This window comes from Tachyglossus aculeatus, chromosome X1, assembly GCF_015852505.1.
Source record: "Tachyglossus aculeatus isolate mTacAcu1 chromosome X1, mTacAcu1.pri, whole genome shotgun sequence".
In the NCBI taxonomy this organism is placed as follows: domain Eukaryota; kingdom Metazoa; phylum Chordata; class Mammalia; order Monotremata; family Tachyglossidae; genus Tachyglossus; species Tachyglossus aculeatus.
The window spans coordinates 37,735,528-37,877,629 of record NC_052101.1 but is presented as its reverse complement, the minus strand read 5'-3'; the positions used below and the strand labels follow the sequence as shown (position 1 = coordinate 37,877,629).

Below are 142,102 nucleotides of genomic sequence, written 5' to 3'. Positions count from 1 at the left end.
CTCCTCTTTTCCCCTGTCCGGGTCTGTCCCCCGTCCCCCTGGACGCCCCTTCCCCCGCTCCGGGTCCCGGACGGTCCCTTGGACCCGCGCCCCTCCTCTCTGTCCGGACCCCGCTTCGTCTCCCCGCAAAGGCGGCCTAATGTGGGCAGGGCCCCGGGGGCGGAGGGGAGGAGCGGGGCGGGGGCGGGGAGGGGGAGAGGAGGAGGAGGAGGAGGAGGAGGAGGAAGAGGAAGAGGGAGGGAGAGAGAGCTCGTCGCGAGACTGAACCCGGAGAAGTTGGAACATCTGTCCGGACTACCGCCAGCCTGAGCCGCCAGGTGGTGGAGGAGGAGGAGGAGGAGGAGGGAGAGGGGAGGAGGAAAAGAGCAGGGGAGAAGGGGAAGGAGGAAGAGGAGGGGAGAGAAGGAGGAGGAGAAGGGGGAGAAGGAGGAGGAGGAAGAGGAGAAGGAGGAGGAGAAGGGGGAGGAGGAGGAGAAGGGGGAGAAGGAGGAGAAGGAGAAGGGGGAGAAGGAGGAGGAGAAGGAGGAGGAGATGGGGGAGAAGGAGGAGAAGGGGAGAAGGAGGAGGAGAAGTGGGAGAAGGAGGAGGAGGAAGAGGAGAAGGAGGAGGGGAAGGGGAGAAGGAGGAGGAGAAGGGGGAGAAGGAGGAGGAGGAGAAGGAGGAGGAGGAGAAGGGGAGGAGAAGGGGGAGAAGGAGGAGGAAAAGAGGAGGGGGAAGAGGAGGAAGAGGAGAAGGAGAAGGGGGAGGAAGAAGAGAAGGGGAGGAGGGGGAAGAGGAAAAGAAGAGGAGAAGGAGGAAGAGGATGGGAGGAAGAAGAGAACAGGGAGGAGAAGGAGGAGGGGAGGAGGAAGAGGAGAACGGAAGGAGCAGGAGGAGAAAGGGGAGGAGGAAAAGAGGAGGAGAAGGAGGAGGAAAAGAGGAGGGGGAAGAGGAGAAGGAGGAAGAGGAGGGGGAGGAAGAGGGGAAGGGGAGGAGGAGAAGGAGGAAGAAGAGAAGGGCAGGAAGGGGAAGAGGAAAAGAAGAGAAGGAGGAAGAGGAGAAGAGGGAAGGGGGAGGAAAAGAGCAGGGGAGGAGGAGGAGGAGGAAGAGGAGAAGGGAAGGAGCAGGAGGAGAAGGGGGAGGAGGAGGAAGAGGAGGGAGAAGAGGAGAGAGGTGAAGAGGAGGAAAAGGAGAAGGAGGAGGCCCTCAGCTGGTGGTGGTCCCACTTCCCTGGCCTGTCCCCTGTCCCGCATCCCTGCAGCGTTTTGTGAGGGGACTGGTCTGTGAGGGTCCGGGCGGCCTCGAGGCCCGGGTCTGAGGGGCTCCCAGAACTGAGACTTTAGATCCCCCACGGTGTGGAGTGCTTGGGCGCGTTCCTATGTAAAGGCTGTGGGTTGGGGGGCGGGTCTGTGTGTTTGAGGGTCTGTGTACATGTGTCTGCATGCTTCCCCAACCAACGGCATTTATTGAGCGCTTTACTTTGTGTAGAGCACTGTACTAAGTGCTTGGAAAGTACAATTCAGCAATCAAGAGAGACAATCCCTCCCACAACAGGCTCACAGTCTAGAAGGGGGGAGACAGACATCAAAACAAGTAAACAGGCATCAATATAAATAAATAGAATTATAGATATATACACATCAAAACAAGTAAACAGGCATAAATGTAAATAAATAGAATTGTAGATATGTACATATATACTCAAGTACCACTAAGCGCTTGGGATAGTACAATACAATAGAGTTGGTAGACATGTTCCCTGCCCACAAAGAATTCAATGTCTAGAGGGGGAGAAAGACAGTAATATAAATAATTTAAAATATATAATTTCCCCCTGACAATCACAACCTCTTAAGGTCCAGCCAACCAAGCTCTGCATGCTCTGCATGCTCCATGAGGATCCCCTTCCACCACTATTTCCTTTGGCAGTGCCCTCACTCGCAGCTACAGCACTGCCCAGGCTCAGGGCAGAGCTGGGCTTCTGAGTCCCCTTGCCCTCATCATGTCTTTCACACCTCTGCCCACTCTATTTATTTTACTTGTACATATTTACTATTCTATATATTTTATTTTGTTAATATGTTTTGTTTTGTTGTCTGTCTCCCCCTTCTAGATTGTGGACCCACTGTTGGGTAGGGACCGTCTCTATATGTTGCCAACTTGTACTTCCCAAGTGCTTAGGACAGTGTTCTGCACATAGTAAGCACTCAATAAATGCGATTGAATGAATGAATGTGTGCCCAGCTGTTGGTCCGGCGGAAGGAGCCCGGGCTCTGGGAATTGGGATACCTGGATTCTAATCCCGGTTCTGCTTGTCGGGCTGTGCCATCAGTGCTGAAGGTTTCTGTCTGTAGAACCACCTGGGAGGTTTCAAACGGCGGACAGGCCCGGCAGAACCCCCGAAAAATAATTGGTTAAAGTGGGTGATAAAAGCAGCAGCAGCTACCAAGTCACCTTGCTGGATTCTGGCACTAAGATACACCACTGGCATTAAGGCTGGGGTTACTTTGGCCATAAATGGACCTTGCATTAAATCTTTGCAAGCTACTTGTTTTGTTCGGTTGTCTATCTTCCGCTTCTAGACTGTGAGCTCATTGTTGGGTCGGGATTGTCTGTATCTGTTGCCGAATTGTACTTTCCATCATCATCATCAGTCGTATTTATTGAGTGCTTACTGTGTGCAGAGCACTGTATTAAGCACTTGGGAAGTACAAGTTGGCAGCATATAGAGATGGTCCCTACCCAACAGTGGGCTCACAGTCTAGAAGGGGGAGACAGAGAACAAAACAAAACATATTAACAACATAAAATAAGTAGAATAAATATGTACAAGTAAAATAGAGTAATAAATACGTACATACATATATAAAGACGAATGAATGAATGAATGAATGCCCAGTGGTTCCTGTAGTCTATGAGATCCAAAAAGTCTTAGGAACCTGCATGTGTGTGTGTGAACCTGCATATCTGTGTGCTTGTATATGAATATATGCATAGGTATATGTCTGTATATGTATGCTTGTATATGTATGTATATATGTATAGGTATATGTGTCCAAATCTGTGTGTGGGCTGTGTATGTATGTGTGTGTGTCCAGGTATGGGTGTGTGTGGTTTGTGTATTTTTGTGTGTGCATGTGTGTATGAATATATCTGTGTGATTGTGTGTGTAAATGTCTGCGGGTTTGTTGGAGGATAAGGGGTGTGGATACTGCATGGTTCCTTCTAGTTTTGGGACACTCCTAAGGGCCTGGGGAGAGGGTGTGGGGGGGACAGGAGAAAGAGAACAAATTGAACAAATTGAGAGATCTTGGCTCTTTGGGGAGTCGGTGGGCCAGCTCAGCTGTTTTCAGCTCTGTCGTCCAGGTGGGGACCAACTCAAGTCTGTCTGAGAGAGGGGTCCCACAGTGCCCTTCCTCCAAATCGCTTTCCTGGCCTTTAGGGGGGAAAAGGTAACATCCTCTTTTGGCTTGGGGGCTACATAATGACTGATGCTCCCTGGCTCTCTCTATCCTGATAGAGTGGCCTTGATCCCCTCTGCCCGGGCGATCACCACCCTGGTCTCCATGTCAACCCCCTCCCATCCAGGTGATGCAAGGTCCCTGGGGAAGAGAGGCCTGTTAATTCATTCAATCGTATTTATTGAGCGCTTACTGTGTGCAGAGCACTGTACTAAGTGCTTGGGAAGTACAAGTTGGCAACATATAGAGACGGTCCCTACCCAACAGCGGAATGAATGTCTGTCCAGACAGCAGATCGATTGCACAGTAGTAATAATAATAACCGTGGTATTTCATCATCAATTGTATTTATAGAGCGCTTACTGTGTGCAAGGACTGTACTAAGCGCTTGGGAAGTACAAGTTGGCAACATGTAGAGACAGTCCCTACCCAACAGTGGGCTCACAGTCTGAAAGGGGGAGACAGAGAACAAAACCAAACATACTAACAAAATAAAATAAATAGAATAGATATGTACAAATAAAATAGAGTAACAAATATTTGTTAAGGGCTTACTCTGTGCCAGGCACTGTACTAAGCGCTGGGGTGGATACAAGCAAAATCGAGTGGGACACAGTCCCTGTCCCATGTGGGGCTCACAGTCTCCATCCCCCTTTTACAGATGAGGGAACTGAGCCCCAGAGAAGTGAAGTGACTTGCCCAAGGTCACACAGCAGACAAGTGGGGGAGCCGGGATGAGAATTTATGACCTTCTGACTCCCGGCCCGGGCTCTATCCACTAGGCCGTGCTGTAAAGAGAGCGTAGGAGCTGAGATTTCCTCTCTCTCTGCAGCTGGGCCCTGCCTGGAGCTAGCTGTCTCCCGGATCCCGGCCCCCAGGCTCGGGAATCGGCTCCAGGGAATCGGCTCCAGGGGGCTCTCCGGAGCTTGGAATTCCCTGTCCGCTCAGAGGACGGCCTGGATGAGGTTTCCAAGCTGGTGCCGGGCCGCAGGGAAGGGAGGAAGGGGGAGAGGGAGAGGACGAGGAGGGAAAGGGAAAGTCTTTTAGACTGTAAACCCGTTGTTGGGTAGGGATTGACTCTCTCTGTTCCAAGCGCTTAGTACATTGTTCTGCGCACAGTAAGTGTTCAATAAATACGATCGAATGAAAGAATGAAAGGGTAAAAAGGAGAGGAATGGTAATGGGGGGGGGGAGGGGGAGAGGAGATGAGAGGAAAGGGAGAAGGGGGAGAGGATAGGAAGGGGTTCAAGGAGAAGAGAGATGGAGAGAGGAAGGGGAAGGGAGAGAGGAAGAGGAGGAGGAAAGGAATACTTTGCACATAGTAAACGCTCAATAAATCCGAGTGATTGATTGATTTGCTGAAGAAGGGAAAGGGGAGGTAGAGGAAAGGGGATGGGGAGAGAAAGGGAACGGGGAGAGGGAGTAGGGGAAGGAAAGGGAAGGGAGAGGGTATGGGCGAAGGAACGGTAAAGGGGAGAGGAGTGGGAAACGAAAGGGAGAGTGGAAAGGGGTGGAGAAAAGGAAGCAGGGAAAGAAGAAGGGGGAGGGGGTGTTTTTACGAGGGTCCCATCTGCTTGGAGAGAAAAGAACTGTGGTTCTCAAAGTGGAAGCAGGATGAGGGTTACAGACAGGCACTAATCAGCCTGCTGGGTGCTGGGAAATCTCCACCGGCAAGGATTTCTCTTTTCCAGTGTGGGTTTGGTTAACCAACACGGGAAGCAGTGTTGCCTAGTGGAAAGAACACAAAATTATGAGTCAGGCAACCTGGGTTCTAATCCCCATGTTGCCACTTGCTTATTGTGTAACCTTGGGCAAATTACTCAATTTTTCTGTGTCTCCATTTCCTCATCAGTAAAATATGTAGTCTTGTCCTCCCCTGTCCTCACTCTCCATTAGACCGTGAGTCTCATGCGGGATAGGGAAGGGGTATTGTACCTACCCCAGTGCTTAGCACAGTGCTTGGCACAAATACTTGTAATAAATACATACTACTTAATAAATAAATACATAAACATTCTAATTATTATCATGAGAAACAATGTGGTCTAGAGATTACAACAGTCATGGGTTCTAATCTTAACTCTGCCATTTGCCTGCTGTGAGACCCTGGGCAAATCTGTGCCTCTGTTTCCTCATTTATAAAATGGGGATTTAATATTTGCTCTTCCCCCTCCCCTGCTACTGAGAACACCAGGTGGAACAGGAACTGTGTCCAATCAGATTCTCTCATATCCACCCCACCGCATAAAAAATGCTTGAAATATTCTAAAGTAATTATGATCACTTCCACATAGGCAGATATGGTTGAGCGCTGGTACTAAAGGCGTTATGACTTGGGGTGTTGAGGTGGAGGGAGGGCAAAATCTGAGAAGCCTTGGTGTGGGGCAAGAAGAAATGAAGGGATAGGGAATCATGTAATTGAAATGCAAATTAAAATATTTTTCTTCTTAGATTGATCCGCTAAGCATATTTGGAAAAAAAGACTGGCTCTCTGGCTTTCTTCAGTTCCTCTTCCTCTTCACCTTCCTTGTCTCCCAAAGCAGCGGCCCCCAGGGCTTCCGGGACCCCCAGCCCCCTTCGGTTGGTTCCATCGCCAGCTAGCCGGTATGGTTTACAGTGCTTGGCACATAGTAAGCACTTAACAAATGCCATCGTTATTATTATCAGTCTGTCTGGGGGTCGGTTGACTTGGAGCGAACAGCTGGCCAATTTTATTTAACTCCAGGCAGAGCTCTGCTGGCCTGCACCTACTCCTTACCCCCATCCTTCCAACTGCTCCTCTTCTTTTCCCCTCTTGCCCTCCTTCCCCTCTACTGTCTTTCTTCCCCTTCCTCTCCTCTCCTCCTCCTCCTTCTCCCCCACACGCTCCTTCCCTTCCCGTCTTCCTTCCACCCCTCCATTCTTTGGAAACTCCATCAATTGCAATATCAATTGTGCGTTCAATTATTCATTCTAATTATAATATTTATTAGTATTTTTATGTTTATCTTCCTTCTTAGAATATAAGCTCCTTGTGAGCAGAGTATGGCCTGTGTTTCTGTTTAACTTACCTAAGAGCTTAGCAGTGCTTTGCACATAGTAAGTGCTTAATAAATGACATTATTGTTAGAGAGTATTTGCCCCAAAGGTCACTCAAATAACACGATTATAAAAAATACCATTACTACTACTACTACTGCTATTACTACTTACTTCTCGCTATACTGTGTTCAGAATATCACAGTGTTCACAGAGTCCACAATATCCACTATGAGAGTAGGGAATGTGTTTATTTTTTGATTAACCACAATGTCCAAGGATGATTATTGCCCCAAAGAATGTATGGATGATGATGATTTTAAAAGGCAAGAGAAACGTGGGTCTGTAAGGGAAAGAGAAATAGGGAGAATTCATACCTGCTGTGTGACCTTGGGCAAGTCACTTCACTACTCTGTGCCTCAGTTCCCTCATCTGAGGCTTAAGACTGTGAGACTCATGTGGGACAAGTACATGTACATATCTGTAATTCATTTGTACTGATGTCTGCCTCCCCCTGCCCCCCAGACTGTAAGCTCATTGTGGGCAGAGAATATGTCTGTTTATTGTTGTATTGTACTCTCCCAACCACTTAGTACAGTGCTCTGCACACAGTAAGCACTCAATAAATACAACTGAATGAATGAACGAATGACAGGGACTGTGTCCAACATGATTACCTTGTACCTAGGCCTTCTTAGACTAAGTCCCCCTTTTCCTCTGCTCCCCTTCCCCTCCCCATCGCTCTGACTCCCTTTGCGCTACCCCCTAGCCCCACAACACTTGTGTATATATGTACATATTTATAATTCTAATTCTATTTATTTTTATTAATGAACATATTTATAATTATAATTCTATTTATTTTTATGGATTATGTGCATATATCTATAATTATTTTTATTTATGATGATGCTACTGATGCCTGTTTACTTGTTTTGATGTCTGTCTCCCCTCTTCTAGATTGTAAGCACTTGTGGGCAGGGATTGTCTCTGTTGCCGAATTGTACTTCCCAAGCACTTAGTACAGTACTCTGCACCAGTAAGCACTCAATAAATACGATTGAATGAATGAATGAGCACTTAGAACAGTACCTGGCACATAGTTCTTAACAAATACCATAAAAAAAGAATAGAACGATTTAGTGAAGTTTTCCCAGGTTATCAGAGACCACTTCTAAATTCATGCATTGATGGATCAATCGATAGTATTTATCATGTGCAGAGCACTGGAGAAGCCCTTGAGGGAGTACGATAAATTAATAGTCATGATCCATGCCCTCAAGGAGCCTACAAGTAAAAGTAAATTACAGATGGGAGTATTCCAGGGTTCAGGTGGCTGAACTGTTGAAGTGTCATTTTGAGGGGGATAGAGAGTGAGGAGACAAGAGCTCAATCAGGGAAGAACTCCTGGAAGTGCTGTGATTTCAGAAGGGCTTTGAAGATGGGGAGAACAAAGATCTACCAGATGTGTTGGGGGAGGGAGTTCAGGCAGAAAGGAAACACAAATGAGGCTCAGTGAGAAGGTTGGCTGGAGGGGAGGAAAGTAGAAATGTAGGGGGGCTGGGAAGAGCTGATTGAGTATCTTAAAGTCAGGGATCTGTAGTTTCTGCTTGTTGAGGAGAGGAATAGGCAACTATTGGAGGGTTTTGAGGGAAGTTGAAAAGAGTAATGTTTCAGAAAAATGATCCGGGCAGCACAGTGAAGTGCGGACTGGAGACAGCGAGGACTCTGATGTAGTTAGTGAGATGGGTTATGACAAAAGCCTGGACCAGCGCTTGGCATTTTGGTTGGAGAGGAAGGGGTAGATTCTGGAAATGTTTATTCATCCATTAGTAGCTATTAAGTGCCTACTATGTACAGAGCACTTGGGAACAAACAATTAGAGTAAAAAATATAAATCCTGCACTCAAGGAGTTTTCGATTTAAGTGCATTTTCATGTTCCCCCTGAGTCCAATTGGTTTAAGGAAACACCTCAGGAAACCTTCGAAATAAAAATTAATTAACAATAATGTTTCAAAACAACTATGACATCCAGTCCTAGGAGGGCAGTGCGAATGGCTCTGGAGCAAAGTTGGGGGTTCCAGGGCCCACTGGAGAGATGTTCTTTGATCACGAGAAATCAGCTGGACTTCCACAAAATGAAGCATGTGACATCACCATGTAATGCTGTGGGCCTAGTACTGTATGTAGGGAAACAGTGTGGAAAAGAGCTCGGGCCTGGGAGACCATGGACTAAGGTGATAATAATAATAATTATGGTATTTGTTAAGTGCTTACTATGTGCCAAGCACTGTTCTAAGCGCTGGGGTGTGTTATCAAGTAGGGTGCAAAATAGGTTAATCGGTGTAAATCGGCCGCAGGGTTCTTGTACCCAGGGTGGTGATGCTGATAGGAAAAATGACTCGGAGACATGAGTTTAGATAGAGCAGTAAAGAAGGAAAGTGGCTACCTGCCCGTTCACCTCCCGGGAGAGGTACGAGTGACAAGCAGCCCCGATCCCATTCTCACTGTGTCTTTTATTGAGTTACAGCAACATAGGAGCGGAGCAATTGGGAATTTCAGGAATCCAATTAGGACTGACAGGATGTTACAAATTCTCATTATTCTCTGTTCTCACTGGCTTGTGCAGGTTGTTGTTATCTACCTTATGGCCTTGCATAGATAGGTGTTACTGGCCTTGAAGACATCTGTTGCTGAGCCTTGCATAAAATAGAAAAAAAGGAGTTGTTCTCACGGCCTGCACAAAATGGAGGGTTACTGTCAGCATACACAAAATGGAGTCAGTCATGTCAAGTCCGCTAGTCGACAACAGGTGGATACAAGGTAATCAAGTTGTCCCACATAGAGCTCATAATCTTACAGATGAGGTCGCTGAGGCTCAGAGGAGTGAAGCGATTTGCCCAAGGTCACACAGCAGACAGCTGGCAGAGCTGGGATTACCCCGTCCTCTGACTCCCAACCCCGTGCTCTTGAGTCTAGGCCATGCTGCTTCTCAATCCCACAAATCCCAGCTCCACCACTTGTCTGTTGTGTGTGACAGGCCCAGCTACCTCAGTCACAATTCCACCTCTGGAATAGTTGCCCTCTGCACTCGGCCACCCACCTGACAAACGGTCCAGCAAGACCCCCTTGGGGAAGTTTGGAGAAATAATAGTAACAAGTATTATTATTTTCATTGTATTTGTTAAGTGCTTACTATGTGCCAAGCACTGTAGTAAGTACTGGGGTAGATACAAAATCATCAGGTCCCACGTGGGGCTCACATTGTAAGTAGGAGGGAGAACAGGGATTGAATCTCTATTTTACAGATGAGGTAACTGAGGCCCAGAGAAGGTAAGTGACCCAAGGTCCTCCAATACCCAGGCCCGTGCTCTTTCCACTAGGTCATGCTTCTTCTCAAGGCATACTAGACATACCAGAGCAAGCTCCCAGGGAAGGGCAGGGCAGGATGTTAGTGTCCTTTCCAAGGGATGGGGCAGGAAAGAGAGGGAGCAGGAAGATAAAATGGGGGATGACTTGGAGGAGGAGACACAGGGCAGATATATCAATAGGCTCAAGTCTCCCCTCTGCCTCAGCAAAGCTTTTAGCAACACAACCTCCCCTCTACTCCTCTTCCTCCATCTCTCCTTTCATTCATTCATTCATTCAATGGTTTTTTTTGAGGGCTTACTGTGTGCAGAGCACTGGACTAAGCGCTTGGGAAGTACAAGTTGGCAACATATAGAGATGGTCCCTACCCAACAAGGGGCTCACAGTCTAGAAGGGGGAGACAGACAACAAAACAAAACATGGGGACAGGTGTCAAGCCATCAGAATAAATAGAAGTAAAGCCATATGCACATCATTAACAAAATAAATAGAATAGTAAATATGTACAAGGAAAATAAATGGCCAAAGGGCCCATCTTCACCAACATCAACAGTATTTATTGAGCACTTACTATGTGCAGAGCACTGTATTACTACTAATGATAGTAATCATAATGATAATGATGGCACTGGTTAAGTGTTTGCTCTGTGTCAAGCACTATTCTAAGCTCTGGAGGTAGATAGAAGCTAATCAGTTTGGACACAGTCCCTTTGGACACAGTACCTATCCCACATGGGGCTCACAGTCTTAATCCCCATTTTACAGATGAGGGAACTGAGGCCCAGAGAAGTGAAGTGACTTGCCCAAGATCACAGAGCAGACAAGTGGCAGAGCTGGGACCAGAACCCCGGTCCTTCTAACTCCCAGGCCGGGGTTCTATCCGCTAGGCCACTGGGAAAGTACAATACAACAGAGTTGGTAGACATGTTCCCTACCCACAATGAGCTTTCAGTCTAGAGGGGGAGACTGACATTAATATAAATAAATAATTGATAGTATCCTATTTATTATAATATATAATTTATAGATATGTATAGACCAGGCCTGGGAGTCAGAAGGTCAGGGGTTCTAACCCCAGCTCTGCCACTTGCCTGCTGTGTGACCTTGGGCAAGTCACTTCACTTCTCTGTGCTTCAGTTACCTCATCTGTAAAACGGGGATGAAGACTGTGAGGCCCATGTGGGACAGGGACTGTGTCCAACCGATTGGCTTGCGTTCACCCCAGCACTTAGGACAGTGCCTGGCACATAGTAGCACTTAACAAATACCACAATTATTCTTATTATTCTTATTATTACTGTAAGTTCTGTGGGGTTGAGGGTGGGGAGAATATCAAATAACCCAGACAATTCCGAAATAACAGGCCCGGCCCCTCTGGGAAAAGATGCTCCTGAGAGACTCCGGCCAGGCAAACTGTTCCTAGAGAAGCAGCATGGCTCAGTGGAAAGAGCCCGGTTTGGGGAGTCAGAGGTCATGGGTTCAAATCCCGGCTCTGCCGCTTGTCAGCCGTGTGACTTTGGAGAAGTCACTTCACTTCTCTGTGCCTCAGGTACCTCATCTGTAAAATGGGGATTAAGACTGTCCCCACGTGGGACAGCCTGATCACCTTATATCCTCCCCAGCGCTTAGAACAGTGCTTTGCACATAGTAAGCACTTAACAAATGCCATGATTATTATTATTATTGCCATCCGGCAACTCTTCAAGACTCATCTCCCTCCAGCAGCGAGAAGGGCAGGCCCAGGGCCTGTGGGAGGAGCCCCGGAACCTCGAAGCTGTAAAAGGGAAGATTACCTGTCGGGTTATCTTCAAAGGATTCTTATCCCCTTTTACCCAACTCAGCTTTCCTCCATCTGAGAAGGAACAATACAAGCCCTGGCCCGAGGCAACAGTAGGGTCCCGGAAGGGGAAAAGTTTTTAGACCCCTGCACCTCCTTTACCCTCTTCCCATCCGCATTCCCACCTCCCATCCCCTGCTCCCGGAGTCCGGTGACCCCGAGGCAGCTCGTTAAGACGGAAACAGGGAAAGGAACTGATCCCAGCGGGCCGGCACCTCCCCAGTACTAAGAATTGCTATCGCAAAAACAGCATTAGAGTCTATATAATAATAATAATGGCATTTATTAAGCGCTTAATATGTACAAAGCACTGTTCTAAGCGCTGGGGAGGTTACAAGGTGATCAGGTTGTCCCACGGGGGGCTCGCAGTCTTAATCCCCATTTTACAGATGAGGGAACTGAGGCCCAGAGAAGCGAAGTGACTTGCCCAAAGTCACACAGCTGACAATTGGTGGAGCCGGGATTTGAACCCATGACCTCTGACTCCAAAGCCCGGGCTTTTTTCCACTGAGCCACACTGCTTCTCTATGACACCTGTCTGTAGATCAGGAGATCAATCAGTGGTATCTATTGAGCGCTTACTCTGTGCAGAACACTGTACTAAGCGCTTGGCAGAGTACAATACAGCAGAGTTAGCGGACACATTCCCTGCCTACTCTCTACTCAGAACTAGGGGAGAGATCTGAGAAAGTGCAAGAAGGATGAGGTAAGAGGGATGAGGAGCTATTAACAGCGTGGATAAGTGGAAAGAGCCCGGGCTTTGGAGTCACAGGTCATGGGTTCAAATTCCAGCTCCACCAATTGTCAGCTGTGTGACTTTGGGCAAGCCACTTAACTTCTCTGGGCCTCAGTTCCCTCATCTGTAAAATGGGGATTAAGACTGTGAGCCCCCCGCGGGTCAACCTGATCACCTTGTAACCTCCCCAGTGCTTAGAACAGTGCTTTGCACATAGTAAGTGCTTAATAAATGTCATTATTATTATTATTATTATTATTATTATTATTATTATCATTAACCCAGGACAGACTGGCGACAGAACACTGGACTGGATTCCCAGAGCACCCCTTCTCTTGGGGCCTTTCTCTGGTATTCATTCATTCATTGATTCATTCATTCAATCTTATTTATTGAGTTCTTACTGTGTGCAGAGCACTGTACTAAGCTCTTTGGAAGTACAAGTTGGCAACATATAGAGATGGTCCCTACCCAACAGCAGGCTGATATCCACCTGTCTCGGAGAATAATAATTTTAGGAGCATTTGTTAAGCACTTACTACACACCAAACCTTGTAGTAGAAATAGGGAAATCAGATGGCACATAGCCTCTGTCCCAAACGGAGTCCATTTTACAGATGAGGAAACTGAGGAAACTCAGTAAGAACTTAGAACAGTATTTTGCACTAAGTGCTCAATACATAAGATTGAATGAATGAGGAACAGTTAAGTGACTTGTCCAAGGTCACACTGTAGAAAAGTGGCAGAGTGGATTAGAACCCAAGTCTCTTAACTCTCTATCCACTAGACAAGGCCGCTGTCCCTAGGATAAGCCTAGCCTGGGAAACACCTAGAGCTTCATTCATTCAATTGTATTTATTGACCGCTTATTGTGTGAAGAGCACTGTACTAAGCGCTTGGGAAGTACAAATCGATAACATAGAGCTTCTGCCAAGGACTTGGCTTAGCAACTCCATTAAATTGTACTCTCCCAAGAGCTTGGCCAAGTGCTCTGCACACAGCAAGGGCTCAGTAAGTGCAATCGATTGATTGATCTTTGATGTTTAGCTACTATTCTTGGCAGTACTGGTAGCAGTAGCAATAGGGTATTTGTTAAGGGCATACTTTGTGCAGAGCACTTTATTAAACATAGGGAGAAAAATACACAAAGAATAATAACTGTGGTATTTGTCAAGCCTTACTATCTATGGAGAACTGTACTTGGGCACTGGGGTAGATACAAGATAATCAAGTCTCATATGGGACTCATAGTCTAGGTAGGAGGGAGTACACCTATTGAGTCTTGATTTTGCAAATGAGGAAACTGAGGCACGGAGAAGTTAAATGATTTGCCCAAGGTCACATAGCAGACAAGTGGTGACTCAATCAATCAATCAATCAATCGTATTTATTGAGCGCTTACTATGTGCAGAGCACTGTACTAAGCGCTTGGGAAGTACAAATTGGCATCACATAGAGACAGTCCCTACCCAACAGTGGGCTCACAGTCTAAAAGGCGGAGACAGAGAACAGAACCAAACATACCAACAAAATAAAATAAGTAGGATAGAAATGTACAAGTAAAATAAATAAATAAATAAATAAACAGAGTAATAAATATGTACAACCATATATACATATATACAGGTGCTGTGGGGAAGGGAAGGAGGTAAGACTTGGATGGAGAGGGGGACGAGGGGGAGAGGAAAGAAGGGGCTCAGTCTGGGAAGGCCTCCTGGAGGAGGTGAGCTCTCAGCAGGGCCTTGAAGGGAGGAAGAGAGCTAGCTTGGCGGATGGGCAGAGGGAGGGCATTCCAGGCCCGGGGGATGACGTGGGCCGGGGGTCGATGGCGGGACAGGCGAGAGCGAGGTACAGTGAGGAGATTAGTGGTGGAGGAGCGGAGGGTGCGGGCTGGGCAGTAGAAGGAGAGAAGGGAGGTGAGGTAGGAGGGGGCGAGGTGATGGACAGCCTTGAAGCCCAGGGTGAGGAGTTTCTGCCTGATGCGCAGATTGATCGGTAGCCATTGGAGGTTTTTTGAGGAGGGGAGTGATATGTCCAGAGCGTTTCTGGACAAAGATAATCCGGGCAGCAGCATGAAGGATGGATTGAAGTGGAGAGAGACACGAGGATGGGAGATCAGAGAGAAGGCTAGTGCAGTAGTCCAGACGGGATAGGATGAGAGCTTGAATTAGCAGGGTAGCGGTTGGGATGGAGAGGAAAGGGCGGATCTTGGCAATGTTGCGGAGCTGAGACCGGCAGGTTTTGGTGACGGCTTGGATGTGAGGGGTGAATGAGAGAGCGGAGTCGAGGATGACTCCAAGGTTGTGGGCTTGTGAGACGGGAAGGATGGTAGTGCCGTCAACAGAGATGGGAAAGTCAGGGAGAGGACAAGGTTTGGGAGGGAAGACAAGGAGCTCAGTCTTCGACATGTTGAGCTTTAGGTGGCGGGCGGACATCCAGATGGAGATGTCCTGAAGGCAGGAGGAGATGCGAGCCTGGAGGGAGGGGGAGAGAGCAGGGGTAGAGATGTAGATCTGGGTGTCATCAGCGTAGAGGTGATAGTTGAAGCCGTGGGAGCGAATGAGGTCACCAAGGGAGTGAGTGTATATTGAGAACAGAAGGGGACCAAGCACTGAACCTTGGGGAACCCCCACAGTAAGAGGATGGGAGGGGGAGGAGGAGCCTGCAAAAGAGACTGAGAAAGAACGACCGGAGAGATAAGAGGAGAACCAGGAGAGGACGGAGTCTGTGAAGCCAAGGTCAGATAACGTGTTGAGGAGAAGGGGGTGGTCCACAGTGTCAAAGGCAGCTGAGAGGTCGAGGAGGATTAGGACAGAGTATGAGGACTATGATCTTTCCACAAGGCCACACTGCTTCTCTCAAGTTAGACATGGTCCCGGACGGACAAGGGTCTCACAATCTGAGAATGAGGGAAGGGAGAAGGGACAAGAGACAGACAATCTGAGAGGCGAGGATGGTGATTTATAGACTACAAGCTCGTTGTGGGCTACCAATTCTATTACAATGTCTTCTCCCAAGCATTTAGTACAGTGTTCTGCACACAGCAAGAGCTCAATAAACACCATCAATTGATATACAAGAAAGGGAGGGCAGTGTGGCCAGAGGAAGAGTTTTGGGATCCTCACAGTTTGAGTTCAGCAGTCACAGCCTTGGCCACTGTCATTATCCAGCGGCAGTTACAACCTTCCCGAAATTCTGAAAGTTACCTATGCCCTGTGCTGACATTGTTTCTCAGCCTCTCTGCCAAAGGAGGGGATGGTGGGAATCCCAGTGATGAGCTGGGGGTAGAAGTGGGGGCACTGCCAGTGTTGGAGGGGGCCTTTCTGCCACCCGACAGGTACCGTTTGTCTGGGCTAAGGGAACTGGCTGACAATAAGCCGTGAAAATTAGCCCAGATGTTGCAGGCTCAGGACTGGAAAGAAACTACGCAGGCCTAAAGGAAACCAGTCCCGAACAAATAAGGATTTTATTAAAAGTGAACCATTCAACACAGAACCTTGGTATTTTTATTTTTATTTTTTTCATCGATTGTGTCTTCATTAATGTCCACATTTTACATTGAGTCTATGCTCATTTCCCCCATTGCCAGATGGAAAAATTGAGGCCCAGGGAGGACAAGTATCTGGCCCGAGCTCACATAGCAGAGCCGAGTCACTGAGGGAGATGGGGGAAAGAGGGATCCCTAGAAAGCCAGGTTCTTGTTCCTTCAGCTGGGTCGGTCCTTGGGTGAACCAACGAGGTCATTCTCACCCGTCCAGCCCCCCTTCCCCACATATCCGGGCTGTCCAGTACACTTCCATCTCTTAATGTCAGTGGGTTCCCCGGGATGGGGTTATAGGGTCTCCCAGAAACCAGGGTGTTCAGCACTGAACATTAGGCCCCCTGGCTTTTAACCCTTTGCAGGGGCCCGGCCCCTATGCGGTTCAATGCTGCCTTTCTCTGGGGCTTCAATGAGGCATTATTAACAGCAGGATTATTGAGAGCAGAACTCGGGGGCTCTACAATGGAAGCACTGTGCAGGGCAAGAGGTTGCACAATCTGTTTGCCCAGCCCTCTCCTTCCCCTCCCTCTCCCTCTCCCTCCTAGTGCCCTAGTCCCTGTGGCCCCTACCCCACCCAGGAGCCCAACTCAAAGGGAAAAACATGAAAGGACTTTTTTAATAAGCTGCCCACCTCTCTTCACCGCAGGAGGAATTCTGACCTGGAAGGACACGGGGAGGGGCGGTGTCCAGCTTGCCACCCCCATCTGCTCGGGGTGTTGCCTCTTAGATGTCTAAAGGCTTCCATCCTCTCTGGCCAGTGAGAGATTTCCGCCCCCCTCCACCTTCCCGAATGGGTGTTTTCGATGAGAGAGCCAAAGCGAGTCTGGAGAAACCCAAGCGCGAGATGAGAGGGCCGGCACTCTTGTTTCAACACAGATCAAGGAGGCCACTGAGCGCACTCTCCAAGTTCAGGAGGGTGGGAATGTTTTCATAATCATAGGAATTGTGGTGCTCGGTAAGCACTGACTAGATGCCAAGCACCGTGTTAAGCATTGAGGTAGATACGTTTCAATTGCATTAGACACCGTTCTTGTCCCTGGTGGGACTCTCATTCTAAGGGGAAGGGAGAACAGGCATTTAATCCCCCATTTTACAGACGTCAAAATTGAGGCACAGAGAAATTAAATCACTTGCCCAAAGTCACAAAGTAGACAGGAGGCAGAGCTGGGTTTAGAGCCCAGGTTTCCTGACTACGGGTCCTGGGCTCTTTCCACTAGGCCATGCTGTCTGTGGGGTGCTGATATAGGATGGGCGAGATGGAAGCTGATTGTCCCTAGGCTCCCTATCTTTCCATCCCCTTTCCTTAAAATTCAGGATTAGCTGGAATTTGGACATTTTCCTGCTGGACTTCAGAGCACTTCCATTTTCTGAGAGACAGAAAGGGAGAGAGGAGGGGCAGAAGTTGGAGACTGAGCTCTATTGATGTCTCCATTTTAGCCATCCCCCACAGATGATTCCTCTAGACTGTGAGCTTGTTGTGGGCAGGGAGCGTGTCTACCAATTCCATCATAGTGTACGCTCCTGAGCGCTTAGCACAGTACTCTGCACACAGCAAGTGTTCAGTGAGTATCACGGGCGTCTGTCCGGCTCTCTGGAGTGAATTCCAGCTTTAACTAGGAAATCGCCAAAGTGAAAAGGCAGCATCAAAGCTTTCAGAAAAGATGTTCTACCTATAAACGATTTTCCACATCACTGCTTCTTCAGTGAGGCAGATGGTTCAAAGTAAGAGAGAAGAAACAGAATTCTCTAGCCTCGGGAGATTTCCCTGCAGCTTCCACTAGAAGATCAAACAGCATCGGATTTGGGAATAAGAGCAGAATCTAAGGAGAGGAAAAGGAGAGTGAAGGGCAAATTCCTAAAGGCAGGGAGTGGGAGGAGAAAGAAAAGGGGGGGGGTGGGGGGGCCGGGAAGACAGAACTGTAATTGGGCCATGAGCGTGGCAGATGCACCAGGGCCTAAAACCAAGGGAGTGGAAAAAATACTTTTTAAAACGTCATTTAAAGGGAATCATCCCCCAAGGCAAAGGCGGTGGGGTGGGCAAGGTGTGCACAGGCAAATGAGTGGAAGCGGCTTGGTGCAGGTGTCAGCAATCCTCAGAAGCCCATGTGTCATGATCCCAAATTGGCCAATTTAAAAAGCAGAATTATCCCCGGCTGCTGTAATTCCATCGCTTGACCTTTCCCCCTCCCTAGACCAAGCCAGAATGGTGTGGAACCATGGAAACAAGACTCTCCCCGCTGTCACCCGGATCCGGGAAGGAGGGAGGGTCAGAAGGCCCTCTACTGCAGCAGCTGGTAGGTCTGCTTTGTAAGCCTCCCCTTCCCTCATAGGATGGCCAGTCGTCTATTTGTTTAGAGCTTACTATGTGCCAAGCACTGTACTAAGTGCTAGGGTAGATACAAGATAATCAACTCCCAAATGAGGCTCACAGTCTAAGGAGAAAGAACAGTTCCTGAATCCCCATTTCATAGGTGAGAGAAACGAGACACAAAGAAATGAAGTGACTTGACCGAAGTCACAGGGCTAACAAGTGGAGGAGCTGAGATTAGACCCCAGATCCTGAGAATGAGAAGCAGCGTGGCTCAGTGGAAAGAGCCCGGGCTTGGGAGTCAGAGGTCATGGATTCTAATTCTGACTCCGCCACTTGTCAGTTGTCTGACTTTGGGTAAGTCACTTAACTTCTCTGTGCCTCAGTTACCTCATCTGTAAAATGGGGATTAAGACTGTGAGCCCCACATGGGACAATCTGATCACCTTGTATCCCTCCCAGCGCTTAGAACAGTGCTTCATACATAGTAAGTGCTTAACAAATACCATCATTATTATTATTATCCTCTGACTCTGCACTTTGCACTACAACTTACTGCTTCTATACCTGATTGTACACTCTTAGCTGGCTTGCCTCTTCTAGACTGTGAGCCCACTGGTGGGTAGGGACCGTCTCTATATGTTGCCAACTTGTACTTCCCAAGCACTTAGTACAGTGCTCTGCACACAGTGCTTAATAAATACGACTGAATGAATGAATGCCTTTCCCAACCACAGATTGTGAGCTCTATATGGGACAGGGACTGGATGCAATTGTCCCCAGGGTTTAGCACAGTGCTTTGGTATTTAGTAAGTGTTTAACACATACCATTTTAAAGAAAGAGAGGTGGATGGATTAGATGACTTTTTAAGGTCCCTTCCAAGACTTTATGACAATTCAAGTGATGAGTGAGCAAGGGAAAGATAGTGATGGGAGAGTGAAAAAGAGAGAGAAATAACATGGCTAAGTGGCTAGAGCTCAGGCCTGGGATTCGGAAGGACCTGGGCTCTAATCCAGTCTCCGCCACTTATCTGCTTGTGTGATCTTGGGCAAGTCACTTCACTTCTCTGGGCCTCAGTTTCCTCATCTGGAAAATGGGGATTAAGACTGTGAGCCCTATGTGGGACAGGGATTGTGCCCAACCCGATTAGCTTGTGTCTACCCCAGTGCTTAGTACAGTGCTTGATGCATAGTAAGCGTTTAACAAATACTACAGTCAATATTATTATTATTAGACGGATTCTGTGGGTTTTTTTGCCAACCTCCAAGGACAGGGCCTAGCCCCAGACTGGCTGGGTCTCTGGAGTCTGCGGGAGCATCACTGGAGAGCACTTGTGATGTCCCATCTCCCTGCCATCTCAACCCTCCCTAGCCCTGGCACCGGTGTAGCAATGTAGACCAGCTTTGCCAACGGCTGTTATGTGGCCTGTCATTGTGTGCTCTGCAGAGCTATGTGCTTTTCTGTCCACACATCTGGTCGTGATCAAACGCAGTGATTTCAGTCCATCGGAGAGGCATATGCAAATGAATCACAAAGGCCTTTTTTAGCCAGTGGGTCAGGGCTAAGCCAACGAGCTGGCTGGAGGATCAGTGGGAGAGAGCTGGGGGAAAATCTGAGGCTGCAGCCCTACAACTAAAGTGCTTGTGCCATTGATTCCAAAAGAGGAAGTGTGATTTGGGCATTATTTTACATATCTTTTTCAATGCACTGTAGTACTGTCATTGCACAGAAATCTCCTAGGCTCTATTCCACCTCACTTACAGCCCCACTAGATTGTAAATTCCTTATTAATAATAATAATAATTATAACAATGATAATTGTACTTGTTAAGCACTTACTAGGTGCCAAGCACTGTTCTAAGCACTGAGGTAGATACAAGTTAATCAGGTTGGACAAAGTCCCTGTCCCACTCTTATCCCCATTTTACAGATAAGGTAAATGAGGCACAGAGAGGATAAGTGACCTGTCCAAGGTCACACAGCAGACATGTGGCAGAGCTGGGTTTAGAGTCCAGGTTCTTCCGACTCCCGGGCTCATGTTCTATCCACTAAGCCATGCTACAGGGATCCTGTCTACCAACTCTATTTAACTGGACTCTCCCAAGAGCTTAGTACAGTGCTTTGCACACAGTAAGTGCTCAATAAATGCCATCGATTGATGGATGGATTCCATTAGTACACCAGACTTTGCTACATGTCTAGTTGTGTTGGCTTAGAATAGACTAACACCAGCCTGGGCGCTACCCCTAACAAGGGTCTCTCCTTTTCTTCTCTGGGCTTTGTGAAGGAGTGTCCTTTAGGGACCCTCCGGGCCCAGCCTCCCCCATCCCACCCCTCTATTCCTCTTCCCCCAACCAGGCCCATGGGTGTTTCCATTTCATTTTCAAAATAATAATATTAAAGTTATTTCAAACCGCTACCCTGCTAATTCAAGCTCTCATCCTATCCCGTCTGGACTACTGCACTAGCCTTCTCTCTGATCTCCCATCCTCGTGTCTCTCTCCACTTCAATCCATCCTTCATGCTGCTGCCCGGATTATCTTTGTCCAGAAACGCTCTGGACATATCACTCCCCTCCTCAAAAACCTCCAATGGCTACCGATCAATCTGCGCATCAGGCAGAAACTCCTCACCCTGGGCTTCAAGGCTGTCCATCACCTCGCCCCCTCCTACCTCACCTCCCTTCTCTCCTTCTACTGCCCAGCCCGCACCCTCCGCTCCTCCACCACTAATCTCCTCACTGTACCTCGCTCTCACCTGTCCCGCCATCGACCCCCGGCCCACGTCATCCCCCGGGCCTGGAATGCCCTCCCTCTGCCCATCCGCCAAGCTAGCTCTCTTCCTCCCTTCAAGGCCCTGCTGAGAGCTCACCTCCTCCAGGAGGCCTTCCCAGACTGAGCCCCTTCTTTCCTCTCCCCCTCGTCCCCCTCTCCATCCCCCCGCCTTACCGCCTTCCCCTCCCCACAGCACCTGTATATATGTATATATGGTTGTACATATTTATTACTCTGTTTATTCATTTATTTATTTATTTTACTTGTACATTTCTATCCTACTTATTTTATTTTGTTGGTATGTTTGGTTCTGTTCTCTGTCTCCCCCTTTTAGACTGTGAGCCCACTATCGGGTAGGGACTGTCTCTATGTGATGCCAATTTGTACTTTCCAAGCGCTTAGTACAGTGCTCTGCACATAGTAAGCGCTCAATAAATACGATTGATTGATTGATTGATTGATTTCAGCCACCAAAGGAATTTTTCTTCCATGTTTGGTCACCAATGAGGCATTTCAGTAACCCTGGAAATTACTTTTCTGAAGCAATGTCTAAATATTCAGGCCTTAGGTTGTGTTTCCTTTTTTCTTCTCCTCCTCTCTGCTCCACAGATTGCATTCCATCAGGTCCACCTCTTCTATTTTGGCACTGTTTCCCCTCTTTCTTTCTGAGTGTCTCTCTCCATTTCTGTTTCTTCCCCATACCTCTTTTTCCTCGCTTTGACTCATCCTGTCTCCAGGTTTTTGGACAAACCCGAAGCTAAGAGCCCCTTCTCCCTTGCCTTCTCCCTTTCTGTTTCCCCTGTAATGACTGGTGACTTGGATTTCATGTCTCCATTTAATCCCTTGATCACTTAATCCCTTGAGAAGTCACATGACCTAGTGGATAGAGCATGGGCCTAGCAGTCAGAAAGACCTGGGTTCCGATCCTGGCTCCACCACTTGTCTGTTGTGTGACCTCGGGAAAGCCACTTCACTTCTCTGGGCCTCAGTTACCTCATCTGTAAAATGGGGATGAAGACTGTGAGCCCCAATTGGGACAGGGGCTGTGTCCAACCTGATTAGATTGTATACTCCAGGGCTTAAAACAGGGTCTAGTTCATAGTAAGTGCTTAACAAATACCATAAAAAAGAAATGGCAGGCCGGCCTGTGGCTTTGGCGCAGCTTCCTAGTTCCTGGACTTGATGCTTTCCACATGGCGTTTTCCTCTCTTTATTTACCCTGGGCACCCAACTCCGGCCCCATGATCTGATTCCAACCTGAACTCCAAGGAATGGGGCTGGGGACTGAGAAGAGGGAACAGTACAGTTATCCAGGTCCTCACCTGGATTTGGAATGAACCATGGGATGGAGAATAAACCGCGGGTTGTCCTGTTCCCTGAAGCTGGTGTATATAGACCCGTAATGCCATTCCTGGAACATACCAATGTGGCATCCATCCCGGGATTCTGTTGAAGTAACAGGATGCTTGGAGGAACTGTACTATGAGCAGCCTGGCGTAGTGGATACAACATGGGCCTGGAAATCAGTGGACCTGAGTTCTATTCCTAGTTCCACTACTTACCTATATGTGACCTTGGGCAAGTTACTTCACCTCTCTGGGCCTCAGTTCCCTCACTTCTAAAATGAGGATTCAATATCCATTCTCCCTCCTACTTAGACTGTAAGTCCCATGTGGATCAGGACTGGGCCTAGCCCAATTAATTTGTATCTACCCCAGCGCTTGACACACAGTAAGTGCTTGACAAATACAGTAATAATTAAAATAATATGAGGGTTGTCCTCCTTTTCTCTGACTTAATGGTTCAAGAATGCATTGATTGACTGGACTATATTCTCCCCCTTTTATTGCCCATGACTTTATTCCAACTCCTCTTGAATCACTTATGTCCTTATCTTTATACTCTGTTACTTCCCCTTCCTCTAATTTATTTTCATGTCTATCTCCCCGGATAGATTTTTGAATTCCTTGAAGAAAGGAATTGTGTCTACTTACTCTGTTGTACTCTTCCTAGGGCTTGATATGTGCTCTGAACAGAGTAAGTGCTCCTTAAATATTATTGATTGATGAATTGATTGATAATTATTTTTTACCTGCACAGCTTCCTGTGTGCAGGTGATGTTTACCACTCAGTGCATTTGACAATCTAGTCCTCAAGTACAAGTTCTTAGTTGGACAGGAACCAACAAGCCTGCAGAAATGCCCAGGCCACTGCCAGGCTAGTGCGAGTCTGGTAGGGAGCTGGCATTCCTGACTGCTTCTCTCCATTTTCCTTATTCTCCCTCCCGCCCCACGAAGCCAGGGTAGGAAGGGAGGGAAAACCTGGTGAAGAGGGAGAGGTTTGTGGCCCAGCCATCAGCGGGGCTGAGTGTTTCAAAGAGGGAAGAGGAGAGGGAAGAAAAGGGGGAGAATATAGTCCAGTCAATCAGGGAATCATTTTTATTGAGCACTTACATATGCAGAGTACCGTACTAAGAGCTTGGGAGAGTACAACAGAGTTGGTAGACACATTCCTTGCCCACGATGAGCTTACAGTCCAGGATCCCTAGGGGGTTGCCACTTCTTCAAGTTCTCTACAACTAGAGCAGAATCTGCAGGCTTACGTCTGGTCAGGAGAGTCGCTGGGCTTTTTATGAAACCCCAACTTCTAGGACCACAGGCTACTGTTGATCTTGTTACTGAAAACTCTGAGCTTCCTTGGCATGGGGGGTTCAAGCATGGCAGGCCAAGTGATGTGAGGACCACAAGCCCGAGCTCTCCCAGGCCTTAAATCCCCCTCCTTCCCTCCCTTGTCCATTTAATAATTAAAGTATCCGTATAGTGTCCTCTATGTGCCGCGTCCTGGAGTAATACCAAAATAATCATTCCCTTTCCTAATGGGGCTCACCATCTAAGAGGGAGGGCGATTGGGTGTCTTATCCCCATTTTACAGATGAGGGGCCTGTGTGATTTCTGCCCACATTCTCCAGCTCCAGGCAGCCCCAGGACTGAAACCCAGGTCTCCTGATTCCCGAAACAGTGGGCTGTTTTCAAGGGAACACCCGCAGGGCCAGGGAAAAAGAGGTGCCCTATAGCTTGCCACATCCCTCCACATCACCTATTTCCTGATAAGGCTGGGTATGCACCTTGCTCTAAGAAGGCTGATCCATAGACCCTTCTCTCGCCGCCCAGATCCCCCCCAAAATCCATGAGATTTATGCAGCTGATTGATACTGATGTATTTGTGTGCTACTTCTTATATTATTCTTCCTCTGGCTCCCGCAATTTATAAGTCACTACTGGGCCTGCCTTTCCTGTTCAGTTGAAAATCTTTAAAGGGCAAGGACTGTGGAACTTGCTTCTGGTGATCTCTCCCACACGGTTCCTACAGTGCTCCGTGCTCAATAAATAATGCTGATGGATTGATTGATGGAGAGGTTGAACCTGGGGGGCCATATGGGCTGGGGCCTCCAGCACAGCCTGTCTCCGTCCACCCCCATGACTCCTCCTTTGAAGGATTTGAAAGAAGTCAAGAGAAACAGCATGACCTAGTGGAAAGAACACTGGCCTGGGGTCAGAGGACCTGGGTTCTAATCCCAGTTCCACCTCTTGTCTGTTGTGAGACCTTAATAATAATAATGGCATTTATTAAGCACTTATTATGTGCAAAGCACAGTTCTAAGCGCTGGGGCGATTACAAGGTGATCAGGTTGTCCCAAAGGGGGCTCACAGTCTTAATCCCCATTTTACAGATGAGGTAACTGGGGCACAGAGAAGTTAAGTGACTTTCCCATAGTCACACAGCTGACAATTGGCGGAGCCAGGATTTGAACCCATGACCTCTGACTCCAAAGCCCATGCTCTCTCCACTGAGCCACGCTTGCTTCATTTTAAGCAAGTCACTTCACTTTTCCATGCCTCAGTTACTTGCCCTCATGTGGGACGGGGACTGTGGCCAACCAGATCACCTTGTATCTACCCCATCGCTTAGAACAGTCCTTCAAATGTAGCTGGTGCGTAATAAATACTGTCGTTGTTTTTATCTACGCCAGTACTTAGTACAGTCCTGGCACTTAATAAGTCCTTACTAAATACCATAAAAAATAGTCTCTGCCCCTTGGCCACATACTGGCATGAACCTTAGTGGAGCATGATCGCTGTGGTGCCCTTCCAGCCCCTTCCTAGGCACCCCACCCTCAGGGGACAGATTTGGCATTCAGATGTCAAGAATCTGCTTCGCCATTACTGCCCAGCTCAGTTCTGCTCCCAGAAGGTTTCTTTGACTCCCAGATTAGTCTCTGACCCCTTAACTGAACCACCCTCTCCACCCTCCACCCCAGATTTGCTTTCCAGCACCAGTCTGGTCCTAGTGGCCTTTCTCTCCTCATCTCTTCTCCTCCCCAGCCTTCGGAGAGCTCTGAAGTATCGCTTACAAGGGGCTGGCAGGTCCTCCAGCCGGGCAGAGCAGAGGTTAAACAAACTGCTCACGTTACCACCACCGGAGACAGCTTCCATGGTCCTGGCTGCCAGATTCCGCTTTGCTTTGTGCCCCGGTCCCTGCCTCTCTACCCTGGATAAAGCCCTAGTTTCTGCCAGAGAAGACCCGGGGCCCGACACAGGCAGGGCTGGGCCCAAATCAGCGGCCGCCTGTTGGCAGTCCCTGTGCCTCATGCCAGCCAGCAGAAAACAGGGGTTACAGGGCGGTGGGGGGCACATGTTTCTGCTGGCTCAGCAGCACTCTGCATCTCTGCCAACCCCCCGCCTCTCCCCGCTTCCCCTTTCCTGCTCAGGTCAGACTGAGGCAGCGGATAGCAGGTTATTCCTGGCAGGAGACCTGAGGCGGAGAGGGCGTGGGTGGAATCCGGATGGAGACCAGATGCCCGGCGAGGTCTCTGCGGCTCCCGGAGGGGCCAAGTCATGCAATGCGGACCCCTGCCCCCGTCCCCTGCGCCCCGCCTCCGCCAGAGACACAAGGGGCCCTTTCTCACGCAGGTATCCCAGGGTGGGGCCTAATGGAGACCGGCCACTCTGTCATCTTATCCCTCTCCCTCTGTTGCTTCCCCAGCCTTCCCAGCCTCCACGCCGTGGCCCGGCAGCCCCCCACTGTCCCCAGGACCCCTGGCCTTGGGTCCAATTTACAGCAAGGACAACACACCTGTCTGTCGGGGGCCCCGTCTGGTACGTGCAGCCAATGGCAGGCATCGAAAGGGGCTGCTTGTTCCAGGACTCGGGGGGCCTAGCCGGCCCCTGAGATGTTCTGCTGAGGGCCCCGTTTCTAAGCAGGATCCCAGGAAAAAGGAATCACGTCTGCTTGGCAGGCCAGAGCCAGAAGGTTTGTTTGCCCGGAGCTCGGGAACACCAGATACTGCTGATCCTCCTCTGGGACACAGCCTGCAGTGTGGCTCAGTGGAAAGAGCACGGGCTTTGAAGTCAGAAGTCATGGGTTCAAATTAGCTGTGTGGCTTTGGGCAAGTCACTTAACTTCTCTGTGCCTCAGTTCCCTCATCTGTAAAATGGAGATTAAGACTGTGAACCCCCCATGGGACAACCTGATCACCTTGTAATCTCCCCAATGCTTAGAACGGTGCTTTGCACATAGTAAGCGCTTAATAAATGCCATCATTATTATTATTATCACTAACCACCACCGGGAAGGGGGAAACCAAAGCAGGCTCAAGGGGTTGAATTTTCCAAGGTCACATGGGGAGTGGGTGACTCAGTCCATGGACGACTCTGTCCAAAGAAACCATTACATTGTAAGTGCCTGGAGGCAGGAACTGTGCTTCTCAGTGTATTGCATGCCCCCAAGCCTCTAGGACATTGCTTCGCTGGCAGGCCGACCTCAGTACAGTGCTCTGCATTCATCAGTGGAAGCATGACCTAGTGGAAAGATCAGCGGGCGTGGCTCAGTGGAAAGAGCCCGGGCTTTGGAGTTAGTGGTCATGGGTTCAAATCCCGTCTCTGCCAATTGTCGGCTGTGTGACCTTGGGCAAGTCACTTAACTTCTCTGGGCCTCAGTTACCTCACCTGTAAAATGGGGATTGACTGTGAGCCCCCCGTGGGACAACCTGATCACCTTGTCTCCCCCGAGCGCTTAGAACAGTGCTTTGCACATAGTAAGCGCTTAATAAATGCCATTATTATTATTATTATTATTATTATTATTATTATTATTGGGCCTGGAAGTCAGAGCACCTAGGTTCTAGTCCCCAATCCACCATTGGCCTGCTGTGTGACCATGGGCAAGTTGCTTTACCTCTCTGGGTCTCCCTTTCCTCATCTTTTAGTGGGCATTATTATCTCCACCTCCAAACCATCGCGCTTCCAAAGGGGGACATTGAGCCTACAGTTGAGAAGGCAGAGGGATCAGTTATTATCTCTTCAGAGCAGAGAATGAGATTCTGCAAGGAGAAGGATGGTGACCATTGTTCTTCTGAGAAGCAGCCATGGCCTAGTGGGCAGAGCATGGTTTTGGGAGTCAGAAGGACCTGGCTTTTAATCCCGGCTCTACTTAGTGGATAGAGCATGGGCCTGGGAATCAGAAGAAACTGGGTTCTAATTCTGGCTCCACCACTTGTCTGCTGTGTGAACTTGTACGAGTCATTTCACTTCCTCTAAGCCTCAGGTATCTGTAAAATGGGGATTAAGACTGTGAGTCCCATGAAGGACATGGACTGTGTCCAACCTGATATTAATTTGTATCAAAATATCTAATCTGAGAAGCAGTGTGGCTCAGTGGAAAGAGCCCGGGCTTTGGAGTCAGAGGACATGGGTTCAAATCCTGGCTCCGCCACTTGTCAGCTGTGTGACTTTGGGCAAGTCACTTCACTTCTCTGGGCCTCAGTGACCTCATCTGTAAAATGAGGATTAAGACTGTGAGCCCCCTGTGGGACAACCTGATCACCTTGTAACCTTCCCAGAGCTTAGAGCAGTGCTTTGCACATTGTAAGCGCTTAATAAATACCATTATTATTATTATTTTTATCTATCCCTGTACTTAGTAAGAGCATAAAAAATACCATAAAAAAAATTTCCACAAGCACTGTGCAAACACTGTTTTGCAAAGAACAGACAGGAATCATGTCTACCAACTCTATTACTTTCCCGAGTGCTTAGTACAGTGCTCTGCGCACAGTAAGTGCTCAATAAATAGTGTGTATTGTTAGAGTACAGTGTGCTGCCCACATTACTTAGGAAAGTTCACCCAATGAAAGCAAACTGTTTCCTGCCCACAAGAAGCTTACACTCTGTTGCGGGGGATCAAACAAAAATAGTTTACAGGAAGAATGGTCAGGATAAAGAGGATAATGTAAGGTTGAAGCAGTTGTAATCGTATGTATTAAGCACCACAGAGCACTTGTGTGCTAAAGATGGCCCGTGAGCCCGTTGTTGGGTAGGGACTGTCTCTATATGTTGCCAACTTGTGCTTCCCAAGCGCTTAGTACAGTGCCCTGCACACAGTAAGTGCTCAATAAATACGATTGAATGAATGAATGGAGTTAGTAGGCAAAATCTCTGCCCACGAGGAGCTTACAGTCTACAGGGTGAGCTGATAATAAAGTAAATTACAGATAGGGGAAATAGTAGAGGTAGAATAGTAGAAATCCGAGGTTGCATCCTGATTCCTCTGCTTGGGCCCCGCACTGGGATCGGGAAGAGCGTCTGTCTATCCAGCCCCATGCCTCTGTCCCATGGGCCTGGCTCCTCTCTGTCTTGCCGGGCCTCGCGAATACTAGCGATCCTGCTGACTTTGGCAGGCGACTTCAGATTCTCGCCCTCCCTCACTGTACGGAGCCAGGGCCTGACCTCCGTTGTTCTTCCCTCTTAGCTGCCTGACCCACTTCTGCCTCTCCTTCCACCCAACCCTCCCCTGTCCTCTCCCAACCCCTTTCCTGGCAGCACTTGCTGGGATCCAGAGGGAGTAACCCCCAGGGCCCAGATGGGGAAACTGAGGCCCAGAATGGCTACACGGGAAGAGCTCCAAGGCCCAGCTTCAAGCTACTTGATGGTATTCTTGATGCTGACCTGGCTGGGTCCCAATCTTATCCATCATCTCTGTGTTCTCTAAGTTAATACAGCACCGTAACTCTCCAGCCCTCAATCTCAGCCCACGGACCGAAGCTCCAGAACTGTCCTGTGGCCCCACCTCCCATGTTCCTCTGGCCAGTACCTCAGTTGCCTAGAGCTCTGTCTCACCAATACCCAGCATCAGTATTCTCCACTAAGAGGAGAAGACCGTTTCCTATTGACTGGAGCCACAGTGGCCTACAGGCACAAACTGAAGACTCAGAGAAAGACAGCTCAGTTTCTATTCCCTGATCTGCCACTCAACTGCTGTGTAACCTTGGGTAAGTCAGTTAACCTCTCTGGGCCTTGGTTTTCTCATCTCTAAAACGGGGGACAGATTCTGCCTCTCACTGCCTTTTAGATTGTGGGCCAGGTGTGGAATAGAATTATGCTCCATCTGATTTTCTTGTATCTACTCCGGTGTTTAGCACTTAGTAAATGCTTAATGAACACTAACAGTCAGTACGGTGTTCTGCGCATGGTGTTTAATAAGCCTCAATTAAGCACCCTTTTCCCTGACTCCCTTTCCTTTCTGCATCATCTATGTACCCGAATTTCGGCATTTGGTATTCACTCCACACAGCCCCACAGCATTCCCGTACATACCTATAAATTATTTATTTATATCAATGCCTGTCTCCCCCTCTAGATTGTAAGCCTGTTGTGGCCAGAGAATGTATCTACCAACTCTGTTGTATTATACTCTCCCAAGTGCTTAATACAGTGTTCTGCACCCAATAAGTGCTCAATAAATACCACTGACTGGTATTTTGATTAATCATTTTGACCACTGACTGATTGAATGATTAATAAGTACTATTACTCTATGACTCTACTACCATATTATGAGTATGAAGGAATTTCAGGGACTTCCCACTGCCTTTACGATCAGTCTTGAAGTTGTGCTGCCCAAGATAGCGTGAGGTAGAACCGACTGAAACCAGGACGCTCAGAATCCCATGGCTAGGTCCGCTTCTCCAAGATCCACTGCTGAAATTGACCATTTTGTCTCTGCCCTAATCCCCACAAAGCCTACTCTGCAGCCTCGTTCTGTCAACGGACAGGGAAGTCCGCAGCTCTGAATTCTGCCATGGATGGGCCGAGCTGAGATTCATTCATTCATTCAATCGTATTTATTGAGCGCTTACTGTGTGCAGAGCACTGTACTAAGCGCTTGGGAAGTACAAGTTGGCATTGCAAATAGTCACCCCATGTTCACCCTGTGTCTGGGCTAACTGGTGTTCCCTGGCCCCAGAGAGCTTGTTCCAGGTGCTGGGCATCAAGGGGAAGGATGGTGTCTCGTCTCTAGCTCTAACAGAAAATCAAATCTCCCTGGACCTGTTCTCCACTCCACTTGCTCAGAATAGAGAAAAATTCTCTCTCCTGAACCTTGCCATACTGTTTTCCATTCCTTCCTAATCTCCAACCTCCTCCACCAGGCACTGTTCCCCCTCTCTGACCCCTCCAACCTCCAACCCTTCCTTCTCCCCCTTCCTCCCATTGTCTTTACTCCCCAACTCCTCCATCCCCTAACTCTTCTTCCCCCTTCTCTCCTCCCCGTAACCCCTACTCTCCCTCCTCCCAAAGCCTCCACCCAACCCCTGCCTCCAGGGACACATCCAACAGCTAAACCCAAGAGGTAATTTCAGTCATGACCGGTTCGGTTTTTATCCTCCTATACTACAGATGCTTTTAGGATGATGGGGACAGTTTCCTTGGAAAAGAAAAATATAATTTTCATTTCTGCTCTGAGGAACCATGCTTCTCTTCCCCCACTGTGTTTATTTCATTTAGCTAGGAAATTGGACTTGAAGGGTTTCACTGCCTGGAAGCACAGAGAGGGAAAGTCTTGAAAAACTTGTTAAAATACATTCACATCTTTGATGAAATTCAGACCTTTACTTCTGATGAATAACAGCTTTCTGGAATCCCAGGCCTTGTTACTCTTCCCTGGGGAGAAATTTCCCCTTGTCCAGGGGAGCTAGGTTAGGTATGAAGATAGGTTAGATAGAAGCAGCGTGGCTCAGTGGAAAGAGCATGGGCTTTGGAGTCAGAGGTCATGGGTTCAAATCCCGACTCCACCACTTGTCAGCCGTGTGACTTTGGGCAAGTCGCTAAACTTCCCTGCGCCTCAGTTACCTCATCTGTAAAATGGGGGCAAAGACTGTGAGCCCCCCGTGGGGCAACCTGATCACCTTGTAACCTCCCCAGTGCTTAGAACAGTGCTTTGCACATAGTAAGCACTTAATAAATGCCATTATTATTATTATTATGTGTGAGGGCCCACTCTGTCAAGTGGGACTAAATCCCCAGTTTTGTTACCAATCAATCACATTTATTGAACACTTTGTGCAGGGCACTGTACTAAGCAGTTCGGAGAATATAATGAATCAGAGTTTGAAGTCACATTCCCTGCCCATAAGGGGTTTACAGTCTAGGAGACCATATCCCCCTCCCCATCCCCCCCGCCTTACCTCCTTCCCCTCCCCACAACACCTGTATATATGTATATATGTTTGTACATATTTATTACTCTATTTTATTTGTACATCTTTATTCTATTTATTTTATTTTGTTAATATGTTTTGTTTTGTTCTCTGTCTCCCCCTTCTAGACTGTGAGCCCACTGTTCGGTAGGGACCGTCTCTATATGTTGCCAACTTGTACTTCCCAAGCGCTTAGTACAGTGCTCTGCACACAGTAAGCGCTCAATAAATACGATTGAATGAATGAATGAATCCCTGCAGCAAACGAAGATGGTAGACTAAGTTAAGTTCCTCAGACTCCCCTCCTCCTTCCACACCTCACCAAGCCTCTAAAGGTGAAGGCAGGTCTTGAAAAGCTGCTGATGTTTTCTAAGACTCTGACTAACCATGACATATATGTTGCCAACTTGTACTTCCCAAGCGCTTAGTACAGTGCTCTGCACACAGTAAGCGCTCAATAAATACGATTGATTGATTGATTGACTTGGTAGGAGCTCTGAAGTACATGGCTGAGGGGCTGCTAATCCAAACTCCCATCCCAGAAAGCCTCTAGGCTGTGCATGCCAGGGCACTAGAGCCCAGCAGGGTGGGTTCCTAGTAGAGGTGACAAATTGTCATCATAAGTGTTGGGGTGAGAAAGCAGGTGGGGTTGTAGAAGAGGTGAGGACTGGGAGAGGGCTGGCTTCGACAACCCACAGAAAGATGCCATTTTGGGTCTCTTTGGCTCTGAATGGAAACTTTCAGATCTTGTCAGAGACCGTGATTGAGCTAGTCCAGCTCAGGCAACTACAGAGGAGGTGGATGGCCTTCATCACCCCTGTGGGGTGCGGTACCTCTGACTCCTAGAGCCACAACGTGGGAGGAAGCAGACTGTTGGGGTGGATCTGGTGGGCCACAAGCTTTAGGGCAGGGTAGCCACTGCATCATATCTCTCCCAGTCCAGGCTCCCAGACCCTACTCCGACTGCATTACTTCTGTGTGCTTTGTTTGGAAGAGGAGGGAGACATGGTCCCAGTATAGAGAACAGCTGTGCTTAATATTGCATCATTGTTATCCAATCTTATTTATTAAATACCCACATGCCCACAAGGCTGGATACAGGTGCCAAACAAATAGCGTCCTAGACCAAACTTCAACACCCACAGTAGGTTGCACACCCCAAACAAGAACTGAACAATAGAAAACCCAGCGATGGTTTGGTCTTCAGAACACAGGCTAAGTTGCTTTGAAGAGCACAGAGAAGAGCAGAGGTCTCAGGGCAAATTCACCAGATACGCCTTCCATGTGGCAACTCCTCTCCCGCTGAGTTCCCGTCAGCTGCACGAACGGGGCAGTTGGCAACCCTCAATCACTCCCACTAGTCCTAGAATCCCAGCTGTCCCTGGTGTCTGCCCAGTTTCAGAAAACAAAGAGCCCAATGCTCCCAGGGTCCGTGGCTTTCCCCAAGCTCCCTCGGAAGCTGCATTAACTCTTTCGAGTCTCTAGAGTTCTCTGTGGGAGTAATGGCCTAGTCTACCCAGCCTAAGGAGAGGCCTGAGCTGATGACCAAATTGTCCATGTGATTTGCTCCACATAAGCTATAACTGAGCAAAGTAAGAAAACTTCCAAAAAGGATCAGCCTACAGCTAGAAGTCACTCAGGGGACAGCCTGGTTCATGGCCCCAGGGCAGGAAGGTAGAGGCTGGAACTCAGCATGGGGGTAAGAGAGCCAATGTTGAGTGATGTTGCTGCTTGTTCCGTGGCTGTGGCCTGGGAGGAGGCTCCCGCCAGGAGATAAGGCCACTTTAGGGTCAGGGGGGTAAGCAGTCTGGGCAGACAGGGCCAGAACAGCTCCCAGAGGAGTAAGAATCTAAATTGTAAGCTTCCCCCCTGCCCAGACTGTAATAATAAAAATAATGGCATTTATTAAGCGTTTACTATGTGGAAAGCACTGTTCTAAGTGCTGGGGAGGTTACAAGGTGATCAGGTTGTCCCACAGGGGGTTCACAGTCTTAATCCCCATTTTACAGATGAGGTAACTGAGGCACAGAGAAGTTAAGTGACTTGCCCAAAGTCACACAGCTACCAATTGGCGGAGCTGGGATTTGAACCCATGACCTCTGACTCCAAAGCCCCTGCTCTTTCCACTGAGCCACGTTAGCTCGTTGTGGGCAGAGAATGTGTCTGTTTATTGTTCTGTTGTAATATACTCTCCCAAACGTTTAGTATACTGATCTGCACACAGTAAGCTCTCAATAAATACAATTGAATGAACGAATGAATGCAATCCTGGGCTCCCGGTACTGCCCTAGCTCAGCAGATAAGCAGCCTCCTTTCCTCTTTTTCCACTCCCTCTGCATCGGCCTGACTTGCTCCCTTTATTCATCCTCCCTCCCAGCCCCACAGCACTTACGTGCATATCTGTCTTCCCCTCTAGACTATAAGCTCGTGGGCAGGGACTGTGCCTGCTTATTGTGTTATTGTACTCTCCCCAGCGCTTAGTGCAGAGGTCTTCACACAATAATCGCTCAATAAATAAGACTGAATGAGTGAATAGCCTGGGGACTAGAGGAGACAGATTTTCCCCTCACTCTCTCCCCAACATGCATGCATACACAGGGAAAGGAGTGTCTCACATACCTTCTTGTTTTGACCCTCTCCACCTTACCAATATAATAACCTTGGGTGATGTGGTTTACCAGATCCGAGGCTTCCTTGGGCTAAAGAGGAAAATTAATCCTCACAATGTAGAGGGAAGACCTTTCCTTTTCTAATGTCTCTGCCAAGCCCGGGCTCCTAAGGCTGCTGCCCTGGAATAAATGCGATTGCATGAATGAATGAATGAAAGAATGAGGGTCTGAGGTATCTGGCTCTCCTTGGGGTCAGAACCAGAAGGTCAGAGTTGAGAGTGCTAGTCCATTTCTTGAAAGAATTCCCTATGGCTAACACCAACTGAGGCAGGGGATTGACTGGGGGGAGAGGGGGTTCTGGAGAGTAAAGAGCAGTAGGGAAGGGTTAGAAAAAGGAACAGTGTATGAGGAAATTTCTGTGAATTTTGACCTGAAGTCAGGTGCCAAAGAAAGCAAAATTAACAACCTTTACTCTGGAATCTGCAGTTTGAGCACTTTTTTTTTTTTACAGGACTGTAGGATAAAGTCGAATAGAGAAATCAAATGACCAGCCCAAACTCCCACCTCTCTACCCTCTTCCCAACTCACATATGTGACTGGAGAGTAGGACGCAGTCAGTTTCCCCCACTGAGATGCCATTTATCCATCAATCATATTTACTGAGCACTTAACGTTATACAAAGCACTGTACTAAGCACTAATCAACACCTGCTCGGGGACCCAGGGACTCTAGGATTGCTAGAGGAAGAGGAAGGAGGAGGAGGGCAAGGAACGGAATCAAGAAAAATGACAGAGAAAGAAAGCAAGAGACAAAGTCACATTGGGATAGTGAAGGGACACCTCCCTGTTCACCCCCGCACCCCAGACGGGACAGAACTAACCTCCAGGTGGGTGTTGGGAGTTTTTGGGAGGAAAGAAGGAACTTCCAAGATGTAGGGGGGAGGGAGAGAAAGATGGCTATATGGTAGCCACTCTGCTAGCCAGGAAAGACCACCAGTCAATCCAGGCCCCACCAAAATGGATTTCCTTTTATTTAAATGTGAGGGGAAGAAAGCTCCAGGTCCCCAGCATCCACATTCCTTCCAACTCTACACCCCCAGCCCCCTCTCTCTCCCCCTTCTCTCCCTCTCTATTTTTCTTTCTCTTCTTCCAGGCCAGCCTGTTTTCTTTCTGGCCCTCTCCCCTCCTCTTCCTGCCACGCAGTGTCTGACATAACTTTAATCAGTAAAGTGAGCACCATCCAGAAACACGCTCCTTGAACACCAAAACGGTCCCCTTCTATAAAACCTTTCAACTCGGTAAACTCGTAATTGCAGAAATCTGTGTAAACACCCCTGGCTGTTGTAAGTGTCGGTGTTGGCTGGCATTTCCCAAACCAGACGCCAAGCCTTTAATGAGGAGATACTTCCAAACTCAGCCCCGAGCAAGGGCTTTGGTCAAAGCAGATTTTTGCAGAGTAATTAATATTAATAACCTGTGACCTGGCGAGCCTTAACGTGCAATCGATCGCATTTGGGAAAAAATAGAAAAGGAATGATTTAATCCTGTTAATCTTTCATCATTGGATGAAACGGCCAATGTGGTTTGGGAAGAAGTGGACAGTTTTCCTAAGGGGATGGACTTCAAAAGAGATTCCGCCTGTACTTCGGCCTCTCTGCTGGGTCAGCCAGATTAATGAAAAGAGGGTTTTTTATTTGCCACCATGGAGCTGACTTCTTTCCTTGCAGAATTCGGTGATGGGTGGAGGGGATGCTTCGGCTCCAGGATCTGTAACGGGAGGTGGAGTTTTCCTCCCTCAGAGGCTGAAGGCGGATGGTGAGCAAAGGTCAACAGAATCCGCTGGGGACATTGGTGGTCCATCTGAAGTGAGTTGGTGGTCCTGGCCGCTTCCCCCCAGAGAAAGTGACCACATCACTGGAACCCTTAACTCCCCTGACACTAGCCAGCATGCTTTTTTGGAAGATGAGGTGGGAGAGGAGAAAGTTGGAGCTGGCCAGAGTTGGGATGACCCTCTGCCAGCCTGTCTGAGGGAGCCACAGGGAGAAGGGGCAGGGTGGAGGAGAGCAATCAATCAATTAAGTACTTACTGTGTGCAGAACACTTTAGTAAGCACTTGGGGGTGTACAATACATTAGAGTTGGTAGACAGGATCCCTGCCCATGAGGAGATTACAGTCTATAGGGCATGCAGGAGGAAGTCAGCCTGGCCTGGAAGAGGTGGGTAGGGAGAGTTCACGCTCAGGGCACTCTAGCTCCTTGTTCATTCTCTACCACCCCCATCCAAGCCGCCCCAAGCCTGGCATTTTCAGTGGCATTTCCCTCCATCTGGTCTGCATTAAGAAACAGGAAGGAGGAAAAAGGCAAGGCAAGGGGGAAAAAAAAGGCCTTTGATAAAGAGTTTGCAAAACGGGGCCTTTTAGAGAAACAGCCCCCACCCCGTAGACCAGCCCTGATATCCGGCCCAGCAGAGATGCCATCAGCAGGAGAACTGGGTTGGCGTTTTGACTCTACCCTAGAATTCTCCCTCAGTTTTCCCCATTTGTCAAGAATGGGGAACTGGGCCTCGCTCTCCTGAACCCCCCAGGTGCTGCTACACTCTCAGGGTCATTTCAAGAGCAGAGGGTCCACCAATCACACTTCTGAGTGGTCAAACTCACCTCCCCACACAGTAATACTGTTTGTCGCTCTTTTTTCCTCCAACCTTTGAAGTCGTAGGACGCCTGCCAGGGAGATACTATAATTCATTCATTCATTCAATCATATTTATTGAGCGTTTACTGTGTGCAGAGCACTGTACTAAGTGCTTGGGAAGTACAAGTTGGCAACATATAGAGACGATCCCTACCCAACAATGGGCTCACAGTCTAGAAGGGGAAGACAGATGATAAAACAGGACTATAGATAGACTATAAAACACAGGAACATGAAGAAATTCCCTCACCAAGAAGCTGTGAGTGTCTTTTTCTGTGAGTTTCCCTCCCTCCCTTGTCACTTAGCTTTTTCTTGGCCTTCTTGGGTTTCCTTTCCTCTCTATTCCGTGATGACCTGAATGCCATTTTGACAGAGATCTCGAACACGACATTGCAACCCACTGTAGCTTTTGAGCGCTGAGCTCCAAAGAGCTCAGTTTTCTCTCATTCAACCTCACAGCAGCCTGGGAGTGCAGCCCATTTTTCTCAGGCCCCTGGAGACATGGACTTCCCCTGGAAAACTCAGTGGGACCATTTTCTGCTTCCAAGAAAAGCAGCTCCCATATCCCACACTTCTCCCCACTCCAGCTTCCTCTGTTTTAGTCCGATGGGGAGAAAGCTTGGCTCTGGGAATAAGGGGACCTGGGTCCTGATGCTGACTAGATTTCTGACCAGATGTTCCACGAGGTGGATGGGCCCAGTGGGAATCTTGAAAAATTGCTGGCTATTTTTGATGGGGTGGAGAGCCAAATGCCTGCTGGTTTTTAATACATGCCTGCATGACAATGACACTCTGTTGAGGTGGCTTTCAGCTCAAGGTGTGTCCTGCATGGAAAAATATAAAATCTTTATGTGTATTTCACAACTGGCTGCACTCTTGCCTACCGGCTCACTCGTTGCAAGATCGGGAGAGACGGGAGACAGCGAGCCATTCCTTCGTACAGGTTCTCCATCCTGGAGTTGCAGAAACAAGGCTCATCCATCGTTCTGGATGGGAAACTCCGTCACTGTTTCAGCGTATATGGCACGAGCAGGGCATGGTGGGGAAGGAAGGAGCAGGGAGCAGAGAAGAGTGGTGGAAAAGAAACTCTTTCTCCAGGGTTGTCCCTTGACAGCTACTGGGATCTCTTTGCAGTGCCAGATACCTAGGGAACTGACTCCAGTTTGGGCTACTCCTCTCTGTGGGTTCCAGATCTAACCTACCTTTGGCCCCCAAAACCACCTCCACACCCCGAGGCATTCCTCCAACCACCAGCCCTTGGCCAATTCAGGGTTGGGGTTAGAATTAGGTGTACGATAAGAGTTAGGGTTAGGGTTGTGGTTAGGGGTATTCATTCATTCATTCAATCAATCGTATTTATTGAGCGCTTACTGTGTGCAGAGCACTGTACTAAGCACTTGGGAAGTATAAGTTGGCAACATATCATCATCAATCGTATTTATTGAGCGCTTACTATGTGCAGAGCACTGTACTAAGCGCTTGGGAAGTACAAATTGGCAACATATAGAGACAGTCCCTACCCAACAGTGGGCTCACAGTCTAAAAGGGGGAGACAGAGAACAAAACCAAACATACTAACAAAATAAAATAAATAGAATAGATATGTACAAGTAAAATAAATAGAGTAATAAATATGTACAGACATATATACATATATACAGGTGTAGGGGTAGGGTTTGGTGGCTGGCTATTTCTCTCTACAGGGTCAGGGTTAGGGGTAAGCATAGCGTTAAGGTTAGGGTTAGAGTTGCTGCTTCCCTCTGCAGGGTTAGGGTTATGGTGAGGGTTAGTGTTAGGGTTAAGACTAGGGTTAGGGTTAGGGATAGGGGGTTATTTAGGATTAGAGAAGCAGCGTGACTCACTGGAAACAGTACGGGCTTGGGAGTCAGAGGTCATGGGTTCAAATCCTGGCTCCACCAATTGTCAGTTGCGTGACCTTGGGCAAGTCACTTAACTTCTCTGTAACTCAGTTACCTCATCTGGAAAATGGGGGTTAAGACTGTGACCCCCACGTGGGACAACCTGATCACCTTGTATCCTCCCCAGCACTTAGAACAGTGCTTTGCACATAGTAAGCCCTTAACAAATGTCATTATTATTATTAGGGTTAGGGTGAGGTAGGGTTAGGTTGGTTGCTGCTTCCTTCTGCAGGGTTAAGTTTAGCGTTAGGGGTAGAGGAAGGGTGAGGGTTAGGAATTACATTGTAATAATAATAATAATAATAATTTTGGTATTTGTTAAACACTATGTGCAAAGCACTAAGCGCTGGGGGGATACAAGGTGATCAGGTTGTCCCACGTGAGGCTCACTCTTAATCCCCATTTTACAGATGGGGGAACTGAGGCACAGAGAAGTTGTGACTTGCCCAAAGTCACACAGCTGACCGTTGGCGAAGTTGGGATTTGAACCCACGACCTCTGACTCCAAAGCCCGGGCTCTTTCCACTGAGCCATTGTACTCTCCCAAGTGCTAAGTCCAGTGCTCTGCACACAGTAAGCATTCAATAAATACGGTTGATTGATATGCCCCACTAGATTGTAAACTCTTTGTGGACAGGGAATGTGTCTACTAACTCTGTTGTATTGTGTGCTCCCAGGCTGTTAATAATAATAACAGCAATAATAATAGCAATAATTGTGAAAGAAAGCTGTGCAGCATGTTCTAGTGGATAGAGCACAGGCGTGGGAGTCAAAAGGACCTGAGTATTAATCCCAGCTCTGTCAGTTGCCTACTGTCATTCATTTCTCTGTGCCTCAGTTACCTTAGAAGAGTGCTTGGTACATAATAAGCGCTTAACAAATACCATCATTATCATTATTACCTCATCTGTAAAATGGGGATTAAGACTATGAGCCCCATGTGGAACATGGACTGTGTCCAACCTGCTTGAGTCTACCCAGCACTTAGTTCAGTGCCTGGCATATAGTAAACACTTACTAAACACTATATATATATATATATAAAAAAGCTGAAAGCCAGGACCCAATGTGTGGCTCCAGGGAGATGATCTGGTTCAGAACTCACAGCAGACTTCCTCAATCCCCCTCCCACCCCAACCCCAGCCAACACAGCCGACTGTGCTGATGGAAGCTACGCGGTTCAGAAGAGGACAGGAGGAGCCGTGTGCTGAGCTTCTGGAACTGTGGAGGGTTTTGTAATTGGGGTCAGAAGAGCCCCGCTTTGTAAGCCCATTGCTGCCAGCAACTCCTTGGTAGACTTATCCCGTGGATACAGCTATCAAAATAAACAAATAAATTACAGGTATGTGCCTAAGTGCTGTCGGGCTGAGGATGGGGTGACTATCAAGTGCTTAAAGCAGTTCATAGGCAACACAGAAGGGAGGGGGAGTAGGGGAAAAGAGAGTTTAATCCAGGAAGGCCTCACTTAGAAAGTGCTTTACAAATACCATTTAAAAAAAATCAATCACTGGTGTTTATTGAGCACTTTCTGAGAGCCGAGCACTGCACTAAGGTTTGGGAAAGTACAATATGACAGAGTTGGTGGATTATGATTCCCTGCCCACAGAGAGAAACAAGACTTTAAAGTAGATTAAAGATAGAGGAGGAGGAAGGGGAGGGGGTCCTAAGTCCTGGGCCCCAGGAAATTTCAGTGGCCCCAAGTACAACCCTCCAGGACTGGGAGCCCTTGAGGATATGAACTTCAGGCTGGTCACTTGGATTGGCTGCTTGGAAAATCCTATCTGGTACTTCCCAAGCGCTTAGTACAGTGCTCTGCACACAGTAAGCGCTCAGTAAATACGATTGAATGAATGAATGGGAAGCAATTCTCTGCTGAAAGCACCTCGGGGCCTGAAGAGCCACACCTCATATGGCTGACAGCCTCTCATTCATTAGGGGTTTGTTAATACTCCTTTCAAAGCTGTGTGACTTTGGGCAAGTCACTTAACTTCTCTGTGCCTCAGTTACCTCATCTGTAAAATGGGGATTAAGATTGTGAGCCCCAAGTGGGACAACCTGATCACTTTGTATCCTCCCCGGCACTTAGAACAGTGCTTTGCATATAGTAAGCTCTTAACAAATACCAAAATTATTATTATTATTTGGACAGGGAAATGGGTTACCCTTCTCTGGAGCTCTGAACTCCAACTTCCTCCCATTAATGGTTGAAAGATATTCACACTGCCCCGCTTTCTGTAGGCAGCCACTCGGACTGCAACTGAACAACCCTCATTCTTTCTTTGGCTTTCAACTTTTACTCTAATTGCTTAGAGATACAATCTCTGTCCACCATCATCCCAGAAGCAATTTACTGTGACCTTTCAGCCTTTCAAGTAAGTTCTAAAAACATATTTGCCAATAAAAATGTTTTTACCAGCTCACTAGCTCCCCAATAGTCCTACTGTTTGTCCAGTGGAAAGCATCCAGCCCTGGGAATCAGGAGACCTGGATTCTCAATCCATCAATTAATCAATCGATCACTGCTTGCTGTGCACGGATTACTGTACTCCCGACTGTGAGTCCGTTGTTGGGTAGGGACCGTCTCTATATGTTGCCAACTTGTACTTCCCAAGTGCTTAGTACAGTGCTCTGCACACAGTAAGCGCTCAGTAAATAAGATTGAACGAGTGAATGAATGAAAGTGCTGGGAGAGTACAATATAACATTTGATAGACTCTTTCCCAGCCCACTCTGGGAAGAGAGGAACACAACTGTGAGCAGGAAAACTCAATAATTAATGGCTGCAAGAAAAGGACAGAATAAATGTCACAACTGGACAACATTAAGTGAATCATGTGGGTGCATAAAATAAATGTATATGTCATAGCTTCAGGCATTGGGGCTTTGGTGAGAATCTGCCACAAAATTCCTATGGTTGAGGTGGCATCCTCTGTCCATCCTGGACTCCTGTGTTGAATGGGGTTCTTCTTACCTGTGGTGGGAGGGAGGAAGGAGGAAAGGAGACATCCTCAGGTAACCCCCTGGTCCCCCAATGGCGTGGAGGCCCTGGACCAAACACCTACATCTCTGGAGGCTCTTTCACCCCAAATAATAATAATAATAATCGTGGTATTTGTTAAGCACTTCCTATGTGCCAGGCACTGTACTAAGCGCTGGGGTGGATACAAGCAAATCGGGTCGGACACAGTCCCTGTCCCATGAGGGGTTCACAGTCTCAATCCCCGTTTTACAGATGAGGTAACTGAGGCCCAGAGAAGTGAAGTGATCTGCTCAAGGTCACCCAGTAGACAAGTGGTGGAGCCTAGATTAGGACCCATGACCTTCCGAATCCCAGGTCCGTGCTCTATCCACTACACCACGCTGCTTCTCACTACTTTATCAACAGCCCACCCAATCCACTCCAGCCAATTTGAACCCCCTAGCCCACCAGGGCTAGCATTAATACTTAGCGCTAAGACTACTGTTTTGAAATGTGCTGGATCAGGAGTCTTCTATGTGCAAAGCACTGTTCTAAGCGCTGGGGAGGTTACAAAGTGATCAGGTTGTCCCATGGGGGGCTCACAGTCTTAATCCCCATTTTACAGATGACGGAACTGAGGCACAGAGAAATTAAGTCACTTGTCCAAAGTCACACAGCCGACACTTGGCGGAGCCGGGATTTGAACCCATGACCTCTGACTCCAAAGCCTGCACTTACTATGTACCAAGCCCTGTTTTAAACACTGGGGTAGATACAAGTCAATCAGGTTGGGCACGGTCCCTGTCCCACCTTGGGCTCACATGCTTAATCCCCATTTTACAGATGAGGTAACGGAGACGCAGAGAAATTAAATGACCTTCTCAAGGTCACACAGCAGACATGTGGCAGAGCTGGGATTAGAACCCAAGTCCTTCTGGCTCCCAAGCCTGTGCTCTATCCACTAAGCCACACTGCTAGGTGGCCAGTTGGATTTCATCCAAACAGCTTTAGCTGGATCCCTAATCATCAATCGTATTTATTGAGCGCTTACTGTGTGCAGAGCACTGTACTGAGCGCTTGGGAAGTACAAGTTGGCAACATATAGAGACAGTCCCTACCCAACAGAAGTGCTGAAGTCTCCCCGCAGGTTTCCCTCTCTTACCCCCTCACAACTCGCACCCCAGTTTGGATTTTTTCCTCCTGTCGGAAGGCGATCGGTGTTGTCTCCATCGCCGTCACCTATCTCAGCTGAGTTCACGCGTCACTTCATTTTCCGGCAAAGAGCCGCTGTCTCCCGATGAACGAAAACATACTCAAAAGTCAAAGGCAGCCAAATTCTAGAATTTTCCCAGAGTCTGCTGCCAGAGAAGTGCTCACTAATGTTTCTCTCGCTCCTCTGTCAGAGAAGAGAGAGTCCCCGAGAGCCTTCTCCTGCCCAGAGCTGTAGCTTTAGGTTTTCCCACAGTCCTAATGAGAATTAACCGATTGCTTTCTTGCTTGGGGTGGGGTTGGAAGAGGGGGAGGGTGTGGAAGAGAGGGATATGTGAAACACAAGCTTCCTGTCAATCAGTTCTATTTACTGAGTGCCTCCTGTTTATATCAAAATAATAATAATAATTGTATTCATTCATTCATTATTCAGTCATATTTATTGAGCGCTTACTGTGTGCAGAGCACTGTGCGCAAAGCACTGTGCTAAGCGCTTGGGAAGTACAAGTTGGCAACATGTAGAGATGGTCCCTACCCAACAACGGGCTCACAGTCTAGAAGGGGGGGACGGACGACAAAACAAAACGTGGACAGGGGTCAAGTCGTCGGAACAAATAGAATTAAAGCTAAACGCACATCATTAACAAAATAAATAGAATAGTAAATTACGTTTGTTCAGCACTTACTATGTGCCAGACACTGTACTAAGCATTGGGGTGAACACAAGCGGACCAGACTGGACACGGTCTCTGTCCCTCATGGTTCTCACAGTCTTAATCCCTATTTAATAGATGAGATAACTGAGGCCCAGAGAATTGAAGGGACTTGCCAAAGGGCACGAAGTAGTCGAGTGGCGGAGGCGGAATTAGAACCCAGGACCTTCTGACTCCCATTCCCATGTTCTATCCACTAGGCCTTGATAATGATAGTTACTGGGCACTTACTATGCAACAAGAACTGTGCTTAGTGCCAGAATAGACATAGTCCCTGTCCCAGATGGAGCTCACTCTAAGACAGAGGGCAGGGTTTTCTCCTCCCCATTTTAGAGATAAGGTAACTGAGGCACAGGGAAGTGAAGCGTCCGAGCTGGGATGCTTTGCAACAGCTTCTACCTCCTTTCATTCATTCATTCAATAGTATTTATTGAGCGCTTACTGTGTGCAGAGCACTGTACTAAGCGCTTGGGAAGTACAAGTTGGCAACATATACAGACAGTCCCTACCCAACATTTCATCCATTCATTCATTCAATCATATTTATTGAGCGCTTACTGTGTGCAGAGCACTGTACTAAGCGCTTGGGAAGTACAAGTTGGCAACATATAGGACGGTCCCTACCCAACATTTCATTCATTCATTCATTCAATTGTATTTATTGAGCGCTTACTGTGTGCAGAGCACTTTACTAAGCGCTTGGGAAGTACAAGTTAGCAACATATAGAGATGGTCCCTACCCAACATTTCATTCATTCATTCATTCAGTTGTATTTATTGAGCGCTTACTGTGTGCAGAGCACTGTACTAAGCGCTTGGGATGAACAAGTTGGCAACATATAGAGATGGTCCCTACCCAACATTTCATTCATTCATTCATTTAATCGTATTTATTGAGCACTTACTGTGTGCAGAGCACTGTACTAAGCGCTTGGGATGAACAAGTTGGCAACATATAGAGATGGTCCCTACCCAACATTTCATTCATTCATTCATTTAATTGTATTTATTGAGCGCTTACTGTGTGCAGAGCACTGTACTAAGCGCTTGGGAAGTACAAGTTGGCAACATATAGAGACGGTCCCTACCCAACAATGAGCTCACAGTCTAGAAGGGGGAGACAGGCAACAAAACAAAACATATTAACAAAATAAAATAAATAGAATAAATATGTACAAGTAAAATAAATAAATAATAGAGTAATAAATACATACAAACATATATACATATATCCAGGTGCTGTGGGGAGAGGAAGGAGGTAAGGTGGGGGGATGGGCAGGGGGAGGAGGGGGAGAGGAAGGAGGGGGCTCAGTGTGGGAAGGCTTCCTGGAGGAGGTGAGCTCTCAGTAGGGCTTTGAAGGGAGGAAGAGAGCGAGCTTGGCGGATGTGGGGAGGGAGGGCATTCCAGGCCCAGGGGAGGACATGGGCCAGGGGTCGATGGCGGGACAGGCGAGAACGAGGTACGGTGAGGAGATTAGCGGCAGAGGAGTGGAGGGTGCGGGGTGGACTGTAGAAGGAGAGAAGGGAGGTGAGGTAGGAGGGGGTGAGGTGATGGACAGCCTTGAAGCAGAGGGTGAGAAGTTTCTGCCTGATGCGTAGGTTGATTGGTAGCCACTGGAGATTTTTGAGGAGGGGAGAAACATGCCCGGAGTGTTTCTGCACAAAGACGATCCCTTCCACCTTTCTCCTTCTCCCTGTCTGAACCTCCTTTCTGTACTAAGTCCTTGGAAGAGTACAACACAGTAAAAGATACAGTCTGTCAGGAACTCACGGCTTAATGGGTGAAATAAGCAGACAGACATAAATTGCCAAATGTAGCATATTAACCTGACCAGTGGAGGAGCCTACGGGTCCACAGTCACTGAGCTAAGGGTCTATTCACAGGCTTTATGTGGGATTCATTAGAAAGCTACCGGAGGTTCAGAAAATCCACTTTTAAAAGCCAAATGGCTAGATATGAAAATATAAACAAGTAACACTTTGGTTATCTTTGGGACATTTTCGTGAATATAATCATTTGATGAAATCGGGTTGTACACGTTGTAGAGAGGCAAAGGTTGATAAGTGACAGTCTTTAAATCTGCACCAGACAACACATTCGTTCTGTCTCCATTATCTAGCAAATAGCCTCTGGGGCAGTAAGGACAGCTTGATGGGTTTGCAAGACAAAAAAGAGGAAAATAGGCTTTTGATCCTCAAGTGGTAATGATTTTAAAGGTCATAGCTGGAGCCATAGCAGCCAAAATTAGATCCACCATCCTTATGTCCCGAGAGAGAGAGAGAGAGAGAGAGAGAGAGAGAGAGAGAGAGAGATGTATGCATGGTATAATAATGTTGGTATTTGTTAAACGCTTATTATGTGATGAGCACTGTTCTAAGCACTGGGGTAGATACAGGGTAATCAGGTTGTCCCACGTAGGGCTCACAGTCTCAATTCCCATTTTACAGATGAGTTAATGGAAGCACCGAGAAGTTAAGTGACTTGCCCAAAGTCACCCAGCTGACATGTGGCAGAGGCGAGATTAGAACCCACGACCTCTGACTCCTAAACCCGGGCTCTTTCCACTAAGCCACGCTGCTTAGAGAAGCAGTGTTGTCCAATGGATAGAGCACAAGCTTGGGAGTCAGAAAGACCTGGGTCCTAATCGTGGCTCTGTCACATGTCTGCTGTGTGATCTGGGGCAAATCACAACTTCTCTGTGCCTCAGTTACCCCACCTGTAAGACGAGGATTAAGACTGTGAGCCCCAAGTGGGACAGTGTCCAGCCTAATCATCTTGTACCTACCTCAGGGCTTAGTACAGTGCCTGGCACGTAGTAAGCACTTAAGAAATACCATTTTAAAAAACGGTATTAAACTATAAATGAGGTTGGTTTGACCCCAGACAGGGTGGCTACTCTAGCCTGGCAAGATTTTTCCTAGACGGAGTTCCCACCAGAGCCAATCCTGCTTTTTGTGTGGTAGAAAAATCCCTTAAATAGTAGAAAATTAGGCCGGTGCAGTGCATTTGATCTGAGCTACATCTGATTGAGCTGTAATGGGACTGTGCTCTGAAAAGTCCCCTCTCATCTCTCTAGGACTTGGTCAAATTTGGATGCCACAGTTCCCACAGATCCAACACGGGCTAGAAAGATGCATTCTTTATTCACCTCTCTTTCAGCCCCACAGTGCTTACGTGCCTATCTATAATTTACTTATTTATATTAATGCCTGTCTCCCTCTCCAGACTTTAGGCTCACTGTGGGCAGGGAACGTGTCTATCAACTCTGTTATAATGTACTCTCCCAATCGCTTGGTATAGTGCTCTGCACACAGTAAGCTCTAATAAATACAATTGATTGATTGATTGATTGTTACATCTCTCCAGCTCACTTCCAGTCTCTCATTTCCATTCTTTCACTGTCAGTCTCTTACTTGGCTCTGGATTCTGGGTTAAGATTCTGGGAACTTGTGTAGTGATAAACCCCTTTGATGAGTATCACATCAACTACCTTCAGGAAGAGACCCATTCTGCCACCTCTGCCTTTGTTGTGTGATTTGGGGTGAGATGGGGTTATGATCCTCAGTGGGGTTATGGGAAAGAAGCCATTTGTCATGTCTTATTATTATTATTACTAGTACTACTACCAATAATAATGGCATTTGTTAAGAGTTTACTATGTGCCAGGCACTGTACTAAGCATTAAGGTAGATACACCTCTGCAGGTCGGACACAATCCCTGGTCCCACATGGGGCTCACAAACTAAATAGGAGGGAGAAGAGGTATTGAATCCCTGTTTTACATATGAGGAAACTGAGGAAACTGAGGCACCGAAAAGTTAGGTGACTAGTCCAAGGTGAGATAGCAGGCGTCAGGTGGAGTTTGGATTAATTCCCAGGTCCTCTGACTCCCAGGACTGTGGTCTTTCCACGAGTGCTTCAAGTGCTCTTAAATCACTGTCTTCTGAACAGTTCAAATTTCTGGGCCAAAATAGCCTCATTTTCCCCTCTTGTTGACCCCTTCCTGGCTCCCTGCTTCCTTCTGGTTTTGCAACAATGGCAACAGGTGAGGGAGAAAGAATAGAGGAAAAGAAAAGCAGGAAATGTCAGATTTCTAAGGAGAAATAAGAAAATGTAACTTGGAAATTGACTGAGAAAAGACTGGATAACTTATATTGTCCAGCACGGATGAGATGATACGGCCCTCGGGAAAATCCTAGATGAATCCTCTGCTTTAATGAGAACCTCTTTGGAGAGGGTGACTTCATGGAGCCGGACAATGTCCAGGCCTGGCCAACCTGGAAACGTGGCTCGAAAGTTTTGTCACAAAGAGGGTCTGTCAGCCCTGCCCCACCACGGGGGAAGACTTCCAGCCTCGGTCACGGTAACCCTGGCAGGTGCTGGCTCGAGTGTGGCCTGTGAGAAGCATTACATCAATTTCCAGCATGCTTGTTCAGGTGAGTGTCGCTCTGGGTTGGAGACAGGTGAGATCATTTGTAATAAAAGTGCAGGCCCAGAGGGGACGGGAATGGCAGCCTACTCCTGTGGAGAGGCCGACATCCCCAATCAGCTGAATGCCGGGCTCCCGGACATCTCTGGCCCGGGTGTTGGGACCGGGATCCTCCTCTATGTCCCTCTAGGAGGATGCAGCCGGCCCCACTCCCTGGCAGGGCTCACCCCTCTTCTGGTAAACTCGGTGAGGCCACGTCCTGGGCGGGGTGGAGGGGAAGCGTACACCTCAAAGGTCGTCCGGCATCAGGGATGCTTTACCTTCCTAAAAATAAACAGCTGACCAAATCATTCCACAGAATCCGAAAGGGAAAAAAAACCCCTCCCCTTTACATAGCTGCCCCACTGTTGCTATTTCTCAGCTGGTTTGGGTTGGGGTAGACTTGTCCTATTTATAGTTGGGCAGCTGTTTGCTCCGGTGAATGGCTTTCTTTATTACCGGTTGTGTTTACTAATTGGCTTCTGTGACTTTCTGCGCGTAATTGTGGTGCGACAAAAAAATTCCTAGCATACATTTGTGTGAGTGGGCTCTCCGGCGGCCTGTTCCTCTGGATGGTGGTTTGCTGAGGGCTGGGTGTTCTAGACGGAGGAGGGAGAAAAGGACCCTGGACTTATCTGACCTAAACCCTGAGCAGACTTCCTTTGACATCCCCACTCCCACCTCCATCCCACAGTGTCTCTGAGTCTGGGGAAAAGGAGCTTAAGAAGAGCGTTATCTTTGGAATAATGTTCAAAGTGGCCAGGCCAGGATTTTGAGGCCTGAAATAATTATCCTCAGGGACTTCTAGTTGGAAAAATCAAACTCCCCGAGGCTAGTCTTATCATTGTCCCAAGAGCACCCTTTTCAGAAGGTCCCCTGAGGAACTTTTCACCCAATCCTGTCTGCCCTTCTCCTTCACTGACCAATTCCTTCCCCAGCCTGCAGACATTGCTCTCTCTTGTAAAGACAAATAGGCCAAAATTCCACAACTCCCCTTAAACCTGGAAACCTCAAGGAAAATAAGAGAGTAAATCTGCTTTCTGAGTTCAGGCTAACCTAGAAACCCAAAGTTTCAGCAGCCACAGACTGTGGCCAAACCCAGATTCTTCCCTAATCTGAAGCTACTGGGATTGCTTCTATTTGAAGATACAGTGAGGAAGAAAAGTCTGTTCAAGACCTCTTTTGGGTATCCTCTCCCAGACCCTTTCTCTGAAGCCCCTCCTGCTTTGCTCCGGGGATGCTGCTCAGAGACTTCGGCATTAAAATACTCCAAGTTTCACCCAGAAAGAAATTATTTTCTTATTCTGTAGAGAGGTTACTAATCCCTTGCTTTGTCTTCTCTTATGCTGTCAAGTCATCTCCGACCCATAGCGACACCATGGATACATCTCTCCCAGAATGTTCCACCTCCATCTGCAGTCGTTCTGGTAATGTATTCATAGAGTTTTCTTGGTAAAAATACGGAAGTGGTTTCCTCTCACTAATCTGCAATTGGGTCAGATGGGGACTGCGTTCAGTAGGGAAATGGGGTAGAGAGTTCCCACTGTTCAACCCATTGTCCATCCTAGATGAGAAAGATTGAGGTTGTTGGACTCTCCCCCCAGACCCTGCACCAAATACAACCCTGGCCACACAGACATGTGGCTGGATGACCCTTGGCGGTCAGCTGTCAATCAAAGCCATACAGTCTCCCAGGAATTTTTGAGTCCTTTCCTGACCTGCAGCAAAAATAAGAGTACCAAATCCTCCTTGCTTTGGCTGACAATGGAGATGATCATTGGCTTGTCCCCTACAGAGGTGACCAGGACAGTTCCATCGCCAGTACTATGATCTCTTCCATTCTTCCTCAGAGGTGTCATGGCAGAGTGCTTTTTTTTGATGGCATTTATTAAGCGCTTACTATGTGCAAAGCACTGTTCTGAGTGCTGGGGAGGTTACAAGGTGATCAGGTTGTCCCACAGGGGGCTCACAGTCTTAATCCCCATTTTACAGAAGAGGAAACTGAGCAGAGAAGTGAAGTGACTTGCCCAAAGTCACACAGCTGACAATTGGTGGAGCCGGGATTTGAACCCGTGACCTCTGACTCCAAAGCCCATGCTCTTTCCACTGAGCCACGCTGACCTGCCAACAAATCAATCGATCAGTTGATCGGTAGTATTTTTTGCAGGCTTACTTTGTGCAAACCACTGCACTAAGCGCTTGGGAGAGTGCAAAACAACAGAATTAGCAGGCACTTTCCCTGCCCTTATGTGATTCCACCCAGTACGTTTTGGGAACGAGATCAATCCGTCAATCGGCTGTGCAAAGCGCTTGGGAGATTACAATACGATAGACTTGATAGACATGTTCCCCCGCTGAAGGTGAGCTCGCATTACAGTCGGGGAGACAGACTTGGATATAAATAAATAATTTATAGAGTTGTACATAAATGCCGTAAAGCTGATCAAATTGTTAAATAGCTGCAGGGACCAGTCAAGGACAATCAATCAATCGTATTTATTGAGCGCTTACTGTGTGCAGAGCGCTTGGGAAGTACAAGTTGGCAACATATAGAGACAGTCCCTACCCAACAGTGGGCTCACAGTCTAAAAGGGGGAGACAGAGAACAAAACCAAACATATTTACAAAATAAAATGAGTAGATATGTACAAGTAAAATAAATAAATAAATAAATAGAGTAATAAATATGTACAAACATATATACAGGACAAGAAATCCAACCTGGCAAAGCCAGGGATCCTGGAGTCCTGCCCTAGGTTGCCTTCCGATGACGGACTGTGACACCACTCCCCTCAACCTCACGTCGTTAACGCGGAGGGTGGAGGCTCTGTCTGTGCTGTGCTGCCTAACTGGGCTCCTCGTGGCGCTCTAAAAATAGCTCTGGGAAGGGCTGAGAGCACAGGCGAACTCTTCTCCCTCCCAACTGAGCTGCCCTACTACTGGCTTTGGGCCCTGCCGATGAGGCCGACCTGCCGACGCCAAGTTCCCACCACTGGAACGGGCTCGGCCTAGAGGACGGCATCCGGGAAGTGAGGGTAGAGGACAGAACGAGGACCCATGGTCTCAAAGTGGACATAGGGCAGACATCCCTCTCTATGGAGGGGCGCTCACGTCATTGCTGTTGTTGTCTACTTGGACAGCTGTATCTTGAAGCTGCTGTGATGGTAAACTCCTAACAATAATAATAATAATAATGATGATGATGGCATTTATTAAGCGCTTACTATGTGCAAAGCATACTGAGAGCTCACCTCCTCCAGGAGGCCTTCCCAGACTGAGCCCTCTCCTTCCTCTCCCCCTCGTCCCCCTCTCCATCCCCCCCATCTTGCCTCCTTCCCATCCCCACAGCACCTGTATATATGATTGTACAGATTTATTACTCTATTTTAGTTATACATATATATTCTATTTATTTTATTTTGTTAATATGTTTGGTTTTGTTCTCTGTCTCCCCCTTCTAGACTGTGAGCCCACTGTTGGGTAGGGACCATCTCTATATGTTGCCAACTTGTACTTCGCAAGCGCTTAGTATAGTGCTCTGCACACAGTAAGTGCTCAATAAATACGATTGACTGATTGATTGATTGATTCTAAGCGCCGGGGGGTTACAAGGTGACCAGGTTGTCCCACGTGGGGCTCACAATCTTAATCCCCATTTTACAGATGTGGTAACTGAGGCCCAGAGAAGTGAAGTGACTTGCCCAAAGTCACACAGCCGATTAGCGGCGGAGCCGGCATTAGAACCCGTGACCTCTGGCTCCCAAGCCCGGGCTCTTCCCGCTGAGCCACGCTGCTTCTCCGAGTGCTTCTGACACTTCTAACAAGCAGGGTCAGAAGCAGTGTGGCTTAGTGGATGGAGCCAGAGCCTGGAAGTTGGAAGGACTCTCTTTCTACAGCCCAGTCCGCACCCTCCGCTCCTCCACCACTGATCTCCTCACCGTACCTCGCTCTCGCCTGTCCCGCCATCGACCCCCGGCCCACGTCATCCCCCGAGCCTGGAATGCCCTCCCTCTGCCCATCCGCCAAGCTAGCTCTCTTCCTCCCTTCAAGGCCCTGCTGAGAGCTCACCTCCTCCAGGAGGCCTTCCCAGACTGAGCCCCTTCCTTCCTCTCCCCCTCGTCCCCCTCTCCATCCCCCCCATCTTACCTCCTTCCCTTCCCCACAGCACCTGTATATATATATATATATGTTTGTACATATTTTTTACTCTATTTATTTATTTATTTTATTTGTACATATCTATTTTATTTTATTTTGTTAGTATGTTTGGTTTTGTTCTCTGTCTCCCCCTTTTAGACTGTGAGCCCACTGTTGGGTAGGGACTGTCTCTATATGTTGCCAATTTGTACTTCCCAAGCGCTTAGTACAGTGCTCTGCACATAGTAAGCGCTCAATAAATACGATTGATGATGATGATGATGACTAATCCCAGCTCCACCATTTGACTGTTGTGTGACCTTGGGCAAATCACGTCAATTCTCTGTGCCTTAATTGCCTCGTCGGTAAAATGGAGATTAAGACTGTGAGTTCCATACGGGACGTGGGCTGTGTCCATTCGATTAGCTTGTCTCTTCACCAGTACTTAGTACAGTGCCTGGCACATAATAAGCACTTAAATATTTTTTTAAAAAACAAGCTAACACTCATAATAAGGTGGGCAAATTAGCCTCAGTCTGCTGCTGCTCTGATTACATCCAGGATGGCTTGGCAGGCCTTAAGTCAGATGCCAGGATAGTTCCTCACCTGCTCTCCCGGGGTGAGGAAACATTTATGTCCCGGAGTAGAAAAGAAGGCTGATTTCATTCATTTTTCTGTAAGTCTGTCTCCATGGAGGAGACTAAGGATGCTAAGAATTTGTATGAGCTGATAGAGTCAGGGGTTTGTTTACAAGACTGTCTTAAACATTGGTGAGAAGCAACATGGAGTAGTGGATAGATGATGATGATGGCATTTGTTAAGCGCTTACTATGTGCAAAGCACTGTTCTAAGCGCTGGGGAAGTTAAAAGTTGATCAGGTTGTCCCACGTGGGGCTCACAGTCTTAATCCCCATTTTACAGATGAGGTAACTGAGGCCCAGAGAAGTGCCCAAGGTCACACAGCAGACATGTGGCAGAGCCGGGATTCGAACCCATGACCTCTGACTCCAAAGCCCATGTTCTTTCCACTGAGCTACAGCATGGGCCTGGGAACCAGAAGGTCATGGGTTCTAATTGCAGCTTCACCACTTGTTTGCTGTGTGACCTTGGGCAAGTCACTTCACTTCTCTGGGCCTCAGTGACCTCATCTGTAAAATGGGGATTGAGACTGAGTCCCACATAGGACAGGGACTGTGTCCCACCTGATTTGCTTGTAACTAGCCAGTGTTTAGCACAGTACCCAGCACATATTAAGTGCTTAACAAATACCATCATTTTTAGGTAGCCCGGGAAGCCGGGTTGTTTAAATGAAGCCCCAGTCAAATCTGAGGGACTTTTCCCAATGTGAGAAGAAAAAGAGAATTTTTAAAAGAACAGTAATAAATCCTTTCAGGGCAGCTGTCACCTGGCTGGTGTGTTTTCCCGAACTCCACTCAAATGTGTTTATTTGCACATGGAAACCAGGCAGAGAGGAAGAGAATCCAGTGTATTTAGTTGTTTTTTATTTAAGCCCTTCAGCAAAGACAAATAAAGACACGGTGTTTGCAGAAGGGTGAGCCTCCCCTTCCCAAACATTATGATGATAAATACACTTTCCAGACATAGTATACGGTCTTCACCTCAGTCAGTGGTCCTAGATTTCCATGGAAAGTATCTTCCCTGGGTCTGCGGGGGAAAGGACTCTCTCTCCACTGCCTGGATCCCTTGACCAACCCATTCCCACTTGGAAAAAGAGGTCCAAAAAGAGATAAAGTCTGGTTACATCCCTAAGGGTTTATTGACGCTTTTTTCACACTCTTTCAGTAACCCCTCTCCCAAATCTGACCCTGAATGCCAGAATGAGGAACAGAGTACCCTTGGGGAAAGAACACCAGCCTGGAAGTCTGGGGATCTGGGTTTTAATCCCGGCTCCACCACTTGTCAGCTGCGTGACTTGGAGAAAGGCACTTCAATTCTCTGTGCCTCAGTTTCCTCATCCGTAAAATAGAGATTCAAAATTTTATCTCCCTCCTACTTGGTGATTTTCCATGTGGGGCAGGGACTGTGCCTAACCTGATTAATTTACAGCTAACCCAGGGCTTAGAACAGTGCCCTAAAAGCTTAACAAATACCATAAAAAATTTCAAAATGACAGTTAGGAATGTTGGTGTGTGTCTGTGTGGCAGGGAGTCACAGTGAACCATAATTATTCTTTGTGCGCTAACACCTTTCAAGCAGAGATGTCAGAACTCTGGATGGGTGACTAATAAGGAAGCAGATTTATCTTTTCATCCTCATTTGGGTTGATGGATCTGTGGAATGGAGCATAGTAATAATAGTAGTAGTTGTAGCAGCAGTAGTATTCATAATTTTGGTATTTGTTAAGCGCTTACTGTGTGCAAAGCACTGTTCTAAGCACTGAGTTAGTAGTAATGGTGTTTACTGAGAAGCAGCGTGGCTCAGTGGAAAGAGCCCGGGCTTTGGAGTCAGAGGTCATGGGTTCAAATCCAGACTCCGCCACTTGTCAGCTATGTGACTTTGGGCAAGTCACTTCACTTCTCTGTGCCTCAGTTCCGTCATCTGTGAAATGGGGATTAAGACTGTGGGCCCCACGTGGGACAACCTGATCACATTGTAACCTCCCCAGCGCTTAGACCAGTGGTTGGCACATAGTAAGCGTTTAATAAATGCTATCATTATTATTAATACTGAGTTCCCACTGAGTGCAATGCACCGTACTAAGCAGTGGGAAAGAACAACAGAAGCAAACATGTTCCCTGCCCATGAGGAACTTACATTCTAACTGGGGAGACAGACATAATATTTACAAATAGTGGAATGAGAATAAATAATCGAATGTACAGTCAAATAAAAATCAATGCACAAGTGCTGAGGATGGTTATAAGTAAAGAAATAAATGCTAGAGGAGGCAGTTGGGTTGATACACCTCAGGATGTCAGGAATTGATTGGACGAGGTGGAAGAGGTGAGATTTTAGGAGGGCTTTGAAGGTGGGAAGGGCTAGATCTGGTAGATTTGAGTGAGGGAGGAAGTTCCAGACTGAGGAAGTAGAGTGAGGGGTCAGAGGAGGGTGAGTTGAGAGTGGGGAAGAGTTGGGCAATGGGCTTGGGAATGGTGATAATAATAATAATTAACCGAGAGCCTGGAAGCCAATGGAAAGGAGTTTTGGTTTGTCGTGGAGGAACGTGAGTAGTCACTGGAAGCTTTTGTGGGGGTGAAGAGATGAATGCCCAATGGCACTTCTGGAAGATGATCCAGCCAGTGGCGCGGAGGGAGGACTGAAGCGGGCAGAAGCTGGACATCGGCAAGGAGGCCGGAGAGAAGGCTGATACGGGATGGGAGAGGGTGGCGTAGGGTTAGGCTTTAGTCGCAAGCAACCTTCCTTTAGAGAAGTGAAAGGCTGATTGCCGTTCACCTCCTCCGTTCCCACTTACAGTTTTTTAAGGACTGAATCTTTTCCAGAGCCATATGACGGTCCAGCCCCAGGCCAGCCACTAAAGTCACAGCTACCTTCTTGGAGTTCTTTCATTCCTAGCAAACTTCCCGGAAAATGGTGAGAGTGGATCACCAGTGACTCAGACCTCTTTTAGTGAAGCAAAATTGGCAGTGACTCAGTGTTGCCAGGCTGACCCTGCACCCCGAGAAGTGCAGTGTTCCTGCCCAGTAGGAGTCTGCCGTCTCTCTATAATAATGATGGCATTTATTAAGTGCTTACTATATGCAAAGCACTGTTCTAAGCGCTCTCTAGTGACCCTCCTCTCATCTGCTGCACCTCTCCTCACCCCACACAGGGCTTAGCAGCAAGGCCTACAATCTATTGGCTCCCAGGGACCATGCCTCGTCGCACCCTTGGACATCTTTCCCCAGTACTTAGTACAATGCTTTGCACACGGTATAGTATTAGCTATATTATTATAGCATTTATGAAGTGCATATTACATACTGAGCACTGAGAAGCAGCATGGCTCAGTGGAAAGAGAACGGGCTTTGGGGTCAGAGATCATGGGTTCAAATCCCGGCTCTGCCAATTGCCAGCTGTGTGACTTTGGACAAGTCACTTCACTTCTCTGGGCCTCAGTTACCTCATCTGTAAAATGGGAATTAAGACTGTGAGCCCCCCGTGAGACAACCTGATCACCTTGTAACCTCCCCAGCACTTAGAACAGTGCTTTGCACATAGTAAGTGCTTAATAAATGCTATCATTATTATACAAGATATGAGATTAGACAAGGTCCCTGTCCCACACAGGGCTCTTTCTTTTCCCCATTTTACAGATGAGGAAACTGAGGCCCTGAGAGGTTAAGTGATTTGCCTATGGTCACACAGTAAACCAGTGGCACAGCTGGGACTGGAACCCAGATCTCCTGACCCTCAATCCTCTGCACTTTTCACTAGGCCATGCTGCTGTTGTTACATTTGTTAAGAGCTCACTATGTGCCAAGCACTGTTCTAAGTGCTGGGGAAGATACAAATTAATCAGCTGGACACAGTCCCTGTCCCATATGGGACTCGCAGTCTAAGTAGGAAGGAGGAGGGCTTAATCCCCATTTCACAGTTGAGGGAACTGAGGCCCAGAGAAGTGAAGTGACTTTTCCAAGACCACACAGCAGATGACAGGGCTGAGGCAGGATTAGAACCCAGATCTTCTGACTCTCAGGCCTGGGCTATATCCATGCTGCTTCTCAACTCTCTGTGGCAGTCCATCGAAAAGAGCCCTTAAAGAGTTAACTCATTCGCTCGTTCGATCGTATTTATTGAGCACTTTCGGTGTGCGGAGCACTGGACTAAGTGCTTGGAAAGTACAATTCAGCAATAAAGAGAGACAATCCCTGCCCAAACAGGGCTTACAGTCTAGAAGGGGGAAGACAGACATCAAAACAAGTAAACAGGCATCAATAGAAATAGATAGGGCTTACAGTCTAGAAGGGGGAAGACGGACATCAAAACAAGTAAACAGGCATCAATAGAAATAGATATAATTATGGATACGTGCACATCAATACAAGTTTACAGGCATCAATATAAATAAATAAAATTATACATATATACATAAATACATAAGTGCTGTGGGGTGGGGAGAGCGGGCGGAAGAGCAAAGGGAGTGAGTTGAGGTGATGGGAAATGGGATGGGAAGCTGAGGAAAAGGGGGGCTTAAGTCTGGGAAGGTCGAGAACCTCTCCTCACCCAGGACCAGTTGCTGGTCCGTGGGAATTCCAACTGCTTGGATCTCAAGGGAATAGGGTGGCTTTTTCTTCCTGGAATGGTGATTTGGGGGTGGAGGGTAAATCTTCATCTTCATCCTGACTGTGCACAGGAAGGCATAATCTTTGGCTCCAGGGAATCTTCCCACGGCAGGACACTGTCAGAATAAATCGTGCAGTCACTCAATCCATCAGTGGCATTTATTGAGCACTTACTGTGGTTAGAGCACTGTATTAAGTGCTTGGGAGAGTATGATATCACAGAGTTGGTAGGCACGTTCCTATGGAGACAGACGTTAAAATAAATTATTGGATATTCATTCATTCATTCATTCAATCGTATTGAGTGCTTACTGTGTGCAGAGCACTGTACTAAGCGCTTGGGAAGTACAAGTTGGCAACATAGAGAGATGGTCCCTACCCAACAACGGGCTCACAGTCTAGAAGGGGGAGACAGACAACAAAACAAAACATGCGGACAGGTGTCAAGTCATCAGAATAAATAGAAGTAACTAGACGCACATCATTGACAAAATAAGTAGAATAGCAATCGAAAGTGCTTTGGGGCTGAGGGTAGGGTGAATAAGGATACAGAACCAAGTGCAAAGGCGATGCAGAAGGGAAGGGGAGTGAGGGAAAAAGATGTTCCTGGAGTCCTACTCCACTGGTGTCTTCGCTCAGCGCTCCCCTGCTAGCCATATTTCTTCCTCTCTGCGGACCCTCTTAGCAGTAGTTCAAAGCTTCGGTGGGAGGTGAAAAGGAGTGGGGATGGGGGAGGAACAGGAAAAGATGAAATTGTAAACGATAACAGATCCTCTGAGGTGGCAGAGATAGGAAACAGGACGGGAAAGAAAGGTACCCTGAGACAAATACGCACAGACACAAAGCAAGGCAAAAAGAGCGTGGACATTATCAGAATATTCTTTTCATCTCAAAGGACTGTTTAACATGACATTTAGAACTCAAGGGCAGAGTTTCTCAAATTTAGGTCTGCAGACTCTGGGGATCCCTGAAGGATATCATGTTAAAGCAGCTCAGGGACCTGGGCAATATCAGGTGAGCTTTCTGTGAGGCTCAAAGACAGGAGAGAAAGAAAAAGCGGAATATTCTCCAGGAAGGCCTCGACCCTGTTGGCTCTCTTGAAGCTGAGAGCAGGTTTGCAGGAAGGCTTGCAGAGAGAAATTTGCTCTGCCGTTATTGGCTTGCTTTTTTGTTTTTTCATTTTTAATGGTAGTTGTTAAGCATTTACTATATGCCAGGAACTGTACTAAGTGCTGGGGTACATACAAGCTAGACTGGACAAAGTCCATATCTCATGTGGACTTAATCCCCATTTTTCAGATGAGATAACTGAGACACAGAGAAGTTAAGTGACTTGCCCAAGGTCACACAGCAGAAACGTGACAGAGCTGGGATTAGAACTCAGGCCTTTCTGACTCCCAGGCCTGTGCTCTAAATAATAATAATAATAATAATAATAATTGTGGTGTTTGTTAAGCGCTTACTATGTGCCAGGCACTGTACTAAGTGCTGGGGTGGATACAAGCAAATTGGATTGGACACAGTCCCTGTCCCACTTTGGCCTCACAATCTCAATCCCCATTTTACAGATGAGGGAACAGAGGCACAGAGAAGTTAAGTAATAATGATGATGATAATAATAATGGCATTTATTAAACGCTTACTATGTGCAAAGCACTGTTCTAAGTGCTGGGAAGATTACAAAGTGATCAGGTTGTCCCACGGGGGGCTCACAGTCTTAATCCCAATTTTACAGATGAGGTAACTGAGGCCCAGAGAAGTGAAGTGACTTGCCCAAAGTCACACAGCTCTATATGTTGCCAACTTGTACTTCCCAAGTGCTTAGTACAGTGCTCTGCACACAGTAAGTGCTCAATAAATACGATTGATTGACAAGTGGTGGAGCTGGGATTCGAACCCATGACCTCTGACTCCAAAGGCCGGGCTCTTTCCACTGAGCCACACTTCTCTCCTAACATTACTGGCTGACTGAGGGTAGTGAACGATCAGGGGGAACAGACCTTTCTTGGAACACATCTCACCCTTAAAATGATTGATTCCTTAAGAGGATTTGGAAGTGTTCATACCTTCAGGCTGATGTTTTGGGTCCCGAGCTGATTCGGTTTGCTTTCTGGCAAACTTCTTGGTCCAGATTCACACCATAATCAATCAATCGTATTTATTGAGCACTTACTGTGTGCAGAGCACTGTACTAGGCGCTTGGGAAGTACAAGTTGGCAACATATAGAGATGGTCCCTACCCAACAACGGGCTCACAGTCTAGAAGGGGGAGACAGACAACAAAACAAAACATGCGGACAGGTGTCAAGTCATCAGAATAAATAGAAGTAAAGCTAAATGCACATCATTGACAAAATAAATAGACTAGCAATCAAAAGTGCTTTGGGGACTGTGTGCAGAGCACTGTACTAAGCGCTCCGGGCCTGGAATGCCCTCCCTCTGCCCCTCCGCCAAGCTAGCTCTCTTCCTCCCTTCAAGGCCCTGCTGAGAGCTCACCTCCTGCAGGAGGCCTTCCCAGACTGAGCCCCTTCCTTCCTCTCCCCCTCGTCCCCCTCTCCATCCTCCCATCTTACCTCCTTCCCTTCGCCACAGCACCTGTATATATGTACATATGGTTGTACATATTTATTACTCTATTTATTTATTTATTTATTTATTTTCCTTGTACATTTCTATCCTATTTATCTTATTTTGTTGGTATGTTTGGTTCCGTTCTCTGTCTCCCCCTTTTAGACTGTGAGCCCACTGTTGGGTAGGGACTGTCTCTATGTGTTGCCAATTTGTACTTCCCAAGCGCTTAGTACAGTGCTCTGCACATAGTAAGCGCTCAATAAATACGATTGATTGATTGATTGATTGATTGATTACAAGTTGGCAACATATAGAGGCAGTCCCTACCCAACAGTGTCTCCTCACTGGCCTCCCCGCCTCCAGCTTCTCCTTCTCTCTAGTCTGCACTTCCCTCTGCTGCCCAGATATTGATCTAGAATTCGTTCTGCACATGCTCCCCAGCGCTTAGAACAGTGCTTTGCACATAGTAAGCGCTTAACAAATGCCATTATTATTATTATTATTATTCCCTACTCCTCGAATGCCCTGATTACCCATTCCTCTCCTCAAGCAGAAACTCCTGACCATTGGGCTTTCAGGAGCTCAGTCAGCTCCCCCGTCTTGCTTCCCCACTGTCGTCTCCCACTATTCCCCATCTTGGTTCTGCCTTTCGCAAGCTAATTCACCGTGCCTGGTTCTTGCCTCTCCCACTTCTGCGCCCTGGTTCACACCCTCCCTTCTACCTAAAACTCCCACCCCCTTCAAATCCGGCTCTCCATTATGAAACCCCACCACCTCTTCTGGTTATCTTTCCCTGATCAATTTTCTTCTCTCTGGGTCACATTTCCGCCTCAGCAGTTTTGTGCCACCTCTGCTCTTACAAGAGGAATTACGTGCCCTACTATTTAAGGACTTAGCTCATCCACGTATCCACTTACTATTCTCTTTTCTCTCGGACCTGCAATTTATTTTAATGCCTGTCTACCCAGCTAGATTGTAAGCTCCTTGAGGAAAAGGGCGATGTGGTCTAACTGTAATAATAATAATACTGATGATGGCATTAATTAAGCGCTTACTATGTGCAAAGCACTGTTCTAAGCACTGGGGAGATTACAAGGTGATTGGGTTGTCCCACGTGGGGCTCACAGTCTTAATCCCCTTTTTACAGATGAGGTAACTGAGGCACGGAGAAGTTAAGTGACTTGCCCAAAGTCACACAGCTGACAATTGGCAGAGCCGGGATTTGAACCCATCGTCATCATCAATCGTATTTATTGAGCACTTACCATGTGCAGAGCACTGTACTAAGCGCTTGGGAAGCACAAGTTGGCAACATATAGAGATAGTCCCTACCCAACAGTGGGCTCATGAACTCTGACTCCAAAGCCCGGGCTCTTTCCACTGAGCCACGCTGCTTCTCCGTAGCCACGCTGCTTCTCTGTATTGCACTCTCCCAATCTTCCAATGGTATTAATTAATCGGTTGATTGTAGATTGCGGTTGGAGAAAATCTGGCCTTGAAGAGAGTGTCAGGGCACCAAAATAGTTGGACTCCGAATGCGGCAAGAAGAAAACAAGTATGTCAAGGAGAGACAAGAGATACACAGAAGAAAGTGGTCCCGTTGTCAAAAGCAAGCTATCCACCCGATCTTAGGTAGCCGGGGACAGAATCTCCTAGAAATCTTTTCCCCCTCTGTTACATTGAAAACGAGCCAACAGGATCCCTCCTTAAAAAAATAAATTCAAAATCGGGCTTGGAGATGCTTTCTTCCACTGAACATTTATTTTTGCCTCATGCAGTTTCTAACTGGAATGACTCTGATTCTACTTACCCTCTACCGAGTGGTGCATGTGTGTGAGAACATGTGGATTTCTTCCCTAAATATTCCATCGGCCTCTTGTCTGAGGATCCTCCCGGTGAGCTTCTGCTGCTGAATGCATTCTTTCATAGCGAGAACGGCAGCTGTGCCTAGAAGGCAGGTCTGGGGGTCGCGGAAGCCCCACAGCACCGCTTTCCCAGCTAGCAGGACGAACCAACGGCGAATCTCACTGGACGGATTTTCTCTCCGGCCTCTTCGGGGGCCTACTGGAGCCCGGGGTGGGACCTCCGAGTTGGAAACGGACTCCCTCCGGGTCTACTCCAGGCGAGCACGTTCAGGGGAAGGTATTTTCGGCCGCTTTGGCAATCCAGCCAACCTGGCTGTTGGCCAGCCTCTGTACGGAACGAGCCACACTTGCGAGGGGGAGACCCCGAGCACAGTGGGTGGGCTGGCCATCTCCAATTTCCCCGCCATTCTCCGAGGCACGTACCACACTAGCGCTGGTAATCAATCAATCGTATTTATTGAGCGCTTACTGTGTGCAGAGCACTGTACTAAGCTCTTGGGAAGTACAAGTTGGCAACATATAGAAACAGTCCCTACCCAACAGTGGGCTCACAGTCTAAAAGGGGGAGACAGAGAACAAAACCAAACATACTAACAAAATAAAATAAATAGAATAGATATGTACAAGTAAAATAAATAAATAGAGTAATAAATATGTACAAACATATATACAGGTGCTGTGGGGAAGGGAAGGGTAGCGCCACAGGCCTTTGCCCTTCCTTCCCTCTCTTCTCTCATCCTCCCCAACCCGCCACCCTCCGCTAACCCGAAGCCCCTGGAAGATGGTGGGAGGCCTGGTTCAGAAAGCCTGGGAGCAGGAAAGTTAGATAATAATAATGGCATTTATTAAGCGCTTACTATGCGCAAAGCGCGGTTCTAAGCGCTGGGGAGGTTACAAGGTGATCAGGTTGTCCCACAGGGGGGCTCGCGGTCTTAATCCCCATTTTACAGATGAGGCAACTGAGGCCCAGAGAAGTGAAGTGACTTGCCCAAAGTCACACAGCTGACAATTGGCGGAGCCAGGATTTGAACCCATGACCTCAGACTCCAAAGCCCGGGCTCTTTCCACTGAGCCACGCTGCTTCTCTAAAAGCTAGGCTGCAAACTCCCTGAGGGCAGGGATGGTGCCTACTAAATTTATTGTACTCTCCCGAGCACTTTTTGTTGGGGTTGTTGCTAAACGCTTACTATGTACCAGGCACTATACTAAGCGCTGGGGTCGATACAATCAATCAATCAATCGTATTTATTGAGCGCTTACTGTGTGCAGAGCACTGTACTAAGCGCTTAATACAAGATAATACAAGATACAAGATAACTGGTTGGACACGGTCCTTGTCCCACACTGGGCTCACCGTCTTAATCCCCATTTTACAGATGAGGTAACCGAGGCAAAGAGAAGTGAAGTGACTTGCCCAAGGTCACACAGCAGACAAGTGATGGAGCCAGGATTGGAACCCAGGTCCTTCTGACTCCCAAATCCATGATCTATCCACTAGGTCACTTAATACAGTGCTCTGCTTAGTACGAGCTTAATGAATACTACATCTATTGCTACTATGTAAGAAGGACAAGAAAGCAATGCTCTGGGTTGGCTTCTTTGTCTCCGCAAATTCGGAAGAGTGGCTTTGCCGAGAACCACGTCACACTGCAATGGCCATTGATTATCACTAAATAGTTTAATAGTATCTCGGCTCCGCCTCCTGTCAGCTGTGTGACTTTGGGCAAGTCACTTCACTTCTCTGTGCCTCAGTTAACCTCATCTGTAAAATGGGGATTAAGACCGTGAGCCCCACGTGGGACAAACTGAGCACCTTGTATCCTCCCCAGCGCTTATGTGCTTTGCACATAGTAAGCGCTTAACAAATGCCATTATTATTATTATTATTTATTTAGCGCTTACTGTGTGCAGAGCACTGTACCAAGCACTTCGGAGAGTACAGCACAACAAAGGTGGTAGACACGTTCCCTGCTCATTCACTCATTCATATTTATTGTGCTCAATAAATACGATTGATGATGATGATGATGATTGAGCGCTTACTGTGTGCAGAGCCCTGTACTAAGCGCTTGGGAAGTACAAATCAGCAACATATAGATGGTCCCTGCCCAACAATGGGCTCACAGTCTAGAAGGGGGAGACGGACAACAGAACAAAACAAGTAGGCAGGTGTCAATGCCATCAGAATAAGTAGAATTATAGCTATATATGCATCATTAATAAAATTAATAGAGTAATAAATCATAATAAAATTAATAGAGTAATAAATCCTAATAAAATTAATAGAGTAATAAATCTATACAAACATCTATACAGGTGCTGTGGGGAGGGGAAGGAGGTAGGGCGGGGGGATGGGGAGGAAGAGAGGAAAAAGGGGGCTCAGTCTGGGAAGGCTTCCTGGAGGAGGTGAGCTCTCAGTAGGGCTTTGAAGGGAGGAAGAGAGCTAGCTTGGTGGATGTGTGGAGGGAGGGCATTCCCGGCCAGAGGTAGGATGCGGGCCGGAGGATGACAGCGGAACTTTCTTACACTCATAAAGTGACGCTCATAACTTTGTTACACTCTGGACGGGGAGACAGACATTACCGTTAAGAGATAATTTGCAGATAGATACCTAAGTGGTATGTAGGGAAGACTCGACGGCATTTGATGATGATGACATCAGTGGTAGGGGGCTGAGGGTGGAGTCCTGGTACTTCCCAAGCGCTTAGTACAGTGCTGTGCACACAGTAAGCACTCAATAAATATGACTGACTGAATGAATGAATGACCCATTGAAGCTTCAAATAAGATCCTGGTCGGTTAAGCCATTCGAAAGCCGGGAAGGAACCCGCTTTAAAAATTTCCCATCTACTACCGCAGGCAGCTGTTTTTGTGTTCCCTTCCCCACAGCACCTGTATATATGTATATATGTTTGTACAGATTTATTACTCTATTTATTTATTTATTTATTTTACTTGTACATATCTATTCTATTTATTTTATTTTGTTAGTATGTTTGGTTTTGTTCTCTGTCTCCCCCTTTTAGACTGAGCCCACTGTTGGGTAGGGACTGTCTCTATATGTTGCCAATTTGTACTTCCCAAGCGCTTAGTACAGTGCTCTGCACATAGTAAGCGCTCAATAAATACGATTGATGATGATGATGATGTAGACCTGTATATATGTATATATGTTTGTATGTTTTTATTACTCTATTTATTTACTTGTACATGTTCTATTTATTTTATTTTGTGAATATGTTTTGTTTTGTTCTCCGTCTCCCCCTTCTAGAGTGTGAGCCCACTGTTGGGTAGGGACTGTCTCTAGATGTTGCCAACTTGTACTTCCCAAGCGCTTAGTCCAGTGCTCTGCACACAGTAAGTGCTCAATAAATACGATTGAATGAATGAATGAATGACAATGTCGGAGGCTGGGCTTCTGGCCAGGCCCACTCAGGAAGTGGAAGCAGCATGGCCTAGTGGATAGAACACGAGCCTGGGAATCAGAAGGAGCTGAGTTCTAATCCCGGCTCCGCCAAGTGTCTGCTGTATGACCTTGGGCAAGTCATTTCACAATGCCACAATTATTACGACTGTTATTATTGCTAGATTGTGCGTGAGCCCGCAATCAGGGAACGCAGGGGGTCTCTTGTCCCTTCTAAGCCCACCCTCCTCCAAGTTTTGGTGATCTAAGGGTTAGGTTTTTCCAGGCGGTTGTCCTCAACAGTGATCATCTGTTCCATCTCTTCTCCGCATCCGCTCCCAGTGGGCTCAGTCGCCCCCCCACCCCCACCAGGAGCTCCATTCACACTTTATTAATCATAATCGTTTGCAGTTAATCTGAATCCCAGGGTGCTGGGCTTGGAATGAAGAAGCAGATGAGCCTCTAGCCCCCTCACCCTCCCACTCCCTGCTAACTACAGGGGAAACAGGCGGAAGGAGCAGGGAAGCAAGCGAGCCCAAAGTTGGGAAGTTTGCCTTCCAAGTGGGGGTGGAGGGATGCAAAAGGAGGGCTGCCCCATTTCACCAGACGCCTCCCTGCCACCGGACCGGCTGGTCTCCCTTTCCATTCCCACGTGGGCTCAGGGCCTTGGGGACACTCCTCGTCCCCCCAAAAGCTTGTGAGGGGGCGACTGGGGGCATTAGCCTGTGCCCCCTCCTCTGCCTGAGCCTCACCCCCTCCCTTGGGCCACACTCACCTCACCACTGGCACAGTCCCGTTTCACACCGCCCACCCCTCTTCCCTCTGTCAAATGTTCCCTCCATCGCCAGCTTTCCAAGGGGGAAGCGGAGATTCAGTCTCACGTAATTGAAACCTTCATGGTGGAAAAAAAAAAAAATTTAAAGTAAGTCTCAAAGCAGATCAAATGCAAGGCTGCTGGCAACTTCTCTCAAATTCTCATCAAAGCCCAGGTCCCCTCTCCCTCCTAATCCTATCGTTTTTCAGATCGTGTCTACAGGGCCCATTGTTTTATGTTCCATAAACTGCACGGCTGCCCCTCACCGATTTTCTAGATAATAATTATAATGGCATTTGCCAAGCACTTAATCAATCAATCAATCAATCGTATTTATTGAGCTTAACATCTACATGTAGATGAGCTGAACATTTAAGCGCTCAATAAATACGATTGATGATTGAGCGCTCACTGTGCGCAGAGCACTGTACTAAGCGCTTGGGAAGTACAAGTTGGCTTACTATGTGCCAAGCACTGTTCTAAGTGCTGGGGTAAATTAGAGAAGCAGCGTGGCTCAGTGGAAAGAGCCCGGGCTTTGGAGTCAGAGGTCATGGGTTCAAATGATAATAATAATAATAATGACATGTATTAAGCACTTACTATGTGCAAAGCACTATTCAAATCCCAGCTCCGGCACTTGTCAGCTGTGTGACTCTGGACAGGTCACTTAATTTCTCTGGGCCTCAGTGACCTCATCTGTAAAATGGGGATGAAGACTGTGAGCCCCCCGTGAGACAACCTGATCACCTTGTAATAATAATAATAATGGCATTTATTATGCGCTTACTATGTGCAAAGCACTGTTCTAAGCACTGAGGAGATTACAAAGAGATCAGGTTGTCCCACGGGGGGCTCACAGTCTTAATCCCCATTTTACAGATGAGGGAACTGAGGCACAGAGAAGCTAAGTGACTTGCCCAAAGCCACACAGCTGACAATTGGCAGAGTCAGGATTCGAACCCCTGACTCCAAAGCCCGGGCTCTTTCCACTGAGCCACGCTGCTTCTCTAATGATCATCGCATAGATAGACATATAGATGCATATGTATATAATAGCTATCTATATAATAATAATGATGGTATTTGGTAAGCGCTTACTACGTGCAAAGCGCCGTTCTAGATTGCTTGTATCCTCCCTAGTGCTTAGAACAGTGCTTTGCTCATAATAAGTGCTTAATAAATGCTATTATTATTATTATACAAAGACTATCAGGTTGTCCCACGTGGGGCTCACTGTCTTCATCCCCATTTTACAGATGAGGGAACTGAGGCACAGGGAAGTGAAGTGACTTGCCCAAAGTCACACAGCCGACAAGCGGCAGAGCCAGGATTAGAACCCACGACCTCGGACTCCCAAGCCCGGGCTCTGTTCACTGAGCCACGCTGCTTCTGTTCGATATGAGGTGGTCGGCAAAATACCTTTCTGGAGCAGGATCAGTCGCATCGCTCAAGGATGAAGGAGATTTTCTGCTCGGTTTACAGGCACGACACTGGCTTTGTGCCCGGGAGACATTAAATAATCAATCATTATTTATCAGTATTTATTGTGGCTTAGTGGAAAGAGCCCGGGTTTGGGAGTCAGAGGTCATGGGCTCTAATCCCGGCTCTGCCGCTTGTCAGCTGTGTGACTTTGGGCAAGTCATTTAACTTCTCTGTGCCTCAGTTACCTCATCTGTAAAATGGGGATTAAGACTGTGAGCCCCACGTGGGACAACCTGATCACCTTGTATCTACCCCAGTGCTTAGAACAGTGCTGGGCACATAGTAAGCGCTTAACAAATACCGTCATTATTATTATTATTATTGAGAGCTTTCTGTGTGCAGAGCGCTGTACTAAGTACCTGGGAGAGTGTCCAACCTGATTAACTTGTATCTATTCCAGTGTCTAGAACAGTGCTTGGCACATAGTGAGCGCTTAATAAGTACCACGATTATTACAATAAAACAGAGTTAGCAGACATGTTCCCGGCTTACAATAAATTTACAGTCTTAATCGATCGATCAATCATATTTATTAAGAGGTTCGGAGAGTACAACATAAATAGAGTTGGTAGACACGTTCCCTGCCCACAACGAGCTTACAGTCTACATTCCCAGGAGACCTCATGAAAGCCCTCTGGAACTCGGGAAAGGATGAGGCTTGAGATGAAATGAAGGCCACTTAACCTTTCTTTTGGTTTGCTCTTTGCTCTATTCATTCATTCAATCGCATTTAATGAGCGCTTACTGTGTGCACGGCGCTGTATTAAGCGCTTGGAAAGTACAATTCAGCAATAAATAGAGACAATCCCTACCCGACAATGGGATCACAGTCTAGAAGGGGGGGAGACAGACAGCAAAAAACAAAACAAGGAAACAGCCATCAATAGCATCAATATAAATAAATAGAATTATAGATATGTACACATCATAATAAAATAATATATTGTCCTCTAGATTGTAAGCTCACTGTGGCAGGAAATCTGTCTGTTTATTGTTATATGTACTAGCCTAAGCACTCAGTACAGTGTTCTGCCCACAGTGAGCGCCCAATAAATATGATTGACTGACTGATTCCATCCTTGGAAGCCAGGAACAGTCCGGGTGTCCCTCAGCATCATCTTCTCCGAAAGGATTAATAAAATCCTCCACCAGTGTTAAACTTGGATAAGAGCTAATAGAGCTCAAATCCAGTACCTTTTCCTGATATAGCTGTAGCTCCTTTTGGAAATAGGAAGAGGCCGGCTGGTGAACTTTTAAAAGCAAATACAATAAAAATGACAGACGATCTGTCCGCTATCTGCGGTGGACAGATGACTGAGCTGGAAGTCGGAAAACCGGAGTTCTAATTTCGTCTTTGCCACAGACAATCTGAATGCTACAGGGAAAAAAAAATTCCCTCTCGGTAAAATGAGTACACTAATCCCTGCCGCCCCCCTGCCTCCCAGGAGCGTGCAATCAGTGGTATTTATTGAGTGCTTACTGTGTGCAGAGCACTGTACTAAGCGCTTGGGAGAGTACAATGCAGCAGAGTGGGTAGATATATTACTTGCTCACAACAACCTTACAGTCTAGACTTTCTAGACTGTGAGCCCACTGTTGGGTAGGGACTGTCTCTATATGTTGTGAGCCCACTGTTGGGTAGGGACTGTCTCTATATGTTGCCAATTTGTACTTCCCAAGCGCTTAGTACAGTGCTCTGCACATAGTAAGCGCTCAATAAATGCGATTGATGATGGTGTTGCCAACTTGTACTTCCCAAGCGCTTAGTACAGTGCTCTGCACACAGTAAGCGCTCAATAAATACGATTGGTTGATTAACAAGATATGAGAAGCAGCGTGGCTCAGTGGAAAGAGCCCGGGCTTTGGAGTCAGAGGTCACGGGTTCAAATCCCGGCTCTGCCAACTGTCAGCTGGGTGACTTTGGCTAAGTCACTTCACTTCTCTGGGCCTCAGTTCCCTCATCTGGAAAATGGGGCTTAAAACTGTGAGCCCCACGGGGGACAACCTGATCACCTTGTAGCCTCCCCGGCACTTAGAACAGCGCTTTGCACATAGTAAGCACTTAATAAATGCCATTATTATTATTATTATTATTATTAATAGCTGAAGGGCTTTGATCTCCTCATATCTGTACTCTATTTATTTACATTAATGTCTATAAACTCGCTGTTCCCTCTCGGGATCGCACCTGGAGAGTTTCCAGTACTCCGCTGCCTTGACTACAGGAGGGAGAGTCAAACAGAGGCCTACCCACTCCATTTTTAGAGAAGCGGCGCGGCTCAGTGGAAAGAGCCCGGGCTCTGGAGTCAGAGGTCACGGGTTCAAATCCCGGCTCCGCCACTTGTCAGCTGTGCGACTTCGGGCAAGTCACTTCTCTGAGCCTCAGTTCCCTCATCTGTAAAATGGGGGTGATGACTGTGAGCCCCCGTGGGACAACCTGATCACCTTGTAACCTCCCTGGCGCTTAGAACAGTGTTCTGCACATAGTAAGTGCTTAATAAATGCTATTATTATTATTATTTTTTTTTTTTTAGCTTGGCCAGCGGCTGGCGAGCGGAAGGCAATCTGCTACGAGTCAAAACTGGGCAGCAGCAGCATGGGAGAGAGTCGAGGGAGGAGACACAAGTTTACTGCACAGAAGGAGGCAATGGTAAACCACTTCTGTATTTTTACCAGGAAAATGGATACACTACCAGAACGACTGCAGATGGATGTGAGGCGTTCTGGGAGAGACGAGGGTCGAAGATGAGGCAAGACGAAGCTCACTGTAGACAGGGAATGTGTCTACCAACTTTGCTGCATTTTGCTCTCCCAAGCACTTAGTACGGTGTACTGCACACAGTAAGGGCTCAATAAATATCATTGATTAATTGACTGATCTCTTTGGAAGATGTTTGACGATTCTAAAGTCGTGCGGAGTCAGTGCTTGGCACATAGTACGCACTTAACAATACCACTACCATTACCATTACAATACCATTATAATCCCAACCCCGCCACATGTCTGCTGTGTGACCTTGGGCAAGTCACTTAACGTCTCTGACCCTCATTTACCTCATCTGTAAAATGGGGATTGATTGTGAGCCCCACACGGGACAACCTGATCACCTTGTATCCCCCCAGCAGTTAGAACAGTGCTTTGCACATAGTAAGTGCTTAACAAATGCCATTATTATTATTATTATTATTATCATAATGATGAAGATGATGATGACTGATCATGTTAATGATAATTAATGATGATGATGATTATTCGAGTGATGGTGCTCTGCGCAGCCTCTCTCTTCCCTGACAGCCACGCTCCCACATAGTAAGTGCTTAACAAATGCCATTATTATTATTATTATCATAATGATGAAGATGATGATGACTGATAACGTTAATGATAATTAATGATAATGATGATTATTATTATTCCAGTGATGGTGCTCTGCACAGCCTCTCTTTTCCCTGACGGCCACGCTCCCACTGGGGCACGGAGACCAAGGTGCCAATAATGAGGCTGAGGTACAGCGCAGTGTGACCGCAGCATAGGCATAGCTTGGGTGCCATCAGCTGGAAGGTGGTTATTTTGGGAGTGGTAGAAATGGAAGGAAAATCAAATTAGCTTGGGAGAAAACCCATATAGTGCTTTCCACCCTGCCGAAAGTAATTATTCGGTCAGGATGAATGTATCGGAATCCTAGCCTGTGCAATAGAGATTCATCACCAAGTTGACTGCAAATCCAGATCTGAACCTACAGAGAGCCTGGATCAGGTACTGGCACCTTATCAATCGATCGGTTGATTAATCAATATCAATCATATTACGTTTAGAATATTGTACTAAGCTCTCGGAAGAGTACGCTAGAGTAAGTAGATGTGATCTCTACCCCCAAGGAGATTACAGTCTAGCAGAGGAGAAAGAAACTAAAATAAATTTACGGATAGAAGGGAGTGATACGGTATGAAGATAGATACAAAAGTCCCATGGGCGAGTCAAAGAGTGTGAGAGCCCAAATGCTTAGGCAAGGGGCAGAAATGTCAAAATAACATTAGTTGGGGAAATTGGGTGGGGAGAGGCAAGTATTTTTGGTTTTGGCTTGGGGGGGTACTTTTTAAGTGCTGAAGAAGCAGCGTGGCTCAGTGGGAAAGAGCACGGGCTTTGGAGTCAGAGGTCATGGGTTCAAATCCCGGCTCCGCCACTTGTCAGCTGTGTGACTTTGGGCAAAGTCACTTAACTTCTCCGGGCCTCAGTTCCCTCATCTGTAAAATGGGGATGAAGACTGTGAGCCCCACGTGGGACAACCTCATCACCTTGTATCCCCCCAGCGCTTAGAACAGTGCTTTGCACATAGTAAGCGCTTAATAAATGCCATCATTATTATTATTATTATTATTATTACTATGTGCCAAGCACTGTACAGCACTTAGAACAGTACTTTGCACATAGTAAGCGCTTAACAAATGCCATCATTATTATTACTAAGCACTGGGGTACATACAAAATAATCCAGCTGGACAGAGTCCATGTCCCACAAGGGGTTTGCAGCTTTAATCCCCATTTTGTGTTAAAGGATGCTTCTCTGTAGGAAAGCACTAATTAATGAATTTCCTTTCAATCCCGGTTCAGTAAAGTCCTACTAAAATACATCAATCAATCACTTAATTACTTTTATTGAGCGCTTACTGTGTGCAGAGGTCTGTACGAGGCAATTGGGAGAGTGCGATATAATAGAGTCGGTAGACAGGTTCCCCGCTCACAATAATAACATAAAGTAAATAAATTACGGATCAGTGCTGTGGGGCTGAAAGAGGGGTAAATAAAGGTGGGCAAATCCAAGTGAAAGGACATCGCTTAAGATATTGGAGGAAGAGTATATGAGGGCTTAGTCAGGGAAGTCCTCTGGGAGGAGATGAGATTTTAATAAGGCTCTGAAGGTGGGGAGAGTAATCGTCTGTTAATAATAATAATGAGGGCATTTATTAAGCGCTTACTATGTGCAAAGCACTGTTCTAAGTGCTGGGGAGGTTACAAGGTGATCAGGTTGTCCCACGGGGGGTGGGGAGAGTAATAGTCTGTTAATAATAATAATGATGGCATTTATTAAGCGCTTCCTATGTGCAAAGCACTGTTCTAAGTGCTGGGGAGGTTACAAGGTGATCAGGTTGTCCCACGGGGGGCTCACAGTCTTAATCCCCATTTTACAGATGAGGGAACTGAGGCCCAGAGAAGTTAAGTGACTTTTTATTTTTTTGATGGCATTTATTAAGTGCTTACTATGTGCGCGGCACTGTTGTAAGCGCTGGGGAGGTTACAAAGTGATCAGGTTGTCCCACGGGGGGGCTCACAGTCCTAACCCCCATTTTCCAGATGAGGTAACTGAGGCCCAGAGAAGTGACTTGCCCAAAGTCACACAGCTGACAAGCGGCGGAGCCGGGATTTGAACCCATGACCTCTGACTCCAAAGCCCGGGCTCTTTCCACTGAGCCACGCTGCTAGAGGGAGGGCGTTCCGGGCCAGAGGCAGGGCATGGGTGAGGAACATGTTTGCAGGCTGGGTTGTAGTAGGAAATTCATTCATTCATTCATTCAATCGTATTTATTGAGCACTTACTGAGTGCAGAACACCGGACTAAGCGCTTGGAAAGTACAATTCGGCAACATCATCATCATCATCAATCGTATTTATTGAGCGCTTACTATGAGCAGACTGTACTAAGCGCTTGGGAAGTACAAATTGGCAACATATAGAGACAGTCCCTACCCAACAACGGGCTCACAGTCTAGAAGGGGGAGACGGACGACAAAACCAAACAAGTAGACGTGCATCACTAGCATCAAAATGGTCAGTCAGAGATGGGAAGTTCGGCCTCTACTTTGGATTCTTCAAATAAACACAAGGATCAACTTCGGCTCCTTTCCTTGACGGCCTGGAGGGAGGCGAGAGGAGATGGAGAACGAAATGACAATGGAATACCGAACGGGAGGAAAGTTTTGCTCCGATCGGTCTCGGCCTGTGACCTCACTGGTGGGTAGGGACTGTCTCTATATGTTGCCAATTTGTACTTCCCAAGCGCTTAGTCCAGTGCTCTGCACACAGTAAGCGCTCAATAAATACGATTGATTGATTGATTGAAGCACGAGAGACACGGTCCTCATCAGCTTGGTCTTTTCATTCATTCATTCAATCGCTGGGGTAGATACAAGGTAAGCAGGTTGTGTCACTTGGGGCTCACAGTCTTCATCCTCATTCTACAGATGAGGGAACTGAGGCACAGAGAAGAAGAAGTAGACGAATGATGGTATTTGTTAAGCGCTTACTATCATCATCATCAATCGTATTTATTGAGCGCTTACTGTGTGCAGAGCACTGCGCTAAGCGCTTGGGAAGTACAAGCTGGCAACATCTAGAGCCGATCCCTACCCAACAGTGGGCTCACGGTCTAGAAGGGGGAGACAGAGAACAAAACAAAAGATATTAACCAAATAAAATAAGTAGAATGAATATGTACAAGTAAAATAAATAAATAGAGTAATATTTATTACTATTAAATAGTCTTCCTCCTGATGGGAGGTGAACTCTTTAAGTCAGGGAGGTAAGGTAGGAAGAGGCAAGGCGATTGTGCTCATTTTACTCGTACATATTTATTCTATTTATTTTATTTTGTTAATATCAATCAATCGTATTTATTGAGCGCTTACTGTGTGCAGAGCACCGTACTAAGCGCTTGGGAAGTCCAAGTTGGCAACATATAGAGACAGTCGCAGTGTTTTGTCGTCTGTCTCCCCCTTCTAGACTGTGAGTCCGCTGTTGGGTAGGGACCGTCTCTAGATATTTCCAACTTGGACTTCCCAAGCACTTAGTACAGTGCCCTGCACACAGTAAGCGCTCAATAAATACGACGGAATGAATGAATGAATGCTTACTATGTGCCAAGCACTGTTCTAAACCCTGGGCTGGACACAAGCCAGTTAACTTGGCCACAATCCCTGCCCCACGTGGGGCTCACAATCTAAGTGATGATAATAATAATAATAATGGCATTTATTAAGCGCTCACTCTGTGCAAATTGAATTCCCATTTTAAAGATGAGCGCGAAAAAGCCTAGGTATCCGTAATAACTATAGGTGCATCGCTGGTGCGGCAGGGACCGTATATTTTATGTTTATTGTTCTGTACTCTCCCAGGAGCCTAGTTCAGCGCTCTGCACCTAATAGACACTCAGTAAATATGAAGACACTGAGGTAATCGGTAAAAATCATAATATGGAAAGAAGCCAAGCAAGAGTCCCAGGTTCCCAAGAGGCTGAGACACGCGTATCTATCACACGCGCCCTAAATTTAAACGGGAAAAGAAGCCAAACTAAGAGGACCTGGGTTCTACTGCTGTGTGACCTTGGCTAAGTCACTTAACTTCTCTGTGCCTCAGTTCCCTCGATTGTAAAATGGGGGTTAAATCCGAAGAAGCGGCATGGCGCAGTGGGTAGAACATAGGCCTGGGGGTCATCATCATCATCATCATCAATCGTATTTATTGAGCGCTTACTATGTGCAGAGCACTGTACGAAGCGCTTGGGAAGTACAAATTGGCAACGTATAGAGACAGTCCCTACCCAACAGTGGGCTCACAGTCTAAAAGGGGGAGACAGAGAACAAAACCAAACATACTAACAAAATAAAATAAATAGAATAGATATGTAAATAAATAGGATATGTAATGAATAGAATAGATAGATAAATAAATAGAATAGATGGGTTCTTATTCTGCTTCTAATAATAATAATTGTGGTATTTGCTAAGCGCGTACTATGTGCCAAGCACTGTTCTAATCGCTGGGGTAGATACAAGGTAAGCAGGTTGTCCCACTGGGGGCTCACAGTCTTCATCCCCATTTTGCAGATGAGGTAACTGAGGCACAGAGAAGAAGAAGAAGAAGCAGAATGATGGTATTTGTTAAGTGCATACTATCATCATCATCAATTGTATTTATTGAGCGCTTACTGTGTACAGAGCACTGTACTAAGCGCTTGGGAAGAACAAGTTGGCAACGTATAGAGACAGTCCCCACCCAACAGTGGGCTCACAGTCTAAAAGGGGGAGACAGAGAACAAAACCAAACATACTAACAAAATAAAATAAATAGAATAGATATGTACAAGTAAAATAAATAAATAAATAAATAGAGTAATAAATATGTACAAACATATATACATATATTCTCTGTGCCTCAGTTCCCTCATCTGTAAAATGGGGATGAAGACTGTGAGCCCCACGTGGGACAACCTGATCACCTTGTATCTCCCTTAGTGCTTAGAACAGTGCTTGGCGCATAGTAAGTGCTTAACAAATACTATTATTATTATTATTCTCTGCGCCTCATTTCCCTCATCTGTAAAATGGGGATGAAGACCGTGAGCCCCACGTGGGACAACCTGATCACCTTGTATCTCCCTCAGTGCTTAGAACGGTGCTTGGCACATAGTAAGTGCTTAACAAATATTATTATTTTTATTATTATTATTATTATTATTATTATTATTATTATTATTATTCTCTGTGCCTCAGTTCCCTCATCTGTACAGTGGGGATGAAGACTGTGAGCCCCACGTGGGACAACCTGATGGCCTTGTATCTCCCTTAGTGCTTAGAACAGTGCTTGGCGCATAGTAAGTGCTTAACAAATACTATTATTATTATTATTATTATTCTCTGCGCCTCAGTTCCCTCATCTGTAAAATGGGGATGAAGCCTGTGAGCCCCACGTGGGACAACCTGATCACCTTGTATCCCCCCCCCCCAGCGTTAAGTACAGTCCTTGGCGCATACCAAGTGCCTAACAAATATTATTATTATTATTATTGTTGTTATTGTTATTGTTTTTATTATTATCTGGACCTCAGTTCCCTCATCTGTAAAATGGGGATGAAGACTTTGAGCCCCACATGGGACAGCCTGATGACCTTGTATCTCCCTCAGTGCTTAGAACGGTGCTTGGTGCATAGTAAGCGCTTAACAAATACCATTGTCATTATTATTTTTATTCTCTGTGCCTCAGTTCCCTCATCTGTAAAATGGGGATGAAGACTGTGAGCCGCCCATGGGACCACCTGATCACCTTGTATCTCCCTCAGTGCTTAGAACAGTGCTTGGCGCATAGGCGCTTAACAAACACTATTATTATTATTATTATTATTATTATTATTATTATTATCTGGGCCTCAGTTACCTCATCTGTAAAATGGGGATTAAGACTGTGAGCCCCACGTGGAACAACCTGATCACCTTGTATCTACCCCAGTGCATAGAACAGTGCTTGGCAAATAGTAAGTGCTTAACAAATACTATTATTATTATTATTATTATTATCATTATTATTATTATTATTATGATTATTATTATTCTCTGGGCCTCAGTTCCCTCATCTGTACAATGGGGATGAAGACTGTGAGCTCCTACAGCCTGATGACCTTGTATCTCCCTTAGTGCCTAGAACAGTGCTTGGCGCATAGTAAGCGCTTAACAAATACTATTATTATTATTGTTGTTGTTATTATTATTATTATCATTATTATTATTATTATTATTATTATTCTCTGAGCCTCAGTTCCCTCATCTGTAAAATGGGGATGACGACTGTGAGCCCCACGTGGGACACCCTGATCACCTTGTATCTCCCTCAGTGCTTAGAACGGTGCTTGGCAAATACCATTATTATTATTATTATTATTATTATTAATGATGATGATGATTATTAATTATTATTATTATCTCCCCACACGCCACGAGATTCCCGCCTTCCCTGAGGGGGCGGAGTCTCACTGAGGGCCCCGCCCTGCTTCCGGAAGCGGGGGGAAGGACTACAACTCCCGGCACCCCCCGCGGCCTAGGGGCGCCTGTCGGGGGACTACAACTCCCGGCACCCCCCGCGGCCGAGGGAGAGCGTGTAGGGGGGACTACAACTCCCGGCACGCCTCGCGGCCGAGGGGGCGCGTGTCGGGGGACTACAACTCCCGGCACCCCCCGCGGCCGAAGAGCGCGTTTCGGGGGGGACTACAACTCCCGGCGCCCCCCGCGGCCGAGGAGCATGGCCGGGGGGAACCGGAAGCGGGGTCTAAGGGCACGCAGCTGTGGGGGAGGGGACAGGGCGAGGCGCCGGCGGCTGGTGAGCGACCCTGGGCTTGGCGCGTCCTCCCGCTCGCTCATGGCGGAGGCCCAGCGGAAGCGGGAGCTGCTGCCCCTCATCCACCAGCACCTGCTCCAGGCGGGCTATGTGAGTGCGGCAAGGGAGGTGAAGCTGCAGAGCGGCCAGGTAAGCAAGCAAGCAAGCGCGGGGAGGGCTACGGCTCCCCGGCGGGGCCCTACCGAAACGCGCGGGGCGCGAGCCGTTTCCTTAGCGCGCGACCCGCGGGGCGCGAGCACCCCCCCACCCCCGCACCCGAAGCACGTGGGCCGCAGGGCGCGAGCCCCTTCCTTATCACGTGACCCCCCCAGGGCGCGAGCCCCTCCGAAGCACGCGACCCACGTGGTCCGCGGTGCGCGAGGCCTTCCGAAGTTCGTGACCCATAGGGCGCGAGCCCCCTCCGAAGCACGTGACCCACAGGGCGCGAGCCCCCTCCGCAGCACGTGACCCACAGGGCGCGAGCCCCCTCCGAAACACGTGACCCACAGGGCGCGAGCCCCCTCCGAAGCCCGCGGGGCGCGAGCCCTTTAGTTAGCACGTGGTTCGGGAGGCGCGAGCTCCTCCGTGGGCACGTGGCCCGCGGGGCGCGAGCCCCTCCGAAACACGTGACCCGCGGGGCGCGGTTCCTTTTCTTAGCACGTGGGCCCCGGGGCGCGAGCCCTTGGCACGTGACGCACGGGGCGCGAGCCCCCTCCGAAACACGTGACCCACAGGGCGCGAGCCCCCTCCGAAGCCCGCGGGGCGCGAGCCCTTTAATTAGCACGTGGTTCGCGAGGCGCGAGCTCCTCCGTGGCACGTGGCCCGCGGGGTGCGGTTGCTTTTCTTAGCACGTGGGTTCCGGGGCGCGAGCCCCTCCGAAACACGTGGCCCGCGGGGCGCGAGCCCCTCCTAAAGACGTGACCCACGGGGCGCGGTTCCTGTTATTAATGGCCCGCGGGGCTCGAGCCCTTTAATTATCACGTGGGTCATGAGGCGCGAGCTCCTCCGTGGCACGTGGCCCGCGGGGCACGAGCCCCTCCCAAACACGTGACCCGCGGGGCGTGAGCCCTTTAATTAGCACGTGGTTTGCGGGACGCGAGCCCCTCCGTAGCACGTGACCCGCGGGGCGCGAGCCCTTTTCTTAACGCGTGGCCCGCGGGGCGCGAGCCCTTGGCACGTGACGCACGGGGCGCGAGCTCCCTCCGAAGCACGTGACCCACAGGGCGCGAGCCCCCTCCGAAGCCCGCGGGGCGCGAGCCCTTTAATTAGCACGTGGTTCGGGAGGCGCGAGCTCTTCCGTGGCACGTGGCCCGCGCGGCGCGAACCTCTCCGAAACACGTGACCCGCGGGGCGCGGTTCCTTTTCTTAGCACGTGGGCCCCGGGGCGCGAGCCCCTCCGAAACACGTGGCCCGCGGGGCGCGAGCCCCTCCTAAACACGTGACCCACGGGGCTTGATCCCTGTTATTAATGGCCCGCGGGGCGCGAGCCCTTTAATTAGCACGTGGCCCGCGGGGCGCGAGCCCCTCCCAAACACGTGGCCCGCGGGGCGCGAGCCCCTCCGAAACACGTGACCCGCGGGGCGCGATTCCTTTTCCTAATGCGTGGCCCGCGGGGCGTGAGCCCTTTAATTAGCACGTGGTTCGCGGGGCGCGAGCTCCTCCGTAGCACGTGACCCACGGGGGGCCGCGAGCCTTTTCCTTAGCACGTGGCCCGCGGGGGCGCGAGCCCCTCCAGAACACGTGACCCGCGGGGCGTGAGCCCTTCCGAAGCACGTGACCCACAGGGCGCGATTCCTTTTCTTAGCGCGGGGCGCGAGCCCTTCCGAATCACGTGACCCGCGGGGCGCGAGCCCCTCTTAATCACGTGACCCGCGGGGCGCGAGCCCTTCCGCAGCACGTGATTGGAGGAGCGGGAGCCGCCTCAGGCCGCGTGACCTTTCACCCCGCTTCCCTCAGGCCCGCCAACCGTTGTGCCAACGGCCTGGGTGGGCACGCCCCCTTCGTTATTAATAATGATAATAGTAATGGCATTTGTTGTTATTGTTATTATTATTATTATTATTATGGTATCTGTTGAGCGCTTACTACGTGCCCAGCACCGTTCTAAGCGCCGGGGTGGTTACAAGGTGATGAGGTTGCCCCCCGTGGGGCTCCCAGTCTTCATCCCCATTGTACAGACGAGGGAACCGAGGCCCAGAGAAGTGAATTCATTGTTAATAATGATAATAATAATGGTATTTGTTATTATTATGGTATCTGCTGAGGACTTACTACATGCCCAGCACCATTCTAAGTGCCGGGGTGGATACAGGGTGATGAGGTTGCCCCCCGTGGGGCTCCCAGTCTTCATCCCCATTGTACAGACGAGGGAACCGAGGCCCAGAGAAGTGAATTCATTATTAATAATGATAGTAATAATGGTATATGTTGTTATTATTATTATTATTATTATTATCATTATTATTATTATTATTATTATGGTATCTGAGCGCTTACTACGTGCCCAGCACCGTTCTAAACGCCGGGGTGGATACAAGGTGATGAGGTTTCCCCCCGTGCGGCTCCCAGTCTTCATCCCCATTGTACAGACGAGGGAACCGAGGCCCAGAGAAGTGAATTCATTATTAATAATGCTAATAATAATGGTATTTGTTATTATTATTACTATGGTATCTGTTGAGTGCTTACTACGTGCCCAGCACCATTCTAAGCGCCGGGGTGGATACAAGGTGATCAGGTTGTCCCCCGTGGGCACCCGGTCTTCATCCCCATTGTACAGACGAGGGAACCGAGGCCCAGAGAAGTGAATTCATTATTAATTATGATAGTAATAATGGTATATGTTATTATTATTATTATTATGGTATCTGTTGAGCGCTTACTACGTGCCCAGCACCGTTCTAAGCGCCGGGGTGGTTACAAGGTGATGAGGTTGCCCCCCGTGGGGCTCCCAGTCTTCATCCCCATTGTACAGACGAGGGAACCGAGGCCCAGAGAAGTGAATTCATTGTTAGTAATGATGATAATAATGGTATTTATCATTATTATTATTATTATAGTATCTGTTGAGTGCGTACTACGTGCCCAGCACCGTTCTAAGCACCGGGGTGGATACAAGGTGATGAGGTTGCCCCCCGTGGGGCTCCCAGTCTTCATCCCCATTGTACAGACGAGGGAACCGAGGCCGAGAGAAGTGAATTTATTATTAATAATGATAATAATGGTATTTGTTATTATTATGGTATCTGCTGAGCACTTACTACATGCCCAGCACGGTTCTAAGCGCCAGGGTGGATACAAGGTGATGAGGTTGCCCCCCGTGGGGCTCCCAGTCTTCATCCCCATTGTACAGGCGAGGGAACCGAGGCCCAGAGAAGTCAATTCATTATTAATAATGATAATAATAATGGTATTTGTTATTATTATGGTATCTGTTGAGTGCCTACTATGTGCCCAGCACCGTTCTAAGCGTCGGGGTGGATACAAGGTGATGAGGTTGCCCCCCGTGGGGCTCCCAGTCTTCATCCCCGTTGTACAGATGAGGCAACTGAGGCCCAGAGAAGTGAAGTGGCTTGCCCAAGGTCACACAGCGGACAGGCGGCGGAACCGGGATTAGAACCCACATCCTCTGACTCTCAAGCCCGGGCTCTTTCCCCCAAGCCACGGTGCTCTTACTATGTGCCAAGCACTGTTCTAGGCGCTGGGGGAGGGAGGTACATGGTCATCAAGTTGGCCCCCGCAGGGTTCACAGTTTTCCTCCCCATTTTATTCAGTCATTCATTCCGTTGTGTTTATTGACCGCTTACTGTGTTACTGCATTTTACAGATGAGGAACTGAGGCACAGAGAATGATGACGATGGTATTTGTCAAGCACTTACTACGTGCCCTGCACTGTTCCCCCTTCTAGACTGTGAGCCCGCTGTTGGGTAGGGCCCCTCTCTATATGTGGCCGACTTGTACTTCCCAAGCGCTTAGTACAGTGCTCTGCACACAGTAAGCACTCAGTAAATACGATTGAATTAATGAATTTTACAGATGAGGAAACTGAGGCACTAAGAATGATGATGATGGTATTTGTCAAGCACTTACTACATGCCATGCACTGTTCCCTCTTCTAGACTGTGAGCCTGCTGTTGGGTAGGGACTGTCTCTATATGTGGCCAACTTCCCAAGTGCTTAGTACAGTACCCTGCACACAGTAAGCGCTCAATAAATGCGACTGAATGAATGAATGAAGCACTGTTCTAAACGCTGGGGGAGATACAAGCTCATCAGGTTGTCCCACGTGGAGCTCACAGTCTTCATCCCCATTTTACAGATGAGGGAACTGAGGCATAGGGAATGATGATGCTGATGATATTTGTTAAGCACTTACTATGTGCCAAACACTATTCTAAGCGCTGGGGGAGATACACGGACATCAGGTTGTCCCACGTGGGACTCACAGTCTGAATCCCCATTTTACAGATGAGGGGACTGAGGCACAGAGAAGTGAAGTGACTTACCAACGGTTACACAGCAGACAAGTGGCACAGGCGGAAGTAGAACCCACATCCTCTGGCTCCCAAACCCACACTGCTTCTCACACGTTAAGTGCTTGTTGTGTGTCAAGCACTATTCTAAGCACTGGGGTAGTTACAAGCTAATCAGGTTGGACACGGTTCCGGTCTCACATGGGGGTGCACAGTCTTAAACCCCATTTTGCAGATGAGGTGACCGAGGCACAGGGAAGCGAAGTGACTTGCCCGGGGTCACACGGCAGACAAGTGGCAGAGCCGGGGTTAGAATCCAGGTCCTTCTGGCCCCCAAGCCCGTGCTCCATCCTCTAGGCCATGCTGCTGAGTGAACAGGTATTCATTCATTCATTCATTCATTCATTCAATCGTATTTATTGAGCGCTTTCTGTGTGCAGAGCACCGGACTAAGCGCTTGGGAAGTCCAAGTTGGCAACATCTAGAGGCGGTCCCTACCCAACAGTGGGCTCACAGTCTAGAAGGGGGAGACAGAGAACAAAACATATTAACAGACTAAATATGTACAAATAAAATAGAGTAATAAATACGTTCAAACATGCATACAGGTGCTGTGGGGAGGGGAAGAGGGAGCTTTGACCCTTCCTGTGGACCGCTTTCCATCTTGGAAGCGCTCAAAGTGGGCACGAAGTGCCCAGCGAACCCCTCGTTTTACTCCAGCCCATATCTCGGACTCGGGCCGCGGCTGTGGCCGCCCCGTGACGCAGGATCCCGGAGTTGGGAAGAACGTAAGCAATGCCCGTCCGTGTCAGACCGCACTTCTGTCCAGCCAGCCTCGGACTGGTGAGGAGCAGGTCCGTGCCACCCTCCTTGATATCCAGCCCCACCGTTTAGGATGTGCCCAGTGGCATCAAATAATCAAAGGTATTTGTTGAGTGCATACCGGGTGCGTTGCCCTGAACCCAAGTTGGGAGAGTACAATTACACCTGTATATATGTACATATGTTTGTACACATTTATTACTCCCTTCAAAGCCCTACTGAGCTCACCTCCTCCAGGAGGCCTTCCCAGACTGAGCCCCTTCCTTCCTCTCCCCCTCGTCCCCCTCTCCATCCCCCCATCTTACCTCCTTCCCTTCCCCACAGCACCTGTATATATGTATATATGTTTGTACATATTTTTTTACTCTATTTATTTATTTAATTTATTTGTACATATCTATTCTATTTATTTTATTTTGTTAGTATGTTTGGTTTTGTTCTCTGTCTCCCCCAACTGTGAGCCCACTGTTGGGTAGGGACTGTCTCTATATGTTGCCAATTTGTACTTCCCAAGCGCTTAGTACAGTGCTCTGCACATAGTAAGCGCTCAATAAATACGATTGATGACGATGATGATGATTACTTATTTATTTTACTTGTACATATCTATTGTATTTATTTTATTTTGTTAATATGTTTGGTTTTGTTCTCTGTCTCCCCCCTTCTAGACTGTGAGCCCACTGTTGGGTAGGGACTGTCTCTGTATGTTGCCAACTTGTACTTCCCAAGCGCTTAGTACAAGTGCTCTGCACGCGGTAAGCACTCAATAAATATGATTGATTGATTGAAAAGTTGGTAGACATGTTCCCTGACCACCCTGAGCTTACGGTCGAGAAAGGGGCTTCCATGAGCCCACTGTTGGGTAGGGACCGTCTCTATATGTCGCCAACTTGTACTTCCCAAGCGCTTAGTACGGTGCTGTGCACACGGTAAGCGCTCAATAAATATGATTGATTGATTGATTGAAAAGTTGGTAGACATGTTCCCTGACCACCCTGAGCTTACAGTCGAGAAAGAGGCTTCCGTGAGCCCACTGTTGAGTAGGGACCGTCTCTATATGTTGCCAACTTGTACTTCCCAAGCGCTTAGTACAGTGCTCTGCACACAGTAAGCGCTCAGTAAATACGATTGATTGATGGATCCTGAACGTTTTAAGTCTGGTAGTCCGTTATTGGGCTCGTGGCCATTCACTTGTCTAACTCCTTCCTGAACCTGTTGCCGTTTTCTGGCTGCACAGTTCACAGCCAAGCATCCACCACCTTCAAGCTCCAATTAGTCGGTAACTCCTGGCCTCAGGACACAGTGAACAATACTTGTGTGTTTGTCCTATCCTGTGCCCATAAACATTTTTTTTAATAGTCTTTGTTACGCTCTTACTCTGTGCCGATCATTCACTCATTCGGTCGTATTTATTGAGCGCTTACTGCGTGCAGAGCACCGTACTAAGCGCTTGGGAAGTACAAGGAGGCAACATAGATGTAGAATATGCATCAGAAACTGTAAAACCGTCCAAGGGCCTGCACCTTTTCCCCTCCCGCGCCACTCCCCGCCACCAACCAGGCAAAGAGGAGGGAAAGTTTCTAGACTGTGAGCCCACTGTTGGGTAGGGACTGTCTCTGTATGTCGCCAACTTGTACTTCCCAAGCGCTTAGTACGGTGCTCTGCACACAGTAAGCGCTCAATAAATACGATTGATTGGTTGAAAGTCTGCTTGGGGTAGATACAAGCTAATCAGGTTGGACACAGTCCCAGACCCACATGGGATTCGTAGTCTAGGTAGGAGGAAGACTGGGTATTGGATCCCCATTTTACAGATGGGGAAAGTGAGGCACGGAGAAGTTAAGTGACTTGCCCAAGGACACGCCGGAGAGCTGGATGGAGCTGGGATTAGAACCCAGGTCCTCCGACTCTAAGGTCTGTGCCACGCTACTTCTCGAGCCTCCTTTCAGAGTTCAGCCTATCCTCTTCCAGAAGCTCCGTCTTCCTACGATGCGGTGACGAGAAATGTTTATTTATTTATTTATTTTGCTTGTGCCTATCTATTCATTTTATTTTGTTAGTATGTTTGTTTTGTTCTCTGTCTCCCCCTTTTAGACTGAGAGCCCACTGTTGGGTAGGGACTGTCTCTGTACGTTGCCAATTTGTACTTCCCAAGCGCTTAGTACAGTGCTCTGCACATAGTAAGCGCTCAATAAATACGATTGATGATGATGATGATGAAATGTGTGCTGTGTAGTATTATGCCTTTCTGTCTTGTGGTTTAAGCGTTTTGTTGGCCTTTGATATTCGCCCCACCCTCGGCCGCACAGCAATCATGTCCATAATCCATAATTTATACTAACATCTGTCTCCCCCGCTAACCTGTAAATTCTCAGTGGGCAGAGAACTCACCCACTCTTTCGCATTGTGTTCTCCCAAGTGCTTAATACAGTGCTCGGCGTTCAGTAAGTGCTCAGTAAATACCATTGGCTAATTTTTTAAAATGGCATTTATTAAGCTCTTACTATGTGCAAAGCACTGTTGTAAGCGCTGGGGAGGTTACAAGGTGACTGTGACTTCTAGACTGTGAGCCCGCTGTTGGGTAGGGACCGTCTCTATATGTTGCCAACTTGTACTTCCCAAGCGCTTAGTACAGTGCTCTGCACACAGTAAGCGCTCAATAAATATGATTGATTGAATAAATGTGATTGAATGAATGAATGAAAAGGTGATCAGGTTGTCCCACGGGGGCTCACAGTCTTAATCCCCATTTGACAGATGAGGTAACTGAGGCACAGAGAAGTGACTTGCCCAAGGCCACACAGCTGACAGGTGGCGGAGCCGGGATTTGAACCCATGATCTCCGACTCCAAAGCCCGGGCTCTTTCCACTGAGCCACACTGCTTCTCATCATTGATTTGTGGCTGCCACCATATGTTAGACCGTACTTTTAAAAAGGATTGATCAGTCAATGGTATTTATTGAATGCTCTTAATAAACGCAACTGATGAATTGATTGAAAGAACTCCTTTAAGTAAAAAAAAATCCACGTTGTCTCTCAAGAAGTTGGGCTTTTCTGAGCGCTCAGTGACCCCAAACTAAATTTTAGATTGTCATCTTTGTTAGGCACAGAAGTAAGATTCATGGTACATAATCCCCAGGGTCGCAGTAGTTGAGTTCTCCAATGCAGTTGTATTAGTACTTGCAGGTTCTGCTCTCTAGCCTTCCCCTCCAAGCTCCTTCAGAAGACCGTCCCAAGCACTTAGTTCAGTGCCCTGCCCGCGGACAGCTCTCAATAAATACCATTGATTGATTGACTCGAGAGTGTTTGCCCCCTGGTCCCGCTGGTTCCTTTAGATCGAGTTCATCGGTCTGGTTTCAGGGGTCTCGGGGGGTTCTCGTGGTGCTTATTCTTCTGAAGTGTTTCCTCTGAAAAGCAGCGCGCTTCCTCTGGAAAGAGTGAGTTGATTAATTCATTGAGCCTCTCGGCTCTTCCTATTTATCACCGAGTACATCTTTTGCATCATTGTTTTGTTGCCAAAGTCAAGTTACCCCTCTAATTCCCTAGCCCGGTTTCCTGCGTACATCGGAAGGGTCCCCTGTTGGAATTCCTATTTCGGTCCCTCGGCTTGCTTTTCGGGTCTCACTCAGGTGAACTTGTCAGTTATTTCAGGATGACGCCGACTTCTCTTGTAGCTGCCGTTGTTTCCATTCATTCAGTCGTATTTATTGAGCGCTTACTGTGTGCAGAGCACTGTACTAATTGATCATTGTGGTTGGTTCCCCCCTGTGGCCCTCATTTTTTCCACTGGGCTTACCATATAGAGCTTTTAAGGAGCCCGCAAGCTCTGTGTGCTTACTCTTTCCTTTAGCTCCTCCTTTCAGTTTTGTGGAAATTAGAACAAGTGTCAGAGGAGTTGTCTTCCTTGCTCCCAGCACCTGAGCAGTTTAAATTTGGTTCTCCTTGTCAGATTGGATCCCTTCGGGAGAAATGGACTGAGAAGGAGCCTGCTGCCCAGAAGTCCCACCTGGGGGAAGTTGAGAGGATTTCAGGGGGCCCTGAGGAAAGTTTGGGGGTGAAACTGAAATTGGCTACAGGGCCCGTGGCTGTCTCTTGTCCCAGTGGCTGTGCTCAGGCCCCTGGACTTTCTGCCAAAACCCTCAGGTGGAATTGACTCTGGAAAACCCCCTGCGCGTCCTGTTCTGAAACATTCCGGGATCCTCGTTCCCTGAAAGGCCCGTCTTACTGCCATGCCCTCTAAAAACATTTTTTGGTCCTCTGTTTCCCCCCTATTTTCTTTTTTATCGGTCGGGGGAGTTGCCGGGGTGGAAGAGGCCACGAAAGTGATGAATGGAGGATGCTGAGGCAAGCATCTCTAGTGCTACCCGAGACAGCAGCTGCCCTCTATAAACCCGGGCCGCCTCCTTGTTGGCTCGGCAGGCATCCCGACTCCATGCTCTCTCCAGTCCTGAATCCCTCCCTTCCTCCCTGCGACCGGCCCCACGTCAGTCCTCCTGGTCGTGCCCAAGTTGTGGGGGGTGATCATTTTGGTGGCAGCGGGCGATGATCGCTCAGGAGCGGGCCATCTTCCTTTAACACAGCCTGTGGTGTCGATGCCGTATCCGAGCCCAAATCCCCCCAGTTCCAGCGCTGCTGGGTTTGCTCTGTCCCTCTCCACCCAGCTCCTCCTTGCTGGCTCTGGGCCAGGAGGGTCCCCTTTAGAAGTTTCTGAAGCTTTATCTTCTCTGCCAGGCGTGAGTTGGAAGAATAATGCTTTTTGTTTCTCTCCCCCCGCAGAAAACCTTCCCGACACAGCCGGTCACCCTTCTGGACATCTACACGCATTGGGAACGGTGAGTCGGCAGGGCGTTCTTCCCGGAGATGAGGAGGCCGGAGGCGGGCCCTCCCACCACGTGTCCGTGGGTGTCATTGGCCCTTCCTCGGGAGCCTCTCGACCCCGGGTCTGTTCCCAGAACCATCACGGTCTGGTCAGGAATGCTGCTGGATTTCGGATGGGGCTGGATGGGCCTGCTCTTCCTCCTGCTTCCAAAGACCACCTCTCAGTGAGCAGAGACGTCTCATTGGCGTAATGAACTTAATGTAATGAAGCAACAGTTCCCCTCGTTAAACCGCCCCGTCCCCTGTTCCCCCGCTCCCTGCTCCCATCCCGGACCAAACCCGGGAGCTGTTGCTTCCTTGTGGGCCAGGTGGGGTTTCGGGGAGACCCGAAAGCTTGAGGGAGGTGACCTTGCCCTTCCCTTAAGCCTCCCCCTTTGCCCTTAGTGAGAAATAAGGGTCTTGGGTAAGCTTGGTGGCATTTGATTGGAAGGAAATTCCCAACTTTGGGAAGAAGCGATTTCAAATTTTCCTTGGGTTTTACCCAGAGAAGTGCAACCGATGATTCGAGAGATTGAAACGGCACGGCTCCTTGACCCTCTCCTGGCACCGTGGCCAGCTCTTTTCCTCCGGGAGGGTGCACAGCTGAGGCATTCCCTGGAGAAGCAGGGTCCCGTTCTTTCCTCAAACACCCACGGTCCCAGCCATCCCAGTGCCAAAGGCTGGGCAACCCCATATTATAATAATAATTGCTGCTGTTTGGGTATTTGAAGCGCTTACTAGGTGACAATAACTGTACTAAGGGCTGGGATAGATACAACGTAATGAGGTTGGACACAGACTCTATCCTACATGGGACTCACAGCCTAAGTAGGAGGATGAGAAAACTGAGGCCCAGAGAAGCTAAGTGTCTTCTCCCGAGCCACACAGCAGGCAAAATTTAGGACTCAGGTCCTCTGACTCTCAGGCTCGAGCTCTTTTCACCACCCTCCTCTGCTTCTCTCTGTGGGTGTGTGGATTGGCTGAGCCTCTTCCCCCTTAGTAGTGTGGCCGATGGTTTTGGTTGGGGGGGATCTCCCTCCACATATGTTGACCCAAGCTTCAGGGGGGTGGTGCAGAAAAAAAAACAAACCAAGCTCACCCCTTTTCCCCCGCTTTTCCAGGGGTTGGGGTTGAACCTGACAGTCCTAGTAGGAGAGGGGAGGGTCCGGACCGTCTTGGAGGAGGGGACAGAGAGCAGGAGTTTGAGGGCTTAAGCCCAGCTCTCTTTCCCTTTTGGCTGCCCGTCTGAATTCCATAGGTTTCTGCTAATGCTAACAGAAATAATTCCTTTCCCTAGTGAGCTGGTTCAGTTCTTTCTGCACTCACTTCAGTCTGTTAAATGAGGATCAGCCTCTCTTCTCGAATGTGGGGCTGGGGATGTGTTTCTTGGGGAGCAGCTATGCTGAGCCTCCCTCCCCTGTCACCGGAGCTGCTCTGACTTGGTCCTCGCTCCTAGCTAAGAAGTGGATAGGCTTTCCAGGGGCAGAGATGATGGGGTGTCTATGGTGTGGGAGGGGGTTTGCCCCTTCATCCCTCCAGCCCAGCCTGATCCCAGCCCAAAGCCCCCAGTGGGGCCCAGGGGGCATATTGGTACCCGATGCGAGCAAATGGGAAACAGAAGGGAAGGCCCAGGTCGGCTGCTCAGGAGCCCAGAATCCCAGACCGTCTTCCAGGTTGTCCCAGACATTCCGGGCATAAGCTAAGGATCCAGGCACACCCAGGAGGTCTTCCAGGGCCAATCCCATCCGAGGGTTTCTACAGAAGGGGCCCGAGCACAGCCACTTGGCCAGAAGGCAGCCTCGGGGCCCCCTGAAATCCACTCAGCCACCCCCATGCGGGACTTCAGGGCAGCAGGCTCCTTCTCAGTCCATTTCTCCCAAAGTGACCAATCTGATGGGCGAAGCGAGTTCATACTGCTCAGTTGGGTACCGGCAGGCAACCCCTTTGACACTCATTCCAACTTCCACAAAACTGAAAGGAGGAGCTAAATGAAAGTAAGCACACAGAGCTTGCAAAACTCCTTAAAAGCTCTATATGATAGGCCTAGGGAAGAAAATGAGCCCTATACAGTAAGCAGAGCACCATGCTAAGCACTGATCCCATCCCCAGCTTTAGACCGAAAAAGTGAGGGGAGTGGAAATGGCCAACTAAATTCAACAATTCAGTAACCCCAGTGGTTAAATAAAAAAGAAATCGCAGGTTTATTCCTCAAGTGCTTGATAATAATAATGATGATGATGGCATTTGTTAAGCGCTTACTATGTGCAAAGCACTGTTCTAAGCGCTGGGGAGGATACCAGGTGATCAGGTTGTCCCACGTGGGGCTCTTAATCCCCATTTTACAGGTGAGGTAACTGAGGCACAGAGAAGCGAAGTGACTTGCCCAGAGTCACCCAGCTGACAAGTGGCGGAGCCTGGATTTGAACCCATGACCTCTGACTCCAAAGCCCGGGCTCTTTCCACTGAGCCACGCTGCTTCTAATGGGCTCCTCACCACCGCAACCTGGCTGTCTGGTGCAGGTCGCCAGCACTTTTCCCAGTGGTCCAGCGGCCTGTCTCCACCGTGCCAAACGGAGAGGATGGGGTTGGCGCCAGGCCTCCGCTGGTTGCAGAAGGGGCCGGCCAGCACTAGCTGGGGTGATTCATTCATTCAATCGTATTTATTGAGCGCTTACTGTGTGCAGAGCACTGTACTAAGCGCTTGGAAAGTACAATTCGGCAGTGGATAGAGACGTTCTGTCACTGCCACCGGGAGCACCTATTCTCCACTGGCCCTAAAAATGGGGAAATGGACTAAATCTGGCTAGAGATTGCCAGGCCCGACACTGGAGGTCACGCCTTAAAATGGCTTACTGGCTGGGTCCCCCGGCAAACGAGATGGGAAGGGCCCTAGCCAGGAGTAAATGCAACAAGGGCGAAAGCAAAAAAAAATGACTTGACCAGAGCGGGAAGCAAGGCAGTGGAAAGAAACCGGCCCCTGGACCCCGCAGAGACTGTGTCCTGCCGACCAAAAGCGGGAGCACAGACCGGTGGGGAACTTTCCCAAGGGTTTGGGATAATGGATTGCTCTGAGGCGCTCAATAAATACCTAATCAATCAATCAATCAATCAATCGTATTTATTGAGCGCTTACTATGTGCAGAGCACTGTACTAAGCGCTTGGGAAGTACAAATTGGCATCACATAGAGACAGTCCCTACCCAACAGTGGGCTCACAGTCTAAAAGGGGGAGACAAATTCATCAATGTTAAATTCATCATATAGTAGTATAGTATATGTAGTAATCCCCTCAGTCCCACTTAGGGACTGTGAGCCCTGTGTGGGACATGAGGCTGTGTCTAACCTGATTGACTTGTGTCTTCCCCAATACCTAAGATGATATTTGATACATAGTAAGCCCTTAACAAATACCATAATAGTGATGGTAATAAAAATAATCATTACTTTCCCCTTCCCTATTCTTCTGTTGTGAGCCCCTTGGGGATCGGAGATCAAGTCCCTCTCATTCATTCATTCATTCAGTTGTATTTATTGAGCGCTTACTGTGTGCAGAGCACTGTAGTAAGCGCTTGGGAAGTACAAGTTGGCAACATATAGAGATGGTCCCTACCCAGTAGTGGGCTTACAGTCTAGAAGACATCTGTGTACTTCTTTCTCAGCATTTAGTAGAGTGCTCTGCGCACAGCAGGTGCTTAATAAATACCATTGCTGCTGTTACTACTACTGCTTTGTCAATTTGATGGAGTTTCTTTGGGCCTAAGCAGCGTAGCTCAGTGGAAAGAGCCCGGGCTTTGGAGTCAGAGGTCGTGGGTTCAAATCCCGGCTCCGCCAACTGTCAGCTGTGTGACTTTGGGCAAGTCACTTCACTTCTGGGCCTCAGTTCCCTCGTCTGTAAAATGGGGATGAAGACTGTGAGCCCCCCGTGGGACAACCTGATCACCTTGTAACCCCCCAGTGCTTAGAACAGTGCTTTGCACATAGTAAGCGCATAATAAATGCTATTATTATTATTATTATCTTTTGCCTTGTCTCACCTTCATGTGGAAAGCATTTCCTCTAAAGTTTCTAAGGCCTATCCCAGCCTCTGGGTGGCTAGGCCATTGCCTGTTTAGACTGTGGTCCCCATCTAGGGCTGTGTCTGGGTCCAACCCGATTATTTCGTATCCACCCAATTGCTTACTACAGTGCTTGTCATATAGTAAGCGCTTAATAAATGCCCTCGTAGTAATAAAGAAGATGATGATTGGATTGAAGGGAATGAAGTATCGACTTGGTGCAGTCGATTTGTCAGAAAAACGTTCCCCTCACCCCCTTCACGCACAATCTGTCCCGCAGAACTTCTGCAGAGGCTAAGAAACGCAAGGCCGACGAACCAAATGAAAACCTGCAGGATAAGAAGGTTAGGGTCTCTGATCCTGTGAGCAGCTCGGAGAGCTCTGAAGAGGAGGAAGAGGAGCCAGCCAAAGACATGAAAAGTAAGAGCCTCTTGGGCCAGGGCGGCAGAGGGTGGGTTATTGGATGTGGCCCATCCTCCTGGGAGCTGGTGGGAGGGCATCCTATCCTGGGCAGCTGGAATGTCTTGGAGAAGCTTGGAGTTTGAGGTGGGAGTTGCCCTGGGAATGGAGCTGGGGGGCCAGGACTCGGGAGGAGTGGGGCCGGAGGCGCAGATCAGGCTTGAGGGCCGAGCCCGGCCAGTGGGGTAGGGGGATCGGGAGTTCCCACAGGACGGCTGTGGGAGGGCTGTTGTCTCTCAAAGGCAGCGAGGGTTTTTATGTACACAGCCAGGTCTCAGGGTCATTGAGATGGCAGCACCTTGGAATTTTTTGCTTTCCATCTCAGAAAGACCAACAGGCCAAGGTGGGTGTGGTTACCTTAGTCCCAGCATGCGGGACGATGCCTCTGTGGATTGAGGGCTACACCGGGTGGGGTCATCACCACCGCCCTGCCAGGGCAGACCCCAGCTAACCAAGGCCTCTTTTCATGTTGCAGCCACCAGGCCTCTCTTGGCCAAATCAGTGGCCTTGATGCCGGAGAAGAATCTCGCCACGACCAAGGACAGAGCCAAGGTAACGAGAGGAGAAGAGGAGGGCAATTTATCTGGGGTTAGCTGGTTTGCTGGCGTGGCAGGGTTGGCCCATCAGGGTGGGTGGTACAAGTCTTCCTGTCTACAAACAGGGCAGCTTTGATGGCAAAGTCCTAGAAGTCTTTAAGTGTTTTGATTACCAAGGGGGTGGGTGGGGAGGACCCCTCTTGCCAACAGATGGTCTTCCTGTGGACTTCCTTCTTTCCTCATCCTCTGATTTAAGGGGAGATTCTTGGGTCCCTTCTTTGGTTGTCCCCACCCCGGGCAGGGAGAGGAGGTATTTCAGTCAAACTATCATCGGTGTTTATTGAGCACTTGCAGAGCGGTGTGCAGAGCATTGCATTAAGTGCCTCGAAAACTAACAGAGTCGGTAGCTGTGGTCCTTACCCACAAGTAACTTATAGGGGGTGACAGATTGGGTTAAGGTAAATAGTTGAGCATTTGGGCTCAACCTTCATCCTGTGAGCCTCCATCTCTAAAACCTCCAACCTTGGGATTTTGTGTACTGAGGCCTGTCCGGGGCCGTTGTGGCGGGTTGGGAGGCATCAGTGAGAATCCTGATGGAAAGGGCCACTGGGGACTGAGTGGTCAGCCAGCTTTCTCCTCATCTGTCTGCAGGGGAAGACCAAAAAAGTGGCTGGCAAGGCAGTAAACTCCATATCTCCTCCCACACCCGACAAGGGGCCAACTGCCCTGGGGAAACCGGGCCTCGCTACTCCGGCCCAGGCTCTCTCCCCCAGATCCAACCCAGTCTCCAAGAACCAGGCCGCCGACTCCAGCAACGGCTCCGCGTCGGACAGCGAGGCCGAGGGGGCCGCCTCAGTAGACAGGCTGCATCCCAAACCCGGTAATAATAACCCTCATCCTCTCCTGGGTTAGCCTGCGGGGAGTACAGACGTTGTGCTCCCTCCCCTGTGCTGCTGGAGAGACCCTCAGGCCACTCTGGATAGATGGTCAGGGCCGAGTCCTCTCAGGCGACCCTTCTCCCGGGCTGGGTGGTGGTTTTCGGGCTTTTTTTCAGGGGAAATCAAACCTTTTCCGGTGCCCTGACCAGCAGTAAGTATTTATTGGATTCCCACAGGGTTCAGCCCCCATGGAGTGGGGAGAGTGGCCCCAGAGTGGAATTGTCTGTGTATAGGAGCATCCATGTGGCCATTTTCTCTGCGGGAAGTGTTTGTTGGGGGATGGTATAGTAGGGGTGGTGTGTATGTGTGCGTATGCCCGCTCACACGCAAATGGTTGCCCCACTGCCCCAAACTGACGGGTTGCCTTTGCTCCAGTAGCAGGGCCGGTGGCTGGGAAACCAGAGGACAACAGCAGCAGCGGGGCCTCCTCCAGTGACGAAACCGATATTGAGGTAATTTCTGCCTTCTCTTGTTCTGTCTTGCCCGGTGCCTCTCCCCTCTGGCGTTGGAGGGGTCGTTCTTGCTTTGTGAACTTTGCCAATTCACTTCAATTCTCTGTGCCTCTGTTCTCCCTCCTACTTAGACCGTGAGCCCACCCCATAAGGAACCAGGGACCTTGTCCAACCTGATGAACTTACATCTACCCTAGCGCCGCTTCGAACAGTGTTTGGCACATAATGAGCGCTTGAAAAATTTCATTAAAAAATACCCAGAGAAACTCGAGTAGGGCCAACTATCTCAGTGGCACAGAAATTGACCATGGTAGATCCTGTGGGGGAAGCTGAGTCGTGTTCCCTTAGTCCGTCTTCCTCTTTGCCAAGTATCCTCACCTGCTCCGATTCCCCGTTCGGACTTAGGGAGCCTGTACGTGACTGACCGCTTCTTTCCCTTCCCTTCTAGACCCAGGTGAAACCAGGAGTAAAAGCTCAGGTCACCAACGCCCCAGGGAGGAGGGTGCCAGCATCCAAAGGACCAAAGGGAGGAACATCGGCTCCAGCCACTGGGAAGCCAGCGACCACATCCCCCCAGCCCCCGGCGGGGACCCCCATCAGGACCACGGCGGGCGGGAGGCCGGAGGAGGGCTCCGAGAGCAGTGAGGAGTCAGAGAGCGAGGAGGAGATGCCAGCCTCCCAGGGACAGGTGCGTGGCAGGGAGCGGCAGCGTCCACGGGCCGGCCCGTGCCGAGGAGAGCCGGGTCTGGTCTTCGTGCCGGGGAACCCAGAACAAAGGGTCGATTCCCTCATCCTGGTCACTTCTCTGGCCTCCAGGCAAAGCCAGCAGTCACTGCGTCCCAGGTCAGCGTCACCCCGGGGTCCACCAAAAAGCCCCGGGGCAGAACGTCCACTCCAGCTGCCGGGAAGGCAGTGGCCGCCGCGGCTCCCAGGGCCAAGGTTGGGACTCCTGGCAAGGCCGTCGAGGCGAGGAGGTCGGAAGAGAGTTCCGAGAGCAGCGAGGAGTCCGAGGGTGAAGATGAGGTGCCGGCATCCCAGGGACAGGTGAGACTTTGGGGAACATTGAGGAGAACTAGAAACCCTGCCAGGGAAAGAGTTTTTCATCGTGGGCAAGAGGAGCTGGGAGTTTGGGATCTTCCACTGTCCTTTTCCCCGTGTCCTGCTTCCAAAACTGGTCATCAGTCCCCGCTCTACCCTGCCGTGCCCTCAGCTCATTCTCTCCCCGCGGACTTCAGGTGAAGGCAGCAGGGAGGACTCCCCGGGTCAGTTCTGTTCCAGTCACCCCCATCTCGGCCAAGGGGTCCCAGGAGAAAGTGTCCACTCCAGCTCCCCGGAAGCCAGTGGCCAAGCCCTCCCAGGCCAAGGTGGGGACGCCCACCAGGGAAGGGGAGGAGAGTTCTGAAAGCAGCGAGGAGTCAGAGAGCGAAGAGGAGGCACCGGCCCCCGAGGGAAAGGTGAGACCTTGGGGTGGGCGTTCAAACCGCAGTTACTTCGGGAGCTTTGACCGAAGCAACAACCGACCGTTCTCCCTTTGGCTGAGAAGAACCGTGCCACACCGTGGGGTAAGACACGGGATGATGGATTCCGAAACCCCCGGGTGAAGGGAGAAGCAGTAGTTCCCGGCCAACAGTCACGTGAGGCTGATGGCCCTGTGGAACTTGCCGTCTGCCAAGAGCTGCCTTTCCCATTTGCCCCTCCGTTCCTGGGGTCCCATGGATGCCAGTGGGTTCTCTCGCCTCTGCCTCGGTACGACACGTCATCTTTTCCACGGGCCCAGGGACAGCTTGCTGGTGGTTGGTTTAGTGGAGCTTGGCAGCGCAGGCTCCCTCTGTCCTGAGGGCCACCAGGAAGCTCCTGGGACAGATTTAGAGTCGGATCGGTCTGTGTTCAGATTACGTCTTGTTTCTCCCCTGGGTCTCCTCCTCCTCACTATTGAAAAGCATCATTTGCGCAGTGAGCTGTGCTGTTTCTACTCTCCAGGGGCCGAGGCTCACGCGATCCTGTCAGTTCCTAGATCTCAGCCCACTCCTTCCCTCACCCTGTTTCCTTCCCGTGAATTCAGGTTTCCCAGGGCAGGGGCCCAGTGTCCACCAAGGGGGCTGTGACCACACCCCTCCAGGCCCAGGCTAAAGCAGTGGGCAGCAGGAAGCCAGAGGAGAACTCAGAGAGCAGCGAGTCATCGGAGAGCGAAGAGGGGCCACCGCCGTCCCAGGGATCGGTGAGTGAATGCAATCTCTAGATTGTAAGCTCGTTGTGGGCCGAGAATGTGTCCACAACTCTATCTTATACTTTCCCAAGCGATTATTACAGTGCCCTGCACATAGTAAGCACTTAAATACGATTGATCAATTGCCACGGAGGGGTGGGCGTGCCGTTGCAGCCGGGGAGCGACCGATACCGTAGTCCTGAAAGAACAGGAAATCTTGAACAAGGATGGTGCCCGCTTCAGGCGGGAAGGAAGGGGTCGATCCCAGATTTCTTATGACGAAAGAAGTCGCAGGATTCAGCACCAGACTGACTGAGAATTAAAAGATAAAGAGTCAGAGTTGTGGCCGAATGTGCTCACCCCATGGGGGTGGCGGGACACTGTCACCCAGCCAGATGTTGAGCTAGGCTGTCAGATTTGTTCATCCCAAATGTATGCCAAGAACTGTGAGTTTCCAGTCAGGACTGGAGAGATCCCAAATGGTGATTTTTTTTTCTGATCTGTGAGCTCTTGGAAGTCTGACCAGCCTAACCCTTGGCCCCAGCTAGAATCCCTGCCCCCTTTTCATCCCTGTGATCAGAATTTGAGGTGGGTACCTAGGGATGTAGCTTTGGGGACAGTGAGGGTGGTAAAGTTATAAACAGAGTTGGGAAAGTTAGGAAGAGGAATGGGTTTAGGAGGGAAGATTCACCACCGTCATCACCAATAATAATACAGTACCTATGAAGTACTCACCATATACCAATCCCTATACTAATTGCTTGGGAAGTTACAAAATAATCAGGTCCTCCACAGTCTCGAGCCCACGTGGTGCTCATAGTCTACAAGGAAGGGAGAACAAGTATTTTGTTACCATATTCCAAGTGAGGAAAAGTTAAGTGATTTGCTCAGAGTAGACTGTGAGCCCGCTGATGGGTACAGATAGTCTCTATATGTTGCTATCTTGTACTTTCCAAGCGCTTAGTACAGTGCTCTGCACACAGTAAGTGCTCAATAAATACGATTGAATGAACGGAAGAGTAGGCAAATGGGAGAGCTGAGATTAGAACCCAGATCCCCTAACACCCAGATCTGGTCTCTTTCCACTGGCCATGCCGCTTTTCAACCAGTTCAGAGATGAGCTCAAGCAATAAAGCATTGGAAAGAAGCTTTTCATTCCAGCTGTCCTTTCACACTTCCCGCTGCCGTGTCTTCCCAGCCTTTCGCTGTCCCGCCTCCTATTTGGAACATCGTGTCCTGCCCTGCCCTACCTTTCCCGTCCCTTAACTCATTGTCTCCCTTCGGGCTTCAGGTGAAGGCAGCGGGGAGAATTCCCCGGGCCACATCCATGCCGGTCACCCCCACCTCAGTCACGGGGACCCATGAGAGAGCGTCCACTTCAGTGGCCACACGACTTCAGGCCAAGGCGGGGACTCCCACCAAGGCCTCCGGGGCTGGGAAAGCAGAGGAGAGTTCAGAGAGCAGCGAGGAGTCGGAGAGTGAAGAGGAGGCACCAGAAGTCCAAGGGCCGGTATGTCCCCTGTTTGCAGACCCCAGAGCCTGAGTCTTCTCGCCTACTTAGGGGTCGGAGTGGGGTGAGGAAGGGACGCAGTAAGCGCGCGATAAATACGATTGAACGAATTAGACAGGAATTTTCTTCTGGGTTCAGTCACTTCCTAAAAGGGAATTGGATCAGGTCGCCTTTCTCCCGTTCTTGGAGTCCTTCTTTCCTTCACTCTCTATCTGTGCTGTTCTCTGGTCTCCAGGTGAAGCCAGCGGTCGCCACATCCCAGGTCAGCGTCGCTCTGAGATCTGCCAAAAAGCCCCAGGGCAGAGCGTCAACTCCAGCTGCTGGGAAGCTGGTGGATGCCACAACCCCCACAGCTAAGGTAGCGACTCCCACCGCCAAGGCCGCTGGGGGTGGGAAGCCGGGGGAGAGTCCTGAGAGCAGCGAGGAGGCGGAGAGTGAAGCGGAGGCTCCGGCGTCCCAGGGGCAGGTGAGACTGGTGGAGACTGAAGTCGCTGCCCTAATGAAACCTGGGAAAGAGGGGTGGGTTAATTGCAGGTTGGAGCCGGAGGTTTGAGATTTTCAGCCGTCCTTTCCCCGTTTTTCCTCCCAGCCGCCTCCTTCTACCTGGCCATTGGTCCCTGCCCTTCCAGTAGCTCATTGTCTCCCTTCTGGCTTCAGGTGAAGACAGCGGGGAGAACTCCCCAGGCCATCTCCATTCCGATTACCCCCATCTCAGTCACGGGGACCCAAGAGAGAGCGTCCACTGCGGTGGCCACACAGCTGCGGACCAAGGCGGGGACTCCCGTCAAAGCTGCCGGAGCTGGGAAGGCAGAGGAGAGTTCAGAGAGCAGCGAGGAGTCGGAGAGTGAAGAGGAGACACCGGCAGTCAGAGGAAAGGTGTGCTCCCCATCTGGCTCCTAGCCGTAGGTCCCAAAATCTGAGTATTTTAGCCAGCTTGGGACGGAGCGGGATGAAGGAGGGATTAGTCAGGAGTTTTCCTTGGGGTTCAGTCGCTTCATAAAGGGGAATTGGGCTTGTCAGTTTCCCATTCTTGGAGTCCTTCTTTCCTTCACTCTCTTGTCTGTGTTCTCTGGCCTCCAGGTGAAGCCAGCGGTCACCGCATCCCAGGTCAGCGTCGCTCCGGGATCTGCCAAAAAGCCCCAGGGCAGATCGTCCACTCCAGCCACCGGGAAGCGGGTGAATGCCACAAGCCCCAAGGCTAAGGTAGTGACTCCCGTCGCCAAGGCCGCTGGGGGTGAGAAGCCAGAAGAGAATTCAGAGAGCAGCGAGGAGTCGGAGAGCGAAGAGGAGGCATCAGCAGTCCAGGGACCGGTAGGCTCCCCATATGCCCAGCCCAGCCGCAGGCTCCGAAGCCTGAGTTTTCTGGCCCATTTGGGGGTCAGAGCCGGGTGAGGAAGGGATTATTCAGGAGATTTCTTGTGGGCTCCGTCACTTCATAAAAGGGAATTAGATCAGGTTGTCCTTTTCCCATTCTTGGAGTCCTTCCTTCCTTCACTCTCTTGTCTGTGTTGTTCTCTGGCCTCCAGGTGAAGCCAGCGGTCACCGCATCCCAGGTCAGCGTCACTCCGGGATCTGCCAAAAAGCCCCAGGGCAGAGCGTCCACTCCAGCTGCCGGGAAGCGGGTGAATGCCACAACCCCCACGGTTAAGGTAGTGGCTCCTGCCGCCAAGGCCGCTGGGGGTGGGAAGCCAGGAGAGAATTCAGAGAGCAGCGAGGAGTCGGAGAGTGAAGAGGAGGCATCAGCAGTCCAGGGACCGGTAGGTTCCCCATATGCCCCACACTCCCACCCCCAGCCGCAGGCCCCAAAGCCCAAGTCTTCTGGCCCACTTGGGGGTCAGAGGCGGGGTGAGGAAGGGGTTATTCAGGAGTTTTCTTCTGGGCTCAGTCACTTCATAAAAGGGAATTAGATCAGGTTGTCTTTTTCCCATTCTTGGAGTTCTTCCTTCTTTCATTCTCTTGTCTGTGTTGTTCTCTGGCCTCCAGGTGAAGCCAGCGGTCACTGCATCCCAGGTCAGCGTCCCTCCGGGATCTGCCAAAAAGCCCCAGGGCAGATCGTCCACTCCAGCCACCAAGAAGGCGATGGCTGCCACAACCCCCCAGGCTAAGGTAGCGACTCCCTCTGCCAAGGCCGCTGGGGATGAGAAGCCGGGGGAGAGTTCTGAGAGCAGTGAGGAGTCGGAGAGTGAAGAGGAGGTGCCGGCGTCCCAGGGGCAGGTGAGACCGGTGGAGACTGAAGCTGCCGCCCTAATGAAACCTGGGAAAGAGTATTTCATTATTGGCAAGGGGTGGGGTTAATTGCAAGTTGGAGCTGGAGGTTTGAGATTTTCAGTTGTCCTTTCCCCGTTGTTCCTCGCGGTTCCCTTCCTCTGTCTGGCCATCAGTCCCTGCCCTTCCAGGAGCTCATTGCTCCCCATATGCCCCCAGAGCCTGAGGCTTCTGACCAACTTGTGGGGCAGAGCGGGGTGAGGAAGGGCTTAGACAGGAGTTTTCTTCTGGGCTCAGTCACTTCAATAAAAGGGAATTGGATCAGGTTGTCTTTTTCCCCTTCTTGGAGTCCTTCTTTCCTTCCCTTTCTGTCTATGTTGTTCTCTGGCCTCCAGGTGAAGCCAGCGATCACCGCATCGCAGGTCAGCGTCACTCCGGGATCTGCCAGAAAGCCCCAAGGCCGATCGTCCACTCCAGCCGCCAGGAAGGCGATGGCTGCCCCAACCCCCCAGGCTAAGGTAGTGACTCCCACCGCCAAGGCCGATGGGGACGGGAAGCCAGGGGAGAGTTCTGAGAGCAGCGAGGAGTCGGAGAGTGAAGAGGAGGCTCCGGCATCCCAGGGGCAGGTGAGACTGGTGGAGACTGAAGCTGTTGCCTAGTGAAACTTGGGAGTTTCTCGTCGTTGGTGAGGGGTGGGGTCGATTGCAAGTTGGAGCTCGTGGATTGGGATTTTCAGCTGCCTGCTTTTCTGCTTCTAAGTTGGGCCTTCAGACCCTGCCCTTCCCCTTAGCTCATTCCCTCCCTTTGGGCTTCCGGTGAAGACAGCGGGGAGAACTCCCCTGGTCATTTCCATTCCAGTCACCCCCATCTCCGGCTCAGACAAAGGGTCAGTTCTTTTATCCTGTCCCTTCTCTGGTCTCCGCACCCAGGTTGGCGTCACCCCGGGATCTACCACAAAGCCCCAAGGCAGAGCGTCCACTCCAGCTGCCGGGAGGGCAGTGGTTACCACACTCCCCCAATCAATCAGTCAATCAATCAATTGTATTTATTGAGCGCTTACCGTGTGCAGAGCATTGTACTAAGCGCTTGGGAAGTACAAGTTGGCAAAGGTTGGCATTCCCATCGGAGTTGCTGGGGGCGGCAGGCTGGGGGTGACCAGCAAAGAGGAAACAGTGGCCTCCAGGGGACAGGTAAAGACCAAGAGTGGACGGGTGGGCTTGTCTGGATGGTGGCTGAACACGAAGAGTGGGACTGGGACAAGCGTCCGAGAGCTTGTGGCTCTGCGGGGAGGTCTCTCCTGGTCTGGATCTGGGTGGGAAAAGAAGAGAATAGAATTAGTTTTTTGTGCAGCTACCTCTTTATTGCACAGTTGGTCTCCCCTTGCAGGGAAAGTCAAAGTTCAAAATGGGGTGGCGTTTTGAGTGGTTTCATCCACTCCTGGGCCACACAGCATGGAACAGCCTGCCCGTTTCATTCCCTCCTCATCCCCACCTCGGTAGGGAGGAGTGAAGTCATCCCTCTGCCGAGATCTCATGACCTGTTGCCCTCCATGTGCTCCTTTGGTATTTGTAAGAAGCAGTTTAAGAACATATAGTGTGTAGAGGAAAGCACCACTTCCTCTTCCTCCTCCTCTGGCTCTCTTTATTATGTTCCCTTCTCCTGGGTCTAGGTGTCATCCTCTGGGAAAGCAGCCCAGGTCAGTTCTACCCCAGTGACTACCAAGGGGCCCCAGGGAAGGCCATCCATCCCGGCCCCGGCTGACGTCTTTGGCACAGTGGGGGAGCGGAGCTCCGAGGAGAGCTCGGAGAGTGGCGACGAGCTCCCTTCCGCTCAGGTAGCAAGCAGCGTGACCTGCTGGGGCATTCTGGCTGAATTCTTCCCAGGTCAGGAATCTCCCCTCCTGTCTCTTCCAGGCTGCACCCCGGAAACATTTGGGCGGGGGTGGGATAATACACCATCCCCCGCTTTCAAAAGCATTCTGGAAAGCGGATGGGCTGGATTGACTCACCCTCAGAGGGACCATCCAGCCCATTCCCATCCTTCCCCTAGGGAAGCAGCACTTAGACTCTCCCCCTGGCTAAGCATTCTGACCTTCAGGCTTCTTATTCAGCCTTGCCTCGACATGTGGCACTTGACGGGGTGTCTTTGGCCAGAATGGCTGCTCTGGTGGGGTTAAATAGGTTTACTCTACTGCTTCCCTGGTTGCCACCTTGGGATGGCCCTCCGTGGGCATCCACCGGCCAGGAAGAAGGAGAGCAGCTGGCCTTTTAACGGCCACCGGCCGCTCCCCAGGCCTCCTCGGGTCTTCCCTTCCCCGGCAGGCCGAGGCCCGCTGGCTGACCTGGGGCTTGGCTTCCGGCCCCTGTCTCCTTGCCCAGAAGTTTTGCTCTCCCGATGGAACTCTCCTTGGCCTGCGTTGGAGACCAGGAGTGGGGGCCTGTGGTTTTCGGTTCGTTTGCTGGATACATGCGTGAACAGTTTCCTACCTCTTAGGAGAAATATCCGAACAGATAAAAGGGGTAGAAAGAGGAGGCTGCATCTCTCTCTTGTTTGTGTGTGCGGGGGTGGGTGAACACAATTAAAGTGAACATCACGCTTAAATCGAACCACTCAATTAGCACATTACTCTTGAATATTCCGCAGGCTTTATTCAGGAAAAGGAAATTGACAGGTTGTTTGCACATCGCCTCTGGGATGACGGGAGAGAGACAACTGGGGCCTTGAGGAAGCTTCGGGCTCCCCAGTTTGAGGTTTCTACAGCTCCCTAATTCCCATCTCGATTATTGTCATAATCATTATTATTATTATGATGTGTTTAGGCTGTACTTGGTACTCCGTTCAAAATTGGTGCCGTGCTTTCACTTACTATTAGCACAGAGGGGCATGCGGGGAAGCGGATCAGCAATGTGGTAGTCGATGGAGCTCTGGGCTGGCAGCAGCAACAAGCCTGGTCTTTGCTCCCCACCCAGCGTGTGTGAGGGGTCCCTGAGTGAGGGTCTCAGCTTCTCATCTGGAGCAGGGGCCCGGGACCTTCCCCGCAAGAGATTTTGGAGGGTATAGGGGCTCATATAGGAGGCCAGCAGAGAGGGAACCACGCAGACGGAGGAGCCGCCACCTCTGCCCCAGATTTCCTGGAGGAGCAGAGCTGCTGAAGCAGAGGGTCTACCATTTATTGCACGCCTGCTGTGTGCAGAGAGCTGTAGGAGAGTGTGTCTCTCACTCCTGATTGATGCCATTTAGGTGTTCTTGGGCATTGACATTCCATGCCTGTGTCTGCTGTAGGCTGGTGTTCCTGCTCCCCTTTCCTGGAATGTGGAGAATCATGGCATAGTGGAAATCATTCAATCATTTATCGAGTGCTTACCATGTACAGAGCACTGTCCAATGTAAGTGTAAGCATGTAAATGTAAGAGAAGCAGTGTGGCTCAGTGGAAAAGAGCCCGGGCTTTGGAGTCAGAGGTCATGGGTTCAAATCCCGGCTCCGCCAGCTGTCAGCTGGGTGACTTTGGGCAAGTCACCTGACTTCTCTGTGCCTCAGTTCCCTCATCTGGAAAATGGGGATTAAGACTGTGTGACACCCGTGGGACAACCCGTTCACCTTATAACCTCCCCGCCCCCCGTGGGACAACCCGTTCACCTTATAACCTCCCCAGCGCTTAGAACAGTGCTTTGCACATAGTAAGTGCTTAATAAATGCCATCATTACTATTATTATTATTTTCTGACCCCAAGGAGCTTACAGTCTAGAAAGACAGGCATTGAAATAAATTACAAATATGTACACGAATGTGGTACGGTTGAAGGTGGGGTGAATAAAGGGTACAAATCCAAGTGCCAGGGTGATACAGAAGGGGGAGGGAGAAGAGGAAATGAGGGCTTTAGTCGGGGAAGGCGTCCTGGAGGAGGTGTGCCTTTCAATAAGACTTTGAAGGTTGGGCAGGTGAAGGGGGCATTCCAGGCCAGAGGCAGGATATGGGCAAGGGATCAGCAATGAGATAGGTGAGATGGAACTACAGTGAGTAGGTTGGCATTAAGAGGAATGAACTGAGTGATGCTGGGTTGTAGGAAATGAGTAAGGTAAGATAGTGGGGGACCAGGTGATTGAGCGCTTTAAAGCCAATGGTGAGGATTTTCTGTTTAATGCAGAGGTGGGTGGGCAACCACTGGAGATTTTTGAGGAGTGGGAAAACATGGATTGAACGTGTTCTTAGGAAAGTGACCTGCCTGGGCAGCAGAGTGAAGCAGCTGCTCAGACTGGAGTGGGGAGAGACAGGGAGCTCAGCAAGGAGGCTGATGCAACAGTAGTCAAGGCGGGATAAGATAAGTGTTGGGATAAGCAGAGTGGCAGTTAGGATGGAGAGGAAAGGATAGATTTTAGCGATATCGTGGCGGTAGAAATGACAGGATTTGTCGGTGACCTGAATGATGAGAAGCAGCGTGGGTCAGTGGAAAGAGCGCGGGCTTGGGACTCAGAGGTCATGGGTCCTAATCCAGGATGCGCCAGTTATCAGCTGTGTGGCTTTGGGCAAGTCACTTCACTTCTCTGGGCCTCAGTTACCTCATCTGTAAAATGGGGATTAAAATTGTGAGCCCCACGTGGGACAGCCTGACCACCCTGTATCCCCCCAGCGCTTACGACAGTGCTTTGCACATAGTAAGAGCTTAACAAATACCATCATTATAGTTATTCTTATTATTATGTGTCGCTAATTGGAAAGAGCACAGGCTTGGGAGACAGGACTTGGGCTCCAATTTCAGCTCTGGCACCTGTCTGCTCTGTGACCCTAGGCATGTCACTTAACTTCTCTGTCAGTTGAGGATTTAGCGCCCGTTGTGTCTCCCATCTGGGAGAGGGACGGCATCCGTCTCGTGTCTGCCCCAATGCTTGGAATATTGCACGAGTTGTAGTAAACACTTAACAAATACAATAATAATAGTGTGGAGCGTGAGGAGGAAGGCCAGTATTGAAGCGTAATGGAGCCTGGGGAAGGTACCGGGAAGGATTCTAACGTGAACCCCTGAGAACTGTCTGGAATCACTTCCGCCAGGCTTCCTGTGGTGTCTTTGAATCAGCCATGCCTAGCAGCGGGCATCTGTCCTGATTGGGGCAAGGGGTGACTCAACTTGCCCCGTGGAGGAGGCTTCGGTGGTTCAGCAGGCGGTGGCAGCTACAGGCAAGCTTAGCACAGCTGCTTTCAATCCCCTAAATTGACTGTGCTGAATCTTTGGGCTGCTGAGGAACGGAGATTTGGGGGTCTTTTTAAGGACAGACGGACAAATCCCACACTTATTTCCTCCCATCTCTCCCCCTTCTTGTAAGGGGACTTGGAAGACTTCAGGCCCCGGTCCTAGGCTGGGAGCTTCCTTAGAGATGTCTGAGCTGGCAGAGAGGAGGGGAATAGAGAAGGTCGGGAAAGTAGCACCTGTGTTTCCTCAAGATGCTGAAACCAGCTAGCTGTCTGGGAACTGCCTTCCTCCTGTCTGGGAACTGCTGAGGGGAGAGGGCTGGGGTGTCTCTCCCTCTCTTTTGGAGATAATGACTCATTTGGATGAAAAGCAACAGAAGATTTGCTGTGTTTTCCTGTCTCATCCTAGCTGGGGGTTCCCGGCCTCCCCGTGCAGAGGGAGCTTGGCTCCTTTTCCTCTGGATCTCATTGGATTTGTTCGGCGAGCCGTTATCCCCAGGTTGAGGCTGCCTCCCCCTTGTCCAGATTTTGCCAGAGGAGACGGCCCCCTCCCTGCTCGTGTGCCCCGTTTCGGGGCCTCACGGTTTTCACAACTCCAAGGAAGGTCAAAGCAATATCTAACCCGAGTCTTTTTGGCCATGAAACAGTCTCTTGTTGGATTTTGGCATTGTCCGTGTCTACGTCTTCAGTGAGATTGCCAGTTGAGCGGGTTGTCTGTCAGAAGGTTCCAGTGAGCAGGGCCGGACTTAAAGCCTGGTTGGGACCCCGATGAGAGTCGTCCCAAATACCGACCTGGAACGGAACTGACCCGCGGTAGCCGAAAACCGGGGGAGACCGTGACCACGCCTGCCAGTTTGCCTCCCGCTACCCAGTGCGCTTCCTGTCACGCATTCTGTTTTGGCTTTTCCCTCTGCATCCTCTCAGGGTGGGGGACTTCGGGGTGTGAGCTAGGAATTTTTCTCCTACTGGAGGCTATCCAGTTCTTCCCATTGGAAAGACTGTTAACCGTGTGCTTTTTGTTTTTAAAGGTGAATAAAACCCCTCTGATTTTTGTCGACCCCAAACGTAGTCCGGCCGGCAAAGCGGCTGCCCCCACGAAAGCCGCCGTGCCTGTCAGCGCCTCAAAGGAGGGGCGGGTCGCCGAGAGTGAGGGCAGCAGCTCATCCGGCAGTGAGGAAGAAGAAGAGGACCTGATTCCCGCCACCCAGAATCTGGATACTTCCAGTAAGAGAGAGAGAGAGAGAGGTGCCCTTCCCTGGCAGCATTAGTTGGCGTATCCCAGTTGCTGACTTGGGGGTTCAGACTCACTAAGGAATACTCTGTGCCTTTGTGGATGCATGTTGGGGGTCTCTGGGTGGGTGGGCTTTGGGAAGAGCTGCCAGGGCAGTTGGCTTTAGGGAGAAAGAGAGAAGGAGGGTGGGTGTTCAGTCTTTCTTCACTGGGACTGTTCCAGAATGTGTCCGGGGTTTCCAGCCTCTCCCTGTTCATCAATATACCACACTTGCGCATATTGAGTTTTCTCCTCTAAGAGAAACTGGGGAAAGTGGAAAGCTCCAGGCCCTTGGATGGAGAGCACTGGCCAGAGGCCGCTGTGTCCGTCATCCTTTTATAATAATAATGGTATTTGTTAAGCGCTTACTACGTGCCAAGCACTTTTCTAAGCGCTGGGCCCAGGCCGGCAGCCTGACTGCCCCTGGGAGGTTCCCTCCCCCATGGGCCCCAGTTGTGCACAGACGGAAACCATCTCCCGTCCCCACGGTAGCGGCGGCTTTGGGCGCTCTTCATTATGAGTGGCTGTGGTCAGGGCCAGGGGCCAGAAGTCTTGCCTCGGAATTCATTAGCTGCATGGTTTTCCTGGGAACAAAGAGACCTTCCCACTGGAAACGGGAGATCCCTCAGGTGGCTAGGCGTTGTGCTGGCAGGCATGAATAATAATAATGATAGTTGTGGTAGTTAAGCGCTTATTCTGTGCCAGCACTGAACTAAAAGCACCGGGGTAGATGCAAGCTAATCAGTTTGGACACGGCCCATGTCCCTCGTGTGGCTCAACAATGTTAATCTGTATTTTACAGATGAGGTAACTGAGGCAGAGAAGTGAAGTGGCTTGCCCAAGGTCACACAGCAGACAAGTAGTAGAGCTAGGACTAGAACCCAGGTCCTTCCATCTCCCAGGCCCAAGCTCTATCCACTAGGCCACACTGCTTCTCCGTGGCACGTGGCACATTCCCAGGCCCGTTGTTCTTTCTAACCCAGTGCTGCCGAGTGGATCTAGAGCCATTTTGGCCGCAGCAGGAGTGAGAAGCAGCGGGGTCTAGTAGGTAGGGAGTCAGTAGGACTTGGGTTCTAATAATAATAATGATAGTGGCATTTATTAAGCACTTACTATGTGCAAAGCACTGTTCTAAGCGCTGGGGAGGTTACAAGGTGATCAAGTTGTCCCACGGGGGGCTCACAGTCTTCATCCCCATTTTACAGATGAGGGAACTGAGGCACGGAGAAGTCAAGTGACTTAGCCAAAGTCACACAGCTGACGAGTGGCGGAGTCGGGATCATGGCTCTGACACTTGTCTGCTGCGTGACCTCGGACAAGTCGCTTAACTTCTCCATGCCTCAGTTATTGCATCTGTAAAATGGAAATTAATACTGAGCCTCAGTACTCTGTGTCTACCCCTGCGCTCAGAACAGTGCCTTTAACATAATAAGCACTTTATGGATGCTGTTTTTTGTTTTTTTTTTTAAGAAAGGAAGAGACTTGCTCCACCCAATTCCAACAGGGTTGGTTGAAGAGTGGGGCAGTGGCGCAAAAGCGTTTCCCCCTAAGCCCATGAAAGCTGATCAAAATGTGTGTAGGCGGGTGGGGAGGGGCTGGATAGGTCTGCTGGCCGCTCAGAAGGCAGTGAAAGTCAACACACGCGGGGCTCCTTGCCCCTTCTCTCGTTCCAGCGGCCAAGCCGACCGTGGCGGCTCTGCCCATCGCTCGCAGAGGGCCGGTCCCCGCTCCCAGGGCCTGCTCGCCCGAGGACGGCAGCGAGGAGTCTGTCTCCGAGGAGGGAAAAAGCACACAGGTACTTGAGTCTTACCGGCACCAGCCAGGGGCCCCCGCTTCCTGCCGAAGACTCCGCTCGGGACTCGGTTCTGGCTCCCGGGGCCGCTTCGTGGAAGCAGAGTTGCCCCAGGTGGCTGGAGTGTTTTCACTTGCACGGGGCACTGTGTTTGGAACGAGCTGTTGGCTGAGAACCACGGGTAGAGAGACAGAGGGGTTTCAGGTCCAGGTGACTTACTTCCTTAACTGGGGTCCCCACTCCAGTTACTAGCAAATGAGAAAAAGGAATTTTTATCCATACCCCCTCCCCAGCCAGAGGATGCCCATTTTCCCGCCGACCTGGGGAAGGTTGAGTGGGGGGGCCTGTAGCCATGGAAGGACGGGAGCTGGTGGAGGAGAAGGGGACGGACCATTCTCTCCCAATCAATCAATCGTATTTATTGAGCGCTTACTATGTGCAGAGCACTGTACTAAGCGTTTGGGAAGTACAAATTGGCAACACATAGAGACAGTCCCTACCCAACAGTGAGCTCACAGTCTAAAAGGCAGCACAGAGCATGTTTGCACCCTGTAGCATCTTGTCTCCGTGGGTCTTTGTCCCCCTTCTCCTGTAGCCGATAATTCCGCCCACGCCTGCTGAAGAAGAAGGATTTGGGGGGATCGTCAACCCTGACCCAGGCAGGGACTTGGGAGACCCAGAGCCGTGTCAGCGTTCTTTAGCCGGAAACATGGGAAGGTCCCGTTAGCCATGGCAATGCCCGATAGCCTGAGCTCAGGGCCGACGGCTGTTTGGCTCTGACTGGGGCCCGGGGGGCCATTATCGGGACCCGCCCGAGCAGCCCCCTCTCCCAAGCTCACTCGTCCCCTCTTGCTCTCTTCAGGTGAAGCCCAGCCCGGCTCGGACCCGTACGGCCGCGGCAACTGTGAAGGCCTCTGGTCAGAAAGCCAGCACGCCACAGCGATCCGCCAAGGGGGCAAAGCCCTCGGGGCCGGCCCTCGCCCAGCTTCCAACAGCCGTGAGGAGCCCCGCTCTGACGAAGGCAGCGCAGGTACAGGGGGCGGGTTCTCCGGGTCTCCCAGCTTGTCGGCCCCGGCGGTGGGGCGGGCTCCGATTTTATTCATTGGTCTCTATCCCAGCCCTCAGCACAGGGCTTGCCCACCTGAGTCCCCCAGCTATTTTTACGGGGGCAGAGATTCAGGAAAATGCCATGTCCCAGCATAGAGAAACAGAATGTAGCTCTACGGGCCCCTTGTCGCCAAGGTGGCAGGAAGAAGACCGCTAAGTTATCTCGTGTCCCTTCAGCCCCACCAAAATCAGCTCCCCAAGGGCTTGGTGTCCGGATGTGAGGTGCAGCGGCCTTTTCCAAAAACAGTTCTGACACCGGGCCTGTATCCCTGGGACTGTTGCGTCCATCTTCCCGGCTGGCCCTTGAAATGGCCCTGAGGTGTTCTTGCTCTCCCAGTTGAAGGGAACGGGGAGGGCGTGTGAGTTTGTCCCCGGCTCCCCCGCAACCCCCCAACCTACACTTACTTTTTATGCTGAAACCCTGTGTCCTCGCCACAGGTGCTTTCTCAGGGCAGTGATGTGCTTAAAGTCATCTCCTTGGTGGCCATCGCTGAGACAATCAGCCTCCCTGACTCGCACCCACAAACACCCACTCCTCACCCCCTGCAGTTTCCATCTTCAGTGAGGGGCATCTCCATCTTAAATAGATGTACGCTGCTCCTGCAGAACTCACCTCCAAATCCTAGATCACCCTCTAGTGCTCCCCTCCTTCCCCACCCTCTTGGACCTTCCTTCCCTCCCCACCTGCCGTGTGTCCTATGAACCCTAGTCCTCTGTGCAGCCTCCCAACCAGTCTCTTTACGGGTCTTCACAATTCTAAATAGACTAGGGTTTCCGCTCGCTCATCTCTGTTTCCTGCTTGGGGTTTTGGTACCGGGACTCCAGGCCCCTTTCTCAGCAGCGGGTCGTGTGGTTTGGCCTCCTCCCCTCATGACACTGCTCTTTGTTACACTTCCCCCGTTGAGCCAACCCACGCAGCTGTTGGATTCATTCGTTCAGGCAGTCGAATTTCTTGAGCGTTTACTGTGTGCAGAGCACTGTACTAAGCGCTTGGGAAGTACATGTTGGGTCTTGCCTCATGGCGCCACTGTCCTCTCTCGTCTTCCCTGGACACAAGCTGCCATCTGTTCCAGATAAAGCTGGCCACTACCACATGGTTAGAACAGTGCTTTGCACATAGTAAGCACTTAATAAATGCCGTTATTATTTATTGTGAGCCAGGTCTCCCGCTCCCTCTATGGGGCAGGAATCAAGTTTTCAGTTTGTCTGCATCTCTCTAAGTAGTCCCTTTTCTTTTGGCGGGGTAGAGTGTTGGAGGATTACTCTGGTTGGGGAGAAGCTCTAGAGGTCTTGTGTGGCTGGTTCCCAGAGAAATCAAGACATGACCCCAATCCCGATCCCTGCTGGGTGCAGAAATGGCTTCGTGGTGGTTAGCTCGACACGGTTGCTCCGTTAGCGTCTCCCCACCTTTCTTCTGATAGTCTCATTCTGTCTGTCTGTGTCCGTCTCCCTTCCCCAGGATGCTGGGGGATTAACTGGCAAAGGAAGCAGTGGCAAAAAAGCCAAGGGCAAAGCAGGTCAGCCCCGGGCCGCCCCAGCCAAGACCGCTGGGGCCACCCGGGGAGCAGCCCACATCAACAGCAATAATTTGCCGGAGAAGAAGCAGAAAGAGGAGGGGAAGGGGGTGACCAAGGCCAGGGCAGCTCCCAAGAAGGGTGAGTGCACTTCAAGGGCATCGCAAGGGGCCCGGGACCTTCTGAGCGGCAGCAGATCCTACTTGGGTAGCTGGTGGGGAGAAGGAAGGGGTGAGAAGCAACGTGGCTCAGTGGAAAGAGCACGGGCTTTGGAGTCAGAGGTCATGGGTTCAAATCCCAGCTCCGCCACTTGTCAGCCATGTGACTTTGGGCAAGTCACTTCTCTGTGCCTCAGTTACCTCATCTGTAAAATGGGAATTAAGACTGTGAGCCCTCCCTGGGACAACCTGATCACCTTGTAACCTCCCCAGCGCTTAGAACAGTGCTTTGCCCATGGTAAGCGCTTAATAAATGCCCTTATTATTATTAAGGGGTTTGCCATTGGCTCAGCACCCACACTGTGATGCGCAGAACCCTGGGAGCAGCGTGGCCTAGTGGAGAGAGCCAAGAGGACCCGAGTTCTAATCCTAGCTCTGCCACTTGCCTGCTGTGTGACCTCAGACAAGGCCCCTCACTTTTCTCTGGAGAACGGAGAATCAATGCCTGTTCTCTTTCCTGCTTAGAGCGTGAGCCCCATTTGGCCTTGGACTTTGTCCAACCTGATTTACTTTGTATCTCGACTCCAGCGCTTAGAACGGCGCTTGACACTTAGCACGCACTTAATAAGTATCGTCGTTTTCTAGAGGAAAGAAAAGCAAATTGTGGGCGCCTGTTGGTGTGTCTCGAGGCTGGAGGGACCGGAGTAGAGCAGGCCGAGGCTTGGGAGTGACCACCGGCTCCTGTGTGGAACACCTCGGCCAGTAGCCGGACTCAGTCCCACCCCTTTGGAAACTTTCCCGCATATAAAATCCTATCCGCTTGGGACTCTGTACCTCCTCACGTGGTTGAGTCCTTGCATTTGTCTACCGCTGACCTACTTAATGCTAGATTTGGGAATTCCGGCCTACGCGGGGCTCTGATAATAATGATACTAATAACTTCTGGAGTTTGCAGGGCTCCTTGAGCTTGTTCGTTATCTCGTTTTGTCCTCGTAACGTCCCTGAGGTGGGAGAGGCAGATATCACAGCCCTCGTTTTACAAATCGGGGAAACGGGGGCCCGGAAAGGTGGTGATTGGCCTCGGGGGCAGGGCTGGAACTGACTCCCAAACGCACGCTCTGTCCACGCAGCCCAGAGAGGGAAGGAAAGCAGCGTATTGACCGATTAGCGGTGGGTGACTTGGGCTTCGGGGAGGTGAGTTCGGGAGGGAGATGGAGGCAGCGGGGGCCGTGAGCGGGTTCGGAGTGGTGGGAACGGCTTGAGTTTCGCTGGCCCGGCTCCCCGGAGCTCATGTGCTGTGCCTGCCGAGAGTCCCTCAGGTCTGGTGGTTTCACGGGCTGCCACGCTACTTCCCCCAGCAGGTGCCACGCCAAAGGGGGAGGCTGGAATGGTACCAGAGAGCTCTGAGGTGTCCAGTGAAGAGGAGGTGGAGCCTTCACAGGTAAAATGGGCCCCAGGCCCAGGGTGGGGACGGGGGGAGAAAGGCGGTCGAGGATGGTCCTGATTGACTGGGGACAATGGGGTAGGCCAGTTGGCCTCATGGCATAATTGTCTCTGCACAGACCTTAGTTCTGCAGATGTTTCACCTTAGGGGTGAAGAGGCGTCTCCCCCCTCCAAACCCACACCTTGGCAGCTCGGCCCCTCTCGTCACTAGGACTGAGGCTCATGTGGCTTCCTGGGGCCTCCTGGGGGATAGCGGGGCCAGCCTGAAGCATTTAGCCTCAAGAAGGCAAAGTCATAGCTCTGCTAAAACTTGGTTTTTGTTCCTTTTAACACAGTTTGGGTGGGGCCCCGTTGACGAAGTGGGGACTGTGCTTCCCACCACGCCAGCGTGTGCCAGATCTAACATGATCCGACAGTTGACAGGTATAAAAGTTGAGTAGAGGAAAAAGAGAGGGTACAATAATGATAATAATGGTACTTTTTAAGCACTTACTGTGTGCCAAGCACTGTTCCGTGCACTGGGGTAGATACAGATCGATCAGTCGGACACAGTCCCTGCCCAACATGGGGTCCCAGTCTCAAGTAGGAGGGATGTAGGGTTTAATCCCCATTTTACAGATGGGGTAAGTGAGTCGTAGAGAAGTGACTTGTCCAAGGTCACACTACAGACATGCGGCAGAGCCAGGATTAGAACCCGGGTCCTCTGATTCCGAGGCCCCTGCTCTTTCCGCTAGACCACACTGCTTCTCGTAACTTGGGGTCTCTTTGTGCTAATGCAACTTTAATAATTGCGGTCTTTGTTCGGTGCTAACTAGGAGCCAAACACTGAGGTACGCACTGAGGTGGATACAATACAGTTAGGTCAGAAACAGTCCCTGGCCCACACGGGGCTCAGTTTGGCACTATTTAATACACTGAAGTAACCCTGAGTGGCAAAGTTATAAAGCTCCCCGCTAGCAGTGTGGCTTAGTGGAAAGAGCCCAGGCTTGGGAGTCAGAGGGATAAGAACCCATTCTTATCCCAGCTCCGCCACTTGTCAGCTGTGTGACGGTGGGCAAGTCACTTCACTTCTCTGTGCCTCAGTTACCTCGCCTGTAAAATGGGGATTAAGACTGTGAGTCCCCTGTGGGACAACCTGATCACCTTGTCTCTGTCCCAGTGTTTAGAACAGTGCTTGGCATGTAGTAAGTGCTTAACAAATGCCATCATTATTTTAGCAGTGGGAGTGCAAATGCTAACAAGATAACAATCAGTGGTATTTATTGAGTGCTTACCGGGTGCAGGACACAGTACTAAGCATTTGAGAAAGAACAATGTAAAGGAGTTGGTAGATGTGGTCTCTGGTTTCAGTCTACACTTAGTTTGCAGCTAAAGCTATGTTGAAGAGGTGTAAAATGACCATAAACAAGCCATGAAATGAGGTGTGCCCTGGGTTTCTGAATCCACAGTGCCCTCTGCTCATATACTAGGCGTGCGAATGAGTGTTGCCAACTTGTACTTCCCAAGCGCTTAGTACAGTGCTCTGCACACAGTAAGCGCTCAATAAATACGATTGATTGATTGATTGAGTGAACCCAAACGGAACGAAACATAGCTTCTGCAGCACAAAAGCGGGTGGGCGAGCAGGAGCTCAAGGGCCAGGCCCAGGGAAATTGAACAGAAGGACGGTCTCCCCGATTTGTCATTCGGGAGCCATATGAAAAACGTCAGCTGCCGCATTTTAAACAATTGAAGAAGCCGTGGCGTCTTTGAAGACTTGGCTCATCCTTGTTTTATTATTTACCCTGAAAGGCTTGATAAGGCCCAGACTTGCCGTAAATTTCTCTCCGGCAACGAACGGGTAGATGACCGTCCACGTCTTTGCAAAATACTTTCTGGGGCCGTTGCAGGAGGAGCCGACTTCCTGATGCAGCAGAAATAATCAGGCTTTTGAGATTTTCTTGGCGGCGTGAAACCACGCCCCCGCACCTCCCTCTTGGCATTGAGCAATTATACGAAAATAATACCAACATTCTGTTCCAGCCACCAGATCCCTCAGCGACATCTCAGTCGTTGGTCCTTGGCGTTATTGCTGTCTGTAAGGCCCGTTATTTACAGTGAACATTTGCCAAAAGGATTGAGGCCACCGATGGTGAGGATAAGCTAAGCGTGAAATGGTTTCATGGGGCATGCATCATAAAGGATGCAGCTGACATCAGTGGACGGGCCTGGTCAGATGTAACAGGAATCGGATTTACAGTGTGGAAGGCCTGGCACTAGCGCATTGTTCGAGCGGCGTGTGGCGACAGCTACTGCCGTCCATCATTAGAGTCATGGGGGAATCTCTGAGGACAGGCCAGAGCTGACAAAGAGTGGGCCCTACGGAGCTGACACGATCCCGGGACTGGGAGGGTCAGTCGGTCAACTTGTTTTCCTAAAAAAACGGGCGAAGCGGATTTAGCCTCTTTCCCTTGTTCCCTTCTCCGTCCCCCCCGTCACCTGTTTCCTACTTACAACAGGAGAGGGTTGTAACAGCCCGTGGGAAAATTTGCTCATAGTTTTTCTTCAGTTTCTGTGAAGAATCAAGTGGTCGTTGTTCGTTCTGGCTAAAAATGTTCTTAAAAGAGCTTAAAATAGCCCCCCAAAGATTTAAATAGTTCTGCCATGATCTGTGTGTGTAGTAAATCATATGCGTTTTCGCTCATCCTCCCCACCTGAATCGTACCCGTTTTCGTTCTCTGGTGGGTGTAGTAGCACCTTATTTGGATCATAATTTTTCCTTTCAACCATCTATTATTCACTTTCTGAATGTCATTATCAAAGCACGGAGTGTGAGGCCATAATGTAGGAGCTTGCAACTAAAAATTAGTCGTGGTGACCTCTACAAACCATAACCTACCATGGCCTGACTTGTGTCCGTCACATGAGATTCTCCGACGACATAATCTCCAAATTATAGCGGAGGTGACTGTGCCCTGCACTGATAAAACCAGGTGTTTTCCAAAACACTTTTCAGTCCCCAGTCCAGTTTTGACCTCCCCTCCATCCATCCCCGGGAGAAACAGTCTGGGTCCTGGTCCCGCAGCAGAACCTGGGAGGATTGGTCCAGTTTCCAGCCCTTTAGAGTTTCCACGGGTCCTGCTCCATCCCTAAGCCCTGTGAGCACACAACAACAGCTGCACATCCCCGGGCCAACTCTCTCCTGACCAGTAATGTCCACCAGCTCGCAGGTGGGTGGGGAGGTGGAGGGTAGGGTCTAGGTCTACCCTGGCTCATCCCAAGTCCAGAGAGCATCTTGGGGCAGGTCAAGGGTGGATTTTGGGGCTCTCAAAAGAAGCCTAGTCACTTAATTGTATTTTTTGAACGCTTTCCATGTTCAGAGCAGTGTCCTAAGTGTTCAAGAGAGTACAATATAATAATAAGCATCATCATCATCATCATCAATCATATTTATTGAGCGCTTACTATGTGCAGAGCACTGTACTAAGCGCTTGGGAAGTACAAATTGGCGACATATAGAGACAGTCCCTACCCAACAGTGGGCTCACAGTCTAAAAGGGGGAGACAGAGAACAAAACCAAACATACTAACAAAATAAAATAAATAGAGTAGATATGTACAAATAAAATAGAGTAATAAATATGTACAAACATATATACAGGTGCTGTGGGGAAGGGAAGGAGGTAAGATGGGGGGGATGGAGAGGGGGAGAGGAAGGAAGGGGCTCAGTCTGGGAAGGCCTCCTGGAGGAGGTGAGCTCTCAGCAGGGCCTTGAAGGGAGGAAGAGAGCTAGCTTGGCGGATGGGCAGAGGGAGGGCATTCCAGGCCCGGGGGATGACGTGGGCCGGGGGTCGATGGCGGGACAGACGAGAATGAGGTACGGTGAGGAGATTAGCGGCAGAGGAGCGGAGGGTGCGGGCTGGGCTGGAGAAGGAGAGAAGGGAGGTGAGGTAGGAGGGGGTGAGGTGATGGACAGCCTTGAAGCCCAGGGTGAGGAGTTTCTGCCTGATGCGCAGATTGATTGGTAGCCACTGGAGATTTTTGAGGAGGGGAGTGATATGCCCAGAGCGTTTCTGGACAAAGATAATCCGGGCAGCAGCATGAAGTGTGGATTGAAGTGGAGAGAGACACGAGGATGGGAGATCAGAGAGAAGGCTGATGCGGTAGTCCAGACGGGATAGGATGAGAGCTTGAATGAGCAGGGTAGCAGTTTGGATGGAGAGGAAAGGGCAGATCTTGGCAATGTTGTGGAGCTGAGACTGGCAGGTTTTGGTGACGGCTTGGATGTGAGGGGTGAATGAGAGAGCAGAGTCGAGGATGACACCAAGGTTGTGGGCTTGTGAGACGGGAAGGATGGTAGTGCCGTCAACAGAGATGGGAGAGTCAGGGAGAGGGCAAGGGGTAGGGGAGCGAGTGAGTTGAGTTCAGTACAGAGTGTCATGTCGAGAGCGTTGTTTTGGTCATGGGAAGGTCGTTGGGGTATGGAGGCTAAATGTATGATGAGTGGAGAAAGTTGGTTCAAGTGATCAGAAGTCCCTGAGGTTGAGTGTTGCAGATTTGTGGGGAGGAGGTTGTGGTCAAATTAGAGTGGGTGAGAGTACAGATTGTGAAGTGGCTAGAGGTGATGAGATCGAATGTGTGTCCAAATTGGTGAGTGGGTGAGGTTAGGTGGAGCGGGAGGTCAGTAGAGTTGAGGAGCGATAGCGTGCAGTGGCAGGGTCATCAGGAGCGTCTCTGTGGGTATTGAAGTCCCCAAGGATCAGTGTAGGGATGGAGAAAGAAGGAATTTGAGAAAGGGACCAAAGTGGTTAAAAAAGTTGGAGGTGGGATCTGGGATGGGATAGAAGACCTTTACTAGAGTCTGGAATGGGTGGTAAAGGTGGATGGTGTGGGCTCTGAAGGAGGGGAAAAAAAGGGATGAAGGAGGCTGGATGGTGGGTATGCAGTACTGGGGCTTGAGAAGGAAGCCAACACCTCTTTTCCCAGTGAGTCTGGGGGAGTGGGTGAAGGTGAGGCCCCCTTGGGAGAGAGCAGCAGGAGAGACCCTAACATCTGGGGAGAGCCAGGCTTCAGTGGTGGCAAGGTGAAGTAGTGACAGGGTTAGGACCAGGTCAAGGATGAAGGGAAGCTTCCCCATGATGGGAACTGGGTTCCACAGGCTGCACGTGGTTGAGGCTACAGGGGGTGAAGGGATAGCGTGAGGGGTGGCGAGGGGTTGGATGGAGTTAAGAGCCACACTAGCCTCTGGAGGATTGGAAGGGACTGGGATGCAGCAGGGGAGGGGGTTCCAGGGCAGTAGCATTTGTGGACAGCAGCCGTGCCCCGCCAGCCTTCCAGCAGAGCCGATGAGCACTGCGTAGGCACCCTCCACTGGGGATTGAGCTGGCAGGCTGCAAGCCTGGCCATGCATCCTTGGCTGGAGTTTCCCAGCAGGGTGTTATAACGGAAAGAACGGGGAGACCTCCCGAGGGTTGGGCCTCTGGGTGCCATGGGACTTCAACTCGGCCGTCTGTCTGGATCTCTTTTGTTCATTTAACATCTGGGCTCTGGGGCTCCTGGGAGCTGACTTGGATGTGGCATTCTCAGGCTGGCAGCACTGGTGGGTAGGCGGCTGAAGAGAGGCATAGTTACGCTGCTTTGGGGCGTGGCTCTGCCCCTCTGCCGACCCGGCACGTGAGAATCGATTTCCTCTTCTCCCTCAGCGTCCCCCCACACCGAGGCTATAAATGGGAGCCTGGCTGGTGGGTGGCAGGGGTGATGCAGGGTGGGGCTCTGCTCTGATGCGTCCGGCTCTCTCAGTCCCTGCTGTCAGGCTGTCCGGCTCCCAGACTCCCAGGGTCGACACCCAAGTCCACTCCAACCAAGGCCCAGCCCGCGAAGACACCTCCCCGGGGCCCTCCGAAGCCTGCGGTAAGGAAGACCGCCGCCGCCAACAACCCTCTGGGTGTGATAGTCCCCGCCACCTCCGCGAGCGACAACAGCAGCGGCAGCAATTCCGAGGCCGACGGCAAGCAGACGGCGGTCAAGCCGCCCGTAGGAGCAGGTGAGTTCGGAGCCTGGGCTGGAGGAGGAAACTTGGGTTTGGAGCTGGGGGATTCCCCCCGGGCAGTTTTGCCCTGGCTTCCTCAAAGCTGGGCCTTGGGAAAGAACAGGACTGTGGCTGACCTCCCCTAGTCAGGACTCCCTCTGGGAAGATGGGCTGGACCAGAGCTAGGGCAGGAGCCGAGGCGGGGAGGCGGCTCTCCGTCTGGCTCTCCGTCCGGCTCTCCGTTTGGTCCAGGACAGCAGCACCCTCTGTTGTCGAGCCTCGGCTGTTTTCGAGCCTCGGAAGAAGAGAAATCCACTTGGATACTCAGGCGTCTGCCCGCAGTGCCGAGATCTGGGTGGTGAGAGAGGCATGGCATGGCCTCGAGCACCAGTCGGTAGGGTCGGGGGAATTGACCCCAGACCAGTTTTTCCCCTGCAAGGTCTTTAGGGCACGGTGGCTACAAGAGCAGAATTTTCAGCTCCTCACATCACAGAGTCCATAGGTTGGCATTGCCACTGCCTTAGCAGCATTTCGAAGAGGCGGTGCCAAGCTGCAGTTACTTTGTTTCCTGTCCCTCCGGGACCTTGGAAGTTGCTATGGGAGGTCAGCAAATTCCCAGAGGATTTGCTCGACCGTCTGGTGGAATGAGTGACCTGGAGAACACTTCTCAGCGGCTTAAATCCTCCTTAGGATGTGCTGGAGCAGGGACCCAGGGAGTTGAGGGGGGAAGGCAGCAGGTTCCTGGAGGATTCGCTTGGCTATCGGGTGGAATGAGTGGCTTGGAGAGTGCCCTGCAGTCATTTAAATTGGGACCTCAAGGCCCTGCGTGCCTGGGGACCCTGCGTTGAAGCGGCCCAAAGCGTGTGGTCGGCCCAGTGGACTGTGGGAGGGCACCTTTTTGCACAGCTGCATCTCTGCAGCCCTCGTCATCATCATCTATTGTATTTATTGAGCGCTTACTGTGTGCAGAGCACTGTACTAAGCACTTGGGAAGTACATATTGGCAACATATAGAGACAGTCCCTACCCAACAGTGGGCTCACAGTCTCCCCACTGCCACCCCCAAAAGTTTGGGGGGAGAGGGTTGGGGGGGCCACCCATCACATCAGTCAGTGGTGTTTATTAAGCTCTTACTGGACGTGGAACACTATTAACTGCCAGGGAGAGTACGATGGGACTCGTGGACATGCTTCTTGCTCTCATGACGTTTTCAGTCTGGGGAATTTGACACTAAAACAAAGTACAGGTGAGAGAAAGGAGGAGAAGGAGCTAGGCGTATACGTCCGTGCTTCGTAATAGGGTTTGTAAGCTGTGAACCTGAGGGCTACAAGAGACCGTGAGTAAACAAGTGCCATATGGGCAGTTGGGAGATAGAGTGGAGAGATTCAAAATTAAGTCAGGGCGGGTCTCCTTGAGGAAATGCCAGGGCTTAGGAAAGGACTTTGGAAATTTGCCCTGGTCCGGGTCAAACCCAGCCAGTTTCTGGGCTTCGGTTTGGGCCACGGGCCTGCAATCCTCCGAGTGACTCTTCCCCACGTTACAGTCCCTCAAAGTGTGTGACCCCTTGTGCAGACACACAGCCGTCGGGCTTCCGTAAGAATTCCTTTCTTCGCTACTGCAAAGACCAGGGAGTAAAGCAGACCTAAGCTGGTAATTATTTATTAAGTGCTACCTCTGGGCCGTGCACCAGGGCCGATCCAAGGTAATCAGGTTGGACACCACCCCTGTCCCACAGCGGGTCCCAGTCTAAAGGGGAGGAAGCTCATCTCCAGTGGTAGTTGAGTAGATAACGGTGCTCCCTCATCCCCACTCATTCCTAGGCCATAGAGGCCATCGGGCTGCCTCTCATCTACACCCTTGGGGAGGGTTGTGTGTTCTCTGTCCAGCCTGCGAGCCAGCGTTTTCCTTCTTCCCAGGAACGGAGACCTCTCGTGACAAGGAGACGCCCGTCGCCCCCAGGCACCCGGCCGCAGACCCCAAATCGGCCCGGCCCGGCCCCGCTTCCAACCACAAGGGCGCCCCGAGGACTAAAGCTGCCTACGCTTTGCTGTCCCTGGCGAGGCCCGGGGCCGAGAGCTCTGAGGACGGGGAGCTGGACAGCGAGGAAGAGGCCTTGGCCACGGCCAGGGCCCAGGCCTCGGTGGTGAAGGTGCTGACGGATCTGCTGCAGCAGGAGAAGAAGAAAGCCACTCAGATCATCAAGGCTGCCAAGTCACCCAAGGTCAAGGAGGGCAAGAAGCCCAGAGCCTCCCAGAAACGGAAACTGGCTGGGGGGGACGGGGACACCAAGGCACCCAGGGGCAAAAAACAGAAGCTGGCAACGGAGGACCCTCAGGAGGGAGAGGCCAAGACAGGCAGAGGCGGGAGGACTAAGAAAGGGAAAAAAGAGAAGGGGGCAGGGGACGCCCAGGAGAAGAGCGTCAAGGGGGCACGGGGCAACAAGAAATCCAAAGAGAAGCTGGGCAACGACCTGAACACCACGAAGGTGGGGAGTGAGGATGCCGGACACACAAAGACCAAGAAAGAAAAGAAGGAGAAGAAGAAATCTGATAAGAGTAAGTAGCCCCGCTGCTTCCAGAGATCTGGGCTATAACAGGGGTGTTGGGTCCTAAGCATGCTGAGGATGGGGCAGAGCCACCATCGAGTAGGACCGAGGCTTGCTGGAGAAGTCACTGCCTGCCATTCCAGCTCCTGGCTCTGGGTCCTGGGCATATTCGGTTAACACTGAGCCGTTTGCCAACGACTCAACCCTCGCCACCCACCTTTTTTCTGTGCCTCTCTTCCCAATCCCGTCCGAGCTCGGGTGCCGAGGCAGGAGAGTAGCAGTGATGGGCGTTCAGGCCGGCCCCAGGCCCCTTCAGCTCCAGGCTGCGAGGGCAGAGTGGACAACTCCAGGGCTGAGATTTCTCCCCCCGCCCCATTTCTGCCCCCTCCAGAGGACAAGACCCCCAAGGACAAGAAGAAACAGAAAAAGTCGTTGCCCAAAGACTCTGATTCCTCCGTGCCGAAGGAAAAAAAGAAAAAGGTAGGACGTGATACTGGGGACTAAGGACTGAGAGGAGGGTGAAACCTGCAAAGTTAATAATCGGAGTCGCGGTGGGGAAGGAATAGGCGGGGGCCCAACGTAGTTGGAGAGGGGATCCCCCCCCCGCGTCACCTGGGCTGGGGAGCCGAGAAGAAGCTGCTGTGGGAGGGATGGCCATTGTGATATGGGCATTACTAGGTGCCAGGTACTGTGCTGAGCACTGTGATAGATAGAAAATCATCAGATCAGTCCCTGTCCCACATCGCGCTCGCAATCCAAGTGGTTGGGAGAGCAGGATTCATTCATTCATTCATTCATTCAATCGTATTTACTGAGCGCTTACTGTGTGCGGAGCACTGCACTGAGCGCTTGGGAAGTGCCAGTCGGTAACATCTAGAGATGGCCCCTACCCAACAGCGGGCTCACAGTCTAGAAGGGGCAGACAGACAACAAAACAAAGCATATTAACAAAGTAAAATAAATAGAATAGTAAATATGTACAAGTAGCGATATTATCCCTACTTTCCAGAGGAGGAAACAAAGGCATGAAGCGGTTGAGTGACTTCATTCGTTCATGCAGTCGTATTTATTGAGCGCTTACTGTGTGCAGAGCACTGTACTAAGCGCTTGGGAAGTACAAGTTGGGAGCGTATGACTTGCCTAAGGTCACACAATCGATCAGGAGCTTGAGGTAGACCCCGGTTCTGTGCTGTTTTTCCCCGTAGGCCACCCTGCTTCCTTAGTGGGGGAGTAGGGGGTGGTCCTTTTGGCTCAAAGAGGAGAGCATCAGAATGGAATATCTCTGCACCAATACTGCAGCCAAGTGAGAAGCTCTGAAGCGGGGGCTGAGTGTCTCCTCCCTTTTGGGGAACTGAGTCCTCCAGGGAGCAAACCAGCCTCTCTGCCTCCAGCTGCCGAGCCTGTGCCACCGACGCCTAACCTCTGACTGCCCGGGATAATAATAATAATAAAATAATAAAAATGGTATTTGTTAAGCGCTTACTGTGTGCAAAGCACTGTTCTAAGCGCTGGGGAGGTTACAAGGTGATTAGGCCGTCCCACGGGGGGCTCACGGTTTTAATCCCCATTTTACAGATGAGGTAACTGAGGCCCAGAGAAGTGAAGTGACTTGCCCAAAGTCACACAGCTGACAGTTGGCGGAGCCGGGATTTGAACCCATGACCTCTGACTCCAAAGCCCGGGCTCTTTCCACTGAGCCACGCTGCTTCTCCAATGTGCCCGGTCTCAGATGTTGCCCCCCTAGTAACTCACGCTTTCCAAAGGACAGCATCAGAAATGTAGAGGACAGGCAGAATAATAATAATAATAATGGCATTTATTAAGCGCTTACTATGTGCAAAGCACTGTTCTGAGCACTGGGGAGGTTACAAGGTGATCAGGTTGTTGTCCCTCGGGGGGCTCACGGTGTTAATCCACATTTTACAGGTGAGGGAACTGAGGCACAGAGAAGTGAAGTGACTTTCATTCATTCAATCATATTTATTGAGCGCTTACTGTGTGCAGAGCACTGTACTGAAAGCATTTAGTACAGTGCTCTGCACACAGTAAGCGCTCAATAAATACGATTGATGATGATGGTGATGATGATACTAAGCGCTTGGGAAGTACAAGTTGGCAACACATAGAGACGGTCCCTACCCAACAGTGGGCTCACAGTCTAGACTTGCACAAAGTCACACAGCTGACAGTTGGCGGAGCCGGGATTTGAACCCACGACCTCTGACTCTAAAGCCTGGGCTCTTTCCACTGAGCCACGCAACCTAGCCTAGTGGATAGAGCACAGGCCTGGGAATCAGAAGGACCTGGGTTCTAATCGTGGTGCTGCCACTTCATTCATTGTTGTATTTACTGAGCGCTTACTGTGTGCAGAGCACTATACTAAGCACTTGGCCACTTGTCTGCTGTGTGACCTTGGGTAAGTCACTTCACTACTCTCTGCCACGGTTGCCTCATCTGTAAAATGGGAGCTAAGAGTGCGAGCCCCATGTGGAACATGGACTGTGTCCAACCTGATTTGCTTGTATCTATCTTCCCAGCACTTAATGCAGTGTCTGCCATATAATAAGCACTTACATACCATTTTAAAAAATTAATGTGCAACCTCCACCCCACCCCCCAAAAAAAAACGGAAAAAAGATTAGCACCCCAGGGGACAAATGCACAAGCATTGTGATGATGATGATGATGGCATTTATTAAGCGCTTACTATGTGCAAAGCACTGTTCTAAGTGCTGGGGTAGGTACAATAATAATAATAATGATAGCATTTATTAAGCGCTTACTGTTCTAAGCACTGGGGAGGTTACAAGGTAATCATCATCAATCAATCATCAATCATCAATCGTATTTATTGAGCGCTTACTATGTGCAGAGCACTGTACTAAGTGCTTGGGAAGTACAAATGGGCAACATATAGAGACAGTCCCTACCCAACAGTGGGCTCACAGTCTAAAAGGGCTCACAGTCTAAAAGGTACAAGGTAATCAAGGTTACAAGGTAATCAAGTTGTCCCACGTGGGGCTCGCGCACTTCATCCCCATTTTACAGGTGAGGTAACTGAGGCCCAGAGAAGCGAAGTGACTTGCCCAAAGTCACCCAGCTGACAAGTGGCGGAGCCGGGATTGGAACCCACGACCCCTGACTCCAAAGCCCGGGCTCTTTCCACCGAGCCACGCTGCTTCTGTTTGACACTGTTCTCCGGGAACTTGACGTCTCTCTCTCTGTTGCAGGAAAAGAAAGTCAACCAGTCTAAATGAACGGGGCGGGGGGGGCCCCCAGCAGCAGGTATGGTTGTCGGTTCATTGCGTTGGCCATGCTGGTGCTGCAGCTTTGAATGCATGCACGCTCTCTCTGTGTCTCTCTGTCTCTCTCTGTCTCTCTATCTCTGTCTCTCTCTCTGTTCGTGCAGAATTATGAGTTTAGGACCACCTGACACCTTCCCTCTCCTCCTGCTACAAAGCCCGCTCTTGGGCACGTGGATTGTGTGAATTGGCCCGGGGTTGAGCAGTTGCTTCCCCAAGCGCCGGGCCCACTGAGGTAGGGCTGGGACACTCACACCCGGGTCCCGCGGTGGGGGCCCACAGAGCGCCCGCAAACCTAGCCGAGTGGGGCCGAGGCTGGAGCGCTGCTGGCTTCCCGAGGTCGAAGAGGGCAGAGGGCCCAGGCTGCAAAATGCAGAGGAAATGAAGATTTGGGAGAAGGTGTCGGGAGCCACGAGAAGCAGCGTGGCTCCGTGGAAAAGAGCCCGGGCTTTGGAGTCAGAGGTCGTGGGTTATAATAATAATAATAATAATAGCATTTATTAAGCGCTTACGATGTGCAAAGCACTGTTCTAAGCGCTGGGGGGGTTACAAGGTGATCAGGTTGTCCCACAGGGGGCTCACAGTCTTCATCCCCGTTTTACAGATGAGGGAACTGAGGCGCAGAGAAGTTAAGTGACTTGCCCAAAGTCCCACAGCTGACAGTTGGCGGAGCCGGGATTTGAACCCACGACCTCTGACTCCAAAGCCCGGGCTCCTTCCACTGAGCCCCGCTGCTTCTCTAGCAGCTTCTCTAATCCCGGCTCCGCCAGCTGTCAGCTATGGGACTTCGGGCGAGTCACTTGACTTCTCTGGGCCTCAGTGACCCCATCTGTAAAATGGGGATTAAGACTGCGAGCCCCCCGCCACGGGACAACCTTGTAACCTCCCCAGCGCTTAGAGCAGTGCTTTGCACGTAGTAAGCGCTTAATAAATGCCATCCTTCTAGACTGTGAGCCCACTGTTGGGTAGGGACCGTCTCTATATGTGGCCAACTTGTGCTTCCCAAGCGCTTAGTACAGTGCTCTGCACACAGTACGCGCTCAATAAATACGATTGATTGCTCTGCACACAGTAAGCGCTCAATAAATACGATTGAATGAATGAGTGAGCCTAGGGAGGAAGATGACAGAAGGGAGGAGGAGTTTTCTGAACTGTTTTTACAAGGGGCTGAGTTGTCTTCTTCCTTGCTCAGTAGAGCTTCTGAACTGTTTAATTCTTGGTTTCCCTGGTGTTTTCCTTTTCCCTGACGCTTTCTCTTGGAGGGAGCCGGGGTGGTGGAGAAAGAAAATGCAAGATCTTAAAAGTGTGTTTGTCTTTTCTCTGGCTTTTAGAACTGAGCCTCGAACTTCTGCTTCGCCGGGCCGTGGTGGCCGTTTGGGATGGAACTGTGTTTTAACTGCCCCATTCCCCGGGAGCCCCCCATGGACATCTGGTCTGTCTGAGGAGCAGAAAATGTGCCTGGTTGCCCGCACCCCCCGACACCCCTGCCTCTCCTGCAGAGCCCAGTGCTCTCTCCTTGGAGATCGGAATATAATATATGTGCATATTTTTTTTTTTAAAGATGAAACTCTCCTCCCCGTTCTCCCCGTGACGCCGATACCTCCAGAGGCCTTCCGTACTCCCCGTGTTTTAACTTTTTTATCACAACCCCACTCCCCGGAGTTCCCACGGTGTTTGTAAAAGATTTTGCACTCTGAACTGCATTCGGACCGGAACAGTTGCTGTACGTTGATGGCTTTGTCGTCGTCGTCATTCTTATTTGTAGATATATAGAGAGAGATATATATTATATTTTTTTTTTCTTAAGGAGCCCGGAAAATAAATTTTGGAGTGAAGGTGGAGTATGGCTGTGATGTGACCCTGAAAATACGGTTTTACTTTCTGCCTTTTAAGCGGGGGGTTTTCTGAACATAGGCCAGGCCTGGTTTGGGACTGGAATAGACTAATAATCAATCAATCGTATTTATTGAGCGCTTACTGTGTGCTGAGCACTGTACTAAGCGCTTGGGAAGTACAAGTTGGCAACATATAGAGACAGTCCCTACCCAATAGTAGGCTCACAGTCTAAAAGACTAATAGGTTTCTGGTTGGAGATTTCAGTAATAATGGTGGTATCTCTTCAGTTCCTGCCGTGTGCACTGTACTAAGTGCTGGAGTCAAGACTCTTGAGACAAAGGGAGAAGGAGAACAGGTGTTTTATCCCCATTTTTTACGGGTGAGGAAATGGAGGCCCGGAGAAGTTCCTGTGAGGTGAGGGCACCGTGGGGGAAGGAAGGCATTGGTTGGGAAAGGTTTTGTCAGTTCCTCTTACATACCCCCAAGGACCACACTCCCTCCCCGTCTCATCTTCCCTCCTAGCGCTCCAGAGGTGGAGAGGAAGACCGGGAATGGCTCCAGAGGTGGAGAGGAAAACCGGGAATGAGAATGTTGGCTTTCTCACCTAAGTCCGTGGCACAAAGAAATAGGAACGGAAAGCTGAGAGGGCTCCTTGTCCTTTGGCACGGGCTTTCTCTGCCCTGAGGGGCTCCTGTAATCTGCCCCATCGCCCAAGAAGGCAAGGAAGAGGGGAGCTGATGTAGAAGCTCCAGAGAGAAATAAGCCCAGAAAGGATAAGTGATTCGCATAAGGTCTCAGACACCTGACGGCCCAATTTGTCAGATTTTCCTCAGTCCCCTGCCTCGGGTTCCCTGCCTGTTAAAATGGAGCTAATCCCTGATGAGATGATGATGAGAGGACAGGATGACGTATTTACTACTCTACTACTCTATTAATGATGTGCATATAGTTATAATTCTATTAATTCTGACAGTTTTGACACCCATCTACTTGTTTTGTTGTCTGTCTCCCCCTTCTAGACTGTGAGCCCGTTGTTGGGTAGGGACCGTCTCTATATGTTGCCGACTTGTACTTCCCAAGCGCTTGGTATGGTGCTCTGCAGGCAGTAAGCGCTCAATAAATACGATTGAATGAATGAATGAGGGAGAAACTGTAAGCCAGCTGCCTGCTGGTGTAGGACATCCTGTTCGAACATAAAAAAGGGAGCCAGTACAGTCCTAGGCTAGACAATAATAATAATGTTGGTATTTGTTAAGCGCTTACTATGTGCCCAGCACCGCTCTAAGCGCTGGGGTAGATACAGGGTAATCGGGTTGTCCCACGTGGGGCTCACAGACTTAATCCCCATTTTACAGATGAGGGAACTGAGGCACAGAGAAGTGAAGTGACTTGCCCAAAGTCACCCAGCTGACAAGTGGCGAAGCTGGGATTAGAACCCACGACCGCTGACTCTTTCCACTAAGCCACGCTGCTTTTCTAGATCACTAGTCCTTCTAGCCCAGGACTCTGCTGTCCCCCACCTGTGACAGCTGGAGCCTGGGGTGAAGCATGTGATGATGGGGGGGGGGGGGGTCCTTGATGTTTCTGAGTGTGTCAGCTATCATTGCTGTTTCCCCTGTAACACTCCATTAGCAGGGACTTAAATCCCTTGGAACCAACCGGTACTTCGGGCCTTTGCAATTTTCTGTGGGAATGAATTCCTTTCCCAAAGGGTGGTCAAGCATTCCCTTTTGGTCTTCGCTGAGGTTTGGTCCCAAAACAATAATAATGGCATTTGTTAAGCGCTTACTATGTGCAAAGCACTGTTCTAAGCGCTGGGGAGGTTACCAGTTGATCAGGTTGCCCCACGGGGGGCTCAGAGTCTTCATCCCCATTTTACAGATGAGGGAACTGAGGCACAGAGAGGTGAAGTGACTCGCCCAAAGTCACACAGCTGACAGTGGTGGAATTCGAACCCATGACCTCTGACCCCAAAGCCCGTGCTCTTTCCAATGAGCCACGCTGGGGAGGACCAAGAGGGGAGAGCTGTTGTTTCATCCTCATAATTGATGCTAGTGTCTTCCACCCCCTAGACTGTAAGCCCTTCCCAGGGCAGGGATTGTATTTTTCCAACTTGGTTGTATTAGGTGCTTTGTACAGTGCCCAGCACACATTAAGTGCTCATTAATACCATTGATTAGCAGATTGAAAGGGCCTTGTTTTTTTCCTTAATGATCCTTGTTAAAAGCTTACTATGTGTCAAGAACTGTTTTAAGCACTGGGGTAGATAGAAGGAACTGGGGTTGGGCACAATCCCTATCCTGCTTGGGACTTCTAGTTCTTCTAGACTGTGAGCCCACTGTTGGGTAGGGACCTTCTCTATATGTTGCCAACTTGTACTTCCCAAGCGCTTAGTACAGCGCTCTGCACACAGCGCTCAATAAATACGATTGACTCACATTCTAAGTAAGAGGGAGTAGGATTGAATCCACATTTCGCAGTTGAGGAAACAGGCACAGGAGTGGGTAGAGCACGGGCCTGTGTTCAGAAGGTCATGGGTTCTAATTCTGCCACGTGTCTGCCGAGTGGCCTTGGGTAAGTCACTTTACTTCTGGGCCTCGGTTACCACATTTGTAAAACGGGGATTAAGACTGAGCCCTATGCAGGACAGGGACTGTGTTCAACCAGATCTGCTTGTATCTGCCGCAGCATTTAGTACGGTGCCTCGCATGTAGTAAGCGCTTAACAAATCCCATAATTATTAGAAGTTGAGTAACTTGTCCAAGATCACCCAGCAGACAAGTGGCTCAGTGGAAAGAGCACGAGCTTTGGAGTCAGAGGTCAGGGGTTCAAATCCCGGCTCCGCCAATTGTCAGCTGTGTGACCTTGGGCAAGTCACTTACAGTGACCTCATCTGTAAAATGGGGATTAAGACTGTGAGCCCCCCCGTGGGACAACCTGATCGCCTTGTAACCTCCCCAGCGCTTAGAACAGTGCTTTGCACATAGTAAGCGCTTAATAAATGCCATTATTAGGTAGCGGAACTAGAATTCGAACCCAGGTCCTGACTCCCAGGCTTGTATTCCTTCTTCTAGGCCTCGCTGCTTGATTTGCTGGGAGTCAATGGAGTGGAGGGACCACGAGGTTGCTTTTTCCCCTCTGGGGACTGCGAAGTGAAGGGCCCTGGAGTGACCTTTGGGGTGAATTCCCCCGAGGCAGGGTCCACGGTGCTCCCAACCCTTGTCCCTAGGTATCGCTGGTGGGGTTGGCTCAGAGGGGAGGATCTGGCAGCTGGACTTCAGGTGATAATCGTATTTATTGAGCGCTTACTGTGTGCAGAGCACTGTACTAAGCGCTTGGGAAGTACAAGTAATAACAATAATAATGATGGTATCTAAGCGCTTACTGTGTGCAAAGTACTGTTCTGGGGAGGGTACAAGGTGATCAGGTTGTCCCATGGGGGGCTTACAGTCTTCATCCCCATTTTACAGATGAGGGAACTGAGGCCCAAAGAAAAATAATAATAATGATGGTATTAAGGGCTTACTATGTGCAAAGCACTGTTCTGGGGAGGGTACAAGGTGATCAGGTTGTCCCACGGGGGGCTCCCAGTTTTAACCCCCGTTTTACAGATAAGGGATCTGAGGCCCAGAGAAGTGAAGTAACTTGCCCCAAGTCACACAGCTGACTGACAGTTGGCGGAGTCGGGATTTGAACCCATGGCCACCCGGGCTCTTTCCACTGAGCCACGCTGCTTCTCTGATGGTAAAGCGTCCCTGGCTGAAGACGAGGAGCTGGCCCCCATGAAGTCTGTTTGCTCCGTGATGACCGGGGAGAAGAAAGAAGCTCAGGTAGACACCGGACACCTTCCGTCTCCCACATTTATTTCGGAATGAGCTGGGACTTTTCTGCAGGGAGAGCTCTAGGTTTCAGCTCGGGGAGGTGGGAATGGGAAGAAGGCAAGGGGGTGGTCCCTCTTCTACCTGACCTTTGATCCCACCTGGCCCGCGTTCACGCAGTGAGGATGCCCTGGTCTCGCCGTTGCCAGCGGTTACCCATTTAGAGCATCACTTGGGCAGAGGTGGCGGGTGGCTGGCTCGTCTCTAGCTTGGAGCAGCGAGGGCAGGGGGGCACCGCCTCCCCTCACGCCATCCCCAGCGGGGCTCGGTGGCACCTTGGCAGGCTGCCGACCGATGCCCTGTGGAGAGGGGGCTGGGGAAAGGGACCCTCCCATCGCGATGGTGGCGGCCCTGGGCTCAGAGGCAGGTGGTTTGTGTCTCTTAAAGCTGTTGGCTTCGGAGGCTTTCCTAAACGTTTCAAAAGCTGGGGAGAGGGGAAGGGGTCTGAGGGTTTGGGGGGTGCATGGGGGTTGTGAAGGGGAGTTAGGGGGAGGGAGAACAAGGGAGCACCAAGCGGGCTGTGCGGAGAGCTGGGCGGGAGGGGAATTGTCACATCTTCTGTTACGCCACTGCTGTTGCTGCATCTAAATGTCTAGTAAGAGAAGGAGAGAGGCTTAAGGGCCCGGCGTCTGATCCAGCCCATGCTGGTGTCCACCCTCCCCTTTCCTCCACCCTCCTGGCCTCCCCGCAGGGCGAGAAGCCTAGGAAATAAACCCCTACGAGACCAGTGCTCTGTCCTCAGTTTACAATCCCTTTGGAAATCAACTGGGCCGCCGAAAATCTCTCTCCAGACCCCCACCTAGCCTCCCTTTTGCCCCCCTTAGCCAGGGCGGAGGGCAGTGGGATGTGCTGGGGAAAGACTAGGTTGAGGCGACCTCTTCTTCTGGCACTCCCCTTCCCCGGCTGCCAGCCCGAAGGAGGCTTACCTTGGATCGGGTCCAGCCCCAGCCCCGAGGACATGGTCTCCAGGAGATCTGTGGAATACAGAGGGCCCTCAGCAAGCTCCCCCCCTTCCCACGGCCACTTGCAAGGCCAGGGGAAATCACAGCCCGTAGTGGCCCTTCCCACGGGAGGAGCACGGGGGGAGAAGGATGAGGGGAACCGATGGCCCCAACCTCCCTGCTTCTGGGATCCTCTTTGCTCATCCCCCTACCCAGGGGCTGCGTGGGCTCGACTGCCCTGGGCTCCATTCTGAGGCTAACTTGTCCCTGGGAGGGCATTTCGGCGGCCAAGAGCCCGGCTGGAGGGCACCGGTCCGGCCCTCACCCGGGGCAGCAGGTGCGGCGCTGCTTACCGCTGCAGTTGTTGCGGGTGCGACTCTCAGTGCCAGTGATCATGGTGCCATTTGAGTAGACGCACCAGCAGTAGCCGGTGCTGCCCTGGCACTGGAGGGGCAGATAATTGCCGTTCTCGTCGCACTTGGGGCGGAACTGGCCCGGGTGGACTGGTGGGACCAGACTGGCTTGCTGCTGGCACTTGGTCAGAACTAAAGCGACAAGCGTGGGAGGAGGGGTGAGTGGGCTCAGGAGGAGTTCTCCCTCCTCGGGCCAATCTCTCCCCCGTGGGCACCCCGCAGGGTCCCAGTCCGGCTCTGACCGTTCGGCAGCACTTCCCGGCCACGTGCCACCCACTCCTTGGATGGGGAAACTGAGTTCTGGAAGAGAAGGGGGCTTGCTGGGGGCCACAGCGTGAGTGGATGAGAGGGCCATACGCTGGTGACTGGAGTTGGGAGTCAGCTAGGTACTTTGGTTTCCCCAGAGGGAGTCAAGACCAGGAGGAGATGGAAACTGCCCAGGCCTCCCAGGGCGCAAGTGAAGGGTGAGATGGATGTGCCCCTGAAGACCGGGCGGCCGGCTGGAGAAAGCCACGGAGAGGTGGGGATCGTTCTGACAGGAGAATCCCTCAGGCCCAGAGGCCCGGGCAGGGAACCAAGCGGACTTTCTCCACTTCCTTCAGACTTTGATGGGTGATACCAAGATTCTGCCCTACCCCTGGGTAATCTCCCAGGAAAGAGGGGCTCTCCCTGGTAGGTCCCGGCTGGATGCTGGGGACCTAGAGGTGGAGTCCAGCAAGCCCCAGGATCTGCACAGGACCCTAGCCGGGCTTGGTCACCGTAATTTGGCTCCAGGTCCGGCCTGCCAGGTGTCCTGGGCACTGGGGCAGGCCCAGTAGACCCTGCAACCGAAGCACACTGGCTAGCCAGGCTGGGTCGGTGAGCTGAACTGGGTCATCGGATAGGGCTTGCAGGGTGCAGGGCACTATATGAAGTGCTGGGGGAGGAAACGCAGTTGGAAGTTAGGGTTCCTGTCCCTCGTGGGACGTCCCTCGGGGGGGTCTGGACTTCGGGGAGTGGACATGCTTATGTGGGTGTCTGTTGGGAGTCAGGCACTATGGGGTGGGGGCAACCTAGGTATTGGGGCTCCTCCCCTGCCTCTGCAGGATTCCCTACTCTTTTTAGGGTCAGTACCACCTTATGTCTTCAGGAGAGCCTGGCCAGCTGGATTAGAGCGGGTCAGTGCCTTGGTGCCCGCCCTACGGGGGTGGGCACCAGGACACAGCCTGGGACAGCTTGCTCCTCTCAGGTGTTTCCTCAGGTCTAGGATCTCAGCTCTCCCGGCGCCGTGCTGCCCTCCAGCCTTGCCCTCCCCCCTTCCACCCCCATCACCACCCCTGACTCCCCCGTACCTTTCTTGGGAGTCACATGCTTCGGGGTCTCGGTTGGCACTGCGTCCTGGGGCTTCTTGCTCAGCTCAAAGAGGAGCCAGTGATGCATCCAGTGCTTAAAGTTCTGGAGGGAGGAGAGACACCCAGTAGAACTCACACCCCCAGCTCTTTAGGCCATGTGACCCTGCCCCAAGGACTGGGAATTGAAACCCAGAGCGGTGAGCTAATGATGATGGCATTTGTTAAGCGCTTACTATGTGCAAAGCACTGTTCTAAGCGCTGGGGAAGATGCAAGGTGATCAGATTGTCTAGACTTCTAGACCGTGAGCCCACTGTTGGGTAGGGACCGTCTCTATACGTTGCCAACGTGTACTTCCCAAGCGCTTAGTACAGTGCTCTGCCCACAGTAAGCGCTCGATAAATACGATGGAATGAATGAATGAATTGTCCCACATCCCCATTTTCCAGGTGAGGTAACTGAGGCCCGGAGAAGTGAAGTGACTTGCCCAAAGTCACACAGCGGACAGTTGGCGGAGCTGGGATTTGAACCCATGACCTCTGACTCCAAAGCCCGGGCTCTTTCCACTGAGCCACGCTGCTTCTCTGGTGAGTTGAAACGTGGAGAGTTTGGAGGTCTATCTTCCCTGCCCACCTAGCTGAAGGGCCGTGTGCTGGCATCATCATCATCGTCATCATCAATCATATTTATTGAGCGCTTACTGTGTGCAGAGCACTGTACTAAGCGCTTGGGCAGAGCACCTGAGTATCCAGGACCACAGCCTGGTAGGGGTGACTTGACTGTTCATTCATTCACTCAATCGTATTTACTGAGCGCTTATTGTGTGCAGAGCACTGTACTAAGCGCTTGGGAAGTCCGAGTTGGCAACATATAGAGACGGTCCCTACCCAACAGTGGGCTCACAGTCTAGAAGGGGGAGATTTGTGCCAAGCTTCCTGTGGCTACCCTCTCCCCGCTCCCGGCCCAGACCAATTGGCCCCCCACCACTCCTTGAGGTGAGGGGGAGACAACAGGGAGAAGCCCCTCAGCAGCTTCGAGTCCTGACCTGCCAGCTCTCGTGCCCCATGTTGCTCTTCAGTTGTTCCATGTTGTCCTGGAAGCTCTCGTTGAGTTCCGGGTACATCTTGGGGAAGCCCCCCTTCTGTGGGGACCAAGGAGACGAGAGTCAAGCAGATGGAGCCCCAGTGAGGGGCCAAGGTGGAGTCCCCCCACCCCCCAGCAGAGTTTTTGATGCTTAGAACAGTGCTTTGCACATAGTAAGCGCTTAATAAATGCCATTATTATGCCCTCCTTCCCCCCTCCATACTGGAGGTGGGGCTTAGGACCCAGCTCACTGCCAACTAGGGGTCACCCACCTAGCTCAGTAAGCTGCCCCTAAGTGACCCCCAGAATTGGGTCTAACGATTGAGATGTGCCCTGTGTCCCAGCCAAGAGACACCTCCCCTCCCCTCTGCTCCCAGGGAGCTCTTACCAGCAGAAGGTGCATCACTTGGTCCTTGGTGCTGTTGCTGAGCTGTGAAGGGGCAGGGAGGAAGTCAGGGGATGAGGGGGCACCGGGGACCCCACCTTTACCACCCAGTCAGCCTGGATGGACCCTTCCAGCGGCCTTTAACTACCCCACCTCCTTGCCCAAGGTGGGTGTTGTGAGAAAGGCCAGGCCATCTCCCTCCCCACACCCACCAGACCCCTCCACTAAGGCAAAGGACCAGGACAGACTGTGAGCCCGCTGTTGGGTAGGGACCGTCTCTATATTTTGCCAACTTGTACTTCCCAAGCGCTTAGTCCCGTGCTCTGCACACAGCACTCAATAAGTACGATTGAATGAATGAATGACAGAGCGGCCTCAGGCCGGGCTGCCCTTGCCCCCCGCAGTCAGGGGGAAGGGCTTCAGGGGGGTGGGTGACAGCATCTCACTGGGATTAGGCATCCAGGAGCGGAGGCGATGGAGTGGAGGTCCTTACCGCCAGGTTGGCGTTGGATGGGAGGTTCTCTGGGGCTGCTTCCCTCATGAGCAGGGGCTGGGCCACGCGCAGCTTGCTGAATGGCACGTGTGCTGTGGGCCAGAGGGAAAGGGAGGGGTGAGTACAGCCCCTCTACCCCCATCGACCCGTAGAACAAGCCTGGTTGGGGCAACCGGGGGTGGTTGAGGAGAAGAGTATTTACTCCAAGAGCTAACTCACCAGATTGGGACAGGGCCAGATCATGGCTCTGGTGGGCCTGGCACAGCCAAATGACCCCCAAACCCTGCCAAAGTTCACACTCACCCTGGGACACGTGCCCTACCCTGCCTGATGCTGCCGGAGGGCACTGCCCAGTCGGTGGAGGAAAGAGCGGTGAAAGTGGTGGCCCTCTCACCCTCCGCTGCCCCAGGGTGGGATGTGAGGCTCCTCCCGAGAGCGAGGGCACTGAAGCGGTTGTCCCCTTTGCCCGGAGGTTAAAGTGTCCCAGTTGGTGGGGCGAAGTGGGAAGAACAGACCTCCCCCACCCCCAGCCTCTTGTGCGGCACCTGAAGAGGAGCGGGTGATTCGGGAAGTGTGCGGGGACATCTGGAAGAGGGGTGGGAGAGTTGGGCGGGAGGCCCATCCCTGTCCCAGGGCATTTTTAGGGCAGTGGTAAGGAGGGATGGAGAAACTTAGGCCTGGGGAGTTTCATCCCGAGAGCCTCAATCTGCAGGTTCTAGGCTGTGTGTGGAAAGAGGAAAGGAAAGAGGGAGGGAGGAAGCGAGGGGGAGGCTTACGCTTGGGCAGTTTCCTCTGAAGGGACTCGAGCTGCAGGTTCTGGGATGTCAGGGTGAGCTTGTTGATGTTCTGCTGCTGCTGGTACACGAAGTAGACGGTCACCGCCTGGCCGGCGATGAGCAGGGTCGCCAGCAGGGAGAAGACGGTGTAGACGGTCCCGCTGCCGCAGGACCTGCTGAGGGGCACAGAGACGCATAGGGCTTGGGCCATCCCCCATGGACCCGCTCTCTGCAGGCCTCTGAGGAGCAGAGGCCAAGGAAGAGGTTGCCAACTTGTACTTCCCAAGCGCTTAGTACAGTGCGCTGCACCCAGTAAGCGCTCAATAAATACGATTGAATGAATGAAGAGGTGCCCTGGGGGACTCATCCCAAGCCAAGCAGGTGGATGGTTGGGGGGCCGGTCCCGGGCTGAGTGGAGCGAGGAGGAGGTTTGTGTGTTGGGGGGAGGAACATATCCACCAACTGTCTTGTATTGTACTCTCCTAAGTGCTTAGTTCAGTGTTCTGCACACAGTAAGCCCTCAATCAGTGATTGATTTGGTTGCCTGCAGAGATGTGCTCACGCTGCCGGCCGTTTCCACTTTGCACGGCAGATCTGCAGCAGCAGAGAAGCAGCATGGCTCAGTGGAAAGAGCCCGGGCTTTGGAGTCAGAGGTCATGGGTTCAAATCCCGGCTCCGCCGACTGTCAGCTGTGTGACTTTGGGCAAGCCACTTCACTTCTGTGGGCCTCAGTTACCTCATCTGTAAAATGGGGATTGAGACTGTGAGCCCCCCGTGGGACAACCCGATCACCTGGTAACCTCCCCGGCGCTTAGAACAGTGCTTTGCACATAGTAAGTGCTTAATAAATACGATTATTATTATTATTATTATTATTATTATTGTTATTATTATTATTGTCTGCACCTTGCTTGGGCCGAGCATAGATTGGGCACCAACCAGTGACCCTCCCCCCTGGGAGGTTTGTCTTCTAAAGGAGGTCATCGATTTGCTTCTAGCTTGCCCATCCTCCGTCACGGTTGGGGCCCTCTGACGTGAAACGTCCACTGTTTCTATTGTCGGTGATGTCGGAGAAAAGGTAGTTGGCGGCTTGGACGAGGGCCACGGGGGCCAGGTGCCGTCTCGTGGCCATCGGGACCGTTCAGAGGGCTTCAGGAGACCCCTGGAACCCCAAATGCCGGCAGGAATCTGGGTCCTTTTCTCCCTAGGAGCTGGTAGCTGACACACAAACTGGGCCTGTCTGTCTGGGAGGTGGAAAGCGAGGGCTAGGAATTGGGTAAAAGTGACAAGGGAAATCCCATCCCTTGGTGGGGAGGACAGCTAGCTCTCTTCCTCCCTTCAAGGCCCTACTGAGAGCTCACCTCCTCCAGGAGGCCTTCCCAGACTGAGCCCCCTCCTTCCTCTCCCCCTCCACCCCCTCTTCTTCCCCACCCCACAGCACCTGTATATGTTTGTATGTATTTATTACTCTATTTTATTTGTACATATTTATTCTATTTATTTTATTTTGTTAATATGCTTGTTCTCTGTCTCCCCCTTCTAGACCGTGAGCCCACTGTTGGGTAGGGACCGTCTCTATATGTTGCCAACTTGTACTTCCCAAGCGCTTAGTACAGTGCTCTGCACACAGTAAGCGCTCAATAAATGCGATTGAATGAATGAATGAATGAGGACAGGCAGGGGAATCCGATTTCGGAGAAAAGGGAAGGAGGAAGTCAGGAGGGGCCTGGAGATCATGTCACCTGTGAAAAGGAGAAGTTGTGGGAAAAACCCCAAAGGTAGCAGGGGGGCTGGAAGCTTCTGGTTGTCCCTGGTATTGGGGATCGGCTCTGGACTCCGCTGCCAATGGAGACCACAACATCAGTCCCCAGAGGCCTCCTGCTTCCCGGGAGACCAACCTGCCTTACACCCACCCAAGCTCCTGGGAGAATTGTGCCCAGCAAATGGGAAGTTTTTCAATCCCAGCAAATGCCTTCCTGGGCAAAATCTAGCTGAATTTTTTTTTTTGATGGCATTTATTAAGCGCTTACTATGTGCAAAGCACTGTTCTTGGCACCCGAACCCAGCCCTGAGTCACAATGAGAGGAGGAGCCAGGCACCGACTTGGGTGTGTGTGTGTGTGCATGTTCTTTATATGTGAGCACGTGTGCGCGCTCTCCAGCTGCCGTGTAGTGTGAATCAGTGACAGGAGCCTGGTTTTACTAGAATAGGCCTTGGGGCTGGGTCCGAGAGATGGTGGGCTTCTAACTCTCCCCCGTCGATCTCCTCTGGACGCGTGCCACAGTCATGCGGAAACCGCACCAAGTCCCAAACCCGGCCCAGAGTCATTTTTAGCAGCGTGGATGAGCAGAGAACCCCCTCTGGAAACCTCTTGCCCAGCAACTCATGACGCCTGCCCTGATGTTAATTCTCATTGGCTGTTTGGGTCTTGCAGCCTGCGTGGTTTGGGGACACTTCTCCAACCCTTGGGGGGTTGGGAGTTAGGGGCGGGGGCTTTGAGAATCCTTCAGAGTTTGTTGGGGAAGTGAGTGGAGAGGGAAGTGGGGAGGAAGCCCCACTGGGATGGAAGGCCACTGTAGGTTGAGAAGTGGAGAGGGAGAAAGGCACGTTGTCCCAGGGCTCTCCAAGAGGCCCCTCCCGAAAAAGAAGAGTGAGAGGACCCCCAGCCCACCCTCAGGAAACGGTTCCAGGCTGGGCTGCATTCATTCATTCAATCAATCGTATTTATTGAGCGCTCACTGTGTGCAGAGCACTGGACTAAGCGCTTGAGAGGCCCTTCTCCCAACAGGCCTCTTCAGGTGGGACTCCATGAGGGCCGGGCACCCAGCCTCAGGCCCCACAGCAGCTCAGACTAGGCCTCAGAGTAGCTGCTGAAATTGAACTGCACCAAGGAGAAGGAACCTTCTTGTTTTCCCCACCCTGAGATCTCTAGGAGGCAGGGAGCAATTTCTAGTTCATCTTCCCTTCGGTCCAGGTCCTCCCTTCCCTCCCTCCCCTCCTCCACAATGGCCCCGTGGCTGGAGGAGGTCCCAGGATGGCCCATGCCAGAAGCAACCTGATTAGCGCATCTCATGTTGCTGGGTAAAAGACGTTTTAGAGGGTCTGACCCATCAGCTGCTATTTTCAAATAAGGAATGAGTGGATGCTAATGGATTAGGCAAGTTCCAGATTTAGCACCCGAATTAAAAGTCGAAACCAACTGCATATGGAATAAGGTCGTCTTCCCCTCTCCCCTCTCCCAGGCTTCCACCTCTGCGGCAACTTCCAGGACGGGAGAGTACGGGTTTGGGCTAGAATCTGCTTAGTCAGTCTAGCTACATACCGTTTTCCAACTGTAGAAACTCAAGAGAAGATAATGAAACCATAGCAAAATGTGGTGGGGTTATTTCAGGTATATGGGACCGATGTGATTTGATTGAATGAGAATTTTTTTTAACTGTAACTCAAGCTAGACCCAGTTCAGATGAAAGGCCAAATTGCTCTGATAACTGGTTGAAAGAGCAAGAGGAGAAAGGTAGGGCCACCCCAATTGGTCCGGCAGTGAATTTTGGTTAAAGAACCAGTTTGTATTGCTCCTTGGTCAGGACCAGATCCCTGTCCTCTGTACCTGGAGGAACTCCTAGACCAATCGATAGAGGACAGGCCTAGGAGTCAGAATGACCCGGGTTCTAATCCCGGCTCTGCCACTTGTCTGCTGTGTGACCTTGGTCAAGTCACTTCACGTCTCTGAGCCTCATTTTCTTCATCTGTAAATGGGGATTGTCAGTGAACTCCAAGTGGGACATGGACTGTGCCCAACGCGATTAGCTGGTATCTACCCCAGCGCTTAGTACAGTGCCTGATGCATCGTAAGAGCTTAATCCAAAACCATAAAAAAAGTACAAGTGTGGAGACTTCAGGGCCAGATTGGGTGACCTTCGGAGCCCAGTGAGCTCTCCGATAGCTCTGCTACCATTCCCCGTGTGTGGTCCAGGGCTTCTCAGAAACCCCTTCTGCCTGGCAACTGTGGACGTCAGGCCCTGAGGAATTTCTGATTGACCGGAGCAGGATGACGTCACTGGCTTCCGATTTCTTTTTGGCTGAAGTCCAACTGTTAGCACGCCAGTTCCCTTAATTCGAAAGCCTTTTTTTAGGTTAGTAAATGTACCCCATTTGGTACAAAGTGGGGCGGCCGCTACCTCCATCTCTGCGGAGGGCAGGGGCCTGTGGCCCCAGATGGTCGGAGCCTGGGGGATCAGGCAGAGGCAGCCAAGCTGGCATCACACCCAGCTCTACTCTGCCGAGGGCCGGGGATGATGAAGGCTGAATGGTCCCCCACGAAACAGGGCCGCCAGCTCGGCCTCCGCCACCTGACCCCCAGGCTCCTGCTTCCCCTCCCTCAGCCCAACGAACGCCAACTGCCTGACGCTGAAAGCCAAGCGGACCGGCAAAGACTCGACAGCCAACCCGGGACCCTCAGGTGCGGTGCAGCTGCTGAGTTACGGTCAGGGGCTGCATCCTGTGGACTTAGGACCGTTCCCCACCTCGGAGGATTCAGGGAGGACCAACTTTTCCCTTAACCACACTCCAGGCTAAACCACCTAGCCGGAAGAGTCTCCCTAAGGAAGATGCTCCGTGTTAGCCAACCCTTAGACCCCAGTGTGAAGCTCTTCTCACTCACCTAACCCCAGGAGCCCTTTAGAAAACTATCCTGTCCCCAGCACCCTCAGGAACTGAAGTTGATTGGCAAGGACAAAACGATATAGAAATAGGAATAGAAATTGGATTAGAAATAGGAATAGGAATAGCTCTCACAAATCTTTTCGGAAGCAGTGTGGCCTACTGAATGCCCAGGAGTCAGAGAGACCTGCGTTCTAATCCCTGCCCCACCACTTGTCTGCTGAGGGGCCTTGGGTAAGTCGTTTAACTTCTCTGGGCCTCAGTTACCTCATCGGTAAAATGGGGATTAAGACTGAGCTCTAAGTGGGACAGGGACTGTGTCCAACCTGATTAGCTTGTATCTACCCCAGCTCGTAGAACAGTAACTGGTGCATAGCGAGTGCTTAAAAGCCATAAAAAAAAATAGCCGCATATATACCGTGGGGATCTGGAGTTCACTCCCATGATTGGCACGCGTTCGGGGTTGGAGATGAGGCGTTGCTGATCCTCCATGGTGCTGGCTGGCTGGTTGTTCCCCCCGGGAGTCAAAGCTGTCTCTGCTGCCGTTGCTGTCTCCTCCACCACGGCTGCAGGCGTCTGGGCTCTGGCTACACCTCGCCCGGGCTCTTCTAGGCGATGCTGAAGAGCAACTTGATTTGTCCCCCCCTGCGGAAGTGAAAGCAGCATAATGGCAAAAGTTGGAAATACCCTACGCCCCCTCCACTAAAGCATGAAGGGGGGTTATCGAGGCAGGTGAAGGATCCACGGCCCCATTGGCCCTTCGGCCGGCATCACTTGTTGCCGGGCAGTGTTTCGATTTGCGAGGGCCCGTTGGACACTTAGGGAAAAGGCAGCTGGAAAAGAAGAGCAGGGAGTCAAGCATGGTGGGTGATTCCTCTGGCCTTCCCTGACAGGGGGGACAAGGTGGCAAAACGGCCGCCCGGCCCAGCAGCCGCTCAATCAATCAATCGTGTTTATTGAGCGCTTACTGTGTGCAGAGCACTGTCCTAAGCGCTTGGGAAGTACAAGGTGGTGACGTATAGAGACGGTCCCTACCCAACAGTTCCCAGGGGAACACGCGGTCCCCGGGTACAGTCCCCGTGCTTAGGTTGGATCCCAGAGACAATCTGGCGTTGGGAGCCAGGGATCCGTCTGGGAGCGGATGAGCAGGGAGGAGGGGGGCTGTGGGCAGAGCGAGCAGGTGGAAGCTAGAACAGTGTCATACAACCAGTGGGTGCACAGTAAATGTGACTCGCCTGGAATAGAAGCTGGAGGAGTCGGGGTAGGAGAGGTCGGAGGACTCCCTCTCCTTTTTCCTCACCGTGCACTTATGTCTGTACCCGCTAAGCATTTGGTAATAATAATAATAACGATGGTATTTGTTAAGCACTTACTCTGTGCCAAGCACTGTGGTAGATACGAGGTAATCAAGTTGGACACAGACCCACGTGGGGCTCACCGTCTCAATACCCCTTTTGCAGATGATAAGAATAACAATAGCGTTTATTAAGCGCTTATTACGTGCGATGCACTGTTCTAAGCGCTGGGGAGGCTACGAGGTGATCAGGTTGTCCCACGGGGGGCTCACAGTCTTAATCCCCATTTTACAGATGAGGTAACTGAGGCACAGAGAAGAGCAGTGACTCGCCCAAAGTCACACAGCTGACAATGGGCGGAGCCGGGATTTGAACCCGTGACCTCCGACTCCAAA

General features: G+C 50.2%; 2 protein-coding genes across 3 annotated transcripts; one reads left to right on the top strand and one right to left on the bottom strand.

The window, feature by feature from the left end:
- Positions 1–77,791: 77,791 nt before the first annotated feature.
- Positions 77,792–126,460, top strand: TCOF1 (treacle ribosome biogenesis factor 1). The gene is made up of 28 exons (XM_038772262.1): positions 77,792–77,930; positions 87,853–87,908; positions 92,269–92,408; positions 92,923–92,999; positions 93,635–93,863; positions 94,297–94,373; positions 94,822–95,061; positions 95,190–95,417; positions 95,609–95,827; positions 96,436–96,591; positions 97,871–98,089; positions 98,325–98,447; positions 98,747–98,965; positions 99,170–99,400; positions 99,616–99,846; positions 100,073–100,303; positions 100,690–100,920; positions 101,224–101,313; positions 106,503–106,704; positions 108,424–108,545; positions 109,405–109,572; positions 111,109–111,304; positions 112,683–112,762; positions 118,544–118,787; positions 120,689–121,327; positions 121,709–121,797; positions 124,548–124,602; positions 125,951–126,460. Exons 1-27 carry the CDS (start codon positions 77,823–77,825, stop codon positions 124,572–124,574), a joined length of 4,872 nt encoding a protein of 1,623 aa, XP_038628190.1. The 5' UTR covers positions 77,792–77,822; the 3' UTR covers positions 124,575–124,602; positions 125,951–126,460.
- Positions 126,461–130,297: 3,837 nt separating this feature from the next.
- CD74 (CD74 molecule) lies at positions 130,298–141,060 on the bottom strand. Of its 2 annotated transcripts, none has more exons than XM_038740663.1 (9): positions 140,831–141,060; positions 135,754–135,929; positions 134,978–135,069; positions 134,488–134,529; positions 134,062–134,157; positions 133,019–133,121; positions 131,628–131,819; positions 131,260–131,307; positions 130,298–130,925 (listed from the first exon to the last, which is right to left on the bottom strand). In XM_038740663.1, exons 1-9 carry the CDS (start codon positions 140,902–140,904, stop codon positions 130,918–130,920), a joined length of 831 nt encoding a protein of 276 aa, XP_038596591.1. In that variant the 5' UTR covers positions 140,905–141,060; the 3' UTR covers positions 130,298–130,917. The 2 variants fall into 2 exon arrangements, with proteins under 2 accessions (XP_038596591.1, XP_038596592.1); XM_038740664.1 differs by having other exon boundaries at positions 135,754–135,926.
- Between the last annotated feature and the right edge of the window lie 1,042 nt (positions 141,061–142,102).

Bases quoted from the DNA above. Each gene is read 5' to 3' on its own strand.
- TCOF1 (XM_038772262.1), top strand. From the start codon at position 77,823: ATGGCGGAGGCCCAGCGGAAGCGGGAGCTGCTGCCCCTCATCCACCAG. The intron at 93,000-93,634 runs GTAACGAGAGGA...ATCTGTCTGCAG, and splicing joins CGACCAAGGACAGAGCCAAG to GGGAAGACCAAAAAAGTGGC. The intron at 118,788-120,688 runs GTGAGTTCGGAG...CCTTCTTCCCAG, and splicing joins CAAGCCGCCCGTAGGAGCAG to GAACGGAGACCTCTCGTGAC.
- CD74 (XM_038740663.1), bottom strand. From the start codon at position 140,904: ATGGAGGATCAGCAACGCCTCATCTCCAACCCCGAACGCGTGCCAATC. The intron at 134,158-134,487 runs GTAAGAGCTCCC...TGGTCCCCACAG, and splicing joins AAGTGATGCACCTTCTGCTG to AAGGGGGGCTTCCCCAAGAT. The intron at 133,122-134,061 runs GTCAGGACTCGA...TCCTCCCTCCAG, and splicing joins TGGGGCACGAGAGCTGGCAG to AACTTTAAGCACTGGATGCA.